The sequence below is a fragment of the Molothrus ater genome, chromosome 2 (genome assembly GCF_012460135.2).
Source record: "Molothrus ater isolate BHLD 08-10-18 breed brown headed cowbird chromosome 2, BPBGC_Mater_1.1, whole genome shotgun sequence".
NCBI classification, from domain to species: domain Eukaryota; kingdom Metazoa; phylum Chordata; class Aves; order Passeriformes; family Icteridae; genus Molothrus; species Molothrus ater.
Genome location: NC_050479.2, coordinates 3,596,221 through 3,737,646, shown reverse-complemented (window position 1 = coordinate 3,737,646; position 141,426 = coordinate 3,596,221). Strand labels below are relative to the sequence as shown.

At 42.6% G+C, this 141,426-nt stretch overlaps 6 protein-coding genes across 7 annotated transcripts; 4 read left to right on the top strand and 2 right to left on the bottom strand.

Moving 5' to 3' along the window:
• Positions 1-16,697: 16,697 nt before the first annotated feature.
• SH3BGR (SH3 domain binding glutamate rich protein) lies at positions 16,698-43,292 on the bottom strand. 2 transcript variants are annotated; one of them, XM_036390056.2, is made up of 7 exons: positions 43,039-43,292; positions 36,499-36,684; positions 30,195-30,275; positions 23,524-23,700; positions 20,400-20,429; positions 18,185-18,292; positions 16,698-17,185 (listed from the first exon to the last, which is right to left on the bottom strand). In XM_036390056.2, exons 1-6 carry the CDS (start codon positions 43,081-43,083, stop codon positions 18,227-18,229), a joined length of 585 nt encoding a protein of 194 aa, XP_036245949.1. In that variant the 5' UTR covers positions 43,084-43,292; the 3' UTR covers positions 16,698-17,185; positions 18,185-18,226. The 2 variants fall into 2 exon arrangements, with proteins under 2 accessions (XP_036245949.1, XP_036245953.1); XM_036390060.2 differs by having other exon boundaries at positions 18,185-18,289.
• A 4,730-nt stretch (positions 43,293-48,022) lies between these two features.
• Positions 48,023-59,780, top strand: LCA5L (lebercilin LCA5 like). Its single transcript, XM_036380213.1, has 7 exons — positions 48,023-48,185; positions 50,891-51,405; positions 52,509-52,646; positions 54,395-54,488; positions 57,149-57,252; positions 57,531-57,648; positions 59,152-59,780. The coding sequence occupies exons 1-7, from the start codon at positions 48,023-48,025 to the stop codon at positions 59,778-59,780; spliced, it is 1,761 nt and encodes a 586-aa protein (XP_036236106.1).
• Positions 59,781-60,844: 1,064 nt separating this feature from the next.
• Positions 60,845-66,371, bottom strand: GET1 (guided entry of tail-anchored proteins factor 1). Its single transcript, XM_036390069.2, has 5 exons — positions 66,238-66,371; positions 64,511-64,676; positions 63,894-63,961; positions 62,534-62,648; positions 60,845-61,855 (listed from the first exon to the last, which is right to left on the bottom strand). Exons 1-5 carry the CDS (start codon positions 66,325-66,327, stop codon positions 61,782-61,784), a joined length of 513 nt encoding a protein of 170 aa, XP_036245962.1. The 5' UTR covers positions 66,328-66,371; the 3' UTR covers positions 60,845-61,781.
• Positions 66,372-66,514: 143 nt separating this feature from the next.
• HMGN1 (high mobility group nucleosome binding domain 1) lies at positions 66,515-71,333 on the top strand. Its single transcript, XM_036390555.2, has 6 exons — positions 66,515-66,645; positions 66,913-66,945; positions 67,049-67,078; positions 67,181-67,231; positions 69,041-69,172; positions 70,441-71,333. Exons 1-6 carry the CDS (start codon positions 66,631-66,633, stop codon positions 70,486-70,488), a joined length of 309 nt encoding a protein of 102 aa, XP_036246448.1. The 5' UTR covers positions 66,515-66,630; the 3' UTR covers positions 70,489-71,333.
• A 3,155-nt stretch (positions 71,334-74,488) lies between these two features.
• BRWD1 (bromodomain and WD repeat domain containing 1) lies at positions 74,489-119,498 on the top strand. Its single transcript, XM_036382965.2, has 41 exons — positions 74,489-74,561; positions 74,685-74,743; positions 74,888-74,917; positions 75,099-75,158; positions 78,224-78,374; positions 79,179-79,277; positions 79,467-79,627; positions 79,838-80,059; positions 81,412-81,512; positions 82,092-82,162; positions 83,223-83,323; positions 83,940-83,980; positions 84,869-84,967; positions 86,303-86,453; positions 86,906-87,040; positions 87,913-88,041; positions 89,220-89,445; positions 90,056-90,241; positions 91,591-91,774; positions 93,719-93,809; positions 94,744-94,884; positions 96,321-96,406; positions 97,299-97,494; positions 99,550-99,666; positions 99,767-99,874; positions 100,212-100,336; positions 100,435-100,517; positions 100,848-100,959; positions 103,987-104,048; positions 104,809-104,964; positions 106,107-106,227; positions 107,514-107,639; positions 108,181-108,256; positions 108,740-108,784; positions 108,885-109,031; positions 109,740-109,892; positions 110,167-110,336; positions 111,805-112,040; positions 112,875-113,066; positions 113,876-114,853; positions 117,406-119,498. The coding sequence occupies exons 1-41, from the start codon at positions 74,504-74,506 to the stop codon at positions 118,530-118,532; spliced, it is 6,912 nt and encodes a 2,303-aa protein (XP_036238858.1). The 5' UTR covers positions 74,489-74,503; the 3' UTR covers positions 118,533-119,498.
• A 3,805-nt stretch (positions 119,499-123,303) lies between these two features.
• On the top strand, positions 123,304-131,913 carry PSMG1 (proteasome assembly chaperone 1). The gene is made up of 7 exons (XM_036389789.1): positions 123,304-123,439; positions 123,670-123,752; positions 125,102-125,253; positions 125,603-125,665; positions 127,636-127,834; positions 128,822-128,958; positions 130,452-131,913. Exons 1-7 carry the CDS (start codon positions 123,318-123,320, stop codon positions 130,524-130,526), a joined length of 831 nt encoding a protein of 276 aa, XP_036245682.1. The 5' UTR covers positions 123,304-123,317; the 3' UTR covers positions 130,527-131,913.
• The last annotated feature ends 9,513 nt before the right edge of the window (positions 131,914-141,426 follow it).

Here is a 141,426-nt window from a genome sequence, read left to right as displayed (position 1 = left end):
CAGCACGAGGCCAGCACCTGGCAGAGCAACAGGGAAATCCAGGTTGGAGAGCAGGGAAAAGGTTTTTCCAGCAAGGGTGAGAAAGTTCTGGAATGGCTGCCCAGGGAGGTGGTGGAGTCCCCATGCCTGGGTGTGTTTAACAAAGCCTGGATGTGGCACTGGGTGCCAGGGTTGAGTTGAGGGGTTGGGGCTGGGCTGGGCTCGATGGTCTTGAAGGTCTCTCCCAACCCAGGGATTCTGGGAATTCTGGGAATTCTGGGAATTCTGTGATTCTGTGATTTGTGAATCTGTGAGAGCATGGCCCTGGTTCTCTCCAGTGCCACCAGCCCTTCCCACATCCCTCCTGCTGCCCTGGGGGGATAAGGCTTGGAGCCATGCAGGCTTTAACTCGGGCATGGGGCCTGTTTCAATAAGCAGTGCAGGTCATGAAATGCTGGGGCCACCAGAAAAGCGCAGCACAACCTCACCCTCAGCTCTCCTGGAAGGAGCCCTTGGCAAATCTGTGTGAGAAACATTCTGCAGGTGTGGGAAATGGATCTGTAGAAAATTCTCAAAAGCTGACAGAAGGCTCTTACAGTGTGCATCTGTATGCAAACCTTGAAATAAAAAATACTGACTTGAAATACCATAGAATAAGACAGACATTTTTAAAAGGGAAATTCAACTAAAAACAAGTTTCAAAGAATGGCCTTACAAAATAAGAATAGATACTTTAGAGAAATACAACCATAAAATATGTATTGTATTATGACCCACAAAGAGTAATTTTAGATTATTTATTTATTATTATATATTTCTTTATTATATAAATATATAATATATATTATTATTGTTGTTGTTGTTGTTGTTGTTGTTATTTAGATTTTAAATGCTTTAAGGCATTTGCAGCACGGTGTAGCAAAAACTGATAGTGTATTGTAATTAGGAAATAGTTGGCTTCTGATTGTGATAACGTGAATTGTAACACCTGTATTATCTCACCCTCCAAATGAAAGTAAAAAATAGAATAAAAGTTTTTAAAATGCCTCTCTGATTCAGGAAAGGGCTTAATCCAACATGCAGGGACAGGGACTGTGAGCCCCTGAGCTCTGCCCTGGCACTGATAGGAATCAAATCACACACTCCAGGGCTGCTGCCTGAGGGAATAAGGAAAACAGATTCATTTTTTTGGTCCCTGCCCACTGCACAATTAAGTGGAAGGTTGCAAAGGCTTTCTGTGTGTTTGTGGTTTTTTGCCCTGTTGGCTCATTTTGAAAAAAAAAAAAAAGGAAAAGGGAAAAGAAGAGGGAAAGGGAAAGGAAAGGGGAAAAGGGAATGAGGAAAAGGAAAAAGGAAAGGGAAAAATGGAAAAAGAGGGAAAGGTGGGAAAGGGAAAATGAAAAAGGAAAAGGGAAAATGGAAAGGGAAAAAGGGAAAGGGGAAGAGATAAAGGGGACAAGGGAAAGAAAAAAAGAGAAAGGAAAAAGGGAAAGGGAGAAAGGGAAAGGGGAAACTGGAAAAAAAAGAAAGGGAAAATGGAAAAAAGAAAAGGGAAAGGGAATAAGGGAAAGGGGGAGGGGGGAAAAGGAAAAAAAGGAAAGGGAATAATGGAAAGGGTAAAAAGGGAAAAAGGGAATGGGGAAGAGGGAGAGGGGAAAAGGGAAAGGAAAAAAGGGAAAGGAAAAAGGGGGAAGGAAAAAAGGGAAAGGGAAAATGGGAAAGGGAAAATGGGAAAGGAAAAAGGGGGAAAGGAAAAAGGGAAAGGGAAAATTGAAAGGGAAAAAGCAAAAGGGAAAGAGATAAAGGGAAAAATAGAAAGGGAAAGAGATAAAGGGAAAGGGGAAAAGGGAAATTGGGAAAAAAAGAAAGGGAAAATGGAAAAAACAGGAAAAGGAAAAGGAAAAGGAAAAGGAAAAGGAAAAGGAAAAGGAAAAGGGGAAAAGGGAAAGGAAAAGGGGAAAAGGGAAAGGGAAAAATGGAAAGAGAAAAAGAAAAAAGTCAATGGGGAAAAGGGAAAAAGAGAAAAAGGTAAAAAAGGAAAATATGGAAAAGGGAAAGAGGGAAAGGGAAAATGGAGAAAAGGAAAAGGAAAAAGGGAAAGGGGGACAGGGAAAAGGAAAGGGGAAAATGGAAAGGGTAAAAAAGGAAAAAGAAAAAGAAAAAAGTCAATGGGGAAAAGGGAAAAAGGGAAAAAAGGAAAATATGAAAATATGAAAAAGGGAAAGGGAGAAAGGGAAAGGGAAAGGGAGAAAGGGAAAGGGAAAGGGAGAAAGGGAAAGGGAAAGGGAAAGGGAAAGGGAAAGGGAAAGGGAAAGGGAAAGGGAAAGGGAAAGGGAAAGGGAAAGGGAAAGGGTCAGTAATGAGGCAGCCATGAAAAGCCCAGGGGAAGGCCGGGGTCACCCTGGAGCTGTGCAGGTCCGAGGATGGAGCCCAGGCTCTGGGATCTGCTGCAGGATCTGCACCCACGCCTGGGGCAGGGAACCTGCAGCCTCCCCTGGGGAAGGGCAGAGCTCTGTCCCCTTAACCCCGAGGGAAGGACCACACGCAGCCAAGGATGTGAGCCCCAGCAAAGAAGGACTTAAACCCAGCTTTGACAAAACTCCCACTGCTTCCCTCCCAGCCTTATCTGCCTCCAGTGTTTTCCCAGCCCTGACTGATCTGGGCACCTTTCTCTGGTGCAGGGCATGAGATGGAGCTGGATTGAAGTGCCAGAAAATGTTCACTCAGTTATGGCTCTGACAAATGGATCCCTCTGAGCTGCTGAGTTTAATGTGCTTTTATTTCTTTCTTTTTTTTTTTTTTTAATTTATTATCAGCCTCTTCCTGTTCTGGGCCAGCAAGAGAGCAAAAGCCAAGGGGAAGGTGTCCAAGTGGAATATTTTTTGATCTGGTTGAAAACAAGGGCTTGTCAGGAAGGAAGTTTCAGGTCATTTGGGTTGAAACTAAGTATACCAAATCTTCCAAATTTAAAAAATAAAGCCCACCCTGTCCTGCACATGTCCTGCAGAGCCCTGTGTAGAGCAGAAGGCTCCAAATCCAGCTGATCACGAGTTCATCTGGTGCTGGGCACAGCATCGGTATAAAATGGGATGCAAAGGAAATGTGATACAATATTGCCTTCAAAGAAGTTAGGAATTCAAAAAAGTTCTCCTAAAAGCTCAACAGAAAGGGAATATTTTTGATATTGTGACTCTTTGAAACATTTCTACTTTGTTTCAAGATGAATTCCAAGGAGTGAAACGTGTTTTTCACAAGAGAAAAAAATGCCACTTGGTGAACATTTATTTCTTATTTATATTCTTATTTATATGCTTATTTATATCCTTATTTATATTTATACTATTTATGTTTATATTCTTGTTTTATTTCTTATATCTGGAACTGATCTATAACATATTTCCCTGTCAGCATCAGAAATAAAATTATTATAACTCTTTTCCCCTATTTTTTTAGGGGAAACCATGTTTGTCAGTACAGTTCTCCACCCACTTGCTCTATCACACAAATTTGTGTTCCCTCAAAGCATTTTTGCAGTGGTTTTGTAAATTGAGTAATACCCCTGACTCCACAAATACTTATCAATGCTTTTCAAATACTTAGACATTAAAAAAAACCCTTTTTTTCTGTGTTGGGTTTTGGATTGAGCTTTTTTTTCAGGTGGGTATTGGTCAACCACACGTCCATCTTCTCCATGATTTCCTGGCTGTTTAACTCACACCTCACATCTCCTCTGTGGTCAGCTTCTGACTTTTTTCCTGTGTTTCTGAGGGTTTGTCAGGTACCTGGGGCAGGGATCCTGGAGGAGGATCCAGGCAGGAGCAGGGGATGCTGTTACAGACACATTTTCTGAAAAATCCTTTCCTTAGGATTTTTTCTCCTGAGAAGCTGAGAGGCCTCAGGAACAAAATGTAACCAATGGTTATCTGCTGCTGTGGAATGCAACAGGAGCATCTGGGATTGGTCTCATGTTGGTTGTTTCTAATTAATGGCCAATCACAGTCAGATGACTCGAACTCTCTGTCCAAGACAGAAGCTTTGTTATCATTCCTTCTTTTTCTATTCTTAGCCAGCCTTCTGATGAAATCCTTTCTTCTATTCTTTTAGTATAGTTTTAATATAATATATATAATAAAATAATAAATCAAACCTTCTGAAACATGGAGTCAGATCCTCGTCTCTTCCCTCATCCTAAGACCCCTGTGAACACCACCACAGGATGTGACCCTGAGTGGGGGGAGCTCCTGCAGGGGTTGCAGTGCTGAACCCCCCATGGCCAAGGTGCCATTGTTGTGTGCTCCAGCTGCTGCTAAAACACAGAGCCATGGAATCCCTGAGCCTGGGAAAGACCTGGGAAAGACCTCCAGGATCATCCACTCCAAACTTTGATCCCCACCTTGTCCCCAGCCCAGAGCACTCAGTGCCACCTGCAGGGGACACCTGCAGGGCTGGGCACTGCAAAGCTCCCTGGGCAGCCCCTGCCAAGGCCTGAGCTCCCTTTCCATGGGCAAATTGCTGCTGCTGTCCAAGCTGAGCCTGCCCTGGCCCAGCCTGAGGCCGTTCCCTCTGCTCCTGTCCCTGTTCCCTGGGAGCAGAGCCCGACCCCCCCGGCTGTGCCCTCCTGGCAGGGACTTGTGCAGAGCCACAAGGGCCCCTGAGCCTCCTTTGCTCCAGCCTCAGCCCCTGCCCAGCTCCGTTCCCTGCCCTGGACACGCTCCAGCCCCTCCAGGGCTCTCCTGCAGGAGCCATGATGCCTCAGGTTTTATATTTTTTATATTCTGCATATATGAAATACTTATATTCTTTTCTATTTTTCAGGTTCTGTGCGGCTTTAGTGTGTGGGTCTGGGCTTCATATTATGGGATGGTGAGCTCTGTGCACAGAGCAGGGAGACAAAACAATTCCTGCTCCAGCTGGGCACCAAGGACAAATGATCCAAATCTCAGCCCCAGAGCACAAACCCCGTGGGCTGGAGAGAGAAAAACAAGCAGGGTGGGACTGCAGGGGCTAAAGCTGCAATGGGACAATGAACTGCAAGATGCAAATGGAGCAGAACTGATCCCAGGGAGAGACCCCGTGCCCGGCCGTGCATTTTGGGGCCATTTTGGTTCATCTTGGGTGCAGCCCTGGCTGGGCTCTGGTGCTGCCCAAGGTGCATCCATGGAGGCCTTTGAATAAATCCCTGCTTTATTCTGTAGCTCTGCCCAGCCTCTGCTCTGGGGCAGCCTGCACAAGGCATCAGCCAGAACTGGGCCCAGCCCTGGAGGGGCTCTCAGAGCCAGCACAGAGGGACAATCCCTGCCCTGCTCCTGCTGCACACACAATTCCTCATCCAGCCCAGCTGCCAGGGGCCTCTGGCCCCCCTGGGCACCCCTGGGCTCGTGTCCAGCCCCTGTCACCAGCACCCCCAGGGCCTTTTCCAGCTCTCCAGCCCCTCTGCCCAGCCTGGAGCTCCCCGGAGTTATCATGACCAACATTCTCTCTATGAAGGGTGTCTGGTTCTGGAGAGGATCTCCCTCATTTCTGCACCCTGGGCTGGTGCTTGCATCCCTCACCTTGCACGGGGGGACACCCTGAGTATATTTAGGAGTCACTAAATGAAATAAATGTCTGGTGGAGCAGACCCTGCTCAAACACCAAGCTGAAGAGCTCCAATCTTTGCTCCCTGCCCCCTTACAGAGTTCAGGTCATCTTGCAGCCAGGGTGGCCACAGCTTTTGTGTTTTACTTCATCCCTCTTCCACTTTGCCCCATGAAACACGAACTCCAAGGGGTCCACCACAAGGGCAGTGTCCAGCTGAGTGTTTATAGTTTTATTTCTGGGGGCTTCCTTGCCAGGTGACTTCACATGAATGGCATTTCTTAAACATGAAAAATGATTGTCAAGTGAAAGAATGGGAGGAAATGGCCTCAAGTTGTGCCCAGGGAAGTTCAGAGTAGACATAAGAAAAATACTTTTTGCCTGGAAGAATGGTCAGGCAATTGGAATGAGTTGCCCAGGGAGGTGGTGGAGCTGCCAGATCTGGAATTGTTCAAGAAGGGTCTCAATGTGGCACTTGGGGACATGGTTCAAGGGTGATTTTGGTGGCTCTGAGTTGATAGTGGCACTGAATAATTTTGGAGGTCTCTTCCAACCTTTTTGATCCTGTGACTCCATGAAAAGAATATTTTTAAAAAATAAACCTGCAGATAGTACAACTTGCTCTGCTTACAATCATTTTATCTGGTCTCTAGTTTATATTCCCCCTCTCAACCCTTCTTTTTTTCAGGAGGACACAACCATGACCCACCCAGATCAGGGTGTGCTGTGCTCACCCAGACAGGGGGGGGTGTCAGAACCCCCTCCAGCTCCTCTTTAGTGTGAGTCAGGCCAGGAAAACTGGCTGCCCACAAGTTCAGAGCTCATAAATCTTTCATACAGGGCAGTAAAACATAGAGGAGCAGTAAATATACCTGTTTCCTTTAGCCCACTAGATCAGCTCCCTGCTTTTAGGGAGTCAGAGTTGGGCCTCTGATATTAAACCATCAACTCTTGAAGCAATTGGACATTCTGGAGTCTTTTTTGGATTTGCATGGTTGAGCTTTGGCAGCAGGGCCAGGGGCTACAGGAATTAGAAGTTCCATTTTTGGCATCTTCTCAACACAAAGGGTGTCTCCCAACCCCTGAACACAAAGAAAGAGGAGAAACACTTCATTTAAAAAAAAAATCAGGCAAAATATAAGAGGGTCACTGACATTTGCTTTTGTAGAACCTTTCTGTTTTAATCAAACTCCTTTAGAGGAAAAGCCTTGTACAAAAAGCTCATCCAACTCACAGGAAAAAAAGACTCCTGCTGGAGTCACAGTTTTTGACCAAAAAGCAGCTGTTGGGGTTTTCTTTCTGCAAGAAAGAAAGAAAACCGAGAATGTCACTGAGAAATGCTTCCAGGGATAGGGCATCCAAAATTTCTCTAGGAAACCTGTTCTAGTGCCTTCTACCCTAACAGGTAAATATTTCTTCCTGATATCCAACCTAACCCTGTCCTCTGGCACTGGGAGCCATTCCCTGGGTGCTGTCCCTGCATCCCCTGGAAATTGTCTCTCTCCAGCTTTCCTGGGGCTCCTGCAGGCCCTGCAAGGCCACCCTGAGCTCAGCCCAAAGCTTCTCCTGTGCAGGTGAACAATCCCAGCTGTGCCAGCCTTTCCTCCCAGCAGAGCTGCTCCATCCCTCTGCTCACCCTGGAGCCTCCTCTGGGCTCTCTGCAGCAGCTCCAGCTCCTCCCTGGGCTGGGCCCAGGCCTGGGGCAGCTCTGCAGGTGGGGAATCACCTGTGGGGACACAGGGACACAATCCCACAGGGACACAATCCCACAGGTGATGGCCCCAAGCAAGGCAGAACTTCCCAAGTTTCTGCCGCGGGCTCAGCGTCTAATTTGGAATCCCAAAATACATCCTGCCAGGGCAGCACCCTGCAGGAGGCTCTGACCTTCATGTGTGCCATGTCCCCAAGCCCTGCTGCCAGCCTGGGCACTGTGGGCTGGGCTCTGTCCCTGTCCCAAGGAAGTTCTGGCACCTCCCAGGGATTATCCCAGGCAGGGATCGAGTGTCAGCCAGGCTCTCTGATCTTCCACTTGTAGCAGACACGATTTCAACACACCCCCCTTCACACAGCAGGCACCCAAATATCTGTGCTTTAGCTCTTCCTCTTAGAGCTAAAACCTCTTAGAGCTCTTCCTCTCTCCAAGAGGGCGATGCTGAGGTTTGGAATAGGAACGGTCAAGCAAAGATCACCATGGGTTAAAAATAAGAACAGAAGTGCAGGATCATTTGCTAAGGACATTCAGCACGGGCTGAATTCACTTTTTCCAGGTGCCTCTGGCACATTACAGGTCCTGCACACCCAGTATTCGCTGTTTCTCCTTGCTTTACCTCCCATGCTCCTCCTGGCACGTGCACATCTGCCACAGAGATGTTATTGTCCCTTCCTTTGGAATAAGTTCCTTCCCCAGCTTTATGCTTTCTCTGTTCCTGAGTATGAAACAACTTTCATTATCCACCATTTCTGGGAATTTCCAATTTGGAAATGTTGCTGCTCTACACCAATCAAGGTCCTGTTGCCTCCTCTCATAAGCTGGACAGTGCCAGACCTGGATTACCGGAATTTCTTCTCCCCAGTTAATTTTTAATAATCACAGAAATTACTGGAATTTCTTCTCCCTGATCTCTTCAGTTTGGGTTGAACCTTTTTGGTCAGGATTAAAGCACTGCACAGGACCTGCCCCAAAGGAGGTGCCAGGGCAGTGCTTTGCAATGTGACCAGATATCCCCTTAACTTCTGAAAATAACTCCTTGGGACAGCTACTCATCACATTCCTCTTTGCCACGGCTGCATCACATTACAGCTCCCCACAGCCTAGAGACAAACCTGTGCACACAGAATTCTGCCTCCTGAGCCAATCCTGGGAGGACAGGATCCCAGTTTTTAGCAGAAATTCTTATTATCCCCCAAAGCAAGTGATGCTGGGACTCCATACCTCCAAATTTTATCTGCTATCTGTACTTGGGGATCTTTCTCTTCTTTTTGGGATGCTGTCCTGGTTTCCTCCACACTGGCAATGCTCCTCAGCTCCCTGCCAGTTCTCATTTCTTTGGCACAGGCAGCCTGAGCTGGGGCTGGTGTTAAACAGTCCCAGGACCCATCCTTGGATGTTTTCCCTCCCTCCTCCTTCCCCACAGCCTCCCCAGTGCTGGGGATCAGGTGGAGGTGTCCTCCCCACAGCACAGCTGTGACTCCCTGTGGATGGGTTTAGAATGATCAGACAGGTTCATATAACACAACCTTTCAAATTGTTCACAACTGTGTCTATGTGCTAGTAAGAGAAAATTAATTGTTGTTTTATTCTGAAGGGTCTAACACTGTTAACATTTGTTAATATATCACTGATTGCAGTGGGTGTGGCATTAGTTTGTTGTCTTGGTTTGGAAAGCCAGGTGTCTGCTAAGGAAGGCAGGAGCCTCTCTTGAAATGGAGAATGTGAACCCTCCTCACCTCTCCAAATTGCTATAAATTTTAAATTAAGGGGCTCTCAGGCAAAAAATATGGGAGCAGGAAATAACAGTTCTTTACTAGGGAAGAAAATAAAAGGATAAAATGAACAATGCAGTACACTAGAACAACACTGCCAGAGTCAGAACCCAGCCTGACACCCTGTGGGTCAGGGTGTTGGCAGCAGAACCATTGGAATTGTGGCTCAGCCCTCCTGCAGTGCCAGGGGTGGCTCTGCTGGAGCAGGGATCCTGGAGAAAGGTGCAGTCTCTGCCTCTGAAGATCCAGTGGGAGAAGAGGCAGCTGCTGTTCCTCTGGGCAATCCAGTGCAGAAGCTGTGCTGGTGTTCCAGAATCTCCAGATTATATCCAGGCAGGAATGCTTGGCTCCTCCCTCTGGGCTCACATCTCCCAATGGGATGCTGCAGTTCTTATCAGCCATGCAGTGACATTCAATGGCTGTTATCAGCAGATGTCCCCTTCCAAGGGAGGAGTGATTGTGGAAGAGATAATGCAAACTGCCCACTTGGCAAAAGACAGCTGCCATGCAGATGGCAATGGAATACATCTTGCCTTGAGTCTGGAACATTTGTTTACTCAGCTAACACCTAACTTGATCTCTTTCAATGCCATTGCTGAAGCCAGCTGGGGTAAAAACAAACCTGCTGAAACTTTTTTCACAGCATTCTAAGGCATGAAATCACTTTTACAGTTTTCATCATGATGATGAGCAGATATTGTTTTCCTATGTTTCTTCTTAAAAAAATACTCTGTTTTTTCTTAGAAATGCACACTATAATAAGGCCGACTGCTTTGGCAGTAGGTGTTATTACAGGGAGTATTTCAGTGTTACATGGGCTGCTTTCAAGGCTTGATGGAATGTTCTGCTAACCAGACAAGCATTAACACACAAACCATTGTTCTATTTGTCCTTACTTTTCTACTTCTTACATAATTTTTTGCTGACCAATCTCATGGCTACTGCTTAGCTCTGATCACAGTTCTGCTGTCTCTGAGGCCTGCCTTTTGCAGCTTTCCCAAAACCCTCTGATTTTATAGATTCCCACAACTCCCCACCCAAATTCTGGCCCTCCAAGAGCTGCTTCCTCCACCTCCTGTATTTGTCTCTGGATTTGCCACACTGAAAACTCCCCCAAACCAGCCTGAGGCTGGCCAGAAGCCGAATATAATTTTCTTACAGTGATTTATCTGATTAAGGCCACACAGACACCAGTATCCAACCCACTTCAACTGGGTGCAGCAGGACCCAGCATTAAAACCCAGCAAGACTCAAATGCTGATGGAAAAGTACTGGAGCCCACAGAAAGCCAATATTCCTGCTCCACCACTGGCTGCTGGGAATCCTGTGCAGTGCCATGCCAAAACTGTCACCTCCCTGGCCAGGGGGGGACTGGAAGAGAATGCGCCTGTTTGTTTTATTTATTTATTTGGAGCCCATTGTGGAGGTGCTTCACTTTTGTCAGAATAAAATATTAAACAAACAGAAAAATCCTCCCGTGGTGAGGGGCAAGGGAAACCCAGGGTGGGCATTAGGGAAAAAGGCAGCTCCTGTGCTTGGTGCTGCCTGGAGAGCTCCAGGACTGCACATTTTATCAGGGTAATGTGATTTTGAAGGCTCCGGCTGGCTACAGGCAGGCTCAGCACTGCCCAGCACACGGCTCCAGCTCACCTGCAGCCCCTGCTGGGCCCCACCAGAGCAGGGGACTGCAAACTGGAGCTGACAGGACAGTGGCTTCCAGCCAGGACCCCATCCTGGAGCTCAGCAGAGCAGAAATCACCATGCTTTGACCCCAGCCCCACAGCTCAGGGCTCAGGATCCCACAGCCACCCTCACCCTCTCTTTGCGCACTCTGATGTGTTCTGGGATCTGTCTTGGAATCACAGAGTCATTTAGGTTGGAAAAGGCCTTTGAGATCATCAAGACCAACCATTCCCCAGCACACCAAGGCCACCACTGCCCCATGTCCCCAAGTGCCACATCTGCAGAGCTTTTAAATCCCTGCAGAGATGGAGACTCCAGCACTGTCCTGGGCAGCTCATCCCAATGCTCAACAACCCTTTCCTTGCACAACTTTTTCCTCATAGCCCATCTAAATTTCCCTTAGTGAAACTTGAGGCCACTCCTTTTTCCTTTTTGCTCCTTTTCCTTTTTTTTCCTTTTTCCTTTTTCCTCCTTTTCCTTTTTTTTTCCTTTTTCTTTTTTCCTTTTTCCTTTTTCCTTTCCCTTTTTTCCTTCCCTTCCCTTCCCTTCCCTTCCCTTCCCTTCCCTTCCCTTCCCTTCCCTTCCCTTCCCTTCCCTTCCCTTCCCTTCCCTTCCCTTCCCTTCCCTTCCCTTCCCTTCCCTTCCCTTCCCTTCCCTTCCCTTCCCTTCCCTTCCCTTCCCTTCCCTTCCCTTCCCTTCCCTTCCCTTCCCTTCCCTTCCCTTCCCTTCCCTCTTTCTTTTCCTTTTTCCTTTCCTTTTTCCTTTCCTTTTTCCTTTCCTTTTTCCTTTCCTTTTTCCTTTCCTTTTTCCTTTCCTTTTTTTCCTGCCCTTGTCCTTGCCCCTTTCCCATTTCCCCTTTCCTGGAACTTTCCTTTCCTGAACTTTCCTTTCCTTCCCTTGTTACCCAGGAGCAGAGCCTGACCCCCACCAGGCCCCACCCTCCTCATCCCCTCCTGTTAGGGATTTATGGAGAGGGAGAAGATCCCTTCTTTGGGATTTGGTTTCTCTTTGATCCCCTGAGCTCCACTCCGGTGCTACACAGTTAAGGAGGAAAAAAAAAACAAACCAAACCAAACCAAACCAAACCAAACCAAACCAAACCAAAATAAAACAAAGACAAAACAAAAACAAAAAACAAAAAAGAAAACAACAAAAAAAAACCCAAAAAACAAACAAAAAAAACAACAACAAAAAAAAACAAAACAAAAAAAAACACCAAAAAAAGCCCCACCAAACAACCAACTTAAAAAAAAAAACACATTCTTCTACGTTCTTGCATTGTTTTGTGCAATGGTTCTTTTTCTGGGGCTAGGTTCTCCTGAGGGATTGCACTGATGGGGAAGGAGAGGTGCTAACAGGTTTTTTCCACACCTCTCAGCAAACCCCAGCTAGCTGGCAGGAAGGCACTCTGTGTGACATCTTCCTCTGCACACGTAAGGAAGTGGCCTCTGCAGCCTCAGAAATCTGCTCCAAACTTTTCCAGTGAAGTAGTAGGAAACACAGATGAGTTTTGTTCTGCTTCAAAATGTCACACAAACATAGAAGCATCAAAGGTGGAGGAGACATTTATGGCCATCCAGAGAGCAAAAAGGAGTGGAAGGTGAAGGTGAGCATATTCTCAGCCATTTCTCCTGCAGGCTGCTTAACAGGAGAGTTTGGTGAGAAAGCAGTGAAAATACCATGGGAAGGAGAAGGTTTGATAGCTGTCAGATATCAATATGATGGGGTGGAAAAAGTGATCATTTTTCAAGGGGAATGGACAACCCAGAAGCAAATCATCTTACCAAAGGAAGAAGGTACAGTTATGCTTTCATCTTTTCACCAGTGCATTGATACTTTGATTTTATTCCCACAAACTCTCTGCAGTATTTTCTCACTTTTCTCATAAAGGTGAAAGGAAGTTAACTGGGTAATTTTCTCAGGTTTAGTTGGGTGTGAATTCAATTCCCATCTGTCAGAGCTGGGGCAGTTCTCTGCTGTCCATGGGGCAGTTTTTTCTTTCTCTCTCCCACAGCCAATCCTCCCTGCAGGAGATCTCTGCGTTCCATGGCCACTGAGTGTCCCTGCAGGGCTGATCCAATCCCACCATCCCATGGGGAGATGCTGCGCCCAGGGGAGGAGCCAAGCATTCCTACCTGGATCCAATCTGAGGTGCTGGGACAGCCCAGCAGCCTTTGCCCAGTGCATTGCCAGAGGAGCAGCTTCTGCCCAGTGCATTGCCAGAGGAGCAGCTTCTGCTGCCCTGCATTGCCAGAGGGAGCCCAGGCCCATCTCCAGCAGCCCTGGAGCTGCAGAGGAAAACTCCCCCCTTGTGCAGGATCCCTGCTCCAGCAGAGCCACAGCTGGCACTGCAGGAGGGCTGAGCCCCCATGGGATGGGGCTGTGCCACCCCCTGACACACAGGGGACAGGGACTGCTCTCACTCTGGCAGGGTTTTGGATTTTTTTGTTTGTACTACTGCATTTTTTTTTTCCTAATAAAGAATTGTTATTCCTACTCCCATATCTTTGCCTGAGAGCCCCTTAATTTCAAAATTATGATAATTCAGAGGGAGGGGGTTTGCATTTTCCATTTCAAGGGAGACTCCTGTCTTAGCAGACACCTGCCTTTTCAAACCCAGACAGTAGTCTGTGGTCAAAAAGGAGCTTGGACAAGCTGGTATCAAAACTCAGCTTCTCTTATATCCAGTGACAGAGTTATTCCTCACAAATCAAACATCCTGACAGAGAAAGGTACAGTGCCTCAAAGAAACTGTGGCCTCTAAAGCAGTCCCAGGTGTTCTCAGAGATTCATCCTTCATCTCTCCACAGTTCCTTCCTACTTTTATCCCTGGAGATATTTAAAAGTGAAGATGTGACCCTTAAGGAAGCTTTTTTAGTGATGGGCTTGGCAGTGTTAAGTTTGTGGTTGGATTCAGGGATCTCAAGGGTCTTTTCACACCTAAATGATCTCAAATTCTCAGTGACAGAAAGGCATCACCATGGTTCTCCACACCTAATTTCACCTCCTGTGCCCTTGATTTGTGTCACCCAACTCTGCACCTTGAGTAAGCAATGAGTTCCTTTCCCCTGAGCTAAATGGAGACAGAAATTCATTAAGATGAGTCTCAGCTGAGATTTGTTGCTCCCTCCCCGTGCTTCTTGCTTGGCAATGATGGGAACAACAAGCATCCTTCAGGATATTTGACATCAAACCTAAAACTCACAATCTGCTTCCTGAAGGAATGACTGTCTGGAGTTCTCAGCTTCCCAGATGATATGCCAAGCATATTTCCAGCCTCCCAAAGCTGCCAAAGGATGCAGACAGACAGACTTATCTCCTGACATTAAAGAGAAGACTGTAAGCAAGTTTTATTACTTGGAAGGTGGATGAACAGATGTGGTGGCTGGAAAAGTGGCCAGAAACCCTGCCTGGGGGGTGGCTCTGCCCTGGCAAAGCTCCTGAACAGTTTCATTTCTCTCCAATGAATTTCACAAAGAGAAAATTTTCTTCTTTCTTAGGAGAAAATCTCTCACACAGTTTGTGGGCTCAGAAGTGCTCTTACCCATGGCCCAAGTTCCCTTCTGGACCTGCCATTCCAAACCCTTTATTAGCAACACAGTGCAGCACCTCATATTTATTTTCCCACAAAACAAACAATTGACTAACCCTATCCAGTCTGTTGCTTGCCATGGTACTCAAAATCATGTCTTTGACACTTCAGCAGCCTGTGAAACTTGACAATCAATCATCCCAAAGTGCCAACAGCCACATCCTATGACATATATGGATCTGTAGGAAGCATAGCTTGAAGCCTTTCTAATTTTAGCTTGTTTCAGGATACGAGAAGTTTCAAGCATCAATCATCCAAGGAAAATGCTTTACATACCAAAGTGTCACCAAAAAAAAAAAGCAAAAAAAAAAAAGTACAGCCTGCTGGTTTGTGTGTAACTGGGGTGCACTGGAAGGATTTTGCATCCATGGATTCCTGGAGCCTGTGAAATGCTGTGTACTCTGTGCTAAGCAGCTGCAGTTGCCTTTTCCCAGTAAAACAGGAATATATAAATGCAGGCAGTATTCCTCCAAGTGTATTTAAGCCAATAGCTCACAAATTCGTGCTACTGATTTTCATTCAGCTGCAGTTCAGAAAAGATTGAATTCTTTGCACTAAATGACTGCAGAAAGTATTAAGCTTATGTAAGCAGAATTAACATTATGGCTAAAACCACCGAGCAGCAGCAGGCCCCAGTTTATCCTTGGCATACTCACAGCCCCCTTTTCTCCTGGCAGGAAGGATGGCCAGCATGTGCTGATCCCAAGGAATCCCAAGGAACATCCCAAATTTCTGTGCTGGCCGCAGGATCTTTGCTGTCCCGTTTGCTGTCTCACCCCAGTCACCAGCTGAAGACTCCCACGTGGGAGGCTCAGCATTCCTCACATTCCCTCCCAGCCTTCCCAGATTAGACCCTGTCCAGAAGATCACTGCTGTATTTCTGCCTTAACAGGAGTGGGCAAAGTGTGGTGGGTTTTGTCTCAAGCCCAAAGGCTGCAGCCCTGCCTGATATCCTGAGTACTCTCAGGGATTTTGTTCTGGGGGGGAAAGTGGAACTTGTGGTTCAGCAGCCACAGGGAGCTCAGGCAGCCTGGGAATACATCAAGGCACAGCACACATGGGATTTACCACATTTCCAAAGTGGTTAACAGTTCTGTGTTTATATTGTCCACCATGGTCCCCAAAGTCCTTCTGCTCAAAACCTCTGCAGCAATGAATGGAGTCCTGGTTTGGCTGCTGGTGAGATGGGGAAAATTTCCCCCAGGAAGAGAAATTACCTGCAGGAATGTAAGAAATGCTAAAATCAGTGGCTCACCTAAGCTGGTACTCAGACTTTGAAAGTGGAAATGGGCAAAACTATTTAGGAATAGCAATATTTAAATCCTTTTGCCCCCAGTCACCAGGATCGGTGATTCCTTGGATTTGGGATGTTGTGGACACATCCCAGGCTCTAGTATCCATTTATGACCCTGCTGTTCCTGACATTGTCCAATCCCTTCACGTTGACATTGTCAGTTTCCACAACATCCTGTGACCACAAATTCCAACATTTCCTGACTCACTCCATAAAAAGATTCTCTCTCTTTTCTCTTTCAAGCCAATCTATTAATTTCATTGTGTCTGCTAATTTTCATTATGGTTTTGCAGCATTTTCTGACTCGCTCTTCTACATTCATCTTTATGATTTTTTTGTAGCTTCCTTGGCTTCCTCTCCAAATTGAAAAGTCTTTTCAGCCTCCTCGTGGAGCAGCTGTTTCATCCCCTCCAGCTGCTGTTCTCTCTGTATTTCTCACATCTTCCCTGAGACCAGACTGCACAGCCTGTTCAACACAGCCAGGTTTGTATGGCTGCAAATCCCTGCCATCCTGCTGACAGAGCATTTCCCTGGGTCTTGGCCACTGCTGCACCTTGGGCTGGTGGCTTTGGAAGGAGCTGGAGCTGCTGCAGAGAGCCCAGAGGAGGCTCCAGGATGAGCAGAGGGATGGAGCAGCTCTGCTGGGAGGAAAGGCTGGCACAGCTGGGATTGTTCACCTGCACAGGAGAAGCTTTGGGCTGAGCTCAGGGTGGCCTTGCAGGGCCTGGAGGAGCCCCAGGAAAGCTGGAGAGAGACAATTTCCAGGGCATGCAGGGACAGCACCCAGGGAATGGCTTCACAGTGACACAGAGTAGGTTTAGATGGGATATTGAGAATAAATTTTTTATTCTAAGAGGCAGAGGTTGCCCAGAGAAGCTGTGGCTGCCCCATCCTTTGAAATGTCCAAGGCCAGGATGGATGGAGCTCTGAGCAACCTCAAATAGAGGAAATTGGATGATCTTTAAGGTCCCTTCCAACCCAACCCACTCGATGATTCTATGATTCCATGGCTTTGTACAGCCCACAACCTCAAAGATGGAGAAAACATCTGCAGCAGAGTGAAATTAATGCTTTTGCAGACAAAGAGCAGATAAGACAGAAAACACATTTATTTCAACTGCTGCACAATGGGAATCTCAATCATTTTCAAATGCCAGCTGAGGGAGAAGTGACTCACATGGCTTGTGTACAGGAAGCCTCTTTGCAGTTTTCAGTGCTGAATTTCTTTTCCTCTGAAGTCATCAGGGGTGTGAGTGCTGCTGAGTGGCAGCAAAGTGCTTGGCAGTGTTTGGACATGGAGAGAGACATGGTTCCTGCCCTGGAGAGCTCACAATCTAAATGTGACATGGACAAAACTATCCCAACACACAATTGACTGAAATACCATCTGTCAGACATCAGATCCATTTTAACAAGCAACTGGAATACCAAATATATATATAAAGGTTACAGGTGGGACAGAGTGGTGGCTGTGTTCTGTTTGTGTTTTTATGTTCACACAGGCGCTAAAGGTAGTGGTGCTTTGCTTGAGAAAGGGATTTTCTTTTCTTTGGTGGGGTGGCTCCAGCTGGTGCTTCCTGAACGAAAACAAAGAGGATTCAATTAGAACTCAGCACTCCTGTGAAGTTACAGATCTGAACTCTGCACAGGGCTGTGATGAATTAATCCCCCTGCAAGAGATGAACCCGGATTTGGGAGAGGCAGCATGAAAGAAGTGATGGATTTCCTGCCCTGGTGAGGTGCTGGGAAATCCCACCTGCACCTGGCTGTGAACCCTTTGGCAGCTACCTCAGAGTCTGAGTCAGCTGGGGATCCAGCCCAGGACAGGCTGGATGGGGCTTGGAGCAGCCTGGGACAGTGGAAGGTGTCCCTGCCCATGGCAGGGGGGTGGAACTGGATCATCTTTAGGGTCCTTCCCAACCCAAACCATTCCATGATTCTATGGATCCTAAAAAGGGCATTTTGTGTCCGTGATCACAAGGAAGTCCCATCACCCAATGGAAAATCTGCTGGAAATTCCAACTCTCTTGTAAGTTTGAGTTTCCCCCCAGTAAGTGATTTTCTGATCTGTATTTCAGTGCAGGGGAGAAGGGACAGAGGAAGGAGAAAACCTAAAAAACCTGAAAATTAAAATGAGAAAGCACATGCTAACAGAACTTGAGCAGTGCTGGTGTGTTCACACATCCATACAGGACAAACTCTGCCTGCCAGGTGCTTCCTCTTTTGTGGTTTTAAATTTGGCCTATTTTCAGTAATTTTATACTGAGTCATATTTCTCGTCAGGCTCCTCTCTCTTACCAGTATTTTAAGTTTCCAACTGAATTTGAGAGAGGAATTCATGTGAGGCATAGAGCTCCTAAAACCTGCAGTGGAATCAGCAGCTGAGTAAGAGAGGAGAGGCAGGAATTCTTATTCCATGTGAAATACCAGCTACAACAGCTAAATATACTTTTGAGTCATCAGCTGGGTACTTTGTGCATGGACACTTGGCCCATCCACAATAATAATTACAAAATTTGCAAGTTTATGTTAATTTAAGGGTATTTAGAAACTGTGCTTGATGTCTCAATATTTACCTGAAAACCTGTTCAAGAAATATTGTGTCGCAGGGAACTGTACTAAGACTCTTCCTGCTCCTCCACCTCTTCCTTTTCTTCTCCCTCTCCCTGCTTTTCTTCTTCTTCCTTTTTTATTTAATAGAAAATGTTTGTAGTTACCATATAGGAATTGAAAGAAAAAAAAATAAACAGTCTTGAAATGCAAAGCTCTGCTTTTACAACTGTTCTGTTTCTAGTAAATGCAGTATTCTTTGAGATTCAAAAACAGAATTAATGCATAGAGTTTTTAATCTCAACATGGCAGGGATTTTGTGGAGTTTATAGGCACATGCTGGAATGTAAAAACCCTCTTCTTAGGTTAGAACACATGGTTAAGCTGCAAATAGGTGCTCAAAATCAAAAAAGAATATGAAATATGTGTGAATGTGACAAAAAGTTTAGTATTTTTAATTATACACCTTCCTGAAGCAGTAAACAACTAAAGATTCATGGCACAGGAACTAGACTCCTGAATGATCTAAAAATCACCTGGAATCAGATAATAGAGCCTGGTTTCTATCTCTGAAGTTCTTATTTCTCTCTTTTATGCAGGAGAAATGACACAATTGAAAGACAACAGCCCTTTGCTTCAATCAACGCTTATCTGAAAGCTGGAATTTGTGTGTCACACAGACAACAATCTCTGCTTATTCTCTTTCTAGAGTAAATGAAGCTGTGCTCTGAAAAAGGCTGGAAATTGCTTTGTGGGCTCCTCTGCTCCTCTTCCAGCCATCTCTTGTCCAAAGGCACTCCCATGTGTACAAATCAGCTTTATCTCAATCTGCCACCCCTCCACAAAGTGCTTGGACTGCAAAAGTGACATGAATTTCTTCCTGGCATAATAAATAACCCATCGAAGCATCAATAATGAGCTTTCAGCCAGGACTGCAGGTCATCCATGAGCAGCACAGATCTTTGTTTCTCCTCCCAGGCACCTCCTGTCTCTGCAGGAGTCACACCTGAGTTGCTGAAGTGAAATCCTGCTTAAATACCTGCTTGGGAATCAGATTCCTGGTTTCAGGGAAAAACATTGAACTACAGAACCATTTTCAGGAAAAAACATTAAACTGCAGAATCATTCTGCAAAACCAGAAATGTCATACGAACATCTGTGGATTAGAAGTTTTTATGCCAAGGGAGTATTGCCTCTCTGGGCATTTTCCCCCAGGAAAGATGCCTTTTTTATCTCATGAGAACTCTGACACAGGGCCAGGACAGCACACAGACAAGCCACTTCTTTCAGATATTAACAACTTCCATCCAATATTCCAGTCAATTAACTTTTACAGGGGAAAAAAATGGTTCTTTCTCTTGCTTGAAGCATTAGTTGGTGGTGCCAGGGTAAAACTGAGCCGGCTTGGTGACCCTCAGCAGCCTCTCCAGGAACCTCTGCACTCTGCTCATGGCTGCAGGAGCTTTAGGGCCAGGAAAACACATCCTGGGAGGAGCAGCTGAGGGAGCTGGGAAGGGGCTCAGCCTGGAGAAAGGAGGCTCAGGGGGGACCTCAGTGCTCTGCACAGCTCCTGACAGGAGGGGCAGGGAAAAATGAGAGGAAATGGCCTCAAATGGCACCAGGGCAGGCTCAGGTTGGAGATTGGCAAAGAAAATTTCCCTGGCAGAGTGGTCAGGCCTTGGGCTGAGCTGCCCAGGGAGGTTTGGAGTCACTGGAATTGTCCCAGAGCAGTCTGGATGTGGCCCTGGGGACAGGGATTGGGGTGATGCTGGTGGGGCTGGGGTGGCACTGGATGGTCCTGGAGGTTTGGGCAAAGCAGGAAAGTGTTTGAGGATTTGCACCTGGGTGTTAGAAATTCTCGTGAGGGAAATATCTCCTTTATGAGCAGAACTGCCTAAACTGTCAAAATGAGTTTTCACACTGAAAATGCAATCACAGCATGGTGTCAGTCAGTGATTATCAAAGATGGACTTGTCATGGGAGTCCTTGGCAAATTTTATTGAAGGCTCTGTGACAGACAATTTCCTTTCCATTTACAGCTTTTAATGATTAAAGGCCCATCTTTGTTCCCAGTCAATAACACCACAATAGGATCAATCATTATCTCTAGCAGAATATGACTGTGGTGTGTTTACTTTCATGAATAAGAATTTACCAGCTGTTGGGTGAAGCAAAAGGACTGAAAAGGAATTAAATACACACAAACAAAAGATGATAATAAAATGTCCTGGTGTACTATACCCCTGTTGCTGCATGTTCTTCCTCGCCTTCCTACAGAAGAGATACGAAAGAAAATATTAAAAAGATAAATTAAAGAAAGAATATCAGGAATGAAACAGGGTAAACACAGCAGAAGTTAAACACTGAATTTAGGAAAATTATGTGGAATTCACAGGATTCATTTGGAGATACTGTCCTCCAAATTAACTCACAAAGCACATTCAAGCTTAACTTTTATATTGGAAAAGGACTTTAAAATCACTAAATTGAGCTCCCTTTTTCTCAGTTGCTTCAATCAAAACTGCTTCATTGGCAAGCAAAGATTTGGAGCTGGGTTTTGTTTCCTTGTTCAGGTGGAGTTTTTGTAGGTTTTTTTGGTAATTAGCTGGTCTACAAAATGCAAGTATAATCAGAATTATAGAGAGTCTTATCTATGTTATGTATCACCATTCAGAATCTGGCTTGTGGTTCTGCTAAGTGTTGTAGGCTGCAACAGATGCCTTGGCTCAACACGGTATAAAAAAGAATACAAGCTGGTTTTAGACTGTAGATTGAGCAGAAGTGATGAGAGAGATAAAAAATAAAAAAAAATTGAATAGAATTTAATGTTAGATCCTAAGCTGGCTATGGGGGGAAAGAGCTGATCCTACCTAAAAGCCCAAAGACAAGAGGCAAATGTCACAGTGCCACACAGAAGGCAGAGGGGTTGGTTTGAGTTCTTATGGAATGACTTAAGGGAGTGAGTTGCAGTGCCAGGGTTTAAATATGGCCTGGGGAATTGCTGAGACAGGATACAGACTTGCATTATAATATGATTTTTGAACATGTTTCTAAAATAATTTTGCCCTGAAGGGAGCCTAATCTGTACTGAAAACTGATTTAACTGGGACACCACTTAAAAAACACTTCAACCTCCAAGCTTATATCTGAAGTCAAAATCAGACACTGAAACCACAGAAAATTTATGACCAGCACATGGAGTGACCAGCAGGGTCCATGTGAGCTGGAGCTCAGTCTTCTCTTCAGGAAACTCAAAACCAAAGGAGACAAAGCAGGAATGGGGGGCACTGCATCCATGCAGGCAAAAAAACCCTGGAGTTTCTGCATTTCTGCACCTCCCAGGAGCAGCAGCAGGATTTGGAGAGAGCTGCAACCTCCACACTGAACATCTCCTGCTACTGAGCACTGGAGGAGCCTCCTGGAACCTGGAGCCTCCCTGCAGCCCCAGGGCTGAGCCAGCCCCAGTTTGTTCTGGTTTCTCACTGGCAAAGGCTGAGGTGACTTCCAGAATTTTCCACAGAGCTGACATTTCTCCTGCAAAGCCACTGGAGAAAAGCTGGCTTGGTTACACCCCACCAATGGGAGTCATTTTGGAGGTGGTTTGCAGCAGTGCTAAATAAGGCCAAAATTCCAGCACTAAATTCCCACTGGAATATTAATTCAGCCATGGAACATAAAACTGCCATCTTTCAAATGTTTGTGTTGAAAATACCTCTGTCCTTTAGGACTTAACATCCAGTGGAGATACTCTGATGGCAACCTGGCAGCCTTTGAGCATCTTTACTTTCATCAAACCCTGCTCAGGTTTGGTAATGGCATTTTTACTTTCTTTTACAAGCAAGAGATGAGATACAGAGACAAAAGGTGGAATTCATCTCGCTGTAGCTGCCTCAGAGCTGCTCTTCTCATCTAACCCTGTCCTCTGTGTGCTGTCTGTAGTGAGTGAGAACAGCAGAATTCCTACAGAATGATTCATGCCATCCCAACAGAAGTGATAATTGGGATGAACTATAGCAAGGCAGGCAGATGCCACAGCACTGAAGTGATTTGTCCTGGGTGACACGAGAAGTGGGTGGTGGAACAGGGCAAAAAGTGTTTTCTGTGCTCTCTCCTCTGCCTCTCCCCTCCCTGAAAAACTACAAAGAAATCTATTTTCCACTTTTAACTCCAATCCTTCCTGTGAGAAGTGGAGCAAGGTGCTGTTGTATAGGAGTGGTGCTGCATGATGTCAGTGCAAAGCCTCTCCTCCACAGCTGCCTGACACATTTGCAGATAAATCCCAAATTCTGCTCTCATTTGAAAAGCATTAAAGCAGAATGCCAGCCAGAAGGGCAAGGCACCCAAGCCAGGCAGCACTTTTGGCTCCTCTTATGAGCCACAAAAAGGAGTTTGATGGCACTCACCTGCCAGCTGAAATTCACAGCAATGTGAAAAGTGCTTGGATATAATTTTCGTTAAGGAGGAATTTAGTTCCCACTGAGGACTGCCTGTCCTCATCACTGTTCTGAAATTATGAGTGGGACTTCCCAGTGGCTGAGGTGTGCCTGAGGCTGTGTAAAAGGCTGTGTAAAAGGGGCTTTTCCAGCCCAACAGTGACCAGATCAGTCACTATTAAAAAGGGAGGTGGGGAAAGGCCTACAGAGAGGTGTTTCCTCTGGAGAAACATTGCAGCTAGATGAAAAAAAAAACCAAACCCAACCTCCATTTATTCTGATCTTTGATGTAAGAGATGGTGCATTTGTGCTGGATATTCCCCAGGGAGCATGTGATGATCTCCAGCCACAGAAGAACCTGAGAAGCAGGCCTGACTCCCTGGAAGAGTCAGCACCCAAATAAAGCCACCCTTAAAGGACACCCTGAGCTGCACTTGGAGAGCTGCAGTACCAGAGCAGGAGCAGACAGGAAGGAAAACACTGGCCTCCCTTCCTCCCTTTCCTCCAGGTAATTCTGCAAAGCCTGGAGAAGTCACTGTCAGATCTGCAGCAAACATTTACAGCCAGATTTATGAGCACTGCACTTGCTGGCCAGTGAGAGCAGCAGTTTGTTTTTTCACCCAGGCAGGACTCAGATGTCTGGTCCTAAATTACCCTCCATAGCTAGACTCTGGTTCCCAATGACCATCCAAATAAAAGAAAAAAACTTGTGGTAACAAGGGGCAAAAGGCAGCTGCTGTTATTCAAGAATCAGAACAAAATTCCCTGGAGTTTTATCCAGGTTTGATATCATCCTGATATCAAAGAAAACACATCCAAAAGACACTTAACAATCAGTCACCCTGGGGCACACCAGGAGACCTTGTGGGTTTATGTTCCATGTGCTTAGCACAGGTAAAACCCTCAGATCACAAAGAGAAAGGAGAAATTACCTGTTGACCTTCTGGTGGTGTCTGGCCAGACTGAGCCTCTTCAGGAGCCCCTTCATCTGCCTTGTCTTCTGTGTGTGCCTCAGTTTCACCTGTGGCATCAGATTTTTCATCCTTGGAATCAGATTTCTCTTCTGTGGCTTCTGATTTCTCCTCTGTGGCATCAGACTTTTCAGTCTCCTGGCAGCAAAGGGGAACTCATGGTAAGCTTCAGAGCACACAATCAACAACTCATTTCTATAAAATTCTTGAGTTTCTTATTTTGGGAAAGTGTTTTTCTATTTTTGCTTCAGGTCTCAAATTAAAATTTTAAAAGTTTAATTAATTTTAACACCCCTTTTAGGGTGTATTTTTCCTGTGAAAAGAACACTTGCTGGCATGCTGACCAGGTGGGATTTGTGTGGGGAAAACATGAATTCAAGCACTTCTCAGCATAGCAGGTTCTCTAACCTTCCTCTGAAAGTTCAGAAGAAACCAAAGTTCACCCTGATGGCACATTTGAGTTTCAGGGAAAAAAACCCCCTTTTTCCACCAGCATGAATTCCAATTAAACATCATCCAAAAGCTCCAGGAAAACAAAAGTAATAAAGGATTTCATATTTAGTCTCTTGACTTGCTTGCTTAAAAACACCAGGAAACTCTTCCCACATCAGTCACTCAAGTCCATTTATTCCAGCACCATAGCCAAGCACCTCCTGGGAAGTTTTTTATTTGACAAAAATCCTGGTGTCCTTTCAGCCAGGTGGCTCTGCAAGGTCACAGTGGCTCCCACACCGTGTCAGACAAAAGGAGGCCTCAAATGGCACAGCAGAAATATGATGAAATACAAGAGCATGAAGTGCAAAGTCACCTTATTTGGGGACAAGCAGTTCTGGGTCAGACATTAGAAAGTGATTTTTCTATTGCTCTTTAAGAGCTTGTCAGTCGATGATCATCAAGGAAGAAAAAGATGGATGTATTTAAATAAACATGGGATAACTGAGCCATGAGGGTGATGTGACAGTGAAAAAGGTAAAAAATATGATCCTCAGATGCATGAGGTGAGGCAAAGCCTCCTCTGGATTGCTCTGTGCCATCCCAGGCACCCAGGCTCAAGAAGGAGAAACTCAGACTGGAGCAGGTGCAGAGAGGGCTCCAGGAACATCTGAGGGAGTGGAGAGCCTTTCTTATGAAAGGGGGACCAAAAAAGCTTCATTGCTTTAATCTGTTGGGAGTGATGCTGTGAGGGGATATGATGGCACTCCCAAAATAGATCAGAGTAAACATCAGACAGGGACAGGACAAGGAGGAGTGCTGAGGGAGATGCAAAGTGAGTACAGACTGGCTGTGAGGAAATATTCTAATCATCATCACTGGGAGATTTCAGAAGTGATCTGTAGTAGAGAGGTAAAGAATCTTTTTCATTAAAAGGAAATTCCTCTGGCACTCAGGGGAGGTCCTGTCCTGTGCCACTCTGAGTCCCACACACTTTGGGAAGAGCAGCACATCCCTGAGAGGGGACAAACTGCTTCCCCATGCCTGTGACCAAGGCCTTACAGCTCAGCCCCCTGCTTGCTTTGGGGTTTGCTGCTTTTCCATCATTTCATTTGTTTCACAGTTAAACAGAAGCCCTCAGTCATGTTCCCCTGTCCTCTAAACTTCACAGTCCTCCTCCAGTGTCCCCATGATGATTTCCTCAGCCAGTGCTCTTACTCTGCAGGAAGAACAGGGCATGGCTGGCTGCCTTTTGTCCCCAGAGCTGCTGGCTGAGTGCTGGCTTGGGGATCTTTGTCCAGGATGTGCTGTGGCACATAAGAGATGTCCTCCTGCTGACATCTCTGCTGGATGGGGACAGAAATGACAGGAAGGAGCTCAGCAATGTTAGGAAGCAGCTATCACAGCAGTTTGATGCTTTTGATGAAACTTGACTGCCTGTAAGGCTTGGTGCTCTTTTGGCAATTTTCTGACTTGTGGAAAGTCAGTTTTACACCCAAGTTCCTTGCAGTGAAGAGAGAGTGGGCACGAAGGTCCCTAAGCTCTCCTTCCTCTGGAAGTGGAGCAGGAGCTGATCAGGATGAGAGCTTGAAAAAGCAAAACTTTCCTACCTCACAGCACTTTCACACTCTGTCACACAGCTGCACAAGTGTTGCTGCCAGCACGTGGGGGATGCTGAGGAGAGGAATGAGCAGCTGGGAGGGAGCAGAAGGAGCCAGAGGAAGGAGGAGGGAGAGAAGAGAATTTCTTTTTCTGGCAATATCGTCTCATTTCAAGTGCACATAAAAACTGTGGGCTCACTGCACTCTGATGCTGGTGGCATTGTTATTAGAAACAGATCTACAGAGACATTTGTTTGGCTTGGTTTATTGTTTACTTTTCTCCCAGAAGCCAAAAAATATTTGAAGATTGAAATATGTAGTAACACAAGCATACACTGAAATTCTCTTGTGCAACGTTGTGTTAATACATGATTTTCTTAAGGAAATGGCAACTTCCTACAGATACTTTCTTTGCAGAAGTTCCTCAAATGAAAAGGACAGTGTTAATGAAAATTAAATTAATGGAATCACTGACCGTGATGTGGGTTGGAAGGGACCTTAAAGATCATCTCTTTCCAACCTCCTTGCCATGGGCAGGGACACCCTCCACTAGACCTGGTTGTTCAGAGCCCAATCCAACCTGGTCTTGAAATTGGTTAAATATTTATTTTCAGCACAAATATTAACATTTCATTAAAATCCATTCACTCAGTATTTTTGGCTGGGACATAAAATACATAAGAACCACAGAGATCATCCTAATTAAAATGACCCTTTCGTGTGAACCCATCTCAGATGAATCACATACTTAGATCATAAGACACAAAAAAAGAGTTGTAGCTGAGAGAACTAAACTCTAGAAGCAGCATGTTATCATCCAGAACACACACACACACACACACAGAGTTCTTGTTAATTATGTGGAGAACTCTGACATTCAGAACAGCATTGCCACACTGGCTCTCCATAGAAACCCAGAATTTAATTTTCAGCTAATTCAAAATGAAGTACCATTTCTAAAGATTGGCTGACAGGTCATTTTCTCTTTAAATAAAATGCACATAGCACGAATTTGTAATTCAAAGCAGATTTAGGAGAAGCCTTTTTCCACTAACTTAAGCTTGAGTATCTACAAATTTGGGGATATCAAGATGCTGGATATTAAGATCAAGAATAGTGGGATTAAGGCTTCAAGTGTGCACAATATTTGAAAACAGACCCTGAAATCACATGAATCACTGAGTTCACTGAGTCAGACTAAGCATAAAAGTGGTGCCAGCTTTAAAAAAATGTAACAAATTTTTGAGGCAGCTGCGATTGCCACACCTGACCCCAAACATACAAACTACACCAATTATAGCTCAGATCAACACATGTATCCTATTGGGACATCATTACTCAGGCCACTAACCCAGGATTAAACAGGATCTCTCAGAAATCTGTCACAAATTTGAGTGATCTTTGGGTCAGGCACAGCTGCCCTTAAATCTCAGCCTGCCCTGAACCATATTTGGAACTAATCTAGACCAGGTATTCCTTCAGGTGAGGAGGTGTTTGGTATTAATAGATTAAATTACTTATTAACACAAGCACTACATCTGCTGCTTCTCTCAGGCACAGACAATTGTTCTGCTCAGCCCTGCTAAGTGGTGCTTTAGAAAACACAAAAGCCATTGTGGTCAGGAGGAGCAGGAGAGAGGATGATGGGAGCTAACAGACCCTTGGTGAAGCATCACAAATATGGATTTGTTTCCTGTAAAGTCACTCAATTTTATGGGCACATTGCACTCTTTAAGGCAATAGATGTACTTGGTGTGATACAATCACAGAATTCAGAGAATCACTGAATTATTTGGGTTGAAAGGGACCTTAAAAATCATCTTGTTCCATGGGCAGGGACACCTTCACTATCCCAGGGTGCTCAGAGCTCCATCCAGCCTGGCCTTGGACATTTCCAGGGATCCAGGGACAGCCCCAGCTGCTCTGGGCACCCTGTGCCAGGGCCTGCCCACCCTCACAAGGAGGAATTTTTTCCTAAAATCTGATCTGAACTTGTAAATTTTCAGTGTCCTGTCCCTGCATGCCCTGGAAATTGTCTCTGTCCAGCTTTCCTGGGGCTCCTGCAGGCCCTGCAAGGCCACCCTGAGCTCAGCCCAAAGCTTCTCCTGTGCAGGTGAACAATCCCAGCTGTGCCAGCCTTTCCTCCCAGCAGAGCTGCTCCATCCCTCTGCTCATCCTGGAGCCTCCTCTGGGCTCTCTGCAGCAGCTCCAGCTCCTCCCTGGGCTGGGACACCCCAGGGCTGGATAAAGCACTCTAATATACAGAATATACTAATTTATGGAAACAACAGAACAAGAGAATCTGCAGAACTGAATGTGTATTTTGCACTCAGCAATGGAAATGAATTGGCAATAAATTGAACTACAAGCATTTTCTTGGGAAGTTATAATTTGTTGAGGGAGCCCCAAAAGGTTCATCTGCTTCCTCAGATGGAGGGAAATAAGCTCAAAACAGTCCTGGTCAGGAGGCTGCTGGATTGTGCTGTGAAACAGCACCATGGCCAGTAAAGAATTTCTTTAGTCTTGGTGCAGAATGAGATAAAAGACGGATGGAAAAAGAAATAGAATGTTTTAAGACAAGAGTATCAAACAGGTATCAGCTTCATCTTAATCTTTGTCATGTCTCAGCACAGTAAAGATCTCTAGAAAGAAAATGCTTACTGCCTTGTGGTGATTCCATGCCTTACAGTTTGCTTCTTCATTCCAGAAAAGAAAAAACCCAAAGCCCACACATTTTTTTTAAGAAGGGATTAATAGGAAACCTTGTCATATGTGTCACCATCACCATCTCTTCCACACCTGATTTATAATTCCAGATTTATGCTGCTGGAAATCAGTGTCACGAGCCGTCCATTGTGCTTATCTAAGGTGGAGCTGGCAGAGAATGAGGGGGAAGCAGCAAGAGAAGCAGAAGCAGAGCAGGAGAATTCTTTTCTTGACAAAGCAGGCAGCCTCTCCTGCAGTGAAGATGCTGAGAAACACCTCTGCAAGAAGTGTGTGTGTCTCTCACAAACAGGAATAGACTCTCAAAGGGAGACTGTCAGAATTCCACATTTAACAGGGACTTTACAAACACTCTCACTTATTTGTGCTCTCTGGCCTGAAGCCACCACCAAGGCAGCAGTTAATCACTGTAAACAAGACTTGCCTGCTACCAATGGCACTGACAAACAAATCTGCCCAGCAGAATGCACCAAACATGTTATTTTCAACATTTCCAAGGTTGTCACGAAGTAGAAACTGTAATAGCCTCTGCTGACAGCTGGGAACAAATGAATTCTGAAAAATTGTTACTTTGCTTCACAGATATGGAATCTACCAGGACTTTGCATGAAGAAGCAGATAATCTGTGGAGTGGGAAGGTGGAAAAATGCAATTTTCTTTATCTCACTGATTCTCCACATATCTTTCATAATGACTATAATATGTAATACCTGCAGTCCTTTAAGCCTTTCATGGCTTTGTGGATGTTAATTAAATGAATTCTCACAAGACCCTTGTGAGGTAGGCAAGTCATTTTTTATTTCCCTGGGTGGGAGATGGCTCAGCTAAAGCAGAAAGTTTAAATCACTCTCCTTATCATGCAGGGACTCAGTGGCAAAGACATTTATAACAACTGGGATATTTAAAACACACCCCTGAGTGTGTTTTCAGCAGTGGCTCTCAAAGCATTTAGAAAAGGCTCCTTTTTTTTTTTCCTCTGCTTTTACAGAAGAGGATAGAGAAATATTTCCAATGGTGTTTTTCACTCAAAGCTGCTGCAGTTGGACCAAGGCAGATCTCCTGCTCCAAGGCACTTCCCCAGCCAGGTCACCACAATGCAGCAGAGCTCTCCTGTGGATCTGGCTCATCACTCTCTTGATTAATTTCTTTTGTTGGCTCACCCACGTTAAAGATGGCAATATTTTATGAGCTCAGGATAGCAGAGCTGTAACAGTCTCAGTTATAAAACTTCTAATTAGAAGAAGATTCTAATAAATAAAAAACACATTGGTTTCTGTAAAAAACAACACCGGGGGAAAAAAAAAACCCAAAACAAAATAAAATGTTTTTCTTTTGCCAGAAATGTATTAGAACATTGTCAAAATGTGAGGGAGCACCACAGGCAGACTTGCCAAAGGGGCTTGGTGAAGGACTGGGTGAGCCCTTTCCTCCTGCAGGCAGGGGGACAGAGTTCCATGGTGCCAGTGAAGGATGGAATGGGTCTGATCCCAGCTCTGTGTTGGGGGCCAGGACTGGCCCTGCCCCATGTGCTCAGGAGCAAGGGAAGGCTTCTTGTGACCAGCACCACCTAGAAATCGGGTGAGGGAGTCTGCCACACTTAAAAGCTGAACATAATAAAACACTCTTTGTATCAACAACAACAAACCCATCAGCTGGAGCCATGGTAACGAGCCTGCAGTGAAAGAAGGCAAGAAATAATATTTTCTACTATTTACTGAAGCAGCCACTTTTTTTTTCCCCTAAGAACACTTTCCTGCTCCAACATCCAACATAGTGCTTGCCACTGCCTCTTAAGTGACATGCTGAGTCACTGCCAATGTTCATCTTTTATTAAAATCAAATAAATGATCCCCATGGAAGGACAGAAGTGCATACCTTTGTGCCTGGAGGAGGAGCAAGGCCCAGGAACGAATAAATAATATTTTCTTCCTTGGCAGAGAAAAAGGATTCAAAATCCTAAGAAAGGAACAAACAAACAGAGAATTGGTATCAAAAATGAAACAAAAAGCACAGGAGAAGAGGCCAGCCCAGGCAAATCCTACATAGAGAGAATGACCATGCATTTGTACAATTGTCTGCATTATCCAAGCCCCGGGAAGAAAACACAGATAAAGGGAGTTTCACACAGAGTGGCAAAATGAATAAATGAGTAAATCTCTCCAGAGACTTACACTTTAATTATATCCCATCCATGGCAGAATCAGATAAAATTAAGTGTCTCATTTTAACGTGCCTCAGCTGTACACACCAAGGCAGAGCTATTCCCTTTAAATTTAAAATAAAACTTGCTGTGAGTAAGGACACAAAATACCCTGGAACTTCTTTATGGCAAATAAAAGGCAACAGTCAACCTGATAGCTCGAGTGAAATGGCAACAAGGAAACTTCATTTTAAAGAAAGGCAGTCTGGTTAGAAAATGATGTTATTTTCAGACTAACTAAGGAAAGGGTTGTGCTGTTCTCTCTGATATCCATGTACCTGCCAAAATGTCTTGTGCACTGGTGAAATGAAATTATAAATCATTACATTAAATGCCTGCTTTCAGTGGAAATGGAACTGAGAAGACCAGGGATGCCTCCTATCCTGCCAGCTGCAGCTTGCATGCCCTTCACTGCTTTCACCTGTACCAATTAAGGAAGTTTTGCTATCACTACTTTTATCACTGGGCACTTCACAGCTCACATCTTACACAGGTAAAAATCAACAAATATTTAAGTTCCAGCAGAATCTGCAGCCAGAAGTGAGTGGCCCAGAATCACAGCCAGCTCTGAGACAGGGGACTGAACATGTCCTGCTGAGTCCTACCCTGCTGCCTTGATCATGTTATCATCCTTCCTCTAATCCCAAATACCTCCAAGAATAGAAGCCTGTAAATAATAAGGTGCTGAATCATCCTTGAGACTTGTTTGTAAAGCCAGGTTAGGAGCTGAGTTGTTTTATTGAGCTGTTTTAGTATTTCCAGAGTATAAATTATTGGAAAGACTGGGGTGGATGGTTTTGAAGTCACCTTAATGCCAACAAGAGTGGAATTGATGACATTTCAGTGCAGTTTGGAAGAGCATTACAGACAGGACAAATGAGAGCCCAAGTCAGTGATTTATCTGAGGGACAGATTGGCTTTCACACAGTCACACCCAGGGGGAACTGCTCTGTCTGGGAGAAGCCCTGGAGCACATTTTGCTGCTGCTTCAGGCCACCCATTTCTCAGACCATCTTCTCATCCAAGCCAGGCAGTGTCTGCATCTGGCTCATGGATTTAGGACTGGGTCATGGATTTTTTTTTTCAGCAAACAAGAAAATGAGGATTTTCTGCAATTTGAAGGGCTGACATGGCCACACAAACACAGGAAATTTCCATACTCAAAGCAGCCTGAGCCAACCATGACATGACATGGCAAGAGCTGGGGAACAAAGAGAAGACAACAACAAGGAAAGGCCATGAAGTGGACTTGATATTTTATATGCCTTTCTGAGGAAAAGTAGCCCATGGCAAGTGTACTAAAATCCTCCAGAAACACAAAGCCTTGCAGACAACCAGACCTGAGGACACAAGTAAAATGTATGAATGACCAGACAAGTCCGTATCAGTCCTTATCAGAAGTGGGTATAATCTTCTGTAATATCAGGGGCTCCTTGGCAACAGGGAGTGTGCAATGATATTCCACAGTAAATGGAAGGTCACTTATTTCCTCACACTGAAGAGGAAGCTGTCATGTACTGAATAAGAGATAAAGGAAAGCCTCCAGTGATCATGGGATGGTCTTTACGGTGTATTTGCAGCCATGCTTTACTAATGGTGACTTGTTCACATCTCCATTTGCTGAATGACTAAAGATAACTGTTCCCATGGCAGGCAGTAAGAAAAATAAGCAGGAGCAATTTACTTCAGGTAAGCAATTCTATTTTATCTGTATGAAAAGACATAAATGGTCTAAGTGGTGCAATTTGTCAAGTGGACGTCAGCAGAAAATTCTTCCATCCACTGCTAGGAACAGCACCAGGTCAGAGCAAACAGAGAGAGCATGGAAACACCATCCTTGGAGTCATTTGCAATTCAGATGGCCAAAGCCCCAGGCAATATAAGCTAACTTTAAAGCTAACCTGCTCTGAGTAGCAGGCTGGACTACAAACCTCCAGAGGTCCCTGTATTTTCATAAATGTGACTTTAGCAGTTACATAAATGATAGAATCATAAAATGGCCTGAGTTGGAATGGGACCATAAAGATCATCTCATTCCAGCCTGGGCAGGGACACCTTCCACTGTCCCAAGTTTCTCCAAACTCCAACGTCCAACCTGGCCTTGGACACTTCCAGAGATCCAAGGGCGGCCAAAACTTCTCTGGACAACCTGGGCCAGGGCCTCAGCACTCTCACAGGGAAAAATTTCTTCCTGATATCTAATCTAACCCTATTCTCTGGCAGTGTGAAGCCATTCCCTGTGTGCTGTCCCTGCATCCCCTGGAAATTGTCTCTCTCCAGCTTTCCTGGGGCTCCTCCAGGCCCTGCAAGGCCACCCTGAGCTCAGCCCAAAGCTTCTCCTGTGCAGGTGAACAATCCCAGCTGTGCCAGCCTTTCCTCCCAGCAGAGCTGCTCCATCCCTCTGCTCATCCTGGAGCCTCCTCTGGGCTCTCTGCAGCAGCTCCAGCTCCTCCCTGGGCTGGGCCCAGGCCTGGGGCAGCTCTGCAGGTGGGGGATCACCTGAGCAGGGCACAGGGACAAAATCTCCCTCTCACCTCTGCCCACACCGCTCTGGATGCAGTTCAGGACACAGTTGTTTTCTGGGCTGCAAATGCACATTCCAACATCAAATAAAAGCCTTACCTAATAATTCAGAGATGTTTTTTAAAGTACATACAAGGGTACTTTATTCTATGGATTTCAGTTTACAGAAGAAAGCAGAGATTTCAGCTTACAAAGAAAACCAGATGTTTACGTCTCCTTTCTTTCCTAGTTTTCTAAGGGTTTTTGTCAAGCAAAAGAAAAGACAAGAGCAACAGAGTGCTCAGTATATTTAGCAAGTGACACAGATGCAGACGTCTGTCTAGACATGAGCAAAGAAGCAGCTTAAGGAAAAGATCAAACGAGGACATAATTGCCAGCACTGTTGGATTAGAATGGATACTTGAAATTGGTGCTGTAGCCAGGCATACAAAACGAATCAATTTCTAATCTATTTCTTCAAGTGGCAATACCAAACATCTGGGAGAAAAATAAGATCTCAGCTATTTTATCAACTATTTTATAGTTTTATGCTTCTCTGACCTCGTGGAAACGCTGCTCCCAGGCAGTGTATCTTTATAAAAATCCGTCTGTAAGAATCCTCCACTTTACAGTACAAGCTGTGGAGTGGAGCAGCTCTTCATGGTCACCCAGAAAATAAAGATACAGAAAATGTATCAGCAGAAAAGCAGATGTGCAGAGGGTTTTGCTTTCTTATTATGTCATTCTATTCTAGCAAACAGAAGACTCCTCACCTGTCCCCCTTTCCTTTCCACCACTCCAAAAATTTCACTGAACTGCAGAAGAGGACACTGGACAAAGTCCCAAAGGACCATTCCTCCAAGGCAGGAATCATTGCATCACTCTGATCCACTGGTTCTGACCCACCTTTAATGAGATAATGAGGTGATCTCCTGAAAATGACTATTTTCTGATGTCTGACTTGAACCTTCTTTGCTGTATTTTCCTCTCATACAGCTCATCCCACCTCCAGTGGATGTAGAACAGAACACATTTTACAAAAACATATTTTACAAAATCCTAGATCATTCAGGTGGGAAGAAACCTCAAGAGACCACCTAGACCAATCTCCAGCTCAGAGCAGGGTCAATACTGAATTCAGACCAATAATTCACTTTTTGCCATAGCCCTTTACAGTTGGAGGTTGTCATGTCTCCAAACCCCTCTTTCTCAGATTAAGAAAGGAAATATTTAATCTTGGCTTTTTATCTCCCAAGGCCAGATCTCCCAGGCCATCATGATGCAATGTGTACACAGTACACATGTGTGAATGGGAACCAAACGTTGACAAGAACAACTGATAAGACCATTGATAAGAAGGGAAATGTGGGAAAAGAGAGAAGAATGGGGAAAAATTAAATGTAACAGATTTGATCTTAAAAAAAAAAAACAAATAAAAAAAGGACTGAGTGTGAAAGAAGAAAATAAAAATTAGCAGGAAGGAGAAAGGGAAAATATCTTTCAAAATAATGAAAGTGTAAAGAGCTTGACTTGTTTAGCTCAGCGAAATGAAGATTAATAGAGGATACAATTCCCATTTACAAATATACTGGATTGGGCTGTTGAAGCTAAAGGGTGATTTGGGCACAGCAGGAAATGGGAATGAACTGCCTGCATTCAGCCAGGCTACAAATTCAAAGGTTTTTAGGTGCCACAAGAGTGAAGCCCTTAAAAACTGATGAGAGCAATATATTTTAAAAGTACCTTCATGAATTCAAGATACTACACTGGAGTCACACAGACCCTTGCAATCCTCAGGGATGTTTTTAATAAAATGACTGAAGCCAAGGGAGTGGGACACAGGAGAAGATGCATCAGATAAACATCAACCAGCCTAAAACAATTCTGGATTTCTGGATGGCTCTGCTGGCCCTGCACAGGCTGTGCAGGGAAGCAGAATGCAAATCCCCAGGGTTTGATTGTAGAATATGTCACTTGGGAGGATTTTGCAGCAGTTTGGCAGCCCCTGGCCATGTTCTCAGCCCACATCCCACTCCCTGTGCAGCTCCCTCGAGGCACCTTCCCCTGGGGAGAAGGGTAAGGCTCATGCAATGACATGAATCTCATTACCTTATTTATTTGGAAATAATGATGCCATAAATTAGGCTTTGTTAGGCACCCACTGGGATCATTAGCTCTGAGCTTTGAGAGCTGGGCACATTAGAATTCTGGAGACTTTTAGACTAATTGTAAATTTGATTCAGTTTTTAAATCAGTAGCTGCAACTTCTTTCCCCATGGAGATGTTTTTGCAAAGGAGTATTTCTTCATTTGAATTTATTTCAATATGTAGATTATTTGGCTTCCTGAAATAGCTTCAGACACGTAGTAAAAACTGTTTATTTATCATTTACTGTCAAGACTGACCAGTTGCAACACTTTATAAGGCAATTATTCTTTAATTCCTTATATACTTCTCTAAGGAACATCAGAAATATTTATTGCAGCACTGGCTGCCACAAAATCCAGAGTAAGATATATCAAATTATACTTTTTATTGGTACAGATGGGCTGCTGAAATGCACATGAGCTCCAACACACCAACTTCTCTCCTAGGAATTCTATGAGAGAATGAGGAAACAGCTGCACTCCAATATTCATATTATGAACTTTTGCTTTGAGAGCACTGAAGTTGATTCTGCAAACTCAGTGGCATGAAAATCCCTGCTGCCCCAGTACAACCTTGCAGGAGTTCACACTGGATTTGTGTAACTGCAAACCAGGCTCACTGTGTTCCCTGCATTCCAGAGCACTTTGCAGGTTCATTCCAGCCAGCAGATCTCAGCACTTTCCAGACTGGGCATTTCCACCCAGACTGGGAGAAAATAAAAGGTCTCAGATTATCTCTTTTGATTCACAGTCCTAATATTCACGCTGGAACATTATTATCTTTCTCTGCTTTGAACAAACTGTCTCAAGAGAAAGAACCTGTTATAGGCACATATGAAAATATAAAACCATCTGATGAGTGCTACAGTTGCTGTTATGAAGAGCTGGATATTTATTGAATAAGCAATATAATTACACAAATTCAAACCACATTCTAGAACTATTCCAGTAAACAAACATTCCTATTTATTTGTATAATATAATGGAAAAAGAAGATTCCTATTCCCAGTTTTTGGTACCTCAGATATCTACTTGATGTCCTTGATAAGTCCAAACAAACAAAATATCAACACTCTTCATCAAAATTAACTGAAACTTCAAGAACTTTCTCCAGCCAGTTTTCCCTCCATGCATATTTTGCTCTCAAAAATAAATAATCTTCTGTCTCATTGCTTTTCTGTGCTTCAAAACTGTTTCCCGAGAATTGTTCTTTCACAGTGAACTCAAATTGTTTTAAGGAGTTTGTTTGACACTTCCTATCAATGGAAAAGAGTCCCTTTCTGTGAGAAACCACTCTCTGAAATATTTAAATTTCGCAACAGCTTCTTACCCCACAGTACCGCTCCTCGTTGAAGATCTGTGGAGGGAGGGGAATTCCATTCTGGGGCTTTTTTTCACCTGGGACATTCTCTCTCATCCATTTCCTGTTGTCCTCATCTCCTGCTATGTCCATTTGCTGGAAGTCAATCTTGTTGGCCTCTAAAAAGCCCACGACTTCTTGCTGTTTCTTTTTTATCTGGGTAGGAGAGAGGGAGAACAACATTCCTTCTTTAAAATTATAAGGGTTTTCTAAGAGCAACTGCTGTTACAAGAACTCAGGCAAGTTTGTCAAGTTTAGAGAATCTTTTAGGTTGGAAAAGGCTCCAAGATCATGGAGTGCAACCTTTGGCCAATCCCCACCTTGTCCCCAGCCCAGAGCTCTGAGTGCCACATCCAGTTATTCCTTGGACACCTCCAGGGATGGGGACTCCAGACCTCCCTGGCAGCCTGTTCCAATTCTTTTTCCACGGAAAAATTCTTCCTGAAAGTTGGAAGTTCCTGAAGTGGTATTCACTTCTCCAGTAGCCCTCAAGCTTTTTGAAGCTGAGATTCAACACTTTCTGTCAGCACCCCGAGTGCTGCCACTACATCCCTCCCACCACACACCCACCCCCCAGCTTCCTTCTTTGCTCTCTGGATGCAGTGACAACTCCAGCTGAGAAATGAGGCTCAGCAGGAAGCCTCCTACTGTGTTCCCAGATCTGGGAATGTGGTGTACAGATACCTATGGTGATCCTGCCTGAAGTCAGCAAAGGTCAGAAAATGTACAAATTTTCCTCAGCATGTTACAGCCTCCTTCTTCCTCCCAGTCACCAGTGACATTCAACTTTCTGTGAACCACATTTGTCCTTGTTCTTTAATGTTAGGCAAAAATACATTTCATAGAATTGGAATCACACAATGGTTGGGATTAGAAGAGATCTTCCAGTCCCACCCCCTGCTAAGGCAGGGTCACCTGGAGCAGGTGACACAGGAAAGTGTCCAGGTGGGTTTGGAATGTCTCCAGAGAAGGAAACTCCTTGCTCTCCCTGGGCAGCTGTTCCAGGGCTCTGCCACCCTCCGTGTAAAAAATTTCTTCCTCTCATGTGGAGGTGGAATTTCTTGTGTTTGAGTTAATGGCCATTGCTCCTTGAGATATAAATATGAGTTAAGGCTCAAGAAAATCCAGTACAGCTGAGCTCCTGTGCTTAAACAAATCCCCCATTACAGAATGACATTCCAGCTGGACCACAAATAACATGTTATGTACAAATAAAGCTTGTCACACACAGCTTCTGTGACACCTAAAATGCACTCATGACCCTTTTATTCCCTCTGATGCTGGTTCTGTGCAGGCACTGAGCTTATACCCCATCCCTTTACTCTGAAAATGTAACACTCACTGAATTTCCCTACTAAAGCAATGCTGCTCCTGAGCAGCTTTTAAAGAACTTGCCACCAGACACAGCTGGAATGAGGCATCAAGGTAATTTTTGTATCTTGTGATTTGAAACCATGTCCTCCATATGTCAGACATCTGAACACCTGAAATTGAACTGACACCAAGCTAGTGTGAATCAGAGGCACAGGCAATGAGATGAGAAGTAAATCAGGGATTATGTATTTCCATAATCTAATAAAACAGAAGAGCTGAAGTAGAGTGATAGCCTGTTATCCTGGAAAGATGAATTCTCATGAGTAGATAAAATTTCTTTTCCTTGTACAAGCAAAGAAGCATCTATCAATACACAGGCTTGCTTATAAAAATAACAAACATAAAATTCTGTACATTTTTGTGACAACAACAGAGGTTTGCAGAGAGCTAAAGAAAGTGTATCACTTTGAATGAAAACACTAATCCAAAGTGGTCAAAAGCCATGCAGCTGACAGAGTTCAAAGCTGCTGATTTCTATTCTTATTTTCTCTTTTTAAACAGAAATAATCTCATTACTGCCTATTTAGCTGCAGAGTTATTTACAGAAGACATTCAGGCAACAGAAAGGATTGCTCAAGGGACATTTCACTGGAGGAAGTGGCAGGATAATGTTCGTATAAATGGTTAATTAAACCAGCAGGAGCCAGCAGCAGAGTTACATCACATGCTCCGAGAGCCAGGCCACTCAAGCGCTGTCAGCTGCAATTGCAGGGTCAGCCTGTCCCTCTGGACACAGGCACTGCAGGAGATAGGGCTCCTGGAATAACTGCTGCTCCAGACAGACGGTGCCTCTGAGGACATAATGGACATGGAGCCAGAGATTCTGTGCACCCCTGCTTAGGAAAGCTCTCACTTTTAAACCTGGCTTAATTTCTCTTCAGCTTGACGTTCATAATGCATAGGAGGAGGCTCAGGCAGCACCAGGCCTGAAAGCAAAAAATTGCCCGAAAAAAGTTAATGCTGAGGTAAAGCAGTGAAGTTTCATGGGGTTATGCTGCTTAAGGAAAAGGTAAGGAGCTTCTGACATGACAATGAGATAAACAGAGCAGAGTCTGAAAAACGCCAATCACTTGTTTTTAAAATTTTAAAAGTTTAACAGTAATAAAATGGTTATCAAAATAGTAATACAATTAGAGTAATAATAATTTGGACAATTTGGATTAGGACAAGATGAGACAATAGCAACAAAGAGTTACAGATGTCCAGGTACCTTTTTCTGGGCAGCACGAGCCCGAAAAAGGACACACATGAACAAAGGATTAACCCTTAAAAGCAACAGCCTGTTGCATATTCATACACTTCATACATGATGCATAAATTCCATTCAAACACAGGATTCTGTCTGATCATTGTCAGCTTCTTCCTCTGAATCCTAGCAGTGCCTTCAAGGCGGGAAGAAGTTCATTTCTCCTGATAATGGAGCAATAAATTCTCTTCCTCAGACAGATTCAGGTGTCCTGTGGCTGCTGTCTCGCTGTGAGTCCTTTCTTTAAAAAAGTATCCTACATAGCATCGTTTCTATTTTAACATTTTGTTATAACCCAAAACTATATTTAACACACTAGTTAAGAGGATTAATACAGCATTACTTTCTAACACAACACATATAATATTCATGTCAATATTTGTGAAAAGCCAATCAGGAAATACACATTTTTCACAAGAGATCTGCTGTGCCTTAGGGCTCACCATTACTGGGGTTTAGGCAGAGCACACTTGGGACACAACCGAGTGTGAAACCACAAAGCAAATCTTTGTTGTGGGTGGCACTAAGTGAGCAACCAAAAAAAATCTCTCCAGGAAGCAGCACTCACAGAGGGAAATTTAGGGTGTAACAACACAAAGGACATGCAAAGGCTTTCCCAGAAAGGATGAGTCTGCAGGGGCTTGTTTGTGCCCTCCCTTGCCTGGTGGCATGGGAAGAATTCAAATTACTTGGCATAGATTACTTGGAAGGTGGTGATGAGCAGGATATTATTTCAGCAATGCCAGTTTTTCTTTCAGCAAAGCTTGAGTTGCACCATTCCTAGCTACTAGTTCCTTAAAATAATAATTTTAAAAACTTGTTTTAAATAAATGTTATCTAGCTAGAGTGTAAGAACTGCCAGAGAGGTTGTGGATTTCATATCCCTGGAAGTGTTCAGGGCCAGGTTGGATGACAGAATCACAAAATGATTTGGGTTGGAAGGGACCTTAAAGATCATCTCACTGCAACCCTCTGCATGGGCAGAGACACCTTCCAGTATCCCAAGCTGCTCCAAGCCCCATCCAACCTTCCATTTCCAGGGATCCAGGGGCAGCCACAGATTCCCTGAGAAACCTGTGCCAGGGCCTTATCACCCTCACAGGGAAAAATTTAATCTTAATATTTAATCTAACCCTTTATTCCTTCATCTTAAGGCCATTCCCTGGGTGCTGTCCCTGCATGCCCTGGAAATTGTCTCTCTCCAGCTTTCCTGGGGCTCCTGCAGGCCCTGCAAGGCCACCCTGAGCTCAGCCCAAAGCTTCTCCTGTGCAGGTGAACAATCCCAGCTGTGCCAGCCTTTCCTCCCAGCAGAGCTGCTCCATCCCTCTGCTCATCCTGGAGCCTCCTCTGGGCTCTCTGCAGCAGCTCCAGCTCCTCCCTGGGCTGGGCCCAGGCCTGGGGCAGCTCTCACGTGGGAAATCACCTGAGGGGCTTAGGGGCATAATCCCCTCCCTTGCCCTGCTGGTTATGCTGCTTTTGATGCTGATTTGAAGGGGGGGAAGTTCATAAAATGTCACCAAAACCAGAGGAAATAGAAGTATTTTAGAGGTGTCATAACCATAAGCAGCAGGAAGCAAGACTGTAAGATGTCCTCTGTGAGACATGCATCCTCTTTCTCCCATAATTCAGAATCTTGCAGGATTCTAAATTCTAAACATCCCTGTGACTAGCATTATTTTATTTTTTTATTGTTTGCTCCAAGCCAAGCATTTAGTGCTTTTTAGTGCTATAAATAAGTGTCTCCACTTCTGCCTGCCTTAATGAATAGTTCAATATCAGCTAAGTCTGGAGCAGAAAGATAATAAAGCTGGAGATATTTAAAATAAATTTCTGAAGCATCAAGGGGAAAAACACAGAGTGCAGATTTGCTCCAGAGCCACAGTGAATTATAACACTCCTGCATCTGATCCAGAGCACCAGAATGTCACTGGGTTCACTGCATTCACTGGCACAGACTATTTGTTAACATGAAAACCACTTGCAGTGACTAGGGTGACCATGTAGTACATAAAATAGAGAATTTTTCATTCTTTGCCAATGATCCTCTGCTGATTTACACCAGAGGCTGGGCCCATTTTATACTGAATTCAAAATCAACACCATGCATTTGATGGGACCAGCCACCAAATTTGAAGAGTTCACCAGTACTAATAGGACAATTTAAGCTTCCAATTTAAACTGTTTAGGGATTAAATTAATTCCCCTCAGGAAAAGCTGTACATGCTTGATACAAAGTTTCTATTTAATAGGATTTTAGTGATATATTGAGGTTTCTGCTAACCCTCTGTGTGGGTGAATTTTATTTTATATATACCAGAACTCATTAGAGGTTCATTGAAAGGATACCTTCCATCCATATTCATCAGAAAATGTGGAAAACTGCTTCAGGTGTACTTGGCATTGCAATTCAGAATCAGTGATCTGAACCCATGCTGAGATTGCTACAGATATACACACACCCAGCACATCAGAAAGGAGCAAATACAGAGGAATTTTGACCTGTGAAGATTCCATAATTTTCTTTTGGAGTCTCCAGATCAAAACAGGCCAAACAGGAGCAAGAAGAGTGCCCATGCACAGCACATGGAAATTTATAAAGTGAATGTTTCATTACAAATTGCAAGCTACCAAACCTGAAATTCCCAACTTTCTCTTTTTTTTTTTCCTCTTGTATCTGAAGTTTATTATTAAAATTAAAAAAAAATACAAAGAATGCTAAATATCAATAGTAATTTTAGAATGTAAGGCTTAGGAACAGTCTGGTGAGAGAACTGCAAACTTCCTCAGCAGCATTCCAAGTGGAACTTCAGTGAAGGACCCTTGGTTCATTTCCTACAGATGATGGTCACATAAATGAGGGGTGTTTTTTGGAGCTTTTCCACTCTGGAATCTTCTTAAAGAAATGCAGCTGGTGTCAGGGAGATAGAGATGTAGTTAGAGCTCTGTGCAAGCCCCAGCCAGTTTGTTTGGCCTTGTCACTGGGAGGGAGAGGGAGGGAGCGCCAAAGGAAAACTGCAACCGGAGCTCATCTGGGCACTGGATATAAAAGGAAACAGTCCTTTCCCGGTTCCCACCTCCCACGGACTTCCAGCCTCCCTACTATTCACATGCCCTTCCCTTCAGCTGATACTCTCTGCTGACAGCTACAGCAGTAGATCTCAATGCTAAAAATCATCAGTATAGCATTTCAACAGACACACACACACACACACCAAAAAAAAAAAAAAACAACTAAAAAAACCCAACCAAACACTAACAAACAAACAAACAAAACCTGAAAACCCAAACAAACATAAACAATTAAACCATCCCCAAAAAAACAAACAAAAAAACCCCAGAAAACCCAAACAAACAAACACAAACAAAACCAAAAAGAAAACACCAAGTAAACAAAATATCTCCCAAAACCCAGGAAAAGAAGGGGCTTGGGAAATAAGTTTTTCTAACTTCGTCCAGCTCCAGGTTCTTTCTTAGGCAGACTTCCCCCTTTGCAGGAGCAGTGTCCTAAAGTCTCTTTTAAAAACAAACACTTAATTTTCTTCTGTAAACAGTCCAGCGTCGCTTTTGCACAAATACAATACCCACTGTCTCCTTCTTCAGTTTATATATATTGCAAATAATTTCCCAAACAGCAGTAAATGTATGAAATGAGAGGTAATTTAGATGTAAATGTTGTAAAAGCTCCCAGGCAAGCCAGCCTGCATGGAGAAGAATTCTCTACAACTTGAGCAACTTTCAAGAAGAAGGTGGTCAGGGCAGAATAAAACTAATAAAATGCTAAGAATTCCAGTGGGTTTTTCATCACATGCAGGCTCTTTCCTGGCATTTCCTAGGCTAATTCCCCACCCTGATGGCAGCGGTGAGAGGAGGATGTCAAAGGAGTCACCTACCGCTGTAGAGCCCGAAGATGTGGCCACAAAGACTTTGATCACCATGCTGGCAGCGGTGGAAGTGAATCAGCAGAGCAGCCCTGCTAGCCACGAGTCACCACGATCCCCGGAGGAATCCAAAATGTCCCTGAGCTCCTGGGCTAAGCCGGGTGCTAAATGGATGCCCCCTCCCCCCTGCAGTCCGGCTGCTTTGCCCTCTCTCCCTCTCCTCGGGGTCCCGGGTTTTCCCACTCCATTGGCTCCGGGGTATTTTGGGACGAGGATTGGGCAGTAAGAGGAGCCAGAGCGAGGGGTTTGCACCTGCCCCCGGCCTTACTGCGTTAGATTGACAGGGTGGCAGCCCAAAAAAGGCAAGGGACAGTAGTGCACCAATGAGACAGGGCTGGAGAAGTATTTGGGAGAGGGGGAAGGGACAGCTGAGAAGGGAGAAGGGACGGGGAGCTGGCGACTTCGTGCTGGGGGCAATCCCAAAGCCATGGGAAAGAGCTTTCCCAGGTCACTACAAGGCTTTGGAGTTGTAGATGGAAATTTGAGGGGAAGGGGAAAGCACAGGGGAGCAAAGGTGCAGCAGTAATTATAGCAGAGATCAGATTGAAATAAGCCTTGGTTACAAACGTTCTCGGCTTTAGAGAATTCAGATTATCACCTACACTGCAGGGCTCAGGGACTTTCCTGACATAAATGTGTGTCTGACACTGCCTGATACTGATTTGCCTGACTGGATGTACCCAGAACCTATTGGTGCATTTTCTCCTCCTTTTTGCATCAAAGAAGATGTAAGAAGAGGTCCAGAGTACTCAGCAAAAAATATTTCCATTCTCCTATGTTATCCACTCCTTTTTTGTGTTATCCTCCTTTTTTCCATCTGGTTGTCACCTTCTACCCCAGAAATCACCACAGTGATTCAGTGCCTGCCTGCACATACTTGCTGAAGGAGATCTCTGGGCATGAGAGGCATTTGAAGAATGTTAAATGGTCACAGATTATTTTCAAATTTTAAGGGCCAAGTCTGTTTGTGCTGTGAACAACATGAGCATAGTAAAGCTGACCCTGTGCCAGAGGTGAAACTGGACTAGGTTTTAGAAAAACATATTTCACATGTTAAGATTGAATATAGTAATGTCTGATTCTGAAAACACTTAAAATGGATTATAATATTTTATTACTAGAATTTATTAGATAGGCCTAAGTACACTATTATATAGTTATAAAGAGTAAAAATGCCGTTGAGTTTTTAAAAGAGTAAAACTTTTACTCTTTATAAAGAGTAAAAATGCTGTTGAAAGGAAGTTTTTTGTCTGTGTTAACCAGTATGCTAAGCTGGAAATGCAGTACTCCATGTATGGAACTGGGATCCTGAAAAACTGCACTGAAAACTAAAAATAATAGTATGGGTAGTTTACTGTGGCTCACCATCTGTCATTTCTTTTTTACTTTTGAGGGGTAACAGGAGGTCCAGCAACAAGCCTATTAGAAGCAGATATTTTCAGAGTATTTTCCTGAAAAAGAACAACAACCATGAAAAAAAACCCAGTGAGAAAACATAATTGTTGCCTGAAGTTATTACACATGCTTGTTTCCCAGGAGATTTTATATGTGAGTATAGCCTGGGAAAGAATTGGCCATTTAGAATAGAATGTTTCCAAATTATTTGGTTTTCTGTGCCCTGAAGAAGCACAACCAAAGGATGAAATGGTCCTGGGCTTCACAGCATATTAATCAGCCTTGTGATAATAATGTTAAAAATTTATCAGAGAATCACAGAATAAACTGAGTTGGAAGGGACCTACAAGGATTTTCATGTCCAACTTGTGGCCCTGCACAGCACCATCCACAAGAGTCACAAAAATCAAAGTCAAAGCAGAAAGTATTTGCAACACCAAATGTTCACGATCAAATTCTGGGACAGAATTGCCAATGAATTCTCAGTCCTGCTCGGCTTCATACGTGAAACCCTCACTGAGCTGCACATGGAAATGCCATTCCCGAGGGCTTTGGGTCACAACTCCCATTGTGTGCAGCCTTCAAGGAAAACATGACTTCATTCTGAAGGGATTTTTCCCCCTTTTTCAACTTAAGGATGTTGAGTTTAACCCCGAGTTTAGAGCCTGCTGGGTCCGGCCTGTGCGCTCTGAGGGTGCGTCCAGGCCCTGAGACACCTCCATGGTCAGGGCCCAGCAGGACCCACATCTCCAAATTCCCATTAAAACCCTGGAATGGTACTGAAATATGGGGGTGGAAATACACACACAGGCTCCTCTGCTGGGTCTGGGGTGAGGGAAGAGGGAGGAAGAGGGTGAGACCCCGCTGCCAGGATGCTGCCGCCATTTCCCACAGCAACAGGGATGGAGGCCCGTGATGGCGGCTGGTGAGGGGACAGCACACACAGGGGTGGGAGCAGGGAGGGATCCCCAGGGAGGACACAGGACAAGGTGGAAAGGATCCTTCACCTGTGCGTGCCAGGGGGACAGGGAGAACAGAGAGGGGTGAAGGGAGGACATGGGGCTGGGTGTGGGACTGTGTGTCCAATGGGACATTGAGAGGGTGCCAGGGCATGGGGCTGGTTTGGGGTTGTGGGACATTGAGGGGACTGCCAGGACATGGGGGTGGATGTGGGACTTTGGGACACTGAGGGGACTACAAAGATATGAAGCTGGGTGTGGGGCTGTGGAACATTGAGGGAGTGCCAGAACATGGGGCTGGGTATGGGGCTGTGGGACACTGAGGGGATTTCCAGGACATGGGGCTGGATGTGGGATTGTGTGTCCAGGTTGTCCAGGTGGACACTGAGGGGATTTCCAGGACATGGGGCTGGATGTGGGATTGTGTGTCCAGGTTGTCCAGGGGACACTGAAGGGATGCCAGGACATGGGGCTGGATGTGGGATTTTGGGACACTGAGAGGATTTCCAGGACAGGGAGCTCAGTGTGGGGTTGTGGGACATTGAGGGGACTTCAGGACATGGGACTAGTTTGGGGTTTTGGACATTGAAGGAGCTGCCAGGACACGGGGGTGGATGTGGGATTTTGGGACACTGAGGGGACTGCAAAGATACGGGGCTGGGTGTGAGGTTGTGGGACATTGAGGGGGTGCCAGGACATGGGACTAGGTGTGGAATTTTGGGACATTGAGGGGGTGCCAGGACATGGGGCTGGGTGTGGGATTTTGGGACATTGAGGGGGTGCCAGGATGTGGGACTAGGTGCAGGATTTTGGGACACTGAGGGGACTGCAAAGATATGGGGCTGGGTATGGGATTTTGGGACACTAAGGGGGTTCCAGGACATGGGGCTGGGTGTGGGATTCTGCATCCAGGTGGACACTGATGAGGTGCCAGGACATTTTCACCTTCAACACAGGAATTTGGCCCTAATAATTTTTATTCCTGTACCTTTTCAACATAAATTCTCCTGGAGTTTGTCCATTCCAGCCCCTGCTTCTTTGATTCTATTGCAGTATCTTTCATTTCATGTCTGTTTCTTCTGCTTCACCTTTGGTTTTCCTGTCTTCTCCTTTTCTATTTTATTTACTTCTCAACAGCTGCTCTGGATGAGCAGATTCAGGCCACACTTTCCATCAAAGCAAATTAATGCAGTAGGTTTAGGTTTCATTTTAGGTAATTTGCTTTAAAGACAATTTGCCTAAAAAGTGTTGGCAGTGCCAAATCAAATTTTAAGACAAATACAGATCTGTGAATCAACCTGGGCTTTGCCTAATGCTCAAAATATGATTTCTCATCTCTTGTGGGTTATTGCACTGCCTGAGATTTAGCAGGACTGTGGCATTCCTCGGTATTCCACAAGGAAAAACTGTTCATGCAAAGGAATTAAGAGTAATGAAACTGTTGTGATTCAGCCTAAAATGTTCTGTGCAATCCTGAATTAAGTTTTTTAATTTTCTTTGGGAGCTATGTGATTCCCCTCTCCCATTTAAGAAATTTAATTTAAAATGAAATGCCAGCACCAAGCAAAAAAACCACAAAGGAGTTAGAAGGGTCTAAGAAAATAGCTTCGTATTTTGTTAATGAAGGGGACATGTTAAAACCCATGTGAACTAAAACACCATTTTAACCCCCCTCAAATTTCCTTTGCACAGTTGCCATGCTCTTTTTAGACCCCCAAAATATACAACTTATCCTTCTACTGTGTAAGATTCTTTGTTTATAAATGAATTGCAAGGGAGCAAAGATGAATTTCTCTGTGGCCCTGTCGCTGCTATGAGATGAATGTGACATTGCCACTCTCAAAACCCCCTATTAGCAAATATTTTCCTACTTTTCTATTTTTTTTCCTCTTCTATGCAAGAAATAAAAGTTGAATTATCACTTTGAGTCCCAACATTTAACCTCTTTTGTGTTTTAATCTCTTTTTCAGCTATGTTTAGAACCTAATTCCTTTTCACAATTGTGGCTCAAGGCAAAACTTGCCTCTCCTCACCTGAAGTGGATTGCAACATAATAAGAAAATTGAATGGGCATCAAGCCATAACCCAAGAAAGGATTTTTACCAGAACTACAGTGTTTAAATAATTCTGCCAGGAGAATAAACTGACCTTGAACTTCCCAGTAGCCTCTGTAAGGAAAAAAAAAGAAAAAAAAAGAAAGAAAAAAAGAAAGAAAAATTTGGGGGGTAAAAAAAAAGAAAGAAAAATTTGGGGGTAAAAAAAAAGAAAGAAAAATTTGCATAACAGTTATTCAGAAAGACCTAGAAAATTACTTAGAATTATTTATTTTATGCTAAATATATGGTTTTTACAAGCATATTAAAATAATTTTAGGTTCTTCTCTATCCTCTACTTAGAGTGTTCATCTGGCAGCTAAGGTGGTGTTTGTGCTGTTTTTAAGGGATTAGTTAATTCTGTGATCTGATTTGCTGTCTAATTCTTGAAAAATGTGATTAATGATATTTTTATGACATGAAATACTGTGAAATCCCAGGTAGGGTGGTGACCTCTTGGAGAAGACACAAGTGAACATTCACCCAGTGATGATTCCAAGAGCTTTTTCAGTGACTGACCCTGAAAGAGTCAGAGGAGGCAAATCCTTAGAAACACGAGGAACTGAAGAGAGGGAAACACAGAAAAAGGACAAGACAAGAAAGGAAAGAAAGAAATATGGACTATATCTCTATGCCCAAGGTGATAAAAAAGGTAAATTTGTTTTCTGGTAGTATGAGACTCGCTAAAGAAATGTCATTGTTCCCTTTCTTTGGCTTTTTTTTCTATAATTAGCAAGACAAGGACAGCAGTTTTTCAGTGAGAGGATTGGTATAATAAATATGTAATATAATATAATATAATATAATATAATATAATATAATATAATATAATATAATATATATTACATGTAATATATTGTATATATAATCTATAGCCTATAATCCAATATATATATTATATTATATTATATTATATTATATTATATTATATTATATTATATTATATTATATTATATTATATTATATTAAAAATATATATAATAATTCTGTATATATAAAGAATATATTTTATAGAAATATATGTTACAGATATATAAATATATAGTATATAATATCTATTATATATAATATATTATATATTATATAATATATAATATATTATATAATATCTATTATATATTATATAATATATATAATATATTATATATTATATATTATATATTGTATTATATATCATGTATTTTATAGATATGTTATATTATTTGTATATTGCATACATTCTTTATATTAAAAATATATATTTTATAAATTTTATATATATAAGTTTTATATATATATATGTATAATTTATATATATAATAAATTCTATTTCAAACACCAGTAAGGGGAAGGAAGAGAAGGATTCCCTGCTGTGTTTTCCCACAATACTCAATGATCCAAAGGGAGAATCCCCTGGGATGTGGGAGCCCCTTGGCAATCCTCATTCCTCAGCTTTAACCCAAGGACCTGAAATGGCTCTGCCACATTTTGGTGTCTGACCATGCATCACCTGGCCAGTCTGAAAAAGCTTTTCTTGAGGAAAATGGGTAAAAAGAATACACAGAATTGTCAGTTTTGCCCAGAAAACAGCCATTCTGTGGCTATCTGGGTCGTGGTGTATCTTTGAAATGAATTTGTGCCTCAATGAAATGAGAAGGAAGATGGAAATGTACATGGAATTCATGCCACTCTTAACAGTCAGGAATCTCTCCATGTCTGCATCTTTTCCCATCTCAACCCATCCTTTCCTAAATCCTTAAATCCTACATCACAAAAATGAGTGGAAAACCAGCAACCCTTTTCCTGCTGAGCTTCAAAATTACATCTTGATTTACCAAAGCTACAAGATGGAAATCAATCCAAAAAATTCAGGACCAGTGATTGTCTCTGTTATAATCTCTGCTATTACATGCTGCAGTCAAGAAGTTTACTGGTATGAAAGTAGCAGAACAGAAAAAATAATGACCTTTTTTGTCTCTAGCTAGCAAAAAATCATTATTGACCTCTACCTGTGGTGGATAGTTTATTGTATATATTTGTAAATGTTATATATAATTTGGATAAAGTGTTTCTTTTTGCTTGTCCATGACTACTGGAAATGAAATACATTTTGCAGTACTTCTGACAGCTTTTGCAGAAAGGTATTTGCCCCTTTTTTCCATCCCCTCAGTCCTTTCTGGCAAAATAAAATTGTAAGATAATGTAATTTTGCAAATACCTGTGTGACAATATTTGTGATCTTATTGCAGTTTTCCTGCAGTGCAATTGTGTTGCAGAAAATATTGGATTCAACAGAAATTCTTGGAAAGATCTGTCTTTTTTATTCTGGTGTTTTTTTAAGTCAGGACCTTGCCTGTTTTATCCATAAAATATGAGGTGATCTATAAATTATAATAAACTTTTAATCAAAATACTGCCTGAAATGCCACGAGAGCTGTAGTGAAACTGAATATATGCCTGAAAAAGGGGAACACACTCAGATTTACAATCTTTAATATTTTTAAATTCTAATCCTGCTTCAGAAAAAGCAAATGAGAGTAATTCAGCCAGAATCCTGGCCATAAGGAGAGGCAAATTGACAGCAACACACTGAGAAGTAGCACATTAATGTATTTTTAATTGCTGTTTAAAAGCCACATAGACAGCTGCACACCTGTTCTGTGCAATGAGCATTTAAGGTTTATTTAAAAATGTAGTTGAATTCAAAGCTGACTGGAAAGCTGTAGAAAACTGGTTAGAAATCCCAGCTGCAGGGATTTTGACAATGTGCTGTTGGGAACACCGTGGTTTTTGAGTCCTTGCAGACCTGTAAATTACTCTGTTGTTTTTTGGTGGTTGGTTGTTTGGTTTTATTTTTTATCATGCACCCATTCAAGGTATAGATTCTGATGGGTTGAATTGGGTTCATCAGGTTGTGGCTACATTAGTGAGGTGCGTGATTTAAAGGAAGAAAATTGATTTCCATGGATTGAAAATTGTTTTCTGTTGATTTATTTCCATTTATTTCCATTGGCTGCTAGCTGTGGTCTGCTGCAGCCACAAAAAAGACACAGAGATATAAAATATTGAATGCATTTATCTGTGAATCATTTGAATCACACAATCATAGAATGGTATGGGTTGGAAGGGACTTTGGAGATGATCTTGTTCCACCCCTTGCCATGGGCAGGGAACCTTCCCCTAGACCAGGCTGCTCATTGAACATCAGAATTTTGGGGCATTTTGTGAAGAAACCACAATTCTGTAGTTGGATGAGCAGTTTAGGAGTAGTAGTTAATTAGCAGTAGGAGTTTATGAGAGCAGAAAAAGCACACATTGATTGCTTGGTCTCCAAAAATTTCTGTCTCTCGACGCCCATTCTCTCTGATCTCAATGCAGGAGGGAAGAAGTGGCCAGCTGCAAACCCCTCCAACCTGAACTCCTCCTTCTCAGCCCTGCAGAGCGGGGCGGCTCACCAGGAAAAAAACGCCACTGCCCAGCGAATATCCTCAGCCAGGATCCACAAAATCAAAGAGCTGAAGAACGAAATATTCGACCTGCGAAAGAAAATCGAGACCTCGACCTTGGAGAACCTGGCTTTGAGAGAGCTGAACCGGCGGCACACCAGGGCCGTCGGAAGGTACAGCAACGCAGAGAGCCACCTGCAGGAGCTGCTGGCAGGGCACCGCAGCGACATGAGGGAGCTCAGGAGCCTCCTGAAAATGTCCCAGGCCGCCCAGAAAAACACAGCCAGGGAGCTGAAAAAAGTTGAAGCGGACCTGAGGAGAACTAAAGGTGATCTGAAGGCTTTGGCCGTGCTGTCGGAGGACAAAGCTCTGGCAGAGAAGGAGGAACTGAATCGCGGGTTGTCAGTCCTTAAGGAAACATTGGAGGCAAAGGATGAGAGGATACAGGTAATGACTGCAGATTGCTGTGTTTGTGGAGTGTAGGGTCACAGAATATCCTAAATTGGGAGGGAATCACAAGGATCATCGAGCAGGAGAGGTTTCAGTGCAGGAATAGTGGAAAAGTTTTGGCTGCTTCTCAGATGAATGATTCTGATATAATCCTGTAACACTGGATGCTGTTTAATCCAGTGCTCTCCTGAGTGTAAGGAAGTTCAAGAGGAGAGAATTCATCTCCTTTTAGTGGCTCATGTTTCTTCACTCTCACTGACCCCAGCACAAAAAAGATAGGAACACAATTTTTATTACAAAACTGGAAGAGTGAAATTTCTGTGGTCCTCCAGGAATTAATTTCTATTTCCTATGGGGTCTCTTATGAATAGAATTAAATAAAGAGCCAGGAAATCTTAAGAGAAACTGTAAATACGAACAGCTGAATTCAGACTCTCTTTTAAAAACTTTCTGTTTGCCAGGACTGAGGAGCTATAAAATCACACAGGGTTGGGTGTCCACCTGATACTTTTAGGAACTGGAATTCCAGTGCATGGCCCTGGGTTCTTAAGATAAAGAACCCAATAAATCACCAAATTTTCATTTACACTAAGCCTCCTTATTCTGCTACAGTTCATAGGTCTGTGTGAATAGAAAGCCTTAACATTTCTCAAAGATAGTTGTATTCATTAATCCATCAGAAAGGTAATGTACAGACTTATTTTTATGATTGAATGCCAGAACCTTTTGTTTAGTGGAAATAGGTTCAAAACAATTTTTTCTCTTACTTTGAAATTAATTTTTTTGGTATACTTTCATGTATTGTTTACAATAGATGAATATTGTTTACAATACATACAATACTTTATAATATTATTTATATTGCTATATGTATTATTTATATTACTATAAATAAATAAATACTATTATATTACTATTATATACTATATAGTACTATAATATTATTTATAGTACTATAATTAGAAGATAAAAACTGTTATTATATATAATTATGAGTTCTAAATTTCCTTATATTAGCACACTTATATTTTAAATCTGTCAAGAACTGAAGTTTTCCAGCTGTCCCACTGAGAATGGTAAAATCTGTCCCTTTTTTAAAGAGTCTGGAAATGCAGCTGAAGCTGAACAGCAGCACCTTTAGTCGTCAGCTGGCAAGTGAGAGCAGAAAACTCCTGGAAGCTACAATGACCACAAAGAACTTGCTAATGGAAATTAACATTGTTCACCAAAAAATTAAGGTATTCCAGATTTTATCCAGGTTTCTGTCTCCACAGGAAGATTCAAGTATTCAATGTTACCTATTCCTTCTTTTTTTTTTTAATTTTGCTTTTTTGCTTTTTCCTCATTTTGCTTTTATTTTTCTTCCTTTTGTTTAATTTTGCTTTTTTTACAGTATTTACTAATAGAATTTGCCTTCCTGCTTGAGTCTACAATCTACTAAAAAAGCCAGAAATGTTAAATCCTGTCATCATTGTGGGACTATTTGTTAGAAGCAGGTCAATAACGAATTGAAAGAGAGATTAATGCATCAGAAGTTGAACCAAAATCCACACCACTGTGTTACCATTTTTTGCCAGATTTGGGTCAGAGATATTCATCTACTCACTTTAAATGAGCTCCCTCACAGAAACAAGTCAGAATGAGCCAAATATCACAGCCTGCAAACTAGAGTTTAGGAAGAAGACCCATTAAAATGTTTCAAGAGTTTGCCTAAATTCCAGTTTCATTTTTACACAAATGAGTTTGGGATCAATAGGTCCAGTCCAGCACTTTTTGTAATGCTTGTAAATCAAACATACAGAAAAACTAAATTGATTTAAAGCAAAAACTGCCAGGAATGGGATGCCACATGAGTTGCAATGAAGAAAATCTTCCAGAAAACATTCCAGAGAACCTGGAACCCCTTGTGGCTTTTTCATAACTGTGTTTGTAACACAGTTAAAATGCACTTATTTCTATATTTCTGTGCCAAGGTGATCCCACTGGGGAGCTTTCTCTTCCTAAATGGAATCAAATATCTGTGGAAGATGATGTTTGTTAAGGGGAGATTTCCCAGACATTGTGAAGGGCAGGACAGGCAGTTCCTGAGGGCTCATGGAGGTTGGGATTTCTGCACAGGGGTGTTGTTTATCCCTCTTCCCTGTGCAGCAGGTGCAGAAGTTTCCTCCTGGTACTTGGCTGAGCTTTTTCCATGTCAGAGTCTGATCTCCTCCTGGACATGGATCTGGGAGATGGGAACAGATATAATCTCAGGAGCACTAATACAAAACTGTCCCAAAATGCAAATTATTCCAAATTATTCTCACCTTAACTCTTCTCTAAAATAGTTCTGTTTCATCTCTTTTCCACAGTTTTCTGTGTATCCAGGTCTCTGAATTTTCCATTTAGATCCACAAAATCTTCTATTGATTTACCACAAAGGAGACCAGACATGATTATCAACCTTATTTGTGTGCCAGAACAGAGTTTATCCTTACAAATCCATAGTTTTATGTACTTATCTTATTTCAGGCCATTCCACTTCCAGGATAACTTGTAATTTTCCCAAATAAATGAATTTTTCCCACTGAAAAAAAATAGTGGGAGTGGGACTGAGTCAGTAGGACTGACTGATTCTTACTGAGTGGTGAGAGTGTAACTGAGATCTGTCTTCTGTGTTTAAGGAAGATTTCATTAAGGAAAGAGGAATCTTGCTAAATAAATGTCAAAATGTGCCTCAGGAGTTCATGTCACCACCAGAGCAACAGGTTGTGAAGCAACTGAGCATATGACAAGGGCACTGAGTAAATAATTATTTTTTTTAATCAACAAAATAGGAAGTAAAGGCAAAATATATTTATTCTGGAAAAATGTAAATGAAAAAGACCACATGAGTCTGGCAAAAGGTGAAATCCCTGAGGGGTTTCACCCAGCATGGAAAAATTAAGCAGGTAAAAATAAATTTTTAATGCATTTTAGAAGCTTAATAACGTTTATTTCTTCTTAGGAGAAGGATCGGCAGCTTTACGTACAGAATATTTATGCAAATCGGATGCCAAAAGCCCTGAGGGACAGAAGTGATTGGGTTCCTAATGACCAAAGTATGTCTGTAACCATCTCCTTCTCTTGTTTAGTGAAGTGACACTTCTAGTGTTTTAAAACTGCGAGGTTTACTCCAAATTAAATGCCAAAGTAGTGCTTTTGTGTGGGCTGAAAAGGTGAAAAGCTTCAGGAAGTTTAAAGGTTTGAATGATAGAAAAGAGCAACGTAAATTAAGTTCTACCAAGGAAGAAAGAGCTCTTTAGTGAAGAATATTTCTTTCACATGGATGCTCATAGATATTGGGGAGAAATATCTGTTCCATGCAGTCTTGGCTGTGCAACATTCCAAGGGCAGCTGCCTGGAGTAGGATTCAGCTGATTAAAACCAACCAGAGCTGTTTGAGGTGCCCCAGTTTGCCTCCCCTACACCCAGAATTTGGGATGGGATGATCTAAACATGGACTTCCCTCATGGCTGAGGCACCTCTTGAAAACACTGATCAGGTATTGCTGCTCCTAAAGTGAAGCAGAAATCAGGACTTCCTCCATGTGGGTACCAAAGAGCCCTTAGCAAACCTGTCTGCTGGAAATGCTGCCCCCAGAATTCCTCAAATCATGGCAGAAATACAAAATCTTACCACACTCAGTTGTTTATTTCTTTCCTCTTCATTGCCTTTGCAAACCCATTAACTCTGCCTAAACCACCAGTGAACTACAGGGAAAAGATTGGTAATTCAGGGTGTAAAATTAAGGAAAACACAAATCCCTGGTTCTCATCCCAAGTCAGACACATTTTTTATGAAACTCTGAATTCCTGTTTTAGTTACACCACATAAATACTTTTTTTTTTTTTTTTTAACTCACATATGACCTTGTATTCAATAGAAGTTGAATATTGCTATTCAGTTATGGTACTTGAACCACTGTTATTATTTAAATTCTTGTTTCCTTTAAGTGAGAGAAGGGAGCTTAGTTGGAGAGACAAATGATATTTTGTAATGAAAAACTTCCAAGCAAAGTTGCCCAATCCTCTGGAATTTTTAGAAAATATTTCATTCTCTGCCAGTTCATGGATTTGGAAACCCAGAGCTGGAATTGCTGACAATTTGTTTTCCTTTTCACTATTGACTTGAATTTTCCTTTAGCAGAATTCTAAAGAGTTGCCTCCTCAGGTCATTCTTTTCTAGTTGACCTTCACAAAAGTATTTTTTAGCCCGCAGTAAATTTAGAGCTGGGTTTTTTTAACACTGCTGATAAATGGCTGGAAGGAGGCTCCCTTCGGTGTCCGGGAAGCTCTGTGCACGTAACTTCAATGGATTTTTTTGATGGAGCCTTGGCTTGCGCGGCTCCGGCCGCTCACCTGGAGGGGCAGCGCCCCCTGGTCCCGGTGCCGGGGAACTCCCGGCTGGAAAAGCTCCTGGAGCTCAATGAATTCCTCCTGCATCGCCAGAGTCACTCCAGGCTGGTCACCAGCGTCCCTTTCACCGCCCTGCTGCCAGCACCCGGAGGGAACCATTTTTGTGCGCTTTTATGCGTTTTATCCTTTGATTTCTGAGCTCCAAACTGGGAATAAGATCCCGTTTTTGCTGCTCTGGTGGCAACAATTTTCTCAGCTGCTATGCTCGTGTCAAAATGATTCCAATAATAAAGGAACAATATACTCATCTTCTCCATCTTATATCCATATTTCTCTGGACATCTCATTCAGTCACTCCCTTGGAATTGAGAGGAATAGTGGATTTGTCTTTCCAAACAAGCTGTGGGTCTGCTGGGAGATAAAACCAGCACTGGGAGATAAAAGAAACAATGGGAAGGATTCCACTGATTGATGAATGGAAAAAGATCTTTGCTTTTACAAATAAACTTTAGGTTTGCTGATAAACAAAATTAGACATTGAAAGATGAAACAATGAGGAAGAAAAACCCCTGAATTCCATAAGAATTAAAAATTAAAAGGGAGGGTTATGCATTAGAGGGAAATCTCTGGTGTCAGGCATTCTGGGCAGTCTGTACCTCTCAAGTACCTCAGCCAATGGGGAGAGAGAGAAGGGAAAAGTGGCCAGGAAATTGGGATAGAAAGGAGTCTGCATCCTCCAAAAATTGGAGAGATCCCAGGGGAATGGCCCATGGCCTCTCCCTTTATTCCAATAAAGCCAGAAAGGACTGCTCTGTCTCCTTTTTAGACGTAAACCTCTGGTGTTTGTGGATTAATTTTCCAAACAGAATCTCTTCCAAAGACTACTGATATTTCAAACAGTGTGGAGCATTTCCCATGAGCTGGGTTCCATAAAAATCCAAATTTAGGAAACTGAACTCAGGTTTCATATCAGACCTCTCAAATTTACACTAGAATGGAACCAAGAATTATGCCCATGCGGGCTCTGGGGCATAGACACACTTGTCTGACTTTACATGTTCTATCTGAAAATATACCTAGTAGTATATTTTATATGTGTATATATTTATGTATATGCTTATGTTTAGGATGCACTGATGTACAAGGCTCATAAATCCAGGTTTGTGTCCAGTTTCAGCATTTACAGATTCAGCAGAACAAAATATTTCTTTTTTTAGGGGCATTAAGATATGCATTAAAAAAAAAAGAGAAATTAAAATTCTTGGTCAAATAGCAGTATTGTCAGTTGTCAGAGATATATTTTATTTATATCAAGAACCTAATTCAGAAATAACTGTATTGCTAATGTTTGTTCCATTCAACAGGTCTGAGAGTAAACAGATCAGTACAAGTAGATAAAGAGAGTTTTAGAGAACTGCTGCTGTCTCAGCACCAGGAAACAGAAAAAAATCCAATCCAGCTAAAAAAGGTGGGAAAGATCTGGATCCAAATCCTATCCCCTGTTTAAACTCTCAGCTAAGCTGCATTTTATTCCCTAAGTGGCAGTAATATGCTGCATAACCTCATCCATCATCTAGGATGAGGATTTTGCATGAGTGTGATTACAGTACAGAAATAATGCTGTGGTGCAAAATAAAATGTAACAACAATAGAAATTACTAATCTTTTTATAAGTATTGCACTGACTTTTAAAAGTCACTAAACAAGCATTCCCTCATTATTTTTACCTTTAATTGCTCATTTTAGGAGAACAAAGATAAGGGTGGAGAAGGTAAAGCAAAGGAAGTGTGCTCAGATGCCCAGAGTAAAAAAGAAAAGCAAGTAACCAAGAAAGTGCCAGAAACTTCAAACAGGACACACAGAGGTAGGTTTATTGTTTCTCTCAGAAATTCACCTGGTCTTTGCAAATTACCAGAAGTTCTGGTAATTTATGTGGTTCTGAGAGCCCTTCACTGGCACCTGGCTGACATGAACTGGTTCCAAATGATGAATGAGGTGTCACTGAAAACACAGAATTGTCTGGGTTGGAAAATGCAGCTGCTGGTGGTGCTGCACTGAGAGCAGAGCTGCTCTGCAGGATGGGGCATCTCCACCCTGCTGATCTTCCTAAAGCTCAGCGTGGTAAGAATTCAGTGTTCTGTCTGTAACAGGATAATTAACAGTGTTAATCCCCACTAATCAAACACTGATCTCAGAGCTGGGAATCTTCATCACTGATGTGAACCTATTTCCATGGCTGGAAAAGGAAAAGGACTGTGAGGGCTGGGAGCAGTTCCTCATTAGTGATCCCTGGAAAGAGACTTTATGGAAATCTCAGCCACTGTGTTCTCATGGAAAAGTTACTTGCAAGGAACTCATCTGTAAACATCTCTGTTCTGAAGAAGTTCTATAGAACAGAGGAGAGAAAAAGCCACTGCTGTTCTCTCATTCGTGTTTTTCTTTCTAGAAACATTCCTGTTACTTCCTTTAAGGCTTTTAGGAAAAGAAAAGGTCCGAGTGCCACCATTCTAAACATGTCCCAAGTGGCAGGAGACCTCCAGGTCACCCATTTGCCCAGGTGGAGCAGGGGATGCCAGGTCCCATCGCTGTAACCTGGCATGTGTTAACTCCTGAGGTTTGTGCTCTGCCTTTTCAGCCTGCAGCCTTTCCAGAGCCCCCCAGACAGCCAAAATCAGCACTTGGCTTCAAATGCCCTTTTAAAAGTGACAGAAAACCCAGGTCTTACAATGCTCCCTCTGAATCATCTGTGGAATCTGAGCTTCTCTCACTGATAGCAGACTTTTATAGAAGCCTTACTTGGCTTCCTTAGTTCCTGCAAGTTCTTATTTCCCCTTTAAGCTTGGATTAAGTCTCAGTTTGGGGGTACTCTGTGAGCCTCTGTAGGGCACAGGACCCCATTACAAGTCATTCCCTGCACACACATTCCTTTTCCTGCTGAAAAGTGGAGCCCCCTCATTTCCAGGTGAGAGTTCCTGTATATTCTGCTCCACACAAGCAACTCTGTTGTGAATTAAGTTCCACTTAAAAGCCAGAAAGTGACAATTAAAAGTTCAGATCTCACCTGGTTTCTCTGGTGCATTGTACATGACTTTTCTGTATTTAGCCATTGCTGTACATAATGGCAGCTAAATCCATTTAACTAAATTCAACACCATAAAAAAAAAAAAAAAGTAAAAATAAAGATATTAACCTGGATTCAGTGGCAGAATTACATTCTTTAAATCTTGCCCCATGCTGTTGGATTTATTATAGATGGTATTTGAAATACCATCAATAACAAGAATTGAAGCAGTGAAATAAGGATGTGATACTTGCTCTTTTTAAAGCTTCATAACTCCTCATGTTCTTAAACCCCACAATATTTCAGGGGGCAAACTGCTGATGGAAGAATGCAAATTTTCAGAATTTATTAAAGAAATGGAAAAAGAGACAGAGGTTCTTAAACAGGAGTTGAAAACTCTGATGAAATCTGAACAAAGTCCTCAAAGAGTAAAAAAGAACACTCAAGAGGGAGAGGCAGTGGAAGAAGTTGAAAAAGAAGAGAAAAAAACCCATGAGCAGCAAAAGAAGAAAGCCAGGAGTGAAGGTCCAAGTCCAAGCAAGGACCCCACCAGGCTGAAAAAAAAATACATCTTCTCAGGGGCTGTTGAGAATTTACACCAAGGGCTCCACACTTCAGGTGCCAAAAGCAAAGCAGGATTTGGGAAAAGCTGCCTGAGCAGCCAGAGACAGGCAGGGCAGAGCTGCAGTGACACTGCTGTGCCCAGGGGGAAAATCTCCTTTGGGGCTTATGAACCTTCCTTTGGGCAAACCGCCCTGGGCTGGCAGGACAGCAGCTCTGCAGTGCAAGGAACAGCTGATGGAGGAGCTCTCTGGGGAGGAATGTTTGCAGGGAGAAAACTCCTGGAGTTCCAGCAGCACAAGGGTGAAGGCAGACAAGTGAGGGGGGCAAGGCAGATCCCAAACTCCATGCCAGGCTCCAACTCTCCTCGTTAGATCCAGCTCCAGTTACTCCACACTTATTCCTCCTAGCTTACCTTTAGAAAGTTTAAACATTCACATTGTTACAAAGCAAATCTTTTCCTTTCATTCAATGTTTATTAAACCTTACAAGCACTGGCAATTGCTCTCCATGATTTTTTCCAAAACAATCCAATCAGCTGTCACAAAAACCACATTCTGTGCTTGGTGTGTATCCACAAAAATATGTTACACTAAGAATTCCCTATCATTTTTACCTGTTGCCAGGTAAAATTTAGTCCTTGTTTAGGAACTTCCAGGTTGTTGCATTCCCAAGGAGCTGGAATTTGGGAGCTGGGTGTTTGTCAGTTGCTGACATGAGCACCCAGCTTTCATAAGGGTCACTGCTGGGTGAGCACCAACAATGCAATAAAAGAAAACACTTTTTTAGTTCCTTCACTCCCCAAACAGCTTCCAGAATTCACAGATAATAAAAATAATTTGCTCCTACTTTGTTTTCACGAGCATTAGAAACCTCTAAAGCCTCATTCTTTCCCTCTGTTGGAACTTATCAAAGCAGTTTGCCTGGTAACTTCCCCAGCTGACATGCAGAGATGAATGTGCAAGAGCAAAGCATTGTTTTGGAGAAGTCAGGCATAGCCAGTCCCCAAAAAGCCTCTAAAAATCCTTGTTTAAAGTTATGTAAGCAAGGGGGAGGATTGGGGTTTGTTCCTCACACTAATTTATTAAATACTTGCTAAATTCAAGTGAAGTTCAGAAAAATTAGGGGCATTCTGTTAATTTTTAAAGGCAGTTGCACTTTAAAAAATGTCCAAAATTACACTACAAAAGTTTTTAAAGATGAGAGACATTCAGAGCTGAACCTGTTGCAGTAACATTTCAAATAATTAAAAAAATTATTTAGTTGAGTTGCTTCAAACAATATTTCCTTATGCACTAAGACAGGGGCTGTTGTTTTGGCATGGATTTTGGTAAGTTTGGGGTTTGTTTTGTCATTTTGGGTTTGCTTATTTGGGGTTTTTGTGGGTTGTTTAGGAAAGCTGCAGTTAACATTAAAAAAGAGATGAAAAAACCTAAGATGGGTTGAAAAGCTTTATTTCCTTAATAAAATCACAATTTTACATAACATTCAATCACAATATTTTTTCCTTGATATTTATTTTCGTGTAGGCTAAATGCAATTCCTAATATAAAATCCCAATTTTTAAATTAACATTAAAACAAATAAACAAAAATATTTAATCCATATATATATACACACAACACAACCTGACCTTTTGAACAATTTTGGAGGGGTCCTGGCCCCTTCCTTCCCTTCCTGCAGGGAGGAAAAGGCCCTGGAATAGCAGAGGAGTCATTCCTGTGGGAATTCCAGAGTGAGAAGCTCCATCAGCATCCCCCCTGCAGGAACAGCACTGTCTTCTGCTTCACTGAGAGCAGCCTGTGCTTGGCAGCTGAAAAAAACCTCTTGAGAGATAAAAATCTTGACTTAACTCATCTATTTTTATAGGAGAGTTCAAGAATATTCTGATTTCAGGGTAAAAAATCCAAAGGAAATTCTCTTTTGGCCCAAGTCAAGCAAACAACCTCTGCCTGTGCACCCCCCAACATGATCCCACCTCAGGGTGAAGCTTCCACATTTCACAGCAAAGGAACAGCCAAGCTCCCAAATTAATTCCTAAAGCCAGCACATTTCCAATTTAAAACCACAAACCCAACACTTTTAGATGTTGGTGACAACAGGCCATGACAAAACCTTATGGTTCTGCCATGACTAAACCCAAAATGAGGTTTTATAATAACCAGCAGTGCTGTTCTTTCCAAAATGAAAGACAAACTCTGGGAGAAGTGAAACCAAAAGAATCCAAAGGACTGACAGATATCCAACTGGAGTAACAAGGATTGTCTCAGACCTTGTCTCATGAAAGATAACTGTCCCTTTTTTTTTTTTTTAATTAATTTAAACCAGTGATGATGTAAATGCAGCTGGGGAGTCCATGGCTTGCTGGGATTCCTTCAGCTGAAGGGGTGCAGCATGATGGCTACAACCTTATTGCAGACCACGAGCCAGCAGGTGATTCCCACACCTCCTGCAAAAGAGGGAGAAACCACAATTGAAGTTGTTGGATCAATAACTCTGAGGAACCTGTGCAGCTGCAAACAACCTTGGAAGTGTAAAAAATTAAATTCAGAACTCATGGGGCCAACAGGAACAAAAATCTTTGTATACAAAAGGGAGATACAAGAGTTGGGAGGAAAATCAGTGCTGGTTGCAAAAAATTCTGGATTGTCTTGGGAAAAGAGCACCAAATACACAAATATGAGCTCAAGTGTGGTGAGTGCACCCCAGAGCTAAAACCATCTGCTACAGACCCAAGAGAAAATACCTCATTTTAAGGCCTGGCAGAATGCTTTGCTTGAACCTAAATTCAGGATTTGAGAGATGTAAAAAGTAAATGTCCTCTGAAATTGAAATCAGTTGTTTTGTGAGCACGTAGCAATTCATAGCACACCTGTGAAGAAAACTCCCTTTTGGGTGATTTTCTGATTTTCTAATTTAAATCTTGCCCAGGATCTATTCAATACAGAGAAGGGCAATGCTCTGTTTGGGTGGAAATAAAAATGATAAAATTCCACGAGCACTTCAAGAAACCAGAACCACACATGGAAGAGCTGCTGAAAGACTTGAAGCTGTGCTCTGGGAGTCAGGGAAGCAGCTGCAGTTAATCCCTGGATGCTCTGGGGACTGGCCATGTCCCTTTCCTCACCTGCCACTCCTGTAGGGAAGGCCACCAGGCGCTCCAGGGGAGCCAACCACTTGCTTGGAAGCACGGTGACAGGCTCAGAGTAGTACTTCCAGATCAGAGAGATCATCAGGGCAGCCTGGAATGGGAATCCTTTTATTACTTTGGATAATAACACACACCAAATACATTCCCAGTGCTATCTGGAATTGTTTCTTTGCTATCTTCTTCAAAATATTTTTAGATTTTAGATGACCTTAAATTTATACACAGTATTAGGAGGTTGCAGGGGGATCTTTCTTTCAAGATCCTCTTTTCAATCCAGCAGAGTCAAACACAATCATAGCATTTGTTAAAATTCTGATGACCCTTTTTAACCTGAATTTTTGCCTACAAGGAGTTCAACTCATTTTAACAGTCCCCTAAGGAAATCTTCAGGCTGAGCACTGCCATCCTTGTTTAGCAAATTCTTTGGCATCAGTCAGAACTACTCAGACAATCTGATGAGGCACCGTGGGGAAATGTGTGGCAGCTGGAGGTGCAGAACTGCATCCTCAGCAGAAGTGTATTTTGGTTTCAAAGCCAGAATTTACATATAGCAGAACCTTCCTTGATTTGGGGCCATATATTAAAAAAACCCCCAGTGATTAAAGAGCTAAGACAAACTCCAATCTTGTCCCCTCAAAACCACAAACACAGAGTTGAGATGAAAGTTAAACTCCTTCCATCCTCAATTACCAGAATGTATCATCATTTCCCTTCCAGTTCCAGAAACTCTTTCTGTCTGCCAAGCTCTGTGTCCTTGGAATCACAGAATGGTTTGGGCTGGAAGGAATTTAAAGATCCTCCAGTGCCACCCCTGCCATGGCAGGGACACCTCCCACTGTCCCAGGCTGCTCCAGCCCCAGTGTCCAACCTGGCCTTGGGCACTGCCAGGGATCCAGGGGCAGCCCCAGCTGCTCTGGGCACCTGTGCCAGGGCCTGCCCACCCTCACAGAGAAGAATTTCTTCCTCATGTCTGATCTAAACCTGTAATTTTTCAGTGTGAAGCCATTCCCTGTGTGCTGTCCCTGCATGCCCTGGAAATTGTCTCTCTCCAGCTTTCCTGGGGCTCCTGCAGGCCCTGCAAGGCCACCCTGAGCTCAGCCCAAAGCTTCTCCTGTGCAGGTGAACAATCCCAGCTGTGCCAGCCTTTCCTCCCAGCAGAGCTGCTCCATCCCTCTGCTCATCCTGGAGCCTCCTCTGGGCTCTCTGCAGCAGCTCCAGCTCCTCCCTGGGCTGGAGGAGCCCTGAGTGACCAGATACAGGCCAATAAAGCAGGAGAGAATTGTAACACTACTGAGCATTTGGGTTAAGTTGCATCCATAACAAAATATTGACTTACCTGCAATATGTAGAATACAATATTTATGACCCACTTTATTTTGGCCAATTGGGCAGTTCGTGCTTTCACTGTTAAAGAAAAAGAAAATATTAGTTTCCATTGCTTATAATATTGAATTATAATTACATTAAATTAGTAATTCTTTAATATTTCACTCTTTAAGGCTGGACATTCCCCTGTTTAAAAATCTCTTTCCAAATGATTTATAGCTATATTAAAAACACCCTTTTACAGCAAACTGCCAGCTCTGTATCACACTGTAATTTCTACCTTGACTTACTCAAAACAGGATTCAGTGATGGGCAACACTGAGAAAGAATAAAAAATTACACAGTAAAGCCCAGGAAATTCCTGAAAAGACACAGGTAAGATTTTCAAATAGTTTAAAGAGGAAAAAAAAAAGAAGGAGAGGGAGAGAGAGAAAGAAAAGAGAGAAAGAAAGAGAGGAGAGGAAGAAAGGGAAAGAAAGGGGAGGGGAGAGGAGGGGAGGAAAGGAAAGAGGAAAGAGGGAAGGCAAGTTTGAAGGATAAATACTTAAAGCTGAAAATGCTCTTGACAGCTTTTCAGAAACAGAACATGTTTTTCCTTGTGGAGCAGGAGCAGCCATGGCACTGTACCGTGGGTTTTGAGCTTGTCTGTCATTTTGTTGATCTTCCTCTCCAGCCGGGCATATCTGGCAAACTCGTCCATCATGCTGATGGTGGCAAGCTCCTGCTTCATGGTCTGGATCTCAGCTCTCATCTGGGACTCCTGCTCTGCATCCTTCTGCAACAGCCTGGATATCTGAGAAGTGAAGGAAATGATCAATTCCTGGTCCAGGATCCCACTGATTTGCTTTAGTGTGTATAAAGTATGATCTCAAAAGCTTGCCATAGAAAAGGCCCTTTCATTGAGGTGCAGGAAATCCAGCAGGCAAGTATTCCAACATTTTCTCCCTTCCTTTTACTTTCCTAATTTCTTTTCTTGAGGCACCACCTGCTTGTCGGTTCATGAACTCTGTTTGCCACAGAAATGCAGGCACAAAAGGACACAAAATCTTTTTCTTGCTGTTCCTTAGAAAATCTTCCAGCTTCCCCAAGACACATGTAATTTATTTCCCCATGGATGCTGTTCAGGCCTGCAGACAGTGAGAGCATTAACACCATCTTCAGCCTCAAACCACAGCAGAAGGCTGAGCAGAGATCTTCAGAGAATCTTAGAATATCCTAAGTTGGAAAGGACCCACAAGGAATTGAGTCCCAGCCCTGTCTCTGCCCAAACCCCCCAAAATCCCCCCTGGGCATCCCTGTCCAAAGGCTCCTGGAGCTCTGGCAGCCTCGGGGCCGTGCCCATTCCCTGGGCAGTGCCCAGCACCCTCTGGGGGAAGAACCTTTCCCTAAATCCCTCCTGGCCCAGCTGCAGCTGCTCCCTGGGTGCTGTCCCTGTGCCAGAGCAGAGATTGGAGCTGTCCCTCGGGAGGAGCTGCAGATCCCAATCTCAGCCTCCTCCAGACTGAAGGAACCAAATGCCCTCAGCCTCTCCTCAAATGGTTCTTTCATCACTCACCTCTAGCAACACTGAGTTCAGCTTCCCAAACTGCTGACGGTGATTTAGGGTTTAAAGGATTTTTGTCCATTTTTGAACAACGCACACTGATCTCTGTGCCAGTGAAGTTATTTCCACGGCAGAGCAGATCTACAGGGATTTCAGCATCTTTGTACACATGTGAGTTTATCTGGCAGTCACAGAATTTATTTGTCCTCAATTCCATTATCCACGCTTCCACAGGAATGCTTCAGATCAGAACAGGGGCACTCTAATCAGATTATTGAGATTTATTCCTACAATGACTTAACTCCTTAATCTCCGTATCCACTGATCTCCCATCTCAACAATGGGCACGTCCATCTGTTGAAAACACGCAAGACTGAGCAAAGCTGTCCTTCCTACCCCAAAAACTGGGAAGCTGTGGCTGCCCCATCCCTGGAGGAGTTCAGGAGCAGCCAGGACGGGGCTCTGAGCAGCCAAGCCCGCGGGAATGATCCCTGTCCATGGCAGGGGGGTGGGAGCGGATCATCCTTAAGGTTCCTTCCAGCGCAAACCATTCCATGATTCCACGATGCATCCCAAGGGCCGGAGGCTCAGGAGCACCACTGAACACAGCGGTAACTCACTCATCCCGCAGAAACCGGAGCTACGCTCCAGCACCAGCTTCTCCTCTGCAAGGCCGGCAGCACGACCAGACCCCGCCCGTCCCCGCCGGGGCCCCGGCACCGCTCCCCCCTGTGCTGGGAGAACCCCTTAACGCCCCGCCGGCTCCCTTCCCAGCCATCCTCCCATTTCCCCCACCGGCGCCATCACTCACGAGGGAGGAGCAGGAGGGCAGCAGGATTTTGAGCGCGTTGCAGAGGAACACGGCGCTGAGCACCAGCAACCAGGCGCCACTCTCCGCCATGGGGCCCGCGCCGCCGCCGCCTCACAGCGCCGGCCTGAGGGCAGGCGGGGTCGCGCGCGCGGGGCACGTGACGCGGGCGGGCCAATGGGGAGGCGGTGCGCTCGGGCGGGGCGGGGCGCGCGCCGATCCGGCTGGATCCTGTTGCGGCGCCGCTGGCACTGCTGGGATGGGGAGGGGGGCGGCGGCTCCGCTGCGCAGCCGGGCTGGGGCGCGCAGGCGGCCGCAGCAGCAGCGCTCGCTCGCAGCAGCAGCCGCGCCACACGAGCAGCCGCAGCCGCGGGGGTCGCGGCCCGGAGCGTCGAGATGCCCAAGAGGAAGGTGAAGGCGGGCGGCAGCGAGCGGAGCCGCCGGGAGGGGACGGCCGGGGGCGCGTGGGGAGCGGGCTCGGCGGGAAGCGGCCGCGCCGCGGGCTCCGGTTCAGCGGGCGGTACCGGAGGCCGGCGCCTTCCCCTTGTGCCGGGGAGGGGGGCAGGGCGTGGGGGAGGGAGGCTCGGGGGGACTCGGCGGGACTCGCGGTCCGGGAAGGAGCGGGCGGGGGCCGGGGCCGGTGCCGCCCCGCTCGCTGACGCGCTCGGTGTGTTGCAGGTGACGGTGGCGGACGGGGACGCCCCTGAGGAGGTAAGGAGCGAGCAGGGCGGTGGGGCAGGCGGGGCTGCCCGGCCCGCCCGCCCCTCACGCCCTTCTCTTTCTGTCCCTGTGTCCGTCCGTGTGTCCCCCGCAGCCCAAGCGGCGATCGGCGCGGCTCTCCGCGGTAAGTGCCGAGCGGCGGGGCCCTGCCGGGATGGGCGGGAGGCCGTGCCCGGGACGGGTCCCCGAGGGCCGGATCCACGCCTGACTTATTCTCTCTCCTCAGAAACCCGCGCCTGCCAAAGCAGAGCCGAAACCTAAAAAGTTACCGGCGAAGGTGAGAGTGAATTGGAAAAGGGAAGGGAGAGGAGGTGGTGCCTGGGGGTATCCCGCGTGGTGTCCTCGGTGCATCGTGCTGGAATGGTTTTATTCCTTGTGGGAACTTGGCTGAAGTGTTGTTTTGATGTGCTTTTGCCAGTATTTACAGGTACATTCCACCACCGTGGCTGTAGAGCCTTGTTAAGCTCCAGGCATTGCACGGAAGTGTGGGCACGGATCCATGCGTGTTACATTGTGGGTTGGTATTGGGTGGAACTTACCTGACTGTCACAGCGACTGTGTTAGGACATCAGGAGGAATTTCTTCACAGAAAGGCTGGGCAGGCATTGGAAAAGCTGCCCAGGGAGGGGGTGAAGTCACCATCCCTGGAGGTGTCCAAGGATAGGCTGGGATGTTGTTTGCTCTGCTCTGGTTGACAGGGTGGTGCTCAGTTAAAGTTGGAGTATCTTGGAGGACTTTTCCAAACGGAATGATTCTGTGCATAGCATTGTATTTCCTCTGTGGAACAAGAGGGGATAAAACACACCTACTGATGTTTTCAAGCAGCGTGTTAGGACAGGGAAAAAATTGTATTAGCCACTCAAAAACCTCATGAACTTCCATTCACGTGGTCAAGCTTTCAGGCGTTTGTGTGTAAGAAAGTGGCTTTGTATGATCTTTGAATTTTTCAGCACAGCTTTCACAGTGAAAATAAGTGAGGTGTAAAATTCTTTGCTTTTTGGGAGAATTAAAAAAGGCTTTGTGTCTTTTGGCTTGCTGCTGTTTGTGTTGTTAAGTGTTCTTTGTCATCTTAAGCTTTTCTTAGTGATGTGTTGATTAAAAGCTTTGGGGTGACCTCATCGTGACCTTTCAGTACCTGGAGGGAGTTGGTAAGAAAGATGAGGAGAGACAATTTCCAAGGGCTGGAGTGACAGGGAATGGCTTCAAACTGCCAAAGGGCAGGGCTGGATGGGATATTGGGCAGGAATTGCTCCCTGTGAGGGTGGGCAGGGGCTGGGATGGAATTCCCAGAGCAGCTCTGGCTGCCCCTGGATCCCTGGCAGTGCCCAAGGCCAGGTTGGACACTGGGGCTTGGAGGTGTTGGGGATTGGATGAGATGATCTTTAAGATCCCTTCTCAGCCCAAACTTTTCTGTGATTGTCTAATTTCAGATAAACTCATCATCTTTGCAGACTTCCTGATGTTTTCATTGCATTAATCCTCTTGAGCAGTAACTGATGAGGAACCCACCTTCATTCTGGTGGTTTGAGTGTCAGTGTGTTCCCACTCTGAGGGCTGTAAGCCCAAAGAATTTGGGGAAGCTTTCCAATGCTACTGAGTTATAATTTCCTTTTTGTTTGCAGTGTCTGATGCATCTGCACTTACTGCTGCTCATTGATGTTGACTGACATGTGTGATACAGATTTTCTGCTTATAACTACTTCAAGCTATTAACTAACAGTCAAAGCTTTTTTATTTGATTCATCAAAAAACCACCCTTTTTTGCATCAACTTCGTCAGTTTTTAAAACTTTCCTCTGTTTTTAAAACAATCCTCAGTATTTTTTTCTACTTGTGAGAAGTTAGCTCATTATGGAGTTACTTAGTGGGCTTTTAAAATAAATATTAATGAAGAAAAATATATTTTGGTATTTGAGATATAGAAGTCAGTGTGTTGCAATTATATAATTCTGAAATATTTTATAAGTGGGTGATCAGGAGCTGTTGGTAGCTTAGCAAATCTATCTTTGTTTTGTGGTTTTTATTGTTTTCAAGGTTTACCTGGAAGGTCATAACAATTGACTTACTGGAAATGTATTTCATTGTAGGATAAATCTGAGGATAAGAAAGCTCCATCAAAGGGGAAGAAGGGGCCTAAAGGAAAACAGACAGAAGAGACAAACCAAGAGCAGACAAAGGACAACCTGCCTGCAGAGAATGGGGAAGCTAAAACTGAGGAGGTGAAGTGTGGAGGGCTGGATTTGGGTTTTGCTGTTATTGAGAAATTGGGGTGTTGGTTTTTGGTTTTTTTTTGCTACAAAATTTTCTTGACAAATGAAATATTCTTTTTCTTGGGTCTGGAAAGAGTCTTGAGTGAAAACCCAGAGTTGCAAAGTTGAGGTGCCATTGACAGACCCTGCTGGGAGAAGGGACAGGTTGGTGCAGGGACAAAGTACAAGAATTAATGAGTTGTTGCTGTGCCAGGTGAGTCTTGCTGCACCACAGTGCCAGAGTGGCTGAACTTTTTGGAGAGTCGTGGCTCAGGTCACTTGGAGCATCCTCCACTCTGCACTACACTCCTGCAATGCAGACATAGTTACAAATTTACACCTAGATCTGCAGGGATGAAACACAAGTGTGGGAATAATGGGCCTGGGGTTGGTGTCAGGTTTCTGTGACAAACATTTTCACGAGTTCAGTGGAGTATTTTGGTTTTTTATTTTGGTTTGGTTTTGGTTCAGTGGAATATTTTGGTTTTTATTTGGGAAGGCACAGGACGGTACTTCAGTGAGCAGGAGGATTTACTCTGGGATAACAGTTTGTCATTTGCAAGCTTCCAGTGTGAAAAAGTTGTGCTCTAACTAAAGAGTTCTTCAGCTGAGTCAATTTTTGGCATTATTGCAGTCTTTTAATTTGTGCTTGTAAAGTGTCAGCAGTGGAACCAAATTTGGCAGCATTCCCACCTGGGGTCCCTTTAGTTCACTTGTGCAGAGATTATGTAAATTTACAAGGAATGGATGATGACTGGTCACACCACCCAAAATTCCAGGTGTAATTTTATACCAAAGTCCAGAAGAGGCAGAGTCTGTCCTGTGGGATGTTATTGTTTGCTAAGAATTCAAACAGGGTTAAGATTTGAAGAATATTTGAAGTGTGGCACTGAAATTTAAAGTCATCAAGTGTTATCTCATGGATTTTCTAAACACCTGATAGGTATTGTGTAAAAGCTGAAGTTTTTTCTGTCATGAAGGCAGTAATGCAATTAAAATTAAAATGCTTTGCAGTGTGTGTTTAGTAACAAATCAACATCCTGAAATCCATCCTGGGGATTCCAAAAAGCCTTTTTGTGAAGCTTGGTTTAGCAGGTCATGATCCAAGAGAAATCTGCAAGAACAAGTCAGAGTTATTCTGTGCAGGGTTTAATGTGCATTAAAACCACTCCAAACTAATCAGAGCCACTAAAAACTTCCTGCACTGAATTGTTCTGGTTTTTTTTTCCCCTTTTCAGACCCCAGCACCTGATGCAGCTGCAGAGAAAGAAGTGAAGTCTGAGTGACACCTGCTCCCACATCTGGAACTGGTGGTCCTTAAACCTTTCTTCTTGTACAATTCAGAGGAATATTTTTATCAACTATTTTGTAAATGCAAGTTTTTTAGTAGTTCTAGAAAACACGTTTTTAAAAAGGAGAGAATCCCAACTCAACCCATTTTTTTACATATTTAGATAAGTGTAAATGCTTTTTTTAAGTGGTAAAATCATGTACTGGTTGTCTGTTTTCTATGAAACCAGAAATTAACAGTGTGTTAATTAAGGAGAGGGCATTGAGGCCTTGATTAAGCCTCACGTTCCACAGACTCCAAGGGACAGTTTTCTATCCTATAAAATGAAGCATAACACAGATCAGACTTTGGAATTCATAATGATGTGTTGAGAATGTCTTAACATTTTAGTTATTTATCTTTCTCTATGGTTGTACCATCAGTAGAATTGCTTATCTAATAAAACTGCTCCCTAGTGCTGGATTCCTTGCTGAGTGATGTATATCAGTGACAAAGTTATTTTTGGTAGTTGCAGCTTTATTTTTTTCCAACAACTTTGTAGCTGTGATGCAAAAGATTGGAAACTTTGATTTTATATCTTTAAATACTGTCTTAAGTAAAAGTTTCTGCTTGGCAGATGGAACTTGTTATGTCAATATTTGAGATACTGGAACTTACATCTAGTTTTCAAGGACAGCTTGTCTACAAAGATTGAGTGAAAAATATTTGAAATAGTGCTAGAAAAAAAAACCAATTAGTTTTTAGATTAAAAAAAGCTGTGTGAATAAAAACAATTGTAAAATTGTTGATAGTGTTTGTGATCACCAAACAAAAGCCAAATAAATCTTGATTATGAAAGGATGTTTCCATAGCTCCTGCATTGACTGTGAACTCATAATCTGAGTGCTGTGGTTTGGGTTTGTAACTGTGTCCTTCGGAGTGTTAAAGTTGTACTTTTCAAGAGATGGGTGGCAGTTCAGGGACTGCAGAAGTGCAGTGTTGGTCTAAACTTGCAGTTTGAAAGCTGAGAGCTTTGTGCTGCTGCTGTTTGCTTTTAAAAAAGTCAATAATGAGTGAGTGTCAGATGCCAGCCAGACAACTGCCACCTTGTCCTGGGAGGAGCCAAGCTCAAACACTAACACTTTGTTCTTTGTTGGTTTTTTTTTTCCTCTTACCCCAGAATTTGTTTATGCTCCTAAGTAACACCTGCAAGCCCAGTACCTGCTTCCTGTACATTTTTAGTGCCTTTTTCAAATTGTTGCAGTTATTTCTAAAAAAAGCCACTTCAGTTTCACCTCTGATTTGCTTTCTTAATCAATATTCTCATTTCAGAAGATTTTACCATTTTTACCATTCAATACTTTAGCAATCTTTAACTTTTTTATAGGAAGCCTCCCAGCCTTAGAGCACAACCTGCTCCTGTTCCATTCCTCACAGAGCACACCTGGCTTTGGCTTCAAGTTCTTGGATATTTCAAAATTGGAAATTGATGCCACTTTTCTAACTCACTTCCCCCAACATCCCCCTCATATTTGTTGGTTTAATTTAATAGTAACAAGATCTAGCTCTATGATATTATTTACTCTTTGGTTTTGGCAAGCTCAACCCACCAGTTAAATAAATAATAAACTTGCAGGTAAATCCCCTAAAATAACCACTCATCCCTGCTTTTACACAGTGTCTGTTTTTCATGTGTTTTGGGTCTCTGGTGCTGTGATCCTGTGCACTTTCAGCATGTCCCTCACATCCATCACCCACTGCTTAATTTATTGTAACTTCTCAATATTACTCTGTCCTGTGTGATACCAGATTTATTTGCTCTTCAGCTAAGGACTGGAGTGAGAGCTGATGCAGATTTGAATCCAGTGGAGCACAATCTGATCCAAAATACAACAGCAGGAGAACAAAAAACAAAACTTATTTCTTGGAACATACTCTGTTGCCTTTGTATATTACTAGTAATTGTTTGGGTTAAGTGAATGAGACATAAAAGTAATCTACTTCAAGGTTCTAAAAATGCATTTTAAGGTACCAGAGGTGGGGAATGAAATAGGCCAAGACCTTGGATTTAAAATGTAACACGAGTGCAGCCATTGCTGTTTTTATCAGCATTCATACTGGGCATGGCTGGGAAACAGCTGTGGGAAAGAAAGAAGATAAAGGATGGTTTGGGTTGAAGGGACCTGAAAGCCCATCCAGTGCCACCCCTGCCATGGCAGGGACACCTCCCACTGTCCCAGGCTGCTCCAGCCCCAGTGTCCAACCTGGCCTTGGGCACTGCCAGGGATCCAGGGACAGCCCCAGCTGCTCTGGGCACCCTGTGCCAGGGCCTGCCCACCCTCACAAAGAAGAATTTCTTCCTAATATCTGATCTGAACCTGTAATTTTTCAGTGTGAAGCCATTCCCTGGGTGCTGTCCCTGCATGCCCTGGAAATTGTCTCTCTCCAGCTTTCCTGGGGCTCCTGCAGGCCCTGCAAGGCCACCCTGAGCTCAGCCCAAAGCTTCTCCTGTGCAGGTGAACAATCCCAGCTGTGCCAGCCTTTCCTCCCAGCAGAGCTGCTCCATCCCTCTGCCCATCCTGGAGCCTCCTCACAGCTCGATGTCCTGGCTCCCAAAATCCTGCCTCCAGGAGCCAGGCTCGAGGTGGCACAGGCATGGGGGCAGAGCTGCCTTTTTTTGGCTCAGTGATGCCAGGGGAGCAGAGCTGTGGTGTTGGAAATGCCCCTCTCCAAGCCTGGTGTTTGGGGATGCCCAGGTGCCCCCCTGCATCCCACATGGAGCTCTGCTGTCACAGCAGAGGCTGGGCCAGCCCTAAACTCTGTCAGGGACACAGCATTGATGCTCCCAAATCCCTGCAGGCACGGTACACACTGGGCACCACGCGGCGCAGTGCACTTTGAATCACATTATCACGAAATCATTTAGCTTTGGAAACACCTCTGAGATCATCGAGTCCAACCTTTGACTGATCAACCCTTTGTCAACGCCCCACTTCCAGTCCTTCCTTGAACTCCTCCAGGAATGGGGACTTCAGCACCTCCCTGGGCAGCGCATTCCAATGTTTAATCACACTTTCAGCGAAAAAATTCTCCCCGTGTCCCACCTGAGCCTGCCCTGGCCCAGCCTGAGGCCGTTCCCTCTGCTCCTGTCCCTGTTCCCTGGGAGCAGAGCCCGACCCCCCCGGCTGTGCCCTCCTGGCAGGGACTTGTGCAGAGCCACAAGGGCCCCTGAGCCTCCTTTGCTCCAGCCCCAGCCCCTGCCCAGCTCCCTCAGGGATTCTCCAGCCCCTGCCCAGCTCCGTTCCCTTCTGTGGATAAGCTGCAACCCCTCGATATCCTCACAGCGAGGAGCCCAGAGCCGGACACGGCACTCGAGGCAAAGGCCCTGGCCTGGCGGCACACGGCGTCCGCTCCGTCACCGCATCGCCCCCATGAACTGGCTCTTGGTGCCTCGCCGCGGGTCCCGGGAGGGCTGTCCCGGGCTAGGAAGGCCGAAACAGCGGCGGTAGCACCGCCGTTCCCGGGGCCGAGCGGAGCAGCGCCGCGGCCACCACCGCCGCCTCTCCCCCGCCACCCCTCAGCGCTGCCGCCTCGCCGCGCTCAGCCCCGCCCCCGGTGCGCGTCACCGCCGCCTTCCTCGCGCGATCCTTCCGCGCCTCCGCCTCCCCTTCTCCTCACCCGCCGCCTTCCCCACCATCCCCCCCGCCACCCACCCCGCTTCCCTTCGTGTATATTCCCCGCGGCCACACGCCTTCACCACTGTTCCCTCGGCGCGCTCGAAGCGCCCGGTACTTCGGGAACTATTTTACGCCGCCCCCCCGCGGGCGCTCCTGGCGGAGGTGTCGACGGCGGCTCCGTGGCGGGTGGTGCGGCGGCGATGGCGGCGGCGCCGCCGCCGAGGCTGCGCTGAGGGGGGAGAGGGAGGGAGGGAGCGCTGAGGGGAGCGGGGGGAGCGGCCGTGAGGGGAGGGAGGGAGGAGGGGAGGCGCTGACAGCGCCGTGCCGAGCCGGGCCCGCCGCCCTCAGCCCGCCATGGCCGAGCCTGCGGCCTCTTCCAGCTCCGGCGCGTCGCTGCCGCTCATTGAATCAGGTAACACCGCGGGCCGGGGTGAGGAGGTGCCGCCGGTGCCGCCATCTTCCTGCCCCCCCCCTAAGGATGGGTCACGGCCGCCCCCTGGCTCATCCCCCGTGTCTCTTGCCGTGTCTCTTACAGAGCTTTACTTCCTCATCGCCCGGTTCCTGAGCACCGGGCCCTGCCGGAGAGCGCTGAAGGTGAGTGCGGGGCTCACCGGGCGCGGGCACCCCGCGCTGCCCGCTGAGGGCCGGGGGGAGGTGGGAGCAGCCGCGCCCCCCGCTCTGGGGGAGCCGGATCGTGCCTTGTCCCTGACTTTGTGTTTTTCCCCTTTCCCTCTGCAGGTGCTGGTGCAGGAGCTGGAGCAGCACCAGGTCTGTGTGGGCTCTGATGAAATCTTGCTGTAGTCAAAAGTTTCCTTTGCAAGTCATTCAAGTTTCTGCCGCTGTCTCAACTTTTCCCCCCCTCGACACACATTGTTTTGGATGTGGTCTGTAATCCCTCCTTTCCCCTTTAACCGCTCACGGTTTTTCTGTTTGTTTTTCCTTTATTTAGTTGCTTCCCAAAAGGTTGGATTGGCAAGGAAATGAGCATTATAGGAGTTATGAAGAATTGGTGAGACTTTTCTCTTTAAAAAAACCCCTTTTATTTACGGTGATGACATTGATGTTAGACCCCCTCTACCTTTAAGAGCAGGCCCAAATCTTCACCTTCCTGTACCATCCTGCCTGTGAACACTGGAATTACTTTAGAAAGGGCCTTTAATTTCTTTACATCAGACTAACAAAAACACAAGCGGTGGTTTAAATTGAGGATATTGTTTACATAGCAGAGGTGGAGCTTGGCGTTGTGCAGTGGTACATGCCACTGCCTACATGCAGGCAGGAGCCAATCTCCAGCGAGGTTTCATTTCGGAGTTTCAGGGACCAGGTTGTGAGGCACGTTGTGATTTGTCGGTATTTATTTTCTGGTTGGTTTCTTTCAGCCCCCTCCAACAGATTAGGAAATGAAATCGCTGTTCAGAAACCGAGGGTTGGCACTTTGTGGTGACTGTGAATGTGCTCACATCGCTGGCTCCTCGCTGGTCATGGTTGTTTCTAAAGTGCTGCAAAGATGGGGATGATCTCTCCACAAAATTTACTTTCTTCCCTTCCTCGACTGGTGTGGTGTGTTCTGAATTGTTTCTTACAGAAGGCAGAGCTGTGTTTTGGGACTTAATTTTGCTGCTTCTTAAGTGGCAGAGAGTTTGAATGCCAGTGGGTGATGGCCTGGTAGTGCCTGCCCTGCCCTGTGTGGTTTTTGTCCTGCTTTATTTTATTTGATAGTGTTTTCTTTAAAGAGTTGTTTGTCCTTGCGTTTTCCCACCTAAGGCTCAGGCATTTCGGGTTAATTGACTGATTGTTGCTGTGAACTCCCTCTTGTGAAGCACTTAAAGATCTCAGGATCACATTTGCATAGAGAAGGAATGAAGTGTTGTTTAAAACACTTTCTTAATTATGTGAGCATTGCTTGAAATGATAATTGTGATTCCATTTCTTATTTGTCGTTGTGGTCAGTTGAGCAAGGAAGGTTTTAGATCAGTTTTTTTAAGTCACTAAGAAGCCTGGCCTTGCTAAACAGGAATATTTTCAAGCTCTGACTTGAATTTAGGCAAGATGAAAGTAGGATTAAGCTTAGAAAGAATTGTTGGGAGGTTTTTTTTTGTTGCTTCATTGTTGATTTCTTACCCCATTTCTTCTGGTAAAAAGCAGGGTGTTGGGAGATCCCATGTATGTGTTTTTCTGATTTCAGGGCTGCTTTTAAACTGTGATTATTCTGCATATACAAGTATCAAACTAATTCTTTAACATGTGCTGCTTCTACTTCTCTCTTCCTGCACAATTTAAAGGAAATCTCTGCTCAGGGCAATAGTGTTTCAGAACATCTAAATTCATCTTCTCAGAGTTTTAGTTTCTGTTTTTTGAGGGGCTCTGGGAACCTCTTGTCCCCCTGGTCTCACTCTGAATTTGCAGGGACCACAGACAAATCAGTCATGTGGTGTAATTATTTCTATTCCACTTTGCTCAGCATGGAATTGCAAATCTTTAAAAGAAACTGTTCCTTCCAAAATCTCAGCAAAACTACTTCAAAAAGAAAGGGACTGCAAGGTTTTGTGTGCAAGGGCTGCATTTAGAAAATCTGTTAGAAAATATACTTCTTGCTGATGGCATGCAAACAAAAAGGGTTTTGGTGTTTGGCAGAAAGCAGGCTGACCTTTCTGTCCTGGGTCTGGTGGCTGGTACTGCTCTGTACCAATTCCAGAGTCAAAATTGATAAGGAAATTCTGTCAAACTGCATTTTGTAGTCTTTGGGCCACCAGAATGTTTCTTATAATCAACCTTAAGCATCTGATGGGCTGATTTGCTTGGGCAGATTTGCCTGTGGGGTAGTGGGAACTATTTTAGTGATGTTATCTCCTCCTACCCTGCCAGCAGCACAACCTGTGCCCCACAAGCTTTACACCTGGATTTTATTATTAAAAACAAGTGCAAGGCTGTGACTTAAATTGTACTTTCTGAATGCTCTGTGTGCTTTTGGGCAACTTTCTGGCAGTGTGTGGTATTTTATTTTTATTTTAATTCCCACTGTTGTGTGAGCAGAGCAGCCCTGTTGGGACACTTTGCTCATCCCAGCTCAGCCCTTCAAGGGAGCAGCATCAGCAGCACCAGCTCGTTCTGCCTGTGTTCTCAGGCACCTGGGCAGGAGGCCACATTCCTGAGCTGGTGTGGCCTCTCCTGCCGGGATTGCCTGGGAATTCTGGGGCTGCTGCTGGGGCTGACTGGTTTCTTCATGGCCAGGTCACACTGCAGGAAGTGTGGGGCTGTCAATCCCAGCTGCTTCACACCTCCCCAACGCTTGAATTTATGATTCTGATGGTTTCTCTACTCAAAGCTGTTTAAACTCTTCCTTTGTGTCTTTAACTTCTGCATTATTGTGGTTGTCTCAATAAGAATAAGGATTTTTTAGATTGAACTCCCAGAAAGAAAAGGGGGAAAAATCATCAAAACCAGCACACATCTGTTCTTGTCTGAGACATCTGAGTGTGTGTGGGGGTGTGGTTTTTTTTTAGGTTGCTTGATGCAGATAGTGTGGGATCATTCCTGAATGTAGGGAGGAATGGTTTGATCCTTTGGTTTAAGGAAGTAGGGCAGGCTTAGGTTTTGTGGTACTGGTTCTTCAAGGAAACTGTTTCCAGAGAGATTGTACTCAAACCTGCTGGTTTGCAGTTCACTGAACAGCTACCAGGAGTAGCTGCATAAATTCTTGGGCTTGATTGCAACCACATTCTGCATGATCTTCAGTTCTGAGGGTTTGTATTTAATTTCTTATTTTTAGTACAAATCACAGGGTGAATTGGGGAAGGACACTCAGTGTAGGGTGCCACAGGGGTGATTCCTGCAAGCTTCAAGTAATAAAATACTGATGTGCAGGAGTCACTTTACTCCAGTTATTTTTATTACAGCTCTCCCTTGCTTGCAGAGTACCCACTGAATTTACTAGATCAGAGCTTAACAGAATTGATTTTTCTCTGTAAGTTGAACTTTAAAAAAATTATCAAATATACCTGTGCATATTGATGCTTTTAGATCCATCTGTTCTGGGTGTACCAACCTAATTTTTAAACTTTGAATTTCTGTCAGGTGCTGTCCAACAAACATGTGGCTCCTGATCATTTATTACAAATTTGCAAACGTATTGGCCCTATCCTGGATAAGGAGATCCCACCCAGCATTTCCAGAGTCAATTCCTTACTTGGGGCAGGGAGACAGTCCTTGCTACGGACAGCAAAAGGTAGGATCTGTTCTCTGTTTGAAGTGGGGCTGATTCTTTGGCATTGGACAGATTTAGGATTTGGGGAAGAGTGTGAGAAAGGCACAAGTGACACTTTGGAAGTGAAGTCCCAGAAAATCCCAGAATGGTTTGGGTTGGAAGGGACCTTAAATCTCATCCCAATCCACCCCCTGCCATGGCAGGGACACCTCCCACTGTCCCAGGCTGCTCCAGCCCCAGTGTCCAACCTGGCCTTGGGCACTGCCAGGGATCCAGGGGCAGCCCCAGCTGCTCTGGGAATTCCTTCCCCACCCTCACAGGGAAAAAATTCTTCCTAACATCCCATCTAAACTTGTCCTACTTCCCCCTTGTCCTTTCACTCCAAGCCTTTGTGAAAAATTCCTCTCCAGCTTTCTTGTAAATCCCCTTTAGTTACTGAAAGGTTCTTGAGATCATCTTATGAAATAACTTCCTATTATTAACTGCTCATTACATTTCTGTATAAATATTCAGGAAAACGTTAAAAATCAGTTGGAATTTTAGTTTTGTGTCACGTGAACTACAGGGGTACCATGATTTAAGAGTAATTTCAAAGTTTGGTGGTTGGTTGTGTTGATTTTTTCTCCTTCTGTTGCTACTAAATGTATTTTTCTCTTTAACTTTTGTTGTTTATGGAAGGTTTTGGGGCAGTTGGTGCCTGGTTTTTTAGTGGGTTCAGTCCTGTGTCTGAGAGCAGTCTAGATGGGCTCTTTGCTGTGTTTTGGAGCTGCAGCTCTCTTGGCATTTTTAGAAAGTATTTCTGATAACCTTCAGCTGTTTTTGCAGATTGCAGGAACACTGTTTGGAAGGGCTCTGCATTTGCTGCTCTGCATCGAGGCAGACCCCCTGAAATGCCTGTGAACTATGGCACCCCCCCAAACCTTGGTAAGCTCCTCTCACCTCTCCCCACTGCTGCTGAGCACACCTAAAATACACAGAGAAAATTGCAGATACCACAAAGCCTGACTTGATGCAATCTGACAGTAATTTCTGGTGGCTTTTTAATATTAGTGATAATTGAATAAACCCAAGTTTTAGAACAGACCTGTTTGATGTGATTGCTCTGTGTTCCAGTGGAGGTGCATCGAGCAAAGCAATTGACTGGATATGCCAAGTTCAGCACCTCATTCCCAGGGACTATGTACCAGCATGTCAAGATGCACAGGAGGATCCTTGGCCATCTCTCTTCTGTGTATTGTGTTGCATTTGACAGGACTGGACACAGAATATTTACTGTAAGTTGATGAGATAAATCCAGTATCTGAATATAGTTTTAGATGATGCAAGGAAAAGAGCTTGGAAATGGGTGTTGTGCTGAAGCTTCTGGAGATAAATCTCAATACTGGGAAAATGCAGCTCCCTCACTCTGCTCAAGTGGAACAATTTGCTGTAATTAAGGGTCAGAAGCATGTCAGAAGTTGTCCTTCATGAATATTTCTCTCTAGGGCTCAGATGACTGTCTGGTGAAGATCTGGTCCACCCACAATGGCAGATTATTTGCCACCTTACGAGGACATTCAGCAGAGATCTCTGACATGGCTGTGAACTATGAGAACACCATGATTGCAGCTGGCAGCTGTGACAAGATGATCAGAGTCTGGTGTCTGAGGACTTGTGCACCAGTTGCTGTCCTCCATGGGCACACGGGGTCCATTACCTCACTGCAGGTATGGGGTTTTTGAAGTGCTCCTGAATATTAAAAACTGAAATTATTTCTCTGTGGCTGCCTATGGGAGTAGTGAAATCTGAATGTGTAAATATTCATGTCAAAACAAAGTCAAATCACAGGATAAACCTGCTTAAAAGCAAGTAAATTCCTTGTCTCTCTGGAATTTCTAAGTATTTAACTGAAGATAATGACAGGAACTTTTTCACTTCAAGATCACTGTGTATAATACTTGGGTTGTTGGAGCAAAAGGCAATTTCTGGGAGTTATCCTGTCCTCCTGTTGTTTCTTACTGGAGACATGATTTGCTCTTCTGTGGGAATGTTTTCTGATCCTGTATATTATTCCTACAACTTTTGAGGTGTGGGTATTTGTTTTAATCTCCAAAATAGGAGTTATTTCAGAAGGACAAAGATGTCCTGTGTATTTAAGTTTGAAGGTAGTTTGATGCATGATGTGCTCTTGCTGGTCCTTTGGATTCAGTCTGGTTTTAAATTCCTTAATTGACACAGAAATTAGCAGCTCATTATCCAGGTTTGGGGTGTTTTCCAGTGAGACCAACAGCTTGTCTTGAGGGCTGAAAAGTGGCTTGTGGAGCTCAGTACAAATAATTTTGAATTTTTTTCTCAAAAACGCTGCCTCAGAGAGTAATCTTCATACCTGCACTTTCTGTGGCATTCATTGCATTTTTTAGTTTGGTTTTTTAATGTCTAAATACTTGTGGTACTTCTTTTATTGCAGTGTGTGGGTTTTTTAATTTAAGATTTCTTAACAATACCATAATTGCGCTATGTACAATTTATATGACTTTCCAATGCTAGTAATTGGTGAACAGTTTAAACAAGTTGTGCCTGTAAAGTTTTCTGCTCTGTGCATAGCAATAAATCCATGTCTTGAAGAACTATTTCTGAGGAACTTCCATAAAATTCCTATAAAATTACATATAATGCTAAGCTACACATTCAAGCTATCTCACATCTCATGCTCTGCTTAATTGTTTTTAAACTACACCTGTCTATTCCAACTTCCCTTTTTTCAGTCTGCTGTGCTCATTATTTTATTCATTGACAGGATTTTCAGTGAATGATTGTGGTCAGTGAAAACATCAAACCCAAACCACTGAAGGAATTGGGGTTTTTTTAACACAGTAATTGAAACACAGACCACAAACTTACCTTAAATTATGGGAGGTATTCTTTGTAAACACTAAAAATTACTTACCAACAGCTGCTCCAGCAGCCTGAGGTGAAAAATCCAAAATAAATCAAGATTTTACATTCACTTTTTTGAGAGGTTGATGGACAATTGTTAAATCTCTGTTTGTGTGTGTGATTTTTGCTTCCCTCCCTGCAGTTCAGTCCCATGGTGAAAGGCTCCCTGAGGTACATGGTCTCCACTGGGGCTGATGGAACTGTTTGCTTTTGGCAGTGGGATACAGATTCCATGAAATTCAAGTATGTGAATGGTTTGCTGCTTAACCTTTATGCCATGCTGGGCTTGAGTAGAATAAATCAGGTGGTTTTTACTCCACTGGGTCTTTGGGGTTATAAAAATGCTGTGCAGATCATGCATTCAGTAGTTATTTTAAAGCACCATCACCAACTGTATCCTTTACAAATTAGTGTTCTTCCATTAACTTGGGAGATTAGTTGGGAAATACATTATGTAATTTCTTTCTTCACTAAAAGTACAAATGTAGGACAGCAGGACTGGCTGGAAATGTAAATATGTTGGAAAATGTAATAAAAGTTGGTGGTGCTGTTGGTTTTCCAACAATCCTGTAGGTTTAGGATGTTTCTTACAGAACTTGCATGCAGCATAGTCTGGAATGTTCAGCATGTGATTACTCTTTGCTTGTACCCAAAAGATAATTATAATTACTACCAAGAAGAGCTCAGTGTGTGTCTGCTGTTGTGCCACATCATGGTATAAAATGATCCATGTTTTAAGAAACATCCCTTTATGCTTTGAGATGTTGCTAAAAGCCAAGTTTTGGGTGGTGTGACCTATTTCAAACATCTTCTCTTTTTAAGCACCAAGCCAGTGAAGTTCACAGAGAAGCCCAGGCCAGGGGTTCAGATGCTTTGTTCTTCCTTCAGTGTGGGTAAGTCAGGTGCAGCTCAGCCTTGTGATTTCTTCTTTCCTCTCTTGTAACACTTGATTGTGACAGCTTTAAAATGGACAAACCCTGCAGCTGGGAGTAAACAATTGCACAGATGTGCACTGTTAGCTGTGCCATAATTAATTAAATCATGGGGCTTCCCTTAGCTGACAGTGAAAAACTGTTGAAGACATTGGCGATTGCACAGAGGTAAAAGCCACCTCCTGTCTGGGGTTTTCTTCTATCCATCTTTAGTGGAGTTTTTATTTTTGTTTAATTCCCTTATGCAATGTCAAAGGTTGGCAAAATGACATCCCGTAGTCACCAGCAGTGCAGGTGGGTCCTGCCAGCAGCAGCTCCTGAGCCAGTGCCAGGGATGAAGATCCCATCAAGATCTTCCTCTCTTAAGGATGCAGAGATGGATCTTCAGTGTGCTTCCCTCCTGCCTTGCAGTTTCCTTTCGCTCAGTTCATGTGAATTTCAGAATCAAAAGCAAATCCAAGTGTAGCTTGTTAACATTGTCAGGATAGAGCCCTGGCTTGTGTTGGGAGGCTGGATTTGACATTTTGCTTGGTTGGTTTTTGAGGTTTTTTTGACAGCACTTAGAGGCAGAGCTTGGAATTTCTGCCCCCTCAGCTAAATACTGGTGTGCTTACACTGTGTGCTTCACTTGACTGGTTTACTCACATTTCAGCCTGATTCTGGTGCACTTCACTGGCACAGACTACAGTGAGAGTCATCTACAGAATTCTGATTATCCAGAGCCATATTCCCCACCAGTGAAGGCTTCTCTGTGCAGTTTAATGTTAAAAGTTCCACTATTGCTCTAAAGATAGATTTTAAAAACCTTTGTAACACCAATTTATTTTTACTATGGCTGAGAACATTTTCTGGGGCAAGAAAGGGATTTCCTTCCACATATGTGTGTCAGTGGAAGAGCATAAAAATGTGCCATTCTCCAAACAGTTGTGGGGTTTTTTTATTTAAACCAGGTCTCTGAGAAATGGTGGTGACCTGTTTTCATTTCTTCCACAGCAGGTTAATTATTGCTTGATTTTTACAGGTGGGATGTTTTTAGCAACTGGCAGCACTGACCACGTCATCAGGATGTATTTTTTTGGCTCTGAAACACCTGAGAAAATAGCAGAATTGGAAAGTCATGCTGTAAGTAATTAGTTAATTAATCATTTGAAGCAATACTGAAATTACAAGATGATTTTTTGAGTGGGTTTTTAGAAATGCTCTTAATTAATTTTGTTTGCATTAATGTTTCCTCTCCTAGAAAATCTGACTTTATTTTTGTTGCATTGATAAGGCTTGATCAGTTCTGATTTTTTTTATGTAGGGGAGACTTTTCCACTCTGAGACAAAGTGTGGCATCTGCTTTTCTGTAGTTTTTATTGTGATAAAGGTGAATTATTATTTATTTTTTTAAGAAAAGTGTAAGTAGGAGTTGGAGCAACATATTCCTCACCAATGTAGTTGACTTATGGTACTGGAAATATATCTAGATATCATTCAGTTGTCAGTCAGGGTAGTTAATCTGTTAAATCATTCATGTTTAATTCAGGCAGTTTCTAAAAGATGCATTTCAGATACATTAATGGTTAGTGAATTCTGGACAGTGTTTGGACTTGATTTGCCATGCAGTTAAAACTCTTAAAAATAACACAACATTTTATTTTTTCATTATTTCAGATTTACTAAATTCAAAATTATCAAAAAATATATTTCCTGTTTAAAAAACAAAATTTCTAACAAGCTCTACTTTTTCTTACAGGACAAAGTTGACAGCATTCAGTTTTCTAATGGTGGGGACAGGTATGTTGAAAAATGCTGAAATATGGCCAAAAAATACATAATTTTGGAATTAAGAATCTATTACTGGATGTTCCAAGTAAAGAAAAATCTCCTTATTCAGAAGGGAAATTTTGAACTGATGCAGGAGCATGATTAAGCTTCAGCTGTTGCAGTTTCTGTTGATCTGTGTTAGGTGATACCTCTTGCCTGGCTGGGGTTTTATTTACCTGGAGGAATTTTACCAGTTTTTCATGTTCCCAATATGTTTGTGGCCTCATAAATCTCCTTTTCCTCCTCCTTTCCTTTCAATTTCACTGAGTTTTGTATAGGAAAAATGCAGTGAAAATAGTCAAAAATAAATTAGAACCTTTTCATCTGATTTCCTCCTTTCCTTTCAATTTCACTGAGTATTGTATAGGAAATAGGAAAAATGCAGTGAAAATGGTCAAAAATAAATTAGAACCTTTTCATCTGATTTCCTCCTTTCCTTTCAATTTCACTGAGTATTGTATAGGAAATAGGAAAAATGCAGTGAAAATGGTCAAAAATAAATTAGAACCTTTTCATCTGATATTGTCTCTACTTCAGTGTCTGAAACTCTGCAATTAAAATACATTGAAATCCTGAACTGAGGAGGAGTTGAGGATGAATTTGTGAATTGAGTTCAACTTTGGAACTTGTTTCTCTGTTCTTCATATTTTGACACCTTTATTCAGTTCTCAAGTTCAGAAAAACTCCTTCCTGCTTTTCTGGAAAGAACGGAAAGAATTCTCTTGAACACAAAATTGAAGATTTCACTTCTATCAATCTTCCAGTGCAAAATCTCTGTTGTGGTGGTGTCTAACTCTGTGTATCCTTTGAAGCAGATGTTTTGGAGGATAAATGAACGAATTTTTAACCCTTGTTCAGGTTCATAAGCGGCAGCAGAGATGGGACAGCTCGGATCTGGCGTTTCGAGCAGGCAGAGTGGAGGAGCATTTTGTTGGATATGTCTGATCGACTGCTGGGGTAGGTCAAGTGTTCACTTCGTGCTTTCCTTTGTGTAAATTCAGGAGGATTGAAAAACTCAATTGCTCAAATGTGAGAGTGAGAGCAGAATTCTGGTCAAGTTCTGTGGTCTTGGGAGGGGTGAGTTGAGTGTTCTGGTGATGTAATAATTGCTGAGTTTCAGTGCTTTCATAAATTCCTAAGTGTTCAGAAAGCTCTCAGATGTACTCTGTACCAAGTTAGTTTTATTGCCTCTTTTCAGGGAAAGAAGTGAACAGAAAGAATCTAACTTCTCTCTCTGGGTTTTAGTCTGACACCTGGTGTGTCAAGGGAGAAATATTTTTAGATTAGTAGAAATAAAGTAGGTGGTGACCTATTTGCAGGAGAGGTCATGACATCGAGTAGGTGGCTTTCCTCAAGGACTGATCTTGCTGACTGCTCTCATTTTCTGCTTTTAAAAAAGTGAATTAATGAAATGCTGGTGGCACCCAGTCTGAATAATATTATTACAGATAAAAATCAGATTATTTTATGGTGTTGGGTAAACCTGAAGGGGGAATGATTTACAGGAGTACAGAAGCTCAGTAACCTTCCACAGACACTGAACAGAAATTCATTTGTAGGTGATTAAATGAGATTTTGATTAAATCATTTGTAGGTGATGAAATAAAAAGCCACACATTGGGTACCCATCTGATTGGAGGGTGATTTCAGGCTTTCCTGTGATGACAAAGACCATGAAAGAAACCTGATTTTACAAAGGAGGAGTTATTAATAGTTGAGATTTGACTGTGGCTTTGTAGTTGAGAGTCTTTGCAAGTGGAATAAAGATAATCCCATGTGAGGGTGTTTCAAGGAAAACTTATTCCTTGGATTGACTGGAAAAAGGCTGAGGGGCAGTGTTACAGTATCCTATAAATGTGTTTTAGGGAGAGAATAAGGAAATAGATTGAGGTTAAAATAAAATGTTATCTTTACTGTCTTTCTGTTGGGACTCATCAAAAAATGCTTAGCTAATGTAGAGGTTGGCTTGGGAATCAGTTAGTTGGAAAAGCTGGCTGTAAAAAGTCCACAGTTTTGCAGGATTTATGTTAGGACTCTCATTGTAGAGGAGCCAAGAGTCCATGAAAAAGGAAAGCCTTTTTGCCTTGCATCTCAAATGGGAAAGAGATTATCAAGTCCTTTAAATTTTAAAAATCCACATTTGCTTTAAATGAAGCATTTTGTGGACAAAAATTTCAACCCACATTTAATTCTTCACTTCCTTTCTGTTGTCTGATGATTGTATTTTGCTACAGAAATGGGCTAATTAAAATATAAACTACATCTCTGACCTGTTTGACTTTTTTCAAATAGTGACACTTGTGCAGAAGAAGACAAATTCATGAAGCCTAAAGTAACCATGATAGCTTGGAACCAAAATGACAACTATGTTGTTACAGCTGTGAATAATCACCTGCTCAAAGTTTGGAATTCCAGCACAGGGCAGTTGCTCCATGACTTGGTGGTATGGGATTTTCCTTGCTTTTGGAAGATTTTTTCCTGGGATTGCAGTGACATGTGCATGCTGAATTTATAATTAGAGCTGATTAGTCTTGAAAGCTCTGTATGGATGGCACAGCAAGTGGGGTGTTCCTTGAAATTCTTTTAACCAAAATTTGCTGCTTCTTCCAGATTTGGACTTTCCCTGTCAATAAAAGAACAAATAAATGTGGAATAAATAAAATTCTTGTGCAGTAACTCACCCATTGAATAATTCACCATCCTTTGGCTAAAACTTCATATTTCTACAGCTCTTGCTAGAATCTAGAAAATTTTTACCTTTGGAATGTTCAGATCTTTGTGGCTGCCTGGGGTTGAGTTTTCCAGAGAGGACAGCACAGGCTGTGGGCTCTGTTGTGAATGCCCTGCTGCTGTGGATTTCCCTGTTTCCCTGAGATGTGCAATTTTCCATTGCAGGGCCATGCAGATGAAGTGTTTGTCTTGGAGACCCATCCCTTTGATTGCAGGATAATGCTGTCTGCAGGCCATGATGGCAACATCTTCATCTGGGACATCACCAAAGGCACCAAAACAAAGCATTATTTTAACATGGTGAGAGCCTCTTTAAACACCATTTATTCACAGCAGTGTGGTCACTACCAGCTGAAGGAACTGCCATTAACATTCACACCTTTAGGGGAAAAAAACCCCAAGCAGACAGGAAAACCTTAACCAGCAAAATTTATTAATTGATTTTATTTCCTTAGAGCTTTTTACCTTAGAGTTTCTTGCTTATTGCAGATTTTGCACTCTTTTTTTACTGAAGATTGTTGTGCACTTCATTCATATGAATTGTTTTCCTCAACTGAGGTGCCATCTAAAAGGCTCTGTTTCAGGCCATTGTTTCAAGACATTTGTATTTTCCACAGGCTTAAAAATGATAATCTTAATATCCATTGGCATTGGGGGCTCCATTTGACAGCTCATCATTAATGCTTTAAATTAGGTTATTTTCTCTGAGACTTAGGTTCTGATCTAATTTCCTATAAATTTTTCATCCTTTTTCCCTGCTCAGTCAACAGCAAATAGCATTTGTTTTTATTTTTAAGTTCTTAAAATAAAGAACAACTTCTTTCTTTTATTCTTAAGTTCTTTTTCTTGTCTAGAAAGTTGTTTACCAAAACCAGTCTATATTAGCTGCAGTTTATTTCAAGCAGTGTGCTGACAGCTAAAAAGCCTCAGAAAAACATGTTTATTTCTTTATTTTATTCTCTGAACAGTAACTTTTCATACCTTCTAGTGCATATTTTAGAATTGGTTCAGGACTTAAATTCAAGGGGAAAAAATATACTGAAGTAACAAAATTATTTGGACCTTAATTGGAGATGGTTAGGGAAATGCATGGAGTAATTAATTTTTGATGCTTATGGTTTACTCTGAAAAAATGGTCCAATAATCTTGACTTTTTTTTTTCTTCAACCCAGATTGAAGGCCAGGGTCATGGAGCTGTTTTTGACTGTAAATTTTCACCAGATGGGCAGCATTTTGCATGCACAGATTCTCATGGGCATCTGCTGATATTTGGCTTTGGCTGTAGCAGGCCTTATGAAAAGGTGAGTTGAGCTTTTTATCAGATCTCTGTATGGAGTTTCTAACTAAAATTACATGATTACATTAATTAATTTAAAAGTTTATATGTAAAAAATAACTTGTGTGGTTAGAAGATCTAAATGTAATGGATTCCTTGATGTCTGTAAATTGTCTTGCTTATATGACCCTGGCACAGCAGAAAAAACCCAAAGTCTTAACATTCCCATGGGAGTAGCTCCCAGGAATGTTCCTGGAATACATTTTCATCTTGGAGACAGCCAATTCACCTTCATTGTTCAACCTCAAAAATGCTGCTGTTTCTAATTTCTGCTGGTTTATCCTGCAGTTCTTTAGGCCTTTCCTCACTCAAGCCCAAATTTACTGTAGTTGATTAAATTGAGCAAAAGTAAATTATTGATCCAACAATTTAACCTATCCTCAATTTTTGAATTTATCAACCTGCTTCCTTTTTGTTTTGATAAATGCACATTTCTTCTTTTCTTTACTTACCCTCCATTTTTTCTTTGGATTGCAATGCTGATTCCATGTGTGTCATTTTAGAGAATTATTTTTTCCTCGCTCTGCATTCTCAGCTGAAATTGAAACTTGTTCCCTTCATCTTTGCCATCCCTGCTGGAAGCAAACATTCTGACTGTGCTCTAATAGTTATGTAACCATTTTCCTTCCCCCTCATGGACTTCCAGTTGTAGAAAAAAACTTCAGGTGGATATAAATTAAGAATGAAATCATGATTAGGAAAACTTGAATTTCAGCTGCTGTGGAGCTTTAGCCAAAGATTTCCTTGCGAGGAAACTTTTGGGGCCACTCACGAGTTGGGCTTGGTGACCCTTGTGGGTCCATTCCTACTCTGAGTGACTCTAATAATTGTAGGGGAAAAATGCAGAATGAGAGAGAAAAAAGAGTGTAAAAGGGTACTTTTGCATCAAATTACTTCAGCTTTTTGTTTTCTGAAAGAATTTTGTTGCCTGCAAAAGTTTTGAAAAAAAAAAAAGTTTTGAAAGCTGCACTACTGCAAAACCCATCCAGGTTAACTCAAGTTACCCATAAATCTTCTTTCTAACTGGGAACTTGACCTTTCTTCTACCTTTAAGTAGATTTTAGGGACTTTAGTGCTTGTTCTTTGTTCTTTAGCATATTCTTTTTTCCTAATTGCTACCATAAAAATGAAATTTCCTTTTAGATTCCTGATCAGATGTTCTTCCACACTGACTACCGGCCGCTGATCCGAGACTCCAACAACTACGTGCTGGATGAGCAGACCCAGCAGGCCCCTCACCTCATGCCCCCTCCCTTCCTAGTGGATGTGGATGGAAACCCTCATCCCACAAAATATCAAAGATTGGTGCCAGGAAGAGAGAATTGTGCAGATGAACATTTGATTCCTCAGCTTGGATATGTAGCAACAAGTAAGAATGTCACTACAGCTCCACATTCAGAAGGTTATTCACTAGCTCCTAAGGGGGCATCAGCAATTTAAAAATACCTTTTTTTTCACTTGATATTTTGTATTTATGTTCACTAGAGATGCTGGAAGGTCTTACAGGGAATACAATTTAAGCAAAAAAAAATCAGTTTTTCAAATGGATGTTGCAGTTATTTTCTGTGGGTAGTGATGTTCACAAACCATTTGATTGTACATCCCATAAGTGTCTTACTTGGAATAAATAACTGGGATAATTTCATTGAACATTTGAGTCCTCAGCTTGGACATGTAGCAACAAGTAAGAATGTCACTAGAAGTAGGTTATTCACTAGTTCCTAAGGGGGCATCAGCAATTTAAAAATACTCTTTTTTTCACTTATTATTTTGCATTTATGCTCACTAGAGATGCTGGAAGGTCCTACACGGAATACAATTCAAACAAGCAGAAGAAATCAGTTGTTCAAATGGACTTGCAGATCTTTTCTGTGGGCAGTGATGTTCACAAACCATTTGATTGTACATTGCATACATGTCTTACTTGGAATAAAGAATTGGATTAAGTTGATTGATTTGATCTGTTTTACACTTGCAAGGTGATGGAGAAGTTGTTGAGCAGGTGATTGGCCAGCAGACAGTTGACCAGGATGAGCCAGGCTTGGAGCCCAGCATTCTGGATGGGATGATCAGACAGCTGCAGCTGGAACAGGATCAGAGAACTGGAGCTGATCAAGAATCTGCTCCAAGTGGCCCCCAAAACGGGGAGGGAACACCCAGGAGAGGTTAGAACTGCTGATAATTCTTCAATAATTGTTCTGTCTCTGTTTTTATTGTGCTGTGTGAAATACTGAAACAGGTTTTAACTTCAGTATAATTCTGGGGACTGAGATTCCTTTAACATTGTGATACCTGGTTATTTTTACTCACTAAAACACTGCTGCTCCTGTGATTTAATTGCAAAGCCTTTCGCTTTAAAAGGAAAAGATCATTAATAACATGCAAAATGTATACAACAGAATTTTTTGCAAATGTTTGCCAATATAAGTTATTTTTGCATTCCTTACTTTTTGCAAAGTAAGTATTGTACCATTATTCAAACTGGTTTCCCCTGTCCCTTCTTTACACATTTAAACAAGATACTTTCCTAACCTTGTCTTTGGAGTTCTAATTATGTAATTATATAATATAGATGAAAAAATTTTTTTTACATAATTATACATTTAATTACATGCACTCAGCTCTAGGAAAAATGCTTTTTAGAGCCTCACTGGCCTCAGAGCTGTCTGACATAGTTCAGAGGAGCCCTTTTGTCACACCACAATTCCTTCCACTGGGAAGTGTTTGGGAAACCACTGGAGTGTGGCACTCAGTGCTCTGGTCTGGTTGACAAGGTGATCACTGGTTAAATGCTGGATCTTGGAGGTCTTTTTCAGCCTAAATGACTCTGATTCTGTGAAAACAGTAGCAGAAATAACCATTTTAAAAGTAATTCTTGTATTCTCTGTGTTTTCTACAAGACACATAATCCTCCAGAACTGATGCCTTGTGCAGGCTGCCCCAGAGCAGAGGCTGGGCAGAGCTACAGAATAAAGCAGGGATTGATTCAAAGGCCTCCATGGATGCACCTTGGGCAGCACCAGAGCCCAGCCAGGGCTGCACCCAAGATGAACCAAAATGGCCCCAAAATGCACGGCCGGGCACGGGGTCTGTCCCTGGGATCAGTTCTGCTCCATTTGCATCTTGCAGTTCATTGTCCCATTGCAGCTTTAGCCCCTGCAGTCCCACCCTGCTTGTTTTTCTCTCTCCAGCCCACGGGGTTTGTGCTCTGGGGCTGAGATTTGGATCATTTGTCCTTGGTGCCCAGCTGGAGCAGGAATTGTTTTGTCTCCCTGCTCTGTGCACAGAGCTCACCATCCCATAATACGAAGCCCAGCCCCACACACTAAAGCAGCACAGAACCTGAAAAATATAAAAGCCAAAACCTGAGGCATCACTGAAGTCTCCAAATCACATACTTAGAGATAAAAATACATCCATTATTCTTTTTTAATTTTTTTTTTTTTAATCTTTTAACAAGAATCTTCCAGTTCCCTTCAGCATGACAAAAACCATTTGGATTTGTGTGTTTCAGCTTTCAGAAGGCCGAGTTTGGACATCCAGTCCCCGCCCAACATCGGGCTGCGGCGCAGCGGGCAGGTGGAGGGCGTGCGGCAGATGCACCAGAACGCCCCCCGCAGCCAGATGGCCACCGAGAGGGACCTGCAGGCCTGGAGGCGCAGGGTGGTGGTGCCTGAGATCCCCCCCAGCTTGCTCAGGTCTGTCTGCAGCCTGCAGCTGATGCCTGCAGAGGCTGCCCAGAGCAGAGGCCAGGCAGAGTGCAAGAGCCTGCAAATGCAAGAGCCTCACAGAGGCTATGTCCACGATGGACAATGGTCATGAAATTTTTGGGCAGATATAACTGCTCTATTTACATATCAGAGGTGAATTGTGTAATTCAAGCTTCAGGTAATGAAGTCATATCCCCCTAGTTTGCTTCTCTCCCCAGTTCACTTTTATTTATACTTTTGTTCAACCCCCCAACTGCTCTTGAGCAGTGCAAGAGCCTGGCAGAGGCTGCATCCACGATGGACCATGGTCACGAGTTTTTTGGGCAGATAAACGTTTGGTTTATTTGAATATCAGAGGTTAATGGTCCAGTTACAGCTTCAAGTAATAAAGTCATATCCTCCTAGTTTGCTTTTCCCCCCAATTCACTTTTGTTTATACCAACTGCTCTTGGGCAGTGCAAGAGCCTGGCAGAGGCTATGTCTACGATGGACCATGGTCATGAAGTTTTTGGGCAGATATAAGTTTGGTCTGTTTGCATATCAGAGGTGAATTCTCTAATTAAAGCTTCAGGTAATGAAGTTATATCCCTCTGGTTTGCTTCTTCCCCCCAGTTCACTTTTGTTTATACTTTTGTTCAACCCCCAACTGCTCTTGGGCAGTGCAAGAGTCTGGCAGAGGCTATGTCCACGATGGACCATGGTCACACGTTTTTTGGGCAGATAAACGTTTGGTCTATTTGCATATCAGAGGCTAATTGTCCAGCTTCATTACAGCTGCAGGTAATGAAGTCAAAACCCTTCTGGTTTGCTTCTCCCCCAAATTCACTTTTGTTTACACTTTTGTTCAACCCCCAACTGCTCTTGGGCAGTGCAAGAGCCTGGCATAGGCTACATCCACAATGGATGATGGCCACAAGGTTTTTGGGCAGATGTGACTTTGATCTATTTGCATATCAGAGGTTAATTGTCCAATTACAGCTTCAAGTAATGAAGTCATATCTCCCTAGTTTGCTTCTCCCCCAAATTCACTTTTGTTTATACTTTTAAGGGCCTGTGGCAGCTGGTGTGACCTTGGTTTCCAGGCCCAGAAAGATTGTTTAGTCTGATCAAAATGTGAAGAGAACTAACTAGCATTCTATATAGAGTTCAGAGTTGTGCACTGATCCAGTACAGAATCTGAAAACTATAAAAGCTACAACTTAAGGCAGCACTAGGGACAGCACAGCAGCTTGCTTGGTCTAAATTAAGGGCTGTTACACCAAAGATGGAATGGATGCTGTTGGAATAGTTCAATGTTGTGGGCAGATATGCTAAAAACTCATAATTGTAAGGTCCATTCAATGAGAAGAAAAGGAAGTTGTCCAGTTGAATGATTCTCCCCTATTTCAATATTCTAAGTTATCTCCAGACCAGCTAGGTCACCTAGATTCTTGCTTCCTCCAAAATAAGAGGTGGAATTCATTTCCATGGAAGAGTTGGGTGAGATTGTGCTCTCTGTGAGACTTTTGGAGGTGATGAGTTACAACCCCTTGAAATGCTAAACCAGTTGCTTTCAGAAGTGTATCAGTATTGATCTGTGAAAAGGAGAATTAGTAGCTAAACATCTCTGTTTAAAGCTGCAGCCATAGGTGCTACCACATCTCTGAGGGTTTTAAGAAGCCTTCCCAGTGTTGGGAGGTAGAGTGATTGCAAATAGAAAAATGTGAACTAAAAATGAGGTTGAAAACATGGATTATATTTTGATGTTTGGAAGGAAGACTTTCTTAGCATCCATGTTTTTTCCCTGGAAATGATCGGATGGTTTAGAGTTAATTGAGCAACAATAACATCTGAAATTAAAAATGGAATGGAATTGGGTGTGAGAGAGCTCCCTGGAAGAGCCCAGCATTGTCAAAACAGGTGTAGAATTAGATTTTCATGTCTTTCTTGTAGGAAACAGGAAGAATATCGGATTGCAAAAGGGGAAGAAGAGAGAGATCTTTATGCAACAGAGAATAAGAAGTCATTTGAGTCACTGGAAAAGGTACGTGGCAGCTTCTGGAAAAGTGAGCATTCTGTGCCCAGGGACAAGTGGTGGTGTAGAAAATGAAAGCAGAGGATTCTGGTGTGGTCTTCCAAGGACTCTGATGATTCAGCTCCCAATTGTTGCAGGACAAGGCTTGATTTATTTTTATGGATACCTGGAATTCTTTTTGCTTTCAGTCTTGCCTGCTTCTCTGTGAGGTATTTGGGAGCAATTTTGAAAGGCAAGGATGGCTTTCAGGCTGTTCTGGCTTGACTGCAGTTACACAGTTACTGTAAGTCCTGCTGAAGCACTGAGCATTCAAGGTCCTGTGCTTGAGGAATCACAGATTCTGTTGCTGTTCCTTGTCATTTTCCTTTTGATGACAATGTTTTGTGTGGGGGGAACCTTCTTCAGACTTCCCTCCTTTCACCTGTTTGGTGGGAGAGATTGGCAAGAAGGAAACATTGGTTATTGTGCTGTTTTTGTAAGCCTGTTGCCTGATTTGCTGTGTCTTAAAGTACAAAACAATTTGACAGAAGAATTCTACTGCAAGATCCCCTTTACTGAGGGGAGCTGGGGTTTGAAACAAAATGATCTTTAAGGTCCCTTCCAGCCCAAAGCATTCTCTGTTCTTATAATTGCACATTGTAGGCAGTTATGTGTTGAGTCTGTAAATGCATTTATCAGGTGATGTGAATGAAGCTGTCACAGTAGTTTATAAAGAAAAAGAACAATTTCTTAGAACAACTAAAACATCTTAAATTTGTAACAGCACATTTTAAGCTTTGGGCTTACCTGAAAGTTATTTCTTGTGAAAGGGAGTTTTAACTTCATCATGCTGTTTCCAGATTTTGCATTCAGCAGTGCTTCTAACTACCCTTTCCCCCTCATAAAAAATTGCCAGATGAATGTTTTTATTTAACTCCTGTCCTTTTCCTTCTTTATAAATCAGAGTGACTCTGAGTCGTCATTAATCCAGTCAAAGCGTCGACTGCACAGACGGAAATATTCCAACTACAGAACGCGGAAAAACATTGAGCAGCTGGAGTCTTCTGAGGAGGACAGGGACAACTGCTTTGGCTTGATAGAGCAGGTGAGTTCTCCTCTGAGTCTGGATTTTCATCTTGAGTTGCTCAATAAATGAAATTTCATGTAGATGTGCCTTTTGTCTGTTAAACAAGCAAACAAAAACCCTCCAACCCTTCTTTTCCCAGGAAAAGTTATTTCTTTAAGCATCTTCATTGTTGGCACTTCCCAAACCTCTTGTGTTGCTTTAATAAAGACAATATTTCCTGTCAGTTTATAAATGGCTCAACTGGTTTTGCTGAGAATATTCTAAACCAAATCCACAGCCAGTGTAAAAAATCTGATGGACAGTTGGTTGGCTTCTGGTGACATTTGGAGTTTAGATGTGGTTTTAATGTTTTTCTATGGAAATTTTTTGAAGGCTCTTGCAAATGTGATTTTTCCACAGGGTCTGTTCCTCTGACCTGAGGTGACCCAGGGCTTAGTGGGTAGCAGGAGCTTTTTGTTGTGTCTGATGTGTTATCAGACTGCAAATGGGTGATAGGACTGCCCTTGTCTTGCCTTGCCACAAGGAAATAATTTTGAACTGGGAAAAGGAGAAGTGGAAGGGGCAGAGAAGCTCAGACTTGTTGGAGCTGTCACTTTGTTAAGGAAGAACAGTGAACAAAGGGAGCATGTTCAGGAGATTAGGAAATCTTGCAAGTCAGATGAGGAATGGTGTTCTTGGAAATGGACTCTCCTTTCCTTGCCTCTTAATAAAGAATTTCACTGTATAAAAACAATAATTCCCTTAAATTGAATGTAAAGTTCAGTGAGTATTGCACTTTGATATTGTAGTGTATGAGCAGGTTTTAGTGAGAGGACTCTCAGCTTTGTTACTCTGAAAATCAGTTTGACTATGACAGTGACAATCAGATTAATTCAAACATTTGAAGCTACAATTGAAATCTCACCGGATTTTCTCCTATTTTTATTTTTTTTTGCTTGGCAAAATATAACCTGACACATGAGCATTGTATCATACTGACTCAGTTATGAAAAACACATTTAAAACATGATATTAATGCAAATAGTTGATGAGCAACAATCAGGAAATTTGTAAAGTTATAATGTATTTTGGTGTATCTCTACTGTTTAATGTTGCATTTAAATACATGCACGAGCACTCTAATTAGTACTTGGTCAATCATTTAATACTAAAAGGAAGGGGTGAAAAAAACTCCTCAACTTGCATAACTCATGAAAAAAAATCATGCAGTGACAGAACATCCCCTTGTTGTGTGTGGAGAGAAGATGTGATTGTTTTTCTTGATCTGTTCCTTTTGTAATGTACATTCTTCCCTGTCAGATTTTATTATGAACTTTACATGGCCTGCTTACTTTTATTTCCATCTTAACAACTTTTTACCAAACTTCTCTAAGTTTGATAATATGGACAACGTGTTTTTAAGTTCCAGACCTTTAAAACATGGATTTGGCTTAAGTTTGTATTTTTAAATTTAGGAAGCTGAAGAAAGTGAGGGCTCTGGTTCATCTGATGAAGAGGAAGAGTGGAGAAGTGACAAGAAAAGCAACAGTAATAGTTCTAGGTAAAGTGAAAAACACATAATGAGTTTTACTTGAATGTTGACAAATTAAGAGTTATATGAAAGCTCTGTTGTGCTTTAGAGGTCATCATTTAATAATAATAACCATATAAGGTAGAATTCATATACCTCACTGACATTATATTGTTATTTACTGTTGCATTTCACCAAAATATTTCTATTTTTTAAATGTAACTCTAAGTCTCTCTGGTTTTTTTGCTGTATGGCAAAGAGGGATAGGAGTCTGGAATATTTCTACAGTACATTTTGGTCTGGTTTTGGAGGGATGAAAGATTTTGTTTGGGAAATTTTTTTCCCTAATTTCATTTGGGGAATTTTTTGGTTTTTTTTTTTTTCCTTGCTCTTAAAAATTTTTTTGAAAAATCTGAATTTTTAAAAGTTTCTAGTTTTATGTAGAACTGTTGTAGATAAGTTATAAATCACTTCCTTGTGGCTATTTTAAATACTCTTTTAGAATTCTTTAGTGCTAGAAATAAAATATGCCCAGAGAGAGTAATGGTTCTCAGAGATCCACTCAGAGTGGATGTGTAGCTGAAATTTGGATAAGTGTAAAGAATTTAAGCAGCATTTGGTATGTATATTCCTTAGGGAGGACCCTTAATTAGTCCAGAATTCCATTGCACATATTTCTTGACTAAAATTACTGATTTTTAGAATTCACCAGATTTTAGTTGCTTAAAGAAATGTGCTTTGAATCACTGGATTCTCCCAAAAATTCATGTTAAGCTTCAAGTAAAGAAATGGCTACAAGTGGTCGAGGTGATTCTGAAGCTGCTTTCAGCAGCACTCGCTGTGTGTTATTTTGCTGAGGGAGCTGAGTGTTGAGCAGCAGCGAGAGCTGGGCTGTGTCTGTGTTTCCCTGCCCTGTGCACAGCGACTCCTCGAGCCGATACTCGGACTGGATCGCGGACGCGGGCATCAACCTGCAGCCGCCGGTGCGCAGCTCGCGCAGGAACGCGCTGCGCTACTGCAGCACCTCCGAGGACGACGTGTCCGCCGAGAAATCCTCTCCTCCCAAGAGGAGAAGGAGGAAGAGGAGGAAAAAACCCAAGCCTAAAAAGCAGGAAGAGGTACAGTTTTCTTTTTGTTGAATAGCTGCTGGTAAAGTCCGGGCTAAGGAAGCGAAAAGGGCTTTTGTGTAATATGCGCAGATCTTTAATTCGGCCGTGATGCTCAGGGCCAGGGCACACACACGTTCAGGGGCCAGGGGGCTGCCCTCATCTTGGGGCAGTACAAAGGTGAGGGCCAGTCAGGGAAACGGGAGGGACTGGCTCAGGAGCACCTCTGTTCACACAGAGGAACAGGGGAAGGAGCCAGTGGAGTCTAACTTAGGAGATGCCCCCAGGGCTGTCAGGGCCTCTAGCTGGTCAGAGTGACCCCAAGAAAAGTTGGAAAGTCTCTTTTCCCAGCCTGGCAGTTGAAGAAGGAGTCAGTTCTTCAGTTCTCTCTCTCAAGGTTGTTTATTGTTCCTTATCTATAAAATTCTTTCTCCTGCCCAGCTGAGGTCCACTCAGCAAGACAGTCCAGGCACTCTGCCTGCCCCCAGGGTGGTGTTATGTCTTTATACTAAAAACTACGTGTACAATATTTACAATTACTTCCCAATCCCTATCACCTATGTTAGACAGTGAGCTTCTACTCTAAACCAATCTGTAAGTGCCAACATCACAGCAGAAGATGGAGACCAAGAAGAAGGAGAAAGGCTGGACATGCCCAGATCCCTCCATCTTGCCCCCTGAACCCCCATTCTAGAAACCCCAAAATCTACTTTTTTACCCTGTGATAAATTCACTGTCATTCTACTTAATTTGTCATGGCTTGCAGATCTTCATTTAAGGTTGGTAACTTGCTCCACAGGTCATAATCAAAACCACAGGGGCATCCTGGGCTCTGTGCCAGGGTCTCTGAGCCCCTGGCAGGGCTCTTGGCTGCTCAGGACAGCCAGAGGGATGTCCTGGGTTCTGACACAGGGCTTCCACACTTTTTTTTTTTTTTTTTTGCACAATCGTCATTTCTCTCTTAGGGGTTAGGTGTCTTGTTTAGAAACTGCTAAAATAATTGTTACTGCCATCAGCCAAGGATCTTTCTGTCAGCACACACAGGGAACATGGGATTGGTTTGAGACCGTTCCCACTGTGAGGGATCTGCTGATTTGTAGGGAAAAAATCTCATTCCTAGTGAAGGTGCTTTCATTTCCCCAGTGAAAAGGATTCTCAAGGCTGATGGTGTTAAAGGGGAAATGTGTTCAATAAATACAGAATATCACTTTTCCCAAGGGATAGAACAAGGGGGAGGGCTTTAAACTGAAGGAGGGCAGGGTTAGGTTAGGTTAGGGAGGAATTCTTGACTCTGAGGGTGATGAGGCACTGGGACATGTTGTCCCCATGTTGCCCTATCCCTGGAAATGTCCAAGAGCAGCTTGGACAGGGCTTGGAGGAGCCTGGGATAGAGGAAGCAGTCCATGCTTGCGGCAGGGCATGGAACAAGATGATCTTTGGTTTGGGTTGGAAGAGACCTCATTCTGTGACTCTATAATTTAACTGTCTAGTTTTTTACCTGTTTTAATGCATAGGGGACACAGTCACTGCATTGCTGGTAGCAGCTTATACTTAGGTTGAGTATTTAATTTTTTCATAAGTTGCAATAATTATTCTATTTTAAGCAACTGATTTTTAAGTTAATTTAAATTAATTACCTTCAGTTACAATAAGTACTGTTAGTTATTTTTCTCTCATAAAGGGGCAAAGAAATTAATTTTTTAAGCCTGGGATAATTTTGATGCATTTGGTCTGTTTTTCTCTCTATCCTTTCACTTCTTTCTAAGTAGAATCAGTTTCTTGCAGCTTGAATAATTTTTAATTGGGTACTGAGACAGTCATATAAATTATAAAACTTTCTGCTAAGGCCTGCATAATAATGACTTGCTCACTCAAATCTTCAGATAGGAAAGGAATGTTTAGTATTAGAATTACAAATACAGCTACAACTCAAAGCCTTGGAGGAATTCTGCTGATACTGTTTGGAAATGCTGTAGATTAGTCCTTTATAAGTGAAGCTGTTATCTGCCAAACCAGAATGGAATGATTTGTTTAGAATTCATGTCCATCATGTCTGATTTTGTGAAGGCTGATGCTGCAGCACAACCCCTGAACTTGGAGCTGTCCTATGACTGGCACCCTCCAGTGTGGATCACAGACACGGCTCTGCGAAGGTCCCCCTTTGTCCCTCAGATGGGGGACGAGGTAGGAACAAGGATGAAAATATTCCAGTGCTTGTGATTGTTATAATTGCTGAATTCAGGAAAACTGAATTCACTGTCTGGGCTGGTTGGGTGTTTTTTAGGTGATATATTTCCGACAAGGGCACGAAGCTTACATTGAAGCAGTGAGGAGAAATAACATTTATGAACTGAATCCACACAAGGAGCCTTGGAGAAAGGTGGTGCTTAGGGTAGGTCTACACTGAAGGTTCTGTGGGGTTGTAACAGAGTCTGTGACTGAGGAGTTCTATTATTCTGTTTGCAAAACATGGATTTGTGAGGTTACTAATGTATCCCTATGGAGAAAGTGTGTGCAATTATCAGATTGTCCTCAGAATTTTCTGTGGGAAGCCAAATGAGAGATCTGTGTTAAATCCTAAGGCTGCCAGACTGCTTCTTCCATTGAAATCTCAAATCTCATTTCAGTATTTTGCATGTGGGTACAGTTGGTTAATTCATGTTAAACTAACAGTTCTGTGCATAGTCCTTGAGACAAAACTTGCTGAAGCTGTTTGTTGTTCCCTGTAGGATCAGGAATTGGTAAAAATTGTTGGAATCAGATACGAGGTCGGTCCTCCCACGCTGTGTTGCCTCAAGCTTGCCTTTATAGATCACGCCACTGGGAAACACACAGACAAATCATTTTCCATCAGGTATGTGCAGTTTTAGCTTCCTGAAAAATGTTTAAGAATAAGTTTCTCTTCTTCCTAAAGCCCTGAGGCACAAATGAGTGATGATCTTTTTAATCCAGATACCACGACATGCCCGATGTCATCGACTTCCTCATCTTACGTCAGTTCTACGACGAAGCCCGGCAGAGGAACTGGCAGGCCTGTAAGTGTTTGCTGAGTGCTGGGCTGAACAGTTCAGAAATCACAAATGTGTCCTTAGCTAATTGCTGCATGTGCTGTTTGTAGGGTCAAGAGTCAGAAATTGGAACCTTGGAGGGACTGCAGTAGATGTAAATAGTCACCAAAATATACATCCAGACTGTTTTGGTCCCTTTTTATTTTAAAGCTAAATAACAGACTTATATGTCAGCGAGTCTAGAATTCTAGTTATGGAGAGGAATCAAGCAGTACAGTTATCAAAAGTTTTTCTGATTGCCTGTGGCAGCCACAGAGTGAAATGCTGCTCTCAGCAGAATGTCTGTGTTTGCTGCAGCCGACAGGTTCCGCTCCATTATTGACGATGCCTGGTGGTTTGGGACAGTGCTGGGTCAGGAGCCTTACCAGCCTCAGTATCCAGACAGTCACTTCCAGTGCTACAGTGTCAAGTGAGTACACAAAGATTTGATTTCCAATGTTATTGGAGGGCCTTTGCTCTCACACAACTGCCTCATTGCTGTGGCAATGTATAAATTGTTCACTTCAATGATTTTACTCCTGGTATTGTCACTTCTTAATGGTCTTAAGTTGCTGCTGTAGCACAGTGTGGATATGTAATAGCTTGTGGCAGCTTGTTAATGAGTAGGAATATGGTAAAAGCAGTTGTTGACCTCTTCACATTTCCTGTACTGAGTAATTGTGTGTCCCTTCCACAAAGCAAGCAGTGCAGTTTTCTGTGAACATTAATTATTGGTCTGCACTGATAGTTGGTTTGGGGATGCTGAATCTCCTCTGTGGCTGCTGACATCAAGGTCCTTAATGCCTCAAGTCCTCACACTTGGTCTATAACATTGTGCACCCTTTTTCATATCAACAAACAGGCCTTCACACAAAGGAGGGGAAGGGTAAATAAAGATATCTCTGGACTTCAGTGTTCAGACTCAGTGTATTGACCTTGTCCTGCCCTGTCCAAACTGTCTGGAATTCACAGAATGGTTTGGGTTGAAGGGACCCTGAAGATAGTCTTGTCCCTTGCCATAGGCAGGAACACCTTCTGCTGTCCCAGGTTACTCAGAGGCTCCAAACAACCTGGCCTTGGACACTTCCAGGGATGAGGTAGCCACAACTTTGGGCAGCTTGTGTCAGGGCCTCACAGAGGTCCTCAGAGTCAAGAATTTCTTTGGAGTATCTAATCTAACCCTTCCCTCCTAGAGCTTAAGGCCATTCCCCCTTGTCCTTCACTCCATTGTGAAGGTCCCTCTCCAGCCTTCTTGGCACCTCCTTTCAGTGCCTAAAGGATAACTCTGGGGGTTTGGTTTCCCCCAGCAAGGGAGGACTGTAAGGAGAACAAACAGTGAATATTCAATATTCCTATTTCCATCATGCCCAGAGATAATTCCCATGTCTTGTACAGCACATTTAACAGTCACACTTTGATTTTTGGAGAACTTCTTAATTGCTTTTTCACTCAAAGGCTTTTGAACCTGGTGCTCACCACAAAGAAGTCAAATTTTATAGCTAATAGACAATCCACTGACACTGCCAAGGCTGTGTTACATGGTTTGGTTCCCTGTCTCATCTACTTGTCTTCTCTCTCAATGATTTTCTTTGGTGGGAAGGTTGAAGTAACCCCCAGAGTGAAATTCTTGCCTGTTACCTTCCCTTCCATATTCCATCCATTCCATTGTTTTGTTGTGTACCACAGATGTTCCTTAGGAACAAGTTCAGGTGGGCTTTGGATTTTTCTTGGCCAATTCCAAATCAACTTTCCAGTCATGAACAAAAGCCTGGTGCCAATTTCCTGAGCTCCTTTCTCCTGTGAGACCTAAAGGATATTGCAATATCTTAATGCATCAGCCTTTAACAGAAAAGGAAGGAAGGAATGCTGTGTTCCTTAAGATCCTTTTCCAAAAGGACTTTATTCTATCTGCCTCTACTAGAGCAGAATCCTAGGATATGTCTAGGAAAATATCTGGAGTGTTTGACAGCTGTATTTAGGTTTTGTGACTTGGCTGGGTCTGTTGCTCTTTTTGTCACACTTACTTCAGTTTATCACTGTTACTGTTGTATGGAAAAGAATGAAATGAAGATAATTTTCAATTTTTTTGTTATTTTATTGGCAAGACAATAATAGGTGTTTGTGTAGAAGCAGCTTGATTTATTATGAGGTTGCATTACCTGGGTAAGTGAACTTTAGCAGGACTAAGTGGGGCTTAAGCTGTACTAAGCTCTTGATAAAGTCTTACATGCAAAATGATGAATTAATACTCCATTTGTGAATATCAGCAGCTTGTGAAGTACTGGACAGTAACTGGGGAGGAGAGCTGAACAGATCAACCTTTAGGACTCTTAGTTGATAAAAATCAAACTGACTGAATGATCCAGGTTTTCCTAAGGCGTTGGGAAACCCAAAGCAATGGAGAGCTGCTCTTGCCAGAGCAGGGGTTTAGTTACAAAATACTCTGAGCATGGTCATTGCAGTTTGCAGTTGGTTTGAAATAAATGCACAGGAGGCATTAGACCAAATATCTGAGATGATTCATGTGTCAGAAGTAGACCCAGGAATTTGGAGAGCTCTGACAGGAAACTGCTGGCAAAGCTCTGGAGGGAAATTGGTGAAGTGCAGTCTGATCTATTGATTTCTGGGATGTGCTTGTAATCAAAAAGAAAAATGGGAATGTAAGGATTAACCCCGCTGTAGGAAAGATCCAGCACTACATCTGTACAGTGTTCTGTGGCCTGTCTGTATCAGTGAGGTGTGAAGCTGATCCACTCAGACATTTCTTCCCTTGGAAATAGCAAAATTCATTGGTATTTTATGTATTTTTAAAAACATGTAAAAATCTGCCCAACTGTGGTGGGATTTGGAGAGATCTCAGAATGATGTTCACACCTCATAGTTCAGTATCAGAATATCCACATCTATCAAGAGCACCTGTGTTGCTTTTGTTTTGTCTTGAACCTTAATTAACTTCAGTTTCTTCATTTTATATTCATTATTTTCTTTGTCTTAATGCCCTCTGCCTCATAAATGGAAGTGCTGACATGAAATGTCTCACTTCCTGTTCTGCCTTAATCCATGGACTTGCACAACTCCTGATGTGATCAGCAAAAAAAATCTCTTGTGGTTTTTTTTTTCAAATCTTCCCCTTGATGTTATCTCACTTTTCCAAATGTGCAGCTTATTTTTCTTCATATTCTTGCTACAGGCTTTGTAAAATTGATTTGTGTCTTGGGTAAATTGCATACAGCCAAAATCAGGAGCACAATTTTAACCTGAAATTGATTATGAAGAATGTTTCCTTTTTTTGCTGTTTGCAAACCAATGCCTTTGTTTCTCTACATGTTTATACAGAGTATTTTGTCAATACCTACAAATAGCTGTAATTTAAATGTGCTTATAGCTGAGATTTAAGTATGCTTGGAGTCAAAATAACTTTAAATCATTATTGTATTTTTGTTACTTGGTGAATCAGATGGGACAATGGTGAAATTGAAAAGCTGAGCCCGTGGGACATGGAACCAGTCCCTGATAATGGTAGGTAAAAACCCTTTAATAAAACAGCTTCATGTGCTTCTCCCTCTTTCCAGTTCTTTTGTTTCATGCAGGTAGTGGACCTGAGGTGATTCCTGTCTTAAAGACAGTTTTGATTCAGATTTAGTGAAATAATTTTAATATACTTAAATTTTTTTTCCTTTTACATCTCCAGAACAATTTTTTAAAAAGTAGCTTAAATGTGTAGCTCTGACTTAGGAAATAAAACCTGCTACTTCCAAATGGCAGGTTTCAAAAAACATCTCAAGTTTAAAAATATGAATTTGTTGTAATATACTATAATACAAGGAGGTGTAAGAAGAATATAAATAAAATAATTTGCAGTCAGCAAACCCTTACTGCACATAGTTTAAAACCAACAATTTATAAAGTTTGCTGGTCAAATCCAGATTATCTGTAATAAAAAGAGTGGCATTTGTTGTTTGTCTTAATATTTCACTTTCCCAATACTTTTCAGTACCAGCTGGGAGTGGGGAGGAATGTTTGGGAGATACTGAGGAAGTAGTTACTGAATAAGCTCTCAAAAAGGTAATAAACTTAATTCAAAACTGCAGGAAAACCGAATTTAAAACATTTTGCTGTTAGTATCCATTTAGTATAATTTTTTCCCCACAGCCTTAGCATTAAACTCTACTTCAAGGCAAGATTTTTTCTGTCATTTGCAAGCACACAATTATTTAATAACTGCGAGTGCTCAACAATTGATCTTACTCTCACTCCTTCCCCAATTTGCTGTCTGTAGTTGATCAGCCTGAGGAGTTAGGAGCAAGTGTCTCTGTGACTTTGGAGGAGGTGGAGAAGCTGCTGTACAAACCCCAGGAGGGGGAGTGGGGGATGAAGTCCCGTGATGAGGCCTGTGAGCGGATTATCCGTGGCATTGATCAGCTCATGACTCTTGGTGAGTGTGAGCTGAGCTTCAGGTGCTTTTCTCCTGATGGTGCATGTATAAACAGCCTGGAATATCCATGGCATCCTTTAAAAATTCCCTGTCATAAAGTACTTGAATGAGAAAATGTTTTTCTGTGCAGCTCTTTGTGTTGGTACTGAGATCTTTATGATTTTGTACATCATGGCTTTTATAACACCCAGCTCATTTGTCATGGACCTGCAGGCTTTGAAATAAAATCCCAGAATGGCTTGGATTGGGAGGGACCTGAAAACCAGCCCAGTTCCTGCCATGGGCAGGAATATTAATCTCTCTTTGATTTTTCTTTTAATTTTTCTTCTTTGCAATATGCTTATTCAGCTCCAAATCTGAAGCCACATCTTGATATGAAACAGTTTTCTAGGGCATTATTCTCAGAAATGGCATCAGAAATGGGAGATGTGGAGTGCTGGCATATTGCAGAAGTCAAGGATGATCCTAAGAATCAGCAGGAAGAGGATCATGGACTTTGCTGAGTTCAAAAGTGCCCTCATAGTGCTTTAAACCTTTGGCAATGTGTTGTGCCATGAGGGAATGAAATGAAGATGTTACCAAGGCTTTGCCTCACAAAGGTTTATTGGTTCACTGGGAGGCAATCAAAAGGAGAAGGAAGAAAAAGAGAAAACAACAAAACTTCCTGTGCTAAAAAGAGAAACCAAGGCAGGAGAGTTGTAGAATCATGGAATGGATTGAGTTGGAAAGAATCTTAAAAATCATCCCATCCCACCCCTGCCCTGGCAGGGACACCTCCCACTGTCCCAGGCTGCTCCAGCCCCAGTGTCCAACCTTTGTGTTGGTACTGAGATCTTTATGATTTTGTACATCATGGCTTTTGTAACACATTGTAGCAAAATTCATTGGTATTTTACGTATTTTTAAAAACATTGGGCACTGCCAGGGATCCAGGGGCAGCCCCAGTTGCCCACCCTGCCAGGGAACAATTCCTCATTGCCAAGATCCCACCCAGCCCTGCTCTCTGCCAGTTTGAAGCCATTCCCTGTGTCCTGTCACTCCATCCCCTGGAAATTGTCTCTTTGCTGTCAGCTCCTTCAGGCCCTGAAGGCCAGAGATGAAGTCAAGCAGTTCAATGTTGCTGTTGTTGCTGTTTTTACCAGACATCTCAGCAGCTTTTGCTGGCCCTGTGGACCTGTGCACGTACCCCAAGTACTGCACGGTGATCGCGTACCCCACGGACCTGAACACCATCCGCACCCGCCTGGCCAACCGCTTCTACAGGTCAGTGCTGCAAGCCCTGGCATCCCTGCTCTGAGAAAGTCACTATTTGAAACCACCAAATAGCAAAAAAACCTCCCTGAAGTTATTTAAATTCAGATTTTGAAGTGCTGTCCTTGAGTTACTGTGAACGTGAAGAAGGTGAAGCTGTTGCTATTTTCAGAAATGAGATTAAACACAAGAGGTGAAATGTTAAATCTGTACAGCAGCATTTGAAATGATAAAATCTTACACTCTTCCCTCTGTTTCCTCTGTAATGATGACAGAGCTCTGGTTTGATGGATGTGCTGGTCAGCCATAGCTTGAAAATAAATTTAGGTATGTTCTTCATCTGGACATACATTCAGTGTGTCTGTAAATACAGTGAAGAGGCATTAATAGTGATTCTCCTCCTGTGTAAGATGGATAAAATGTTTTGGGAAATAATTGGAAATTCTGTAGGTGAAGAACTGCAGACTTGGGGGATCTCTGCTTCACAGGTATAAGGAATTGGGAAAATGAGTTGTAAAAATGAAATTACAAGTTTGTGGCAGCTCATTTCTATCAAGTTATAATTTCAATTTGTAACAGTTTGTCAAATCTTATTTTTAAGATTTTATAACTGTCATTTTACAGGGGGCACTGTTTTCAGTGGTCAGTTGGCCTCAAAGCAAGGTCTTTAAGGGAAAACAGAAAGGGACATCATATCTGGGATTCCTTAAAAATGTAATTGGACAAAGCTCTTGTCCCTCCTTTTTAATTGTTTGTGCTTTGAATTTATGCATTAAAAGTTCCTCAGATATGACTCAACTTGTGTTCCATTTCTCAGGGCTATGTAACAAGCAGCTTCTGATATTTCCTGAAGAAATATAATAATTTAGAGTAGTGATTCAATTTTACTCTTTCCTCTCCTTTTAAATAAATCAAATGTAAGCTTTTTAAAAATGCTTCTGTTTTTAAAGATTCCAGGAAATCCACAGTCCTTGGGCTGATTTCTGTGATATTTTATGATTTAGGGATAACAACTGCTGGTGCTTACTTGGCCAGCTGCATTAACTGAGTTTATGTCACAAACTGCCTGAGGATGAATTAGCAATAATGAGCTGGGAAATGAATGATCAAAGCTGTGCATTACTGGTTCTGCTTCCTTGGGTTTTCCATGTGAAGGAAAAGTTTGAGACTGCCCTAAAGGGACATATAAAACAGAGGACATCTAAATCTAATATGGAGAGAAAATTACAGAGATGATAATTTTTGCTGGTTTTAAGTTTTTCTTTAGTATTAAAGGTGCAATATTTTCTAATTTGAAGGAGAATTTCAGCATTGGTTTGGGAAGTCAGATACATTGAAAGCAATGCCAGAACCTTCAATGAGCCTGGGAGTGCTATTGCCAGAGCTGCAAAAAAAATCACCACTCAGCTCCTGAAGTTTATCAAGTAAGTGGCATTTTAATCTAAATAGTGCTTGAATCCTGGTGCTTCTGAACAGTGGAGAGTAAAAACAGCTCAGGATCCCTTTGTGGTGGGCTCTGCTTTGCCTCTTCCAGTGCCCTGGAAGGACAGGTGTCTAATTCTGAGTGTTACCTTAAACACTGACATGTTTAGCCTAGAGGCATTTTACCTTTTTCCCTGGTGTTACAGTCCCAAAATGTCACTTGAGATTGAGTATGTTAAATAGCTCAGCCTGTAAAATGTGACCTCTGTGCTGTCCTGTGTAGAAATTCCTGTTGTAGCTTGTCTGACTTAATTGAAAGGTTAAAATAAACTGAGAGGTTTATTTTGAACTGAGTGTGAGCAGCCTTCCTACAGCTGGGCAGGCCCCTTTCAAATCCCTAATCCTGATTTTTATGTTCCATTTAATACTCAGTTACTGCCTTCCCTTTTATGTGGAGCACTTGCTTGTGGCTGAGTTGAATTTAGAAAACAACAACAGCTCTGCTTTTGCTGTTCCAGTAACAGAGATTTAATTGCATTGCAGTGACCAGGACTGTACAAATATTTTTGAATTATGTAGCACAACAGATGATGAGCAAGATTGTCATGATGCTGATCTGGTGAGTTCTGGGTTTTTTGGGGAAAATTCCAGTAACTTATGGTGGTAAGAAAATACCAGCAACCTTCAAATATTGTTGGTAAAATTGCTGAGTTATTTACATAGCTAATACCAACATGGACTATATTAGGAATTTTTATGAATGTTTTATGTCATTTATGATCAGTGAATTGCATTACTGGTAATATTTAGTGACTGAAGTTCAAAGCTGTTGAGTAACTTCTAATTGCAATTTCTGATGGTGGTTTTTCCTTTTTCTCAAACCACTGAAGATTCCAGACTCCAGCTCCTGTCCTTATCTAGGATATTGCTTTCCAAACCTCCCAGATGCTGTGTTGTGTTTTTTTATGCTCATTTTTTGTCTTACTGACAGAATTAAGAAGAAAATTTCATTTTACCACAGTTTCAAATCTAATGACACTTTCAGCTCCATCACCTATTTTTCCTAGATTACTTTTAAGATAATTGATTTTATTTTGTACAGGATGATGAAAAATGTGTTCCAAGAACATCATACAGAAGAAGAAAAGTGAGTTGGCCGATCTTTACCTTATAAACCAAATCAGGTTGAATTTTTTTTTGCTGTATTAAAGTAATATTTTTTCCTAACTTTTTTTTTTCCCCTCAAGGGACGGGGTTTAAAAAAAGGGAAAAACCTGAAAAGTGGCTATGATGAAAACTGTTGGAAGAAGCAGTGCATGGAACTGGTGAATTTAATTTTCCAGTGTGAGGATTCTGAACCTTTCAGGCAGCCAGTTGATTTGGATCAATATCCTGTAAGTTGTACTTGATAAACTTCATAGATTCTTCTTTTCTTGCTGCCTTACTGTGCCTTGTAAGGAGATTATTTTAGAAAAATCTGTGCTTTCTTAATTAAAATGAGTAAATTAATTAAAATGAGTATCTAGAAGGTCTAAAATCTGTTTACTGAGCCTGAGCTATGAATTTGATTTTTTCCCTCTCTTTTAGCTGTTCATGGCAATCTTACTCCCCCCTCAGTCTCTTTTTTTTCTCTAAAAACCCAACAAATTTAATCTAAAGGAAAAAAAATTCTTTATGGCACATAACTTCTTCTGGTGACTCCACATTTTGAGTTTGAGTCTCACTTCAGGGTTTAAAAACATCTTGAGGTTCTCTAAAGAAACAGGAATGGAAGAGAAGGAGATATTGAGGTGTTTTGATGGGGTTTGATTTGGGGTTTTCTGTGTGGTTGTTGTGTTATGGGGCTGCTTTTTTTTTTTTTCTGTTTTTTATAATAGATCTGTTGTTTCTCACAGTAAAATTCCTGGGATAATGAAAAGGAGATTTTAAATCAAACTGTCTCAGCAAAAGTGCTGCTTTCTGCTGTGGTGCTTCTCTTTCCACTGCTGCTGAAGATCATTTGTGTAACTTTAGCTACTCCTAAATGACAAATAAAATTCAAAAGGTTTTTTTTTTTTTTTCCTTAATACTTTCACAGATTTTTTTTTCATATTTTTTTATAGGATTACAGACATATTATAGACACTCCAATGGATTTTGGTACAGTGAAGGAAACCCTGGAAGCTGGGAATTATGACACTCCAATGGAACTGTGCAAAGATATCAGACTGATATTCAGTAATGCAAAATCTTATACTCCAAACAAAAAGTCAAAGGTAGCTGTTACTATCTGAGGGTTTGTCAATGTCTTAATGAAATAAATCTTATTTTGCAGTTTGTTTATCAGTACTTTTGATCAAGCTGCTGGTTGGGTAGATGGTGGGGAGAAATAGGACAAAAATATTAAATATGTTAATTTCCTGTTTATTTGGTGTTATACAGAGGACTGCCTGTGCTTTTCCTATTGCTTTTCTGTGCAGATTTTGATATTACAGGTATTAGTTTTGAATCAAAGGCTCTGTGGTTAATAGACAGCACTTCCTTACCCAGATTTACAGTATGACCTTGAGGTTGTCAGCGTTGTTTGAAGAGAAAATCCGAAGAATTGTTTCAGATTTCAAAAATGGGCAGAAACAGAATGAGAAGCTAAGGAGAAACCAGAGGTACACGAGAAGGTTCAATAATCCAAGCTCAGTGCAGCAGCCCACCAAAATGCTCAGGTAATCAAATCATGGAGGTGTAAAAGATCTATCTCAGCTGACTGATACTCATATTGACTCTCACATTTAGTCTGTGAAGAGGGGAACAACTGATTTTTTAAATGATTTATAACCCCAGTGAGACTTTCTATAACTTTCATGCAGTAGGAAAAATATGTTAAAAAAACAGGGGCTTTTTTATAGTATAAAACTGAGAAATACCTGGAGACAGAAGAGTAGAAAAGGTTGAGCTTTTCTTTAATATTTGAATCAGAAAATCAATATTTAAGTAAAATAATGAGGAATGAAACAAATATTTACTTACTAGATATATTCCAAACATGAAAATCTGCATTAATTGCATATTTTGTTACATACAGAATACAGTCAGTGCTGTGGAATTCCTAGAAATTGTCACTTGCTACTGTAGCATTCACTTGGGAGCCAGATTTGCCTTTTCTTTTTTGAAGGCAAACAAGCTTTTGACACAATTGCTGTTTGACATGATTAACTCCTGTTCTTAATTTGCATGTGGGACAAAATACAAAAGCTAAATGTGGTAAATTACTGAAACTGAGCTCTTCCCTTCTGCTGCTGTCCACTCTTCCTTCTCTGCAGGGAAAGGGCGGGAGTAAGTTTTAATTTAAAAAAAAAGACAAAAAACTAAACTAAAACAAAACAAAAAACCAAAACAAAAGCAAAACAAAACAAAAAAACCCAACAAACCCCAAGGTAATTTAGGGGGATTACTTTTATACTTTAAAATAACCACCCACCAGCACAGGCAGAAGTTGTCATTTGAATCTCATTTGTGCTCACATCTGGAGAATTGTGTGTGACTGTTCAGTGGGGCACTGCAGAAGTGAAGGATAACAGAAATTACACACCTTGTGCACCTGGATGAATGTCTGAAAAGCTTCAATGTAAAGAAAAAACTGACAAAAAACCAGTTTAGTAGGTGAAAATAATGGACTGAGCAGGATGGCAGGTAGCACTCAGGCATGTGGAGGTAAGGAAGGATCAAATTAGTGAAGTTTTCTTTATTTTAAACAGTGAACTGTAGGGTTCCACCTTCTGTGGGTGTTGGCAACTCAGTTTATGTGGAGTAATAATAATAATTTGCCTGGATGACATTTAGTTGGAGGCTCATGTGCACCTGACCAGAGGCTGGGAATCCAACAGGAATTGAGGCTGCTGCTGCTGCAGTGAAAATAAGAGAACAGTGAAAATAAGAGAATTGTCTGGAGGACATCCACCATTAAATTCTGTTTCTCAGAGCAGACAAAGATTGTCTCCTCTTGTATGACTGCCCTAGGAGTACAGACTGTTACTTAATGAAAGTAAAATGTTTTTAATGTTTAGTAAATGTTTATGTTCATGTTTATCCTTTCCAGAGTTAAAACTGTCCCACATCACGTTAGCTCATAAAACCCTCCCAGAAATACAAAATCAAATGTTGTTAAAATACATCATTGCCTTCACTCTCTAGAAATCTGAAGCAGAAACCACTCAAGTCTCAGGCCAAACTTGAATCTGAGCAGGAAGATGCTTTTCCTCAGCCTACCTCAAGCAGAGCTGCCTGTGTCACAAGCCATAAACCCAGCCCTGGCTCCTACCACCAGAGTTCCTCAGGAGAATCCTCAGACTCTGCCTGCCTGGCATCCTTTGAGAGGAATGGGAAGGCCAGATCCACACCACTGACCAATTGTTCTGCTTTATCATCAGGTCAGGATTTAGAATTGCTGCAGTTTGCACTCTCAGTTGTTAAATGAGCTTTGTGTTTTTAACGTGGAATTTTTTTCCACAAAGTTTAGGTTTTTTTTGTGTGATGCACAATTTTGTTTTACTGGATTTTGGACACTTAGATTATTTACAGTGAATGTTATAAAAATATTTGTGTACTTCACATAATTTTTTGCTTTGAAATAGTGTAGAATACAGTAAATTTATTAATGAAGAAATTTGTCAACAGGAAAGCATAGAGTGATAATTGATACTATATAAAATACAGGTTGTATGCCCATATATGTATATTTATATTATATAAAACTTCTTACAGAGTATTTGATAAATGATATTATATAAAATACAGGTTGTATGCCCATATATGTATATTTATATTATATAAAACTTCTTATCCACAATTAGCAAATGACAGAAGTTGGCTGACACTTTAAAGCTTTCCCGTTTCCCCTACACCTCACCTTGCAAAAATTCAGCTTATTTCAAAGAATAAGAATGCAAGTTTTGGTAAAGACTGTTAGAAAATGTTCTGTGTTTTGGGTTTTTGTTTTTTTAACATGCTTTTCACTTAAATCTGGTGTTTGAAAAGAGTTGTTTTATTTTAATTGAAGTTTTAAATACAGGTTAAAGAAGCTTCCTGTCACTGAACACTGTATGAACATGGATTTTGTTGAGGTATCAGTTTGATATTCGGGCATGAGAATGCATTTTAAGATAATGTGAGAAAACTGAAGATTCCAGGATCAGCAAAATGTAACTCTTAACTGGAAGCTCTTTAGAATTCTAACTGCCAGTGGCTTTTTTTTTTTTTAACAGAGAGTGAAATAGAAGGTTCTGGGGTTTCTTCATCTTCTTCCTCTTCATCTTCATCCTCCTCAAGCAGCTCAGAAGACAGCAAAGGCTGTGCTGGGGCTCCTGTGTCCCCCTCTCCCCTGCACAACGGGGTGTGCAGGAGGAACAGCAGTCGCAGGCTGACTCGCAACCGAGCTGCTCAGAGGAAACAGACAGGTGGGGTGCCAGCAGTGTCCTGTGAGCAGCAAGAAAAATCCACATTATTTTATTTCTATATTTATATTTATGAAAAAGAACTGAGTGCAGTTAGTATTTTTAATATATTTATATTTATGAAAAAGAACTGAGTGCAGTTAGTATTTTTTATATATTTATTTTATGAAAAAGAACTGAGTGCAGTTAGTATTTTTAATATATTTATATTTATGAAAAAGAACTGAGTGCAGTTAGTATTTTTTCTATATTTATATTTATGAAAAAGAACTGAGTGCAGTTAGTATTTTTTCTATATTTATATTTATGAAAAAGAACTGAGTGCAGTTAGTATTTTTTCTATATTCATATTTATGAAAAAGAACTGAGTGCAGTTAGTATTTTTTATATATTTATATTTATGAAAAAGAACTGAGTGCAGTTAGTATTTTTTATATATTTATATTTATAAAAAAGAACTGAGTGCAGTTAGTATTTTTTTAAATCGTTGTATGTGTAAGATACTCTTTTTTTAACTGGTGCTAATTTTGAAGCTCTCAAATACTACATTCAACTTTTCAAAAGATTTTTTCATGACTAGGGGAAGAGGGCAGAAACCAAGAGCCTGGTGGAGAGAGGGAATGACTTGCAACATTTTCTTAAGAAAAAAAACAAAACCAGCACGAATCTGAAATTTATGACAGCAAAAGCACCTGACTGTCACTAGGGCTTATATTTCATGCATGTCTGTGGGTTGAACCTGCCCCAGTTTTGACAAGGTTTCAAAGCTGCTGTTCCATATTTAAGGTATTAATCCCTGCTTTCCTTTCCAGGAACGCTTCTGCAGGAGAACGGGAATACAAGGAAAACAGTCAGGAAAAAGTTATATGGAAGTGACTCTGAAAATACTTCAGCAATGACATCTGAGTCCCTGAGCAACAGCAAGGGCAGGCACAGGAAAACCCCCCGCAGGAGTGCTGCTGTGGCTGCCAACAAGCTGAGGCTGATGAGTGATGTGGAGGAAGAGGTGTCGAGCTCGGAGAGCGTCGGGATCTGCAGGAACAGGAAGCTGCCGCACCGCAACGCCTCGGCCGCCGCCAGGAGGATGCTGCTGGAAGGGTCTGAGGATGAGGCAGGCCTGAAGTCTGAGAGTGACAAAGAAATAGAAGAGCAGCTCACCAAGAGGAAAGCTCTTTGTCAGCCTGGCTGCTCTGCTCCACGAAGGAAATTTGTCAGCGAATCTGAGAATGGAAGTTCGGATTCTGAACCTGACACGCAGAGCAAGCAGAAGAGCTGGCAGAGCAACGGGCACAAACAGCTCCGGGGCCCTGGCTGCTCTGTGTCTCCCAAAGTGAAAAGTCCCACCTTAGACTTTTCAGAGGAGGACTCCAAAAGCCATAATTCTGAGGATGGGAGCAGCCAAAAGGTTTCAGAGCAGTCAACACCTGCCCATCACAAGCCTGCAGTGAGCAATTCTGAGGATGAGGCGGACTCTGAGTCGGACAGGTGGAATGGCAGGAAAGCCTCTGGGCTGCAGCTGTCTCCTCCTTTAAAAAAAGCAAAAGTCTTGAGTGATCTGGAGGACACAGCAGAATCTGAAGCAGAAACCAGAGAGGAGGAGAAGAGTTTTGTGTGGGAGAGCTTGGTGCCCACTAAGATTGTGAGGAGTTCCAAACCTGGAGCTGCCTCCAGCTTCCATCGCTCTTCTGATTCGGACTCGGAGAGTGATTCCAATAACAGCAATTACTGTGAAACTTCTGCAAAAGCAAAGATGAGGAAGAGGAAAGGAAAAACAAAAATAGTTAAAAAAGGTAACATTTTAAAAGTTAATTTCTCTATTTCTTAATACTGAGTAGATCTCCAGGAGAGCAGAGTGTTCTTTCTCTTTATCCAGCTCCTTGTTTTGAGGATAACCAAACCCTCTGGTGTGCAGTTCTGTTACCTTGCATTAATTTCCTGTTGAGATTTTCTGTGCTACAGCAGATTTACAACTGTTAGTTTCAGTTTGAAGTAACTTTATTGATAGTTTTCCAAAATGAATTTGATGGAAAGGTGTTTAAATTATTCTCACATCCATGGTGTGCACCAGAACCTGAGACTTGATTTGACTTTGAAATTTTATTTTATCAATGATGTGTAGAGTCCTTAACACAAACAAGCGCAAGCAGAAGTAAGATTTATATTCCACTTGTTTCAGAAAGTGAAATTCTTTTATTTTTGTGTTTTATTCTGTAATTTTATCTGTCACTCAGATCTTTGTGTGGTGGCTGATCATGATTTAGAGAGCTGGTTTCATTTGTTTTGTGGTTTTTTTTTTTTTAACTTATGAGAATGATGCTGATGTTTATTAAACCAGGTCATATGCATTGTGCCTTCATTTAATCAGGGAATTAGTCCTGATTTGGAATTTGAAAGACTATTCTGAGGGTTGTGTTTGTTGCAATCCTTCCAATCCTGTTAATATGCTTTAAGAATCTTAAGAAAATTTTTTATTGGTTTTCTAATTAATTACTGTCTGTTAAGATGACTCTGTCTTGACAGTTTTCCACAAGGAATATAGGAATATTTACTTGTTTTGTCCCAAGATCTTATATTTAATACATATATAGGGGCATACTTGTAGAGTTCCTATTTTTCAAATAAATATGTATTTTATATATATATATATATATATAAAAAAAACTGTAACTATATATGTGTATATACATTGCTCAATTAGCCAGCTAAACCAATTTATGTGGAAGCTTTGCTTTGGTTATTTTTAATATATATATAATATAAATAATACCTTATCTATTTGATATGTAGAACAGTCTGTATATAATCCTGTCATGTATATTATGTTATAGATAATATATATTATAGGTATGTCGTGTTTAGCATGGGATTTTATATACCAGAGAAGATTGCAAGCAGAGTTTGCAGATAAATTGTGCCAATACCTTGTGGGCTGTAGTGCCCCCTGCAGCTGAGCTGGTAGTGGAGCTCAGGCTGGATTTTCCTGCCCAGTGTTCCAGCTCTGGAGTTTGGCCTGAGCTCCAGGACCCCCTGATGAACCAAACTTTCACATCTTTGTGGCTTTAGAAGCTCCTCCAGTTTCTGGGGGTGTAATGCTCCCTCTTTCTGCCTCTGCCACCTGGTTGTAGCTTTGCAGCTTTTATTTCTGGATGTTTGGTGGGGAATTTCAATACATTTTATTATAGATTTGTTCCAAGTTTAAGATCTTGTGTACAAAGTATAATTTTAATATTCTGGCAGTGTTGCAGGAAGGCTGGACTTCTTTATTCTTTAGCTTTGTGTTCCAGCTACTTAATAATATTGGAGGACAGTGTATAATATAAGATCTAACTCTTCTTTTTTAGTCTGTGGATTAATTCAGCTTTCATACAGCATTTTGCAGTGTGCAGCAGAAATATGTTGTGCTTTGGCCATAAAATCACACAATACAACTACCACAAGCAGTAATATTCATGTATCATTTGTGGAAGCTCATAACAAAGAAATTAATTATCCTTTGAAAATGTAAAATAGGAATATACTGGACTAATACATAAAAGGATCTACATTTAAATAAGGACCAGATTTGGTATATGAAGAGATTGTTAATATTGGTACTCAAGCTGGACATTTGAATTTATCCCTCATAATTTTTCCCTTTGTTTATATTTTTAAATTTACTTCAAGAACATTTGATTTTTTTTTAATTTATTCATATGTATGAATTGTCTTATTTAGAAGGGAAACACTGATCTTCATAGTATATGATTTACACATGGAAAATTTTTTTAAAACACAGCATAAGTAAGTTCTAGATTAATTTTAAAAGCACTGAATGGAAGATTCACTGTTGGCAGCAATCTGAGTGTTAAAGTCACTAAGGAGCTCTGAAGGGTTTTAATTTCTCCACCTGAAACCACCTAAAATTGAAATTTCCACATGAAATTTGCATCCACATGAAATACTATAGTTTCTTTTTTAGGATAAAAGGTCTAAAATGTGCAATTAATATTGCAACTTGTACTCTAGTAAGAAAAATACAACTTTTAATGATACAAGTATTACTAATATGACAGCATTTGTTTGGGAAGTGAGGGAGTTTGTGATTTCTGAGCTAATTAACAGGATGCTGCTAGAGAAAGCTCTTTTGAGGCCATGAAAAGCTTTGGAAGTGACAATCTCAAGAGTTAAGAGTATCCCTGGGATACTGCTGGTATTTTTAGTAAAGAATTGAGATAAATTGCACTTAACAGTTGAAATTCAACATTTATGTATTTCATTAAAAGTGGCAGCGTTTGGCCATATTAAACTAATAATTCCAGCAATGTAAGACACTAAAAAGAACTTTTCCATCTTCCTTTTGTAGAGCAAACATCAGAGGAGGCCAGCCAGAGTGCCAAGGTGCTGCGGAGCAGGACGTGCATCATCAACTACAAGAAGCACATCAGGGTGTGCAGCGTGGGGGAGAAGAAGAACCCCCGCAGGTGCGCCACGCTGGCAGCCAGCAAGATCAAGATCATGAGCGATGCAAAGGAGGAATTATCCAGCTCAGAAAGTGTTTACCCAGCCAGGAAGAACCGCAAGCAGCTCCAGGGCAGCGCGTCCTCAGCCTGCAGGAAGAAGCTGTTCAACAGCTCGGAGGTGGAGGCTTGTTCCAAGTCTGAAAATGAGAGCGAGCGGGTTTCTGGCAGGAAAAAACCTTCCTGCTCTGAATCTGCTGTTTCTAAAAGGAAATATATCATTGAGTCTGAGAATGAAAGGACTGACTCGGAGACAGAGACTCAGCAGCAGAGCGATAACCACGTGCAGCCACACAAACCCCTCTGTGCTGCAGCTCTGAATAATTTTGACTACGACTCCTCGGAGGAGAATTCCACAAACCACAGGGTAGAAAATGGGGAAAACTGGGGAATTTCTAGGCAGGCAGCTTCAGCCCACAACCATTGTACGAGTAACTCCGAAGAGGAGGTAGATTCTGACTTAGCTAAACTTGAAACTAAAAATACCAGAGTAGCAGCAAATAAAAAACCCAGAGCTTCTTTCAAGAGATTAAAACGGGTGGATGACTTCAAAGAAATGACAGAATCCAAAACTGGGGGGAAAAAAGAGGAGAAAAGCTCTGTCTCCGAGGATGTGGAAGCACCTGGGACTGCAGGAAGCTCCAAAACCAACTTGCCCTGTTTCTCCTCGGACTCTGGAACCGACACCACCATCTGCAGCGACGCCACGGAAACCAGGAAGCGCAAGAGGAGATGCAAAGCCAGCAGGAGGGAAACCCTGAACCACGACTCCCTGAAGCCTTGCAGGAGGAGGCCGCAGCGCAGGAAGCGGCGGAAAGGCAGCCAGGAGCAGGACTCGGAGGAGCTGGAGTTCAGCCAGGCCCAGCGGCAGCGGCGCTCCAAGATCCGCACGCGCAACGGCGGCCGGCGCACCGTGCGCTACCACGACGACGATGACGACAGAGCCCTCGAGGAGGCCGCCTGCGAAACGTAACCTTAACTAAAGGATAGCCAGCCCATCTCTTCTTTTTTGGTTTTTTGTTTTTCTGTTTATTTTTTTCTTTTTTTTTTGTTTTTTTTCTTTTTTTTTTTTTTAATGATGAATAGCACTAGAACTCGTGATGGGTGCTGGCTCTTCTTTGTCCTACATTTCAGGGAATATATTTATATTTTTCTATGAAAAAGTTATGAATGTGATTAGATGATGACTTTCTCCTTTTTCATATTTTGACTTGCACTTGCCTGCCCATGTAGCAGCATTTAGCACAGATGCCAAAATGTGCCTCATTATAGGGGCAATTTTTTTGTCTTTACTGGTATTTTATTACATATAAACAAGAGTTAAAAAAATGTTAAAACACTGCAAACAGGTTAATAGCAGTATGTTGAGTATTATTGTTATGGGTGCTGCAATGAAATACTACCTAGGTCATGCAACATTCAAGAACAGATTTCAAACATCTCTAATGCTGTATGAAATCACCTACAATAGTAACAGGCTTCTAAATAATAGTACACACTCTAAAAACCTGGTGGATGCAAGCATTGCTTCCAAAGAGGGATGAAAAGGCTGATAACTTCTTCACAGCTGGATCCAGTGCAGGTGTGCAGTGCTCTGTACAAGCAGTTACCAGTGAAGAAGTTTATTTGCCACTTCCAGAGGCTTTGGTGAACAGAGGGTTCTGCTGACAGGTAGTACATCATTAATGTGACTTCTATACTGTAAACTTTTAAGATTATGAAATGCAGGTGAACTCTTGGGCCTAAAGGGTTTTTGTGTGTTTTCTTTATAAAATAGAAAAACAAACAAAACGCTCGTTCTGTTTTCTTTTTGCGTGGAAAGCTTGAGGTGCAGGATTCCGACATTCCAGACCTTTTTTTGCTACGTTTCTGTTGTTCCTCCATATTTATAGTGTTTGAATGTTGGATTTTCCATTGATTAAACCTTACAAGTTTCTGAGCTTTGCAGTATATCTCCTGTTTTCACAATGTTTGAGGTGGCTCTCGTTGACAAGAAGGAAAATCTCTCCAGGAAAACACGTGCAAGTCCCTGGTTGAACACATAGCAACAACAAAACCACACAGCAGCTCTGAATTTTTAGTTTTCCCTGGAATTGTGCTGGTGGGAGCCCTACAATGGCTGCCCCCAGCCCAAAACCAGGGAATCTCTGCTCCTTCCCCACTCCAGGGTTCCTCCTCTTCTCCGTAGCTTCCTTTTCTCACACTTTGGAAAACTTGGTCATTCTTGAAAAATGAACGTGAAAAACTTGGTCACTCTATCATTCAGTAGAAGTTGTGACAGAGTACCAGATTTATCCCAACCTAGCTCATGTGAACTGAAAAATAGCAAGTTTGGGAGTTGGTTTTCTAGCAGGTTGGACTGGTAGTGGGATCCAGAAGGGTTTGGGGGTAAAAAAATCAGTGCAGCTGCACAAACCTGGTGAATAATGACAGAACTCTTTGTACAAATAGAAATCATCATGGAAAATGGGCTTCCATCAGTGACAGCCACTTCTCCAACACCCTCACTGACATTATTTGCATTTACCATCACTTTTGCTATGCCAGATGTTAGCACAGAGAAATACTCTTTTTTTTCTTCCTTAACACTTCCACGTGAAGTCCAAAAATAATTAAAATGGTTCTTGCCCCAGGAGGTTTTATTTAGAGTATAGTCTTTAATAGGATGCAGCAGAATTCTGTAAATTCAAGATAAGTGTTCATCTGGATTCTTTATTTGGTTTCTGAAATACAAACACAGTTGTGTTTAGTGATAAAACTTTGAAGGTGGCTTTGTGTTTTCTTTGAGGAGCAAACTTTGTTATAAGATAGTAAGTCCATTATTTTTTCATATTTTCCATAAATTTGATTGTTTAGCAGCTGCTTATTCTCAGTGTTCTCTGGAGTGCATCCTCCAGTTTGGGTATAATTGAACTGAACCATCAGAGGTTTTATTAATTTTCAGTTTGAACAGCTAAGATTTGGCTGGTAGGTTTGTATTTCTAATCCAGGCTTAGATTTACCAAGCTGGTTTTCTTTCAGGGGCTGTATTCTGTCACTGCAGACACAGGTTCATGATCCCTGAAAGCTGGGGAAGGTTCTGCCCTTGGGGCTGCAGATCCCACAGGGAGTCACTGCCTTAGGGACCCTGACACTTTCATTTTCAAGGCAAAGCATTTGCTGGGCTGTATTTCCTAATTTTATACACATAGTGGGAAGAGAAACTATTAAACTGGAAAGGTATTTTGAGTCTTTCACCCTTTAAGAGTTTATTTATTTTTAATTTATTAAAGGAGCATGGTGGCTGTTAGAGAGCTGGCAGTCCTTTCACCTTCCTTTAAGTGAGCATTTTTGGTTTTGTCTAGCTGTACTCAGGGAAGTGAAGTAGTAGACCTGTAAAAATAGGATCTTTATTTCATGTGACTTTTGGGGGGGTGTTTTGGTTTGTTTTAGAGCAGGACCTGAGTCTGTGATGGTGATCAGGCAGCATGAACAGAGGGAAACATTAAAGTGCAGGACAGAATCGTAAAGGAATCAAATTGGTTCATGTTACAGGCTTTGATGATGTACATGTGTTAGTGGACCAAAGTAAAGCTGTACATACACCTGGGATGTGTGGATTCTCTGTTTGTATTTTCTATTTCTGCCAGAGTTGGGATTGAAGGTGCTTGAGATGGTATTTCATGTTTGGACTCAAGCATTTATTACTTCTTATCAGTGAAACAGCCTCACAAGCATGAGTTCTGCAGTTTTTCATTAGCGAGGCACAAAATGGCTAAATATCTTATGTTACAGGGTCTTCTAAGGCTAAACTATCCAATTAAGAAATGACACTGAGATTATTTTGCTTTTTAACCCAATAACTGATCCCTCAAAGCCCACAATGCAGACTTTTCTGTCCAATTACAAAATACCACGCAAACTCATGAAGAATAAGGAAGAAGAAGGTGAAAAAGAACAACCTGCCTCAGCCCTAAAATCTCCATCTTGCTTCATATTTATTACTATATTCTAAAGCCCCAAACTCTCTAAGTTTTCCACCCTGTGATATTACACACCTCTAACCAACTACACACCCATAATCCCAGTGCTATCAATCACTTTTGGAAGTCTTCTCCACAGCCTCAGGTCAATTGCAGTATTCTTTTGTGAGTCTGTGCCTTTCAGCATAGAAAGTTTAAAATTCTCAGCATCCAGGATTCCAACAGAATTTCACTGTGCTCTTATTTGGTTCAACCAGGCCAAGGGACAACAACCCCATGGGGCTGGAGAGCTGGAAAAGGCCCTGGGGGTGCTGGTGGCAGGGGCTGGACACGAGCCCAGGGGTGCCCAGGGGGGCAAGAGGCCCCTGGCAGCTGGGCTGGATGAGGAATTGTGTGTGCAGCAGGAGCAGGGCAGGGATTGTCCCTCTGTGCTGGCTCTGAGAGCCCCTCCAGGGCTGGGCCCAGTTCTGGCTGATGCCTTGTGCAGGCTGACCCAGAGCAGAGGCTGGGCAGAGCTAAAGAATAAAGCAGGGATTGATTCAAAGCATCTCCTCCATGGATGCACCTTGGGCAGCACCAGAGCCCAGCCAGGGCTGCACCCAAGATGAACCAAAATGGCCCCAAAATGCACGGCCGGGCACGGGGTCTCTCCCTGGGATCAGTTCTGCTCCATTTGCATCTTGCAGTTCATTGTCCCATTCCAGCTTTAGCCCCTGCAGTCCCACCCTGCTTGTTTTTCTCTCTCCAGCCCACGGGGTTTGTGCTCCTGGGCTGAGATTTGGATCATTTGTCCTTGGTGCCCAGCTGGAGCAGGAATTGTTTTGTCTCCCTGCTCACCATCCCATAATACGAAGCCCAGCCCCATACAATAAGGCAGCACAGAACCTGAAAAATAGAAAAGAATATAAGTATTTCATATATGCAGAATATAAAAAATATCAAACCTGAGGCATCATGGCTCCTGCAGGAGAGCCCTGGAGGGGCTGGAGCGTGTCCAGGGCAGGGAACGGAGCTGGGCAGGGGCTGGAGCCCCAGGAGGGGCTGAGGGAGCTGGGCAGGGGCTGGGGCTGGAGCCAAGGAGGCTCAGGGGCCCTTGTGGCTCTGCACAAGTTCCTGCCAGGAGGGCACAGCCGGGGGGGTCGGGCTCTGCTCCCAGGGAACAGGGACAGGAGCAGAGGGAACGGCCTCAGGCTGGGCCAGGGCAGGCTCAGCTTGGACAGCAGCAGCAATTTGCCCATGGAAAGGGAGCTCAGGTCTTGGCAGGGGCTGCCCAGGGAGCTTTGCAGTGCCCAGCCCTGGAGGTGTCCCCTGCAGGTGGCACTGAGTGCTCTGGGCTGGGGACAAGGTGCCCATGGGGCACAGCTGGCACTGCATGGGCTGGCAGGGCTTTTCCAGCTCCTCCAGGGATTTTGGGACTCTGGCATTTCCCCAGGTTTGTTCCTGTCCCTTTCCCCTCCATCCTCTCTTGGGAGCTGTCACAGCCGGGGGGGTCGGGCTGTGCTCCAGGGAACAGGGACAGGACAGAACGGCATCGAGGTCAGGCAGGGCAGGTTTTAATGGGATATCTGGATGATTTTCTCCACTGAAAGGACGGCCAATCCTTGGAAGAAGCTTCCCGGGGACGCGATGGAGTCACCATCTCTGCGAGCGCTCCAGAGCCGTCCGAACCCTCGCTGCGAGGTTCGGAGGCACCGCGGGCACCGGGCACTGCCGCCGCCTCCCCCCTCAGAGCCCCCGGCGCCTCCCGCGCCTGCTCCGGCGCTGAGGGCGGGGCCGCGCAGGCGCGGGCGGCGGCCATGGCGACCTTCTTCGGCGAGGTGGTGGTGGCCCCGTCCCGGGCCGGCCTGGACGAGGAGGAGGAGGCGCGGGAGGAGACGCCCGAGGACCGGGAGATCCGCAGGGAGATCGAGAAGAAAAGGTTCCAACAGCGCGGGGAGATCAGGGAAAGGTTCTTCCCCCAGAGGGCGCTGGCACTGCCCAGGCTGCCCAGGGAATGGGCACGGCCCCGGGGCTGCCAGAGCTCCTTGGGCAGCGCTGCCAGGGATGCCCAGGGTGGGATTGCTGGGGATCTATACAGGGCCAGGAGCTGGGTTTGGATGGCCCTTGTGGGTCCCTCCCAGCCTGGGCTGTTCTGTGTTCTTTTCCCAGGGAGATCCAAGTGCTGTGGAGCTGCGCCGAGGAGTCCCTGGTGTGCTCCAGGTTCATCGTGGCCATCGGGAGGAACGCTGCGGGTGCGTGCGGAACCAGAGCTGCTGGGGCTGGGGGATAAATGGGGAGGCAGAAGGTGGCAGGGAGGTGAAAATGTGCCAGGACATTCCCTGCTCCAAGCCCCAATTGGGGTTGTAAATGTGCCAGGACAGTCCCTGCTCCAAGCCCCAATTGGGGTTGTAAATGTGCCAGGACAGTCCCTGCTCCAAGCCCCAATTGGGGTTGTAAATGTGCCAGGACAGTCCCTGCTCCAAGCCCCAGTGTCCAACCCGCTCTTGGGCACTGCCAGGCCGGGGATCCAGGGGCAGCCACAGCTGCTGTGCCAGGGCCTCCCCACCCTCGCAAGGAATAATTTATGCCATCCAAAATCCCTCCCAAAATCCCATCCAACCCTGCCCTCCTTGAGTTGAGCTCATCGCCCTCTTGTCCTGTCATCCCATTACCTTTTGAAAAATCCCCCTCCAGCCTTCTTTAAGCCCCTCTATTAACTGAATGAGCAGCTCCTCCTTTAGCAGCACAGGTTAAACCTGGAGGCAGTTGAGTTGTCCAGAGAAAGCTGAAGTTCCTCTGTGCATGTAAAACACAGTTATTGTTACAGCTGTTTACTCGTCTTGAAAATTGATGCATTTTCAGTTGAACATGAGAAGTGAAGTATGTTTTAGTTTGGGATTTTAGTTAGGACAGTCCCCCTCCTTTACCTGGCTTTTGTTTGGTAAACTCTCTGGGATTGTTTATTAATTGGCAAAAGTTTTGATCTGATAGTACCCAGAAGTCTTGCTTGCATTTAAGTGACATTTAGATGACATTTAGATTTTATCAAAGTTAACTTTGCTGATTTGTTTGGGTTTTGTTCAGGTTTTTCCTTGAAAAATGGCAGTATTTTGGATCTGTCTTCTGTAGCTTTTGACAGGAATCTGATTTATGAGCATTTTTGCCACACTCTTGCCTCTGTTTTTTCTAGAATCAGTGTAATAGTTCTGCCTTGCTGCTTCAGTGAGTTTTGGTTTAAAACTGCTATGTCAGAAAATATTAGAGACTTAATATCTCACATCCTTAATTAATACTAAACAATTTGAAGTTGATTGTAATGCTATAGCAATAATGTAATGCTATCACTTGTTCCTAAGAACAAGTGATTTTTGTGTTAGGGATCTGTATATGTTAAGCATCTCTTAATCTTTTTAAATTTGTGTACAGCAGGGTTGTCACATTGCTGTTGTTTCTTAGATTTGGTCAGTGAATGTAAGTTGATAAAAATGAGTTATTCTTCCTTCAGATTGCAAAGGAATGATCTAATTTAGTCCAGCTATTTATTTGTAAAACAGAGGTTTTATTCTTTATAAATTAACTGTATTTTTAATGGGTTTTGCAGCTTTCCTGTCATCTTTTATCCTGGATTCTGTGTGCTGGGAAGTGATTGGAGTTGTGAAGCTGTGGAATGAGTGGTGCAGAACTTCCAGCAGCACAAATGTCCTCCCCACAGACTCTTTCTGTTTGTTCTACAGATTGATATCAGACCCCACAGTAAGTGACTGAGCATTAATTCCTCTGTGGTTTGGCTTTCTGAAAAAGAGAAACTTCATCCACCCCCAGACAAGGCACTGCAGGATCATGGATTAATCTCATCAGTGATCTGAAGGGTTAAATCTCACTAAAACTGTGTGAAGTTCTGTCTGGAGCTCAGCACAGAGATGTCAGAGCCTTGTGGCTTCACTGCATTTGTGAGCAAAAAATCCTCATTGAAACCAGGTTAAAGAAACCCAAAATAACTGAACAATTTATTGTCTGCAGCCACATCATCCTTACAGGTGATGATGAGCTGCTGTTGTGCCCTTTGAACCACTTGCTCACACAAGTTTTTACCTTTTTTTAGGTTTTACTGTGCCAGTGTAGTTGCTATGTGGCTGAGGATCAACAGTTCCAGTGGCTTGAGAAGGTAAAACTGACAAGAAAATAAATGGAGAAATAAAATCCTGAGGGTGGGCATCTTTTCTCTGATACTTTACCCATGTCAGTGTTAAATAAGTTTCCCCTGTGGTTTTCTTTTATTAAATATTTAAACATAGATAAATTTACTCTCTGCAGGATCTGTGAAATCCCTTTCCAGATGCTGCCAGCTGTATCTGCTGTAAGCTCCCAGCTGAGTGCAGTCACTCCTTTTGGACAGTTTCAGTTTTGTTTGCCCTTAACCACTTCCCAAACCTTTTTCCTGCTTGCCTTTTAATTTCCCTTGCCTTATTTCAGCTGCATTTCACCTCTGGGAGAATTTTTCCTTCAAAAAAAAAACCAAAAAAACCAACAGCAATTTGTCCAGCTGCCAAAGGATCACCAGCCAAACCAGTTGTGGAGCTGCTGGTGGATGTTGTCAGCTGCTGGGTGTGTTCTGTGCCTTTCCCAGGGGGAGCTGGAGGGAAAGGTGCCTCCCAAGCAGCATTTGTCCCATTTCTGCTCACATTTAACATTCCCAGGGCCTCACCCCAGCATCATCCAGGTTCAGCAGCACTGCTGGCTCAGGGAAGTCCCTCCAAATATCATCATTTTGATTTTAATAAGATAAAGCCAAAGGGTGAATGTTCCTCCTCTTGATTTTCCTGATGGATTTGGGTCAGGGCTTTGCCTGCAGGAAGTGTGGCTTATTTTGTCCTGCTGTCTGTCTGCTCCCTGCCTGCCTGCCTTTAAATCTCTGCTGAGCTGATGGAGCAGCAGGGATTCTAAAGCTGGGCTTGCAGATAAGTACAGCTTTGCTGGGGGCTCATGGCTCATTTGGAGGTTTAAAAACCCTGAGACCTCAGATGTTTTGCTGTATTCCACACATTCCTGCACTTCATTTAAAGTGAGGTTGCAGAAGTAGGGTGGCTGGGGGTTGTTCTCTTCCCCAGTTGTTTGTGGATATGTGGGTGTTCTGAACAGCAGCAGTGTGGTTGTACCAAGTCCATGTTCCTGAGTATTTTTAGATTTTGTGGTTGTTGGTATTTTTAAATGTGCAGCAGAAACAATGTGCTGGCAATCTTTTTGCTTTTCATGTGAGTTGCAGCCCTGTTCTGTGTGTAAATCCTGATTTCCTGAGCATCTCCCATCTCCACAAGTCAGATCTTTACATCTGGGTGGGTTTTTTCCCTAAGGATCACTGACAAACCAGAGCACACAGGTTGGAGTTTTGCAGCCATGAATTCCAGCCTGTGTTCCCAGCCAAGCAAGTGGAAAATACGTGGGCTTCTGAATATTGCTGTCAGATTTCTGTCACAGTGGTGACACAGTGATGGGAGGGCACAGGCAGCTTCCCTCCTGGGGCTGGTACACAGACAGAAACAGGCAACTTTCTGTCACAGTTCCCAAATTCTCTACTTTCTTTTCCCTTGTTGGTATTTTGTGATGGCCAGAAGGTTTTGTACTTCAAAACTCTGTTCTTTGGATATGAGAAAGAGAAGCCTAAATTTTCTTTCTCGTTTCCACCTGAATAGAATGAAATAAAATCTGTGCATTTAAAATAAAGTCTCTTACAATATTGTAGGACATCTGGGGAACACAATTTTAATTCCAAATGTCATACAGCTCAGTGAACTGCTTGTTTTTATTTGGAATCCTTCTTCTTTCTACAATCACCATTAATTAAAGCAGTAAATCTTAATATATTGAATACAAAGAGCTGAAAACCTAAAACCTCTCCAGAAGAGCACTGGACTTGGTAAATATGTCAGCTGTTATTTTGGGGGTTTTTCTCTCCATCCCAGGAGCAATGCCTGACAAATTTCTAGCTGAAGGTTGTGATTCAAACTAGTTTTGGTCCTGCAAACCTGAGTTCAAGTGCCCTTTGCACTGAAATTGAAATGAATCCTTGAGGTTCCTCTGCTTTTATTGTGAGAAGAGAACTTCTGCTGATGCATTTTTTTTTTTTTTAAATTTCAGGTTTTTGGCTCTATTCAGAAGAAAGGCTTGCAAGTCACCATCCTTTCCACATGTCCTGTAGCTGATTATAAAACTCAGGAATCCACTCTGACACTTGTATCTCCATTCCTGAAAGCCTTGAAGACCAAAGAATTCCAGGAGCAGGTCTGCTGCCCACTGCTGGAGCAGCCCAACATTGTGAGGGACCTTCCTGCTGCTGGTACTTGGCAATTTCAGTTATTTCCACAATTCCTCCTGAGGAGCATCCCTCTGCAATTAGAATTTTTGCTTAATTGTGAAAAGCTGAAAATTCAGCTTTTTAAAAATTAATTACTGACAGATTCACATCTTACACGTTGCCCTAGAAAATAGGGACAATTTTCCAAACCAGCCACAAATCATTTTACCAGTTATGTGTGGGACAGAAGTACTGGGAAATTCCCCAGTATAGCCTTACAAAGTGGGTTTTTTTTGGAATTTTACTTAGTAATTAAATAAGTTTTATTAGGAATTATTTTCAAGAGTAAAAGTAAAAGCTCACCAAGTCCTTTCTGTATATAACAGGTCAGGGAGCTTGCACAGATGCACTGATCAACCTCATGGAAAAGTTAGGTTCAGTTTTATGATGTAATTTAATAAAAACCTTGAGGTTTTCATTCTAGAATCCCTAATGGTGGCAGCATGAGGAAAAGTTTGTGTTAGGGATCTGTATATGTTAAGTATCTCTTAATCTTTTTAAATTCTCTTAATCTTTTAAAATATTTTTAAAGTCTGGCAGGACTTAAAAGTGGATGATTCTCTCTTATTCACCTTCCTTTTTATGTTTTTTTTTTATTGGGGTATTTTTTGGGGGGGGGTTATTTGGTTTTTTGCAGATGTTGCTATTATTTTAATTTATTATTTTATTTATTTATTGAATATTTAATACAATATTTTATTGTTTTTATTTCATATATTAATTTTAATTTTATTTATTTATTTTTATGGACAGTTTCCAGGTAAGGTATGTGCCAGGAAAAAACACCTGCATTTAACTAATTTTTAGTTTTAACTAATTTTCCCTGGGGGATGAGGAGTGGCTGCTCCAGCAGTCAGCATCCTGAGCTGGTAATTAAACTCCCCTGGGTTCAAAATTCAGATTTTTACACACAGAGCAGAGATTGCCTTTGTGCTGAGTTTAACAGAGGTTTCCTTTTGCCTGTGTCAGTCCTGAGTTACTGCCAGGTGTGGGGGATCCCTGCAGTGCTGTACCAGTGCTACACTGATGTCATCAAGCTGGACACAGTCACCATTGAAGCCTTCAAACCTCTGCTCTCTTCCAAACTGCTGAAGAGTTTAGCCAAGGTAAAATTCCATTTTTTAAAAATACTGGGAGCTTTTGTCTGTTTTCATCTCTTGCATTCTGCTGGTTTTGTTCCCCTGTGGGGATTGCCATCTACAGCTTCCTTCAGATCTTCCTTTTGAATTTCCAGGCTCTTCTAATGGTAGGAATATATCAGGGAGGGGTTTCTTGTTCTTGTGTAAGCTGCAGTTTCCTTTGGAGGTGCCTCATTTAAAACTTCTAAGCTTTTTGTTGTGTGTTTTTGTATTATTTTTACATTTTCTATTCAGATACCAGATGGCTCTGTTCTAGCTCTGTATCTGCCTCTCTTCTGGCATACAGGAAAGCTTCTCAAAATAACCCATTTTGGAGCTAAAAGGCCAAATTTCTGAAGACATTTTTACACTAATCCAGCAGCTGTGAAATCCAGCCTGGCCTTGAACACTTCCAGGGATGGGGCAGCCACAATTTCTGTGTGCCACCACCCTCAGAGTAAATCCCATTGCTCCCATCAATTCCCACTGTAGCTCCTAAAATCAATGTTTTACTCTTTCTGAAGTGTTTTTAATTGAATTCTGGTTGGTTGAGAGCACTTTGAACCCAGATTTAAATGCCCAAAGAGGTCTGTGTATACTGAGGTGTTTATTTCAGTTCTAAAATCAGTTTTGAGTGCAGCTCATTTTATATTCTGCTGAATAAGTCTGAGTAGGACATAAATATTTAAACTCTGAAGGAGAACAATGACAGAGACTCTTCCCCTCATGTCCAAGCAAAGAGGAAGGCAAAATAATAAATCCCATTTTCTAAAATGAGAAGGAATACACTCTTGAGATTCCTGTAGATAACTTCATTCAGAAGACCTGAGTTTTGCTCAGATATATTATATTATATTATATTATATTATATTATATTATATTATATTATATTATATTATATTATATTATATTATATTATATTATATTATATTATATTATATTATATTATATTATATTATATTATATTATATTATATTATATTATATTATATTATATCATATTTTGTATACTTTATATATAATATATACTATAATATTAATATGTATTATAATATAATATAATAACATTATATCATATATAAAATATATAATATAATTATATATTATATATTATATAATTCATATTACATTATATTATATATTATAAGTTATTATGATATATTATAAATTATTATAGAATATTATAATATAATATATATAATATAATGTAATCTGTGATGTTAATGTATTTAATTAATCTAATTAAATAATAGATATTTAATTATAATATGTAATAAAAGTTAGTTAATATCTTAATAAAAGTGATGTTAATATCTTTAATTAAACAACAGTTAATTATTTAATTAGAATATATAATAAAAGTTAATTAATATCCTTATAAAAGTGATGTTCAGAGTAATGAAAATGGGACCAGAGGCCAGGGGAGTTCCTGCTTTGTTCCCAGCTCCGTGGGTGATGCTGATCCTCTCTTCCTTTCCCCAGGATGCCTCTGAAAGCACAAAGATTTTGAAGAAGTTCCTGACAAGCAGTGAAACTCACAATAACATCTACATCTGACAAGGACAGTAGTGCTGCACTTTTGTAAACTCCAGTTTCTTCTCTAGAGGACTCCTGGGATTTTTTTTTTTTTTTCCTTTAAAAGTAGAATAAATTCCGGTAGATTTTTACTGTCCCACTCATTTTTGTTGTTTTTAACTTCATCACTGAACACCCTTCTTTATGGCTTGGAAGATTCTTCTGGAATGATTTTAGGAAAGATTTTGGATATGAAAAACAACTCCTTTTTCTCTCCTGAAGGGATTGTCCTACCTAAAAGTATTCCTTTTATATTTCAAAGAGGAAAATGCAGATAAGGAATTCTGTTTGTATCTAACAAGACCTCTCCCTTTTTACTTTATTTTGAGATCTGAAGTTTTTCTAACATTTGATGCTCTTCAAAGATTTGTCTGTGATCAAGAAAATGCACTCTCTGTCCTTTCCCATCCACAGAGAATTTTGCTTGTGTTTATTTATGGCTCCACACGCCCTTTGTAATGTATATATTGATACAAAATGCAGTAATTAAAGTGTGGTAAATGCCTTTAAAACTTGCTAGTGAAAAATAACCTCTCCTGGTCAAAGGGGCTGGCAGGAGCACAGGCTGCTGCAGCTGGATTCGCCAGGGCAAACTGATTTATTTCACTTTAAACCACCAAAATTTGGGCAATGGTAGGAAGAATAAAAGATCTCTTAGGCAGAGAATGTGATTTTTAGAGGAAAGTAAAAGGTTTTAAAGTGTCTCAGAAAATAATCTGGAAGCTGGTAAGAATTTCAGCAGTTTATTTCAAGTATTAAGTAGGATTAAGGTGCAGTTCTGAGTTGTACTCTGTTTAATTTAACGTTTTGTTTAAGAAAATGGTGTTAAAGTTTTAATTTGTAATTCTGTTCTCTGCTGGGTGCAGCTTTGGTTTACACTGGATGCTCAGTGGGTATTTCTGAGCAGTGTTTTCCTTCTCAGAACTGTCACTGGTTTAAATTTCAGTTCGGGTAATTACAGATAAGCACATCTTGCCTAAAGTGGTGCTGGATTTTGGAACAAATTCTGAAGTTTTGTTGGGGTTTTTCCCCCATTTCTGTCCATCTTTTTAATTCATAAATTGGTTTTATGTGTGATCTGAGCTGAGAATTCTGTTCTTTTGAAAATTGGCTGCTGCATTTTCTTACTTTTACGTGTTTGGTTCATAATAAATAAAGCAGATAACAAGAAATATCTTAAATAGTAAATTATGCAGAGACCCTTAGAGGAATTGTGAATGTATTTCTGGTGTTGGTGTGGTCACCCAGGCAGTTTGAAATGTTTCAAAATAGTTATACATTATATTTTATTCAGTTTTTACTACCTGTCTTTATGCTGGGGTGTGAGAATGCTCCTAAACACCTTGAATAAAAGTGACAAACAAAACCATGGCAGCTTGGGAGATGAAATCAGACTGAAACCTGGAGTTCTGGCAGAATTCCTCAAAATGGAAAACTTGAAAGCTCTCCATAGCAGGAAATGTTTGGGTAGGATGTAGTGGGGAAGTGCTGTGGGGCAGTGAAATGAGAGATTTTAATTTAAAACTCTGCCTTTTCCCATAATTTGCTATAGGAAGCAGCTCATATTCTCCCTTAAATATTCTGTAAGCCTCAGAACTAATGATGAACTGTCTTTCATCAGATGTGAGTGTTGACTGAAGATCTTTTTCCATATTTGAATGTTGCTGCCTGGTTTTTATTTTCCCTTCTGTGCTCTCCAGCATCTACCCAGAGCCTGCAGTGAGGCTCTCTTGTTTCCTACCAGCTGCTGGGTGTGATCCTTGGAGGAGTTTGTGAACTCAGACTTGTCAAATGTGGCAGATGGCTTCAGAGCTTCGGGGGGAGAAGTTTGAAATGAGATTGTGTAAGACTTGGTTTCCTGAGGTATTTGCTAAATGCAAATTGTGAAACCAGAGTGAGCTGTGAGACTGGAAGAGGGGTTTTTATCCCACTTTTTCAAGTCACTTAAGCCACTTATTGCCTTTTTTATAGATAAGACTGATCTGTCTTCTGCTGAATGTCTTCCAAACCAAGGGCTCTTCCCTTGCTCTGCTTTGTCCCCCTGCAGGATTTATTTGGTGGGCAGAGGTGTTTCCATTCCTGAAGGTGTTGGGCTGGGGCAGCTGGGGGATCACCTGAGCAGGGCACAGGGACACAATCCCAATCCCTTTCCCTGCTGTGGATGCAGACAGGATTCACATCATCCCCACTCCTCATCTCACTGCACAGCTCCAGGAAATGAATCCTTTCTAAGATTCCATGCTCACATGGACTCTGCCCTGCAAAGTGCTTTGTTGCCAAAGCTGCAGAGGAACAGCATCACTTCTAACATCTAATTCTACAATTTTTGTGCCAAAAAAAAATGAAAAAGGCAAGTATTTTGTTCTACCTCATTCTTTCTGATTTAATAATCTGGTTTGTGTCTAAAAAACTGACAGATCTAAATGAGCTAAAAACAAAATGAAAGTCAAAGAGATTCATGATTTTACTTTTTTTTTTTTTTTTGCTGCCATCAAATCTGCACTTTTTTTTTCCCTTTAAATATTTTGAACTGAAAGTTTGCACAGCTGCTGCACATAGCACCTACAGGCACCTCCTTGAGCCAAGTGAGATCACAGCTCTGAGGTCAGGCTTTTTTTACTTGAGAGAAAACACTGAGATCCTGTTGAGAGCTCTCCCCGAGTGGCTGATGAGCAGAGGTACCTGAGAATTCTTTTATTAAGGATTCCATGCAGTAAATACTGCTGGAAACCTTTCACTCACAGGAATAAAAATGCAAAGCTCTCGTTTCACTTTGCTATCAGGGCATCCTGAGGTGAAGGAAGGCCACAGACCCCAAACTCTGTGTGTGGAAAAAGGTTAAAGCCAAGTTTTTTCCTTCCAAACAATTGGATAACTAAATGTTTAAAAGTTCTTTGAATGGGAAATTTGGGCCATTGCTTGAAAGTAGGAAATGTTTCATGAGAATAGTGTTACACCTTCAAAGGACAATTTCACATAAAGCATTTATTGAGGAGACCACAGGTTCTTCCCCTGTGTTTGAATCAGAGAATTCCAACATGCTTTCATTCACTGAAACTCCACATTTCATGTTCAGCATTGATATTTTAATTCTTCTTTTAGGTTTGACATGGATCCCTTTTCATTAGAAATGAAAGCAGCCTTTTTCAGTCAGTTCCAGAGACTTTAAAGCTGCTTCATGGGGAATTAACAAAGGGGGAGATGAAAAATAATAATAATAAAAATAATAGAGTCCCAATCACTGAAGGCAGCAGTTTGATTACTGAACAGATGAACAGAGAAGGTGCAGCCTCATTAAATTTAAAGAAAAAAACCCAAAGCAAACCTGTGGGAGGAGAACAGCCACTGTGGAAAGGTGAGAGCACAGCAGAGAAAACCTCAGCATCCATCATCCTGTAAAATTAGGGCTTGAAAGTTCCCTTTGTGGGAACTGCTTTTGGGTTTGCTGTTCCCTTTGTGCTGCCCCTCTGAACTCCCTTCCAAAGAGGGATGATAAAGACATTTTTGTGCACAATAAGCACAGTGAGAAGTACAGAATGCTCTGCCTGGCCAATTCCACCCTTCAGCCCTGGAGGACACTGGCAAGAAGCCCTGTGGATGCTGTCAGAAACGAGCCAGTGTTTTGTTCATTCCTCAGAAGGTGCTGGTGCAGAACTGTTTCCTTCCACCTGAATCTGGAATTCAGGCAGCCCAGTGGAGCTCCATCAGGGTGCTCTGGTTTTTTTCCAAGTGGCAGGAAATAATTTGGGATAACTTGGTAATGCCATGTGTCAGGAAATGCTCTGCAACAGAGGATTCTGTGCCTGACCTTGGAATTTCCACTTCTTTATGTTCTTCCACTTCCTATCAGAGTGTGTGTATAGAGGAAAATTTACTTTTAACAACTATTAAAATCTAGTAGGTGTTTTTTAGCAAAAGATAGTCTGAGGGGGTTCTATAAATAACCTTATTCCAGGTATTGTGGATGGCACATTTTCTATCTTTATGGACAGGAACTTCACCTCCTGCAAGGCTTGTGGTAGAGATTTTGCATTTAAACCCAAATAAGAATCCCCACATTCCCCAGCTGACACCCTGCCTGGCAAGGGGAGGAATTCTGGTGGTGCAGCTTTGTCTGAGCATAAAGTTCAGTGAAGATTTTGTTGGTTCTAGCAATTCTTGCAAGAGTTTCTTCACAGAAGAGGTTGTTAAATATTGTCAGGGCTGCCCAGGGAGGTTTGGAGTCCCCATCCCTGGAGGTGGCACTGAGTGCTCTGGGCTGGGGACAAGGTGGGGATGGGGCACAGCTGGGACTCGATCTTGGAGGGCTTTTCCAACCCAAATCATTCTGCAAATGCTCTATTTTGTGTCCTGCTGGACAATAATCCTATTATTTGCTTTCCTGAGCATCCCAGTATGGAGCTGACTGAGGTCAGGCACTCAAAGCTGCAGGTTGGTGTCACAGACATCTTTTAAGAAAAATCCTTTCCTTAGGCTAAGAATAGAAAAAGAAGGAATGATAACAAAGCTTCTGTCTTGGACAGAGAGTCTGAGCCAGCTGACTGTGATTGGCCATTAATTAGAAACAACCCCATGAGACCAATCCCAGATGCACCTGTTGCATTCCACAGCAGCAGATAACCATTGGTTACATTTTGTTCCTGAGGCCTCTCAGCTTCTCTAGGAGGAACAATCCTAAGGAAAGGATTTTTCATAAAATATCATGGCTAGAACTGAGCACTGCAGGCAAGAGGCTCCCCTGCATTCCTGACCCAGCACCTCAAAACAGGAATAAATACTGAGTGTTACCAGTGAGGAGCAAGCAGGGCTTTTAAATATCATTTTTATTTCGTTTTCCCTCATTTAATTTTCACTTTTTGAACAAAGACGCAGCACCAGCTGTTTGGCTCTGTGTGCCTCAGCCTTCACTCTGCACTGCAGAGTGTGCTCACAGCCAGATGTTAAAATTCAGCTCACTTGGAGGAGGTCTTGACTTAATCAGCGTGGGGCAGAGAAAGTAATGCTGTAATGCTGATAGAAAAGGTCACTTGTCTGAGAGGAGAGCAGCCTGCCCTGGCTTTTCCATCCCCTCCACCCCGGGGGTGCTGGGGCTGCAGCTGCCCGGGCTGTAATGTTTGGGAAGTGCCTTTGATTTTGGGACTTGCAGGGAGCCAGCCTGGTGCTGACATGTGGCTTCCAGACCCTCAAATCCAATGCACGTTATGAAAATGCTTGAGTGTTGGATTTAAACCATATTTTAATAATTTGGCCACCTGTACAATATCCTAATAACCTTAGGAGAACTTGAGATCCTCTGTAAAATTATTTATAGCAGATGTTAAATCTTTGGTGTATTCTACACATTTACACACTGGGGGACAGACAGTAAACATTGCCCTTACCAAAATAACCCCAAACATATTTATTTCAAAGAATTAGAGTGGGCCATAGCAGGAAGTGGATGCAGGAAGCTCCATCCATTGTTGTGGTTTGTTTTAAAGGTGTGCTCCAAGTGAGAGGATTAAAAAAAAGTTTTGGTTTTTACTACAGTTGGACAAAATTATTCAAGTGTTTAAAAGATAAAAAGCCTTTTATTATATACATTTTGTTCCAGTAAGTTTCTCAGCTGTTATTTTTGCCCAGCTTTCTTTTTGTTTTGTTTTTTTTTTTTAGTACACTATAACTCTCCAACTTTAAAGATGTCATTACAGGGCACTAAATCCTAAGTGCCAAATCTGTTCTCTAATGATTGAAAAATTACCCTTTTGGTCAGAACTTGAGAGCCAGAAATGCAAAACCTGCTGGAAAGATGCAGAAGTCCTCCTCTGATGTGACTGGGCAACAAATCTCTTTAAGCAGCCAAGTGAATTAGCTTTTAGAGAGCTTTTAAAGATGAAAATATTACTGGCAAGCAAATGCATATACATACATATACATATATATATATGTATATGTTTGTATAGATATAAAAATACAGTCTCCATTGGTGTAGGTAGCTCTAAGTGTAAGTAGCTGTGAGTTGATTTTAAAATCAATTTTTAAACACTGAGTATGATTTGGGGTGGTTTTAGTTGCCTCCTGAGGTTTTTATTTACCCTGTAACTATGAGGGCTGGATTATTTTTTTGTGATGAAAAGTTCTGGCAAAGTCACAGAGTCACAGTCTCAGAATGGTTTGTGTTGGAAGGGGTCTTAAAGATCATTTATTCCCATTCCCCTGCCATGGGCAGGGACACTCCCACTGTCCCAGGCTGCTCCAGCCCCAGTGTCCAACCTGGCCTTGGGCACTGCCAGGGATCCAGGGATGGAATTCCATCCCAGCCCCTGCCCACCCTGCCAGGGAGGAATTGCTTCCTAAAGTCACCAAATTTTCAAGAAACCCTGGTTGCAGGGGCTTCAATTTTATTTCTCCAAAGACAGTTTGGTGATACCTTGTGGCCAGCCTGGGTCTGACTGCGCTGTCTCACCTGGCTCAGCCTGAGGAACTGCATTGGGTGGTTGCAGTGGGTCCCCTCCAACACTGAATATTCTGTGATTCTGTGAACTAAACCAGAAGTGGGAAGTGAAAAGGCAGGTGCTCAGCCTTGGCCCAGAGTTGTGTTTTCCTCAAAGAACAGACTGGAATATTCTGGACTAATTAAAACGAGGAGTTTTGTGACGTTTTCTGAGCGCAAATGAGGAGCATCACTCAGGGAACTCCTGCCTGGTGTGTTTAGGCATTCCTGCCATTGAAAAATTGGTTTAGGGAGTGAAAAGTCTGAGTTCCTCTGCTGCTGGAGCTCATAAAGACACACCTGGCTGGCTTTTCCTGCTGCAGGTGTAGTGCCAGCCTGGATGTGACCTCTTTGTTTCTGCAGGAGAACAGATCATGGGAGTTCAGCAGAGAAAAAAAATACCTGCACCTGGAGACAGGGATGGGGTCCTGTCCTCATTTTCCTCTTTTATCATAAATCAATCCAAAACTTTTGTGATGATTAGAACAAAACTGCATCATCCTGTAGCTTTGTGGTGCATGAGGTGCTGTTGGAATAAGTGATGCCCACTGCTTTATCCTGAAATCAGCTAAAACTCATCCCCATGGCTTTTTAGTTTTGTTCCAAATGATGATTGAATGTGTATATGTGGACTCACATAACCTCTCAGAAGTTTTTTACATGCAAATATTGATTTACTGAGTTGCTGAGATTGTATCAAGAGGCCTTTGAACACAGACAGCTTCTGATCTTTTGGTGAAATAAGTGTTATTTTTCATTTGAAGGCTGGTTTGTTTAGCTGGGTAGAGCATCACAAGCAATGACTGAGGTGTCTATTTTGATTTCCTGGCTAAATAGCTCAGCATTAAAGTTATTTCTTAGGACTTGGCATTGAAGATTCCTGAAGAAGAAAGGGCTTTGGGAACACCCAACTTTGGCCTTCCACAATCTGAAGGAAATTACAAGAAAGATGGAGAGGGCTTTTTCCAGGGGTCTGAAGTGACAGGACAGGGGGGAACGGCTTCAAGGACATTGACATGACAGAAGGCATGGATGGGATGGGATTTTGGAAAGGAATTGTTCCCTGGGAGGGTGGGGAGGGCCTGGGATGGAATTCCCAGAGCAGCTGGGGCTGCCCCTGGATCCCTGGCAGTGCCCAAGGCCAGGTTGGGCACTGGGGCTGGAGCAGCCTGGGACAGTGGGAGGTGTCCCTGCCATGGCAGGGGTGGAGCTGGATGGGCTGTAAGATCCCTTCCAATCCAAACCATTCCATGAGTCCAAAGACCATTCCATGACCCAAGAGCCCCTTGGCTTCTGCCAGCATTCAGGAGTTACTCCATCTCTGATGGGTGTGTGGGTAGTCTGGGTTTCTCTGCCCATCTCTCTTATCCCTTCTACTCTGTTTTCCCTTAATATTCTGGAGTTGGTGCTCAAATCCAGGGCACTCACAGGCACTTGTGTCCAGACAACCATGGGTCCAAAAGGACAGGCCATGAAATCCTCCAAGAGTCAGCTCTGGGTGAAGATGGGGTTTTCAGGAACTTTGTATTTCTAGGAGCACCAGGAGCAGAACCAGGAAGGATGTGGGGTAGGAGCACCCTGGACTCTTCCAGGGAGACCGACCCAAGTCTCAGTTTGGGGCTGCTCAGAGCTGCCATTCAATATATTCCTGTCCCAAGAGGGTTTTCCTCAGAGTCTCTGTTAGCACTGTTGATTTCTGTGGGCTTTGGAACAGCCCCCCTTGTGCGTAAATCAAACATGAATTTAATAAACACAAAATCACTGCTCTGGTCTCACCATGACTGAGGACATGCAGTGAATGTGGAGAACTGCAACGAAGCAGTGAAACATTTCCCACACTGTCACTCACCATTGGCAAAGCTGTAAATCCTGAGCAGGTAAAAGCTGATGCCTTTTCCACGGACAGCGGCTTAAAAACCCCTGTTCCCTGTTTCTTTCAAGTCATAAAATCAAGAAATGAAAATTTAGTAGCTCCTGAGGTGAGAAAACAGACTGTAGAAACATAACCTTTGTTTAGTCATGGGCTCTGACTCTCTGGATGCTGCTTTTCCACAAAATGCTCCTGTTCCCTGTTCTGGAAGCATTTCAGCAGCTAATGAGCAGTGGGGAACGTGGCTGTGGTCACTGTCAGGTTGCTGGATGGACCGTGCTTTGACATGGTCAATTATTTCCTTCTTTTTCTGCCCTCAGAGTTGAAACAGTGTTATTTTATTTTATTTTCCCCTTCACTGGCTGAAGCAAAGCAGCCTGAGAAAAATGGCTATTCTGGGTCTGGGAAAACGTGACAAAAAAAAATCTCAACAAAATAAAAAGGAAAAATGGAACTTTAAGGGTTTGTGGTTTTGTTTTTTTTTAATTGACTGAGAAGTTTAATTTGTATTCAGACTAAGAGTTCATTTTCAAAATTGGTTTGTTTTTTTAACTTTGTTTTTTAAATCCATTCAAACTTATGCTTATTTTTTTGTACACCATCATCAAAACCCTGCTCTTCAAAAAAATACAAATATAAAGATGTGAGAGCATTCCAGTCTAAAACACCCAGAGAGTGGGGGGAGAAGGTTGATATCTCCTTGTTCTTCCATCAAGAAAATGGATAAATTTGTGCTAAATCTGGGAATTCAGGGAATTCTGTTGACTTCATTCCTGTGTGGTTTTGTGCCACAGCCTCTCCTGGTTGTTGTCACTTGTGAGCGGGGCTGAACCACCTGGGTGGGGCTGGGTGGGTGGAGCTCTGAGGGGCGTGGCAGTGGGGGATTTTCCTTTTTCCAGGGTTTTATAGTCCCTCGGATCCATGGGACCAGCTGCCAGCCTGAGCTGGGAGAGCTCTGCCTGTGACAACGACGACAACGACGACAACGACGACAACAACGACAGCGTTGACAATGACAACCATCACTTCCCTGTCTCCAGGGGTGTTTTCCCTCCCCGCCTCCCACATCACGCCATCCCTTCTGGAATGTTCTCCGTGGCAGCCATTCCCCAGCAGTTTGCTGTTGTGGTTGGCCCAGGTTTCATTCAGGGGAAAAGTGAAGCTCTGCCTTCCCCGCCACCGGTGCCACGCTCGCGGATCCCGCCCGATCCCGCCGCCATCTGCTTTCCATATGGGAACATGCTGCTCTGGTTAGCCAGGGCCCTGCTCTGAAACAAATAAATTGTCTGCTGTCTACTGTATTTCCTTTCAGGCCACGCTCCCCACTTTAAACTTGGCAGCGTTTCAGAACAATCAAAATCCAATCAGCGGCCGTGCTAACTCCGTGTGTTTTATTTCCAGCAGGGCGGAGGAAGCTGGGACTGGTTTGGGCTGAGGGGGATATGCCACAGACCTTGTGCACATTTCCCTCTGCCTGGTACCCAGAGCCCTGCTCGGGTTTCCTGTAGAAAACCGAAGCTCTGTGGCTCCAATTAGCTTTCCTGGAAAGTGGAGCAGCTCTGATGGAGAGTGAAGCGAATGTAAACTGCAATTAGCTCGATGTGTTGGAAATTCGCCGGAGTCCTCCGGGGCTGAGCCTCAAAATATAAGCAAAGTTGACAGGTTGCCTTTCTTTAAATGGTGTTTGGGATGTGGTGATTAGCCCTGTCATGTTGGTGTGTTCTGCAGGGCTGTGTGCTGGAGCCTGTGAGAAATAGCTACTCACTTTTCATAGTTGAGGAAGGTTTATCAAACCTTATCAAAAATACAACAGAAGACTGAATAAAGATAAAAGGTTACGGCGCTGGGAGCAAAAGATTTTCCCCACCATGTGCTCAGCCCCCTCACAGTGGAGGTTTTTCCTTTTTAACCCTTTAACCCCTCCCAAAGTTTTGTCCATCAACCCCTTCTTTGCTGTCCAGTGGTGGAGATCTCCTCAGATCCTGACTGCAGGTCAGATGTCACCACAGTGACAAGCCAGCCCTCCCAGATGTCCCAACCCAGCTGTCCCTTGATAACCACGTGAGGGGGTACAACATAACTATAAATCTATAAATCTTTTCTTAACCTATATACATGATATTTGTCCATTGATTGTGAGAGTCAATCATGGCATTACTTATCTATCACAAGTCCATCAGTCAGGCTCCTTCTGCCTCTGAGATTGCTGCAGCCTGTGGCTGAGTGTAAAACACGAGTCAGGAGGAAATGTGTATGAAGGAGTTTCTCCAGCAGGGCTGCCTGGAACCCTCTGGGATCAGCTTTCTCCCCGTGCCTTTCACAGAATCACAGAACCACAGAACGGTTTGTGTTGGAAGGGACCTTAAAGATTGTGGGAACCCAGGAAATTCCTCTGGCTGCCCTGGAGGGCTCGAGCCTCTGCCTGGGGGGGCTCAGAGACCCTGGCACAGAGCCCAAGACCCCTGTGCCTGTGATTTAGCCCTTGGAAAAAACAATTACCAACCTTATACAAAGAATGAAGAATTACAAGTCAAGAGAGA

Coding starts and splice junctions, on each gene's coding strand:
- LCA5L (XM_036380213.1), top strand. CDS start 48,023: ATGATTCCAAGAGCTTTTTCAGTGACTGACCCTGAAAGAGTCAGAGGA. Junction 52,647..54,394: donor TTGTTCACCAAAAAATTAAG/GTATTCCAGATT, acceptor ATTTCTTCTTAG/GAGAAGGATCGGCAGCTTTA. Junction 57,253..57,530: donor ATCCAATCCAGCTAAAAAAG/GTGGGAAAGATC, acceptor TGCTCATTTTAG/GAGAACAAAGATAAGGGTGG.
- GET1 (XM_036390069.2), bottom strand. CDS start 66,327: ATGGCGGAGAGTGGCGCCTGGTTGCTGGTGCTCAGCGCCGTGTTCCTC. Junction 64,677..66,237: donor TGCCCTCCTGCTCCTCCCTC/GTGAGTGATGGC, acceptor TTCACTTCTCAG/ATATCCAGGCTGTTGCAGAA. Junction 61,856..62,533: donor CTTCCCTACAGGAGTGGCAG/GTGAGGAAAGGG, acceptor CCTCTTTTGCAG/GAGGTGTGGGAATCACCTGC.
- SH3BGR (XM_036390056.2), bottom strand. CDS start 43,083: ATGGTGATCAAAGTCTTTGTGGCCACATCTTCGGGCTCTACAGCG. Junction 36,685..43,038: donor CATCTTCGGGCTCTACAGCG/GTAGGTGACTCC, acceptor TCTCCTACCCAG/ATAAAAAAGAAACAGCAAGA. Junction 23,701..30,194: donor CTCCTCCTCCAGGCACAAAG/GTATGCACTTCT, acceptor CTTTGCTGCCAG/GAGACTGAAAAGTCTGATGC.
- PSMG1 (XM_036389789.1), top strand. CDS start 123,318: ATGGCGACCTTCTTCGGCGAGGTGGTGGTGGCCCCGTCCCGGGCCGGC. Junction 123,440..123,669: donor AGGGAGATCGAGAAGAAAAG/GTTCCAACAGCG, acceptor TTCTTTTCCCAG/GGAGATCCAAGTGCTGTGGA. Junction 125,666..127,635: donor AGTTCCAGTGGCTTGAGAAG/GTAAAACTGACA, acceptor TTTAAATTTCAG/GTTTTTGGCTCTATTCAGAA.
- BRWD1 (XM_036382965.2), top strand. CDS start 74,504: ATGGCCGAGCCTGCGGCCTCTTCCAGCTCCGGCGCGTCGCTGCCGCTC. Junction 75,159..78,223: donor ATAGGAGTTATGAAGAATTG/GTGAGACTTTTC, acceptor AATTTCTGTCAG/GTGCTGTCCAACAAACATGT. Junction 114,854..117,405: donor AACAAAAATAGTTAAAAAAG/GTAACATTTTAA, acceptor TTCCTTTTGTAG/AGCAAACATCAGAGGAGGCC.
- HMGN1 (XM_036390555.2), top strand. Junction 67,079..67,180: donor GATCGGCGCGGCTCTCCGCG/GTAAGTGCCGAG, acceptor CTCTCTCCTCAG/AAACCCGCGCCTGCCAAAGC. Junction 67,232..69,040: donor CTAAAAAGTTACCGGCGAAG/GTGAGAGTGAAT, acceptor ATTTCATTGTAG/GATAAATCTGAGGATAAGAA.